Source organism: Heteronotia binoei, chromosome 18, assembly GCF_032191835.1.
Source record: "Heteronotia binoei isolate CCM8104 ecotype False Entrance Well chromosome 18, APGP_CSIRO_Hbin_v1, whole genome shotgun sequence".
In the NCBI taxonomy this organism is placed as follows: domain Eukaryota; kingdom Metazoa; phylum Chordata; class Lepidosauria; order Squamata; family Gekkonidae; genus Heteronotia; species Heteronotia binoei.
Window position 1 is genome coordinate 41,773,337 of NC_083240.1, and position 143,481 is coordinate 41,916,817.

The 143,481-nt window shown below is 48.6% G+C and overlaps 1 protein-coding gene across 1 annotated transcript; it reads right to left on the bottom strand.

Moving 5' to 3' along the window:
- Window positions 1-6,648: 6,648 nt before the first annotated feature.
- TBX4 (T-box transcription factor 4) lies at window positions 6,649-98,929 on the bottom strand. The gene is made up of 8 exons (XM_060259496.1): window positions 98,747-98,929; window positions 89,354-89,448; window positions 60,569-60,688; window positions 58,909-59,056; window positions 34,500-34,652; window positions 15,056-15,144; window positions 11,135-11,376; window positions 6,649-7,437 (listed from the first exon to the last, which is right to left on the bottom strand). Exons 1-8 carry the CDS (start codon window positions 98,900-98,902, stop codon window positions 6,815-6,817), a joined length of 1,626 nt encoding a protein of 541 aa, XP_060115479.1. The 5' UTR covers window positions 98,903-98,929; the 3' UTR covers window positions 6,649-6,814.
- Window positions 98,930-143,481: the final 44,552 nt, after the last annotated feature.

Consider the following 143,481-nt stretch of genomic DNA (forward strand, 5'->3'; position numbering starts at 1 on the left):
TTGGGGAGGAAGGGGGGGGGGAGGCAGAGCTTGTTTTTCCAGGCTCCCTCAATTGCACAACAGAGCTACTGAGCCAAGCTTCTCTTCCTTCTATTGGCTGAGGCTCCTCCCCTTCTCCAGTCCCGTGGGGAAGGAAGGAAAGAGCCAGAGCTTCTTTTGCCCAGTTCCCTGAATCCCATAGGAGAAATACAAAGAAAGCACCTTTAAGACCGAGTGCTAACATTTTAAGCAAGTTTTTAAGTTTAAACAAAAATTAATTGTGTTTGTGTCCTTTATAAAGTTTATATCTCTGCTACCTAATCTTAAACAGGTACATGTACACACATGGCCTGGCCCAACAAGGTCTCATTCGTATCAGATCTGGCCCTCATAACTAATGAATTCAACACCCCTGCCTGAGCAATTAACCACATCCTATACAAATGGAGTTTGTGGATGATTCCTATGCAACCAAATGCCACAACTGGCTCCAATTTACCTTTTTACCTAGAGCATCATGTAACAGAAATCGCCAAGTTTGTGCATGCCAGGGCACCGCATTTCTTTCCATTTATAGGGGACCTGTTTAATTCTCCAAAAAAGAACCGACTGGGCTGATGAACTGCTGACTGTTGTCTTTCCACCTGAAAAGCAGGGATGTACTCTCAGTTATTTCCAATCTGCATATACAGGCGGTTTTTTTGTAGTAGGAGCTCCTTTGCTTATTAGGCCACACACCCCTGATGTAGCCAATCCTCCTGGAGCTTACAGTAGGCCCTGTACTAAGAGTCCTGTGAGCTCTTGGAGGATTGGCTACATCAGGGGCGTGTGGCCTAATATGCAATGAGCTCCTGCTACAAAAAAAGCCCTGGCTCTCAGGCAAGTTAGGGCCTTTGGATCTAACATGCTTGAAACTTGGGGGGTCTTTAGTGGACTGGCCAGACTAGGGAACCTGTAACTTTGGTGTAATTTGCAAAAAAAGAGAGTAACCCCCAAAATTTCATGATTCATGACTGATGTAATTTGCTAGAAAGAAAGAAAGAAAGAAAGAAAGAAAGAAAGAAAGAAAGAAAGAAAGAAAGAAAGAAAGAAAGAAAGAAAGAAAGAAAGACCCTTCAAATTTTATGATTCATGATTGGTGTAATTTGCTAAATAAAGAGTAACTCCCAAAATTTCATGATTCAACCCCCCCCCCACCAAAAAAGCCTGAATCCAAATTCCCAAATGGGCCTGGGGACCTGAATAATCCAGAATAGTAGGATTGCCAATCCCCAGGTGGGGGCAGGGGATCCCCCGGTTTAGAGGGCCTCCCCCCGCTTCAGGGTCGTCAGAAAGCAGGGGGGGGGAGGAGGGGAGGGAAATGTCTGCTGGAGATTTATTCCCATAGAAAAACATGGAGAATTGGTATCTGGGGCTCAGGGGGGGGGCTGTTGTTTAGGTTAGAGGCACCAAATTTAGGTTAGAGGCACCAAATTTAGGTTAGAGGCACCAAATTTTCAGTATAGTATCTAGTGCCTCTCCCCAAAATATCCCCCAAGTTTCAAAAAGATTGGACCAGGGGGTCCAATTCTATGAGCCCCAAAAGAAGGTGCCCCTATCCATTATTTCCTATGGAAGGAAGGCATTGAAAAGGTGTGCTGTCCCTTTAAATGTGATGGCCAGAACTCCCTTTGGAGTTTAATTATGCTTGTCACAGCCTTGATCTTGGCTCCACCCCAATGCCTCCTGGCTCCACCCCCAAAGTCCCCAGATATTTCTTGAATTGGACTTGGCAACCCTACAGAATAGGAATATTAACATTCTTCTTTTATACCCGAACTTTTTAAAATGTTGATTTTTTTTCATGCGTAACCTTAGCCTCCACTGCATCTTGAAGCCTCTTTTTCACCCATCACTACATAGCCCAATGAAGCCTGCAGCACCTCTGGCTCTCTTCTTTAAAGGAAGTTACAAACTTTGGATTCTTGTAACCTGCCCTGAAACATCTTCTTAATCCCCACTGGCTTTTTATTCATCCAGGCTGCTGAAGTGTTTTAGAAAACTCAAATGCTTGTGCTCTTTTGTGTGTTGACTGGTCCTCGCTTGTAATAAATGACCATTGTTTTTCCGCCTTGATTGGATAGGGTGGGGCCTCTGATGCCCTGCCACCACCCGTTGGTCATTTCTATACGGCAGTGAATATTGGCCCAGGCCAGCCCAACCTGGAGAGCCCAGGCAAGCCCAGTCTCATCAGATCTCAGAAGCTAACTCCGGCAAGTGTTTGGATGGGAGACCTCCTTGGAATACCAGCAGTCAGGAGGTAGGGGGCAGGCTTTATTCAGCCACCTCTGAATATCTTTCAGCCCCACACCAGAGGCCAGCATGACTTGTAGGTGCGCGCGCACACACACACACACACACACACATGCTCACATGAAAATATTTGCACATGCCTAATATGTACAACAGATTGAGCACTGGGATAAAAATGCTCACCAGTGCTTCGTTTTAAAAAGCCTCTCCGTTTCAGCCACTAAAGAAAAGAAGGGAATTCAGTTTTGTTAAGGACTCACAGACATACGGACAACAAGCCAACAAATGTTTATGCTAAGTTAGTGAAAGTCATCCAGAGACACTTCGTAGTAAGTAATTTTTTTTTATATTCTGATATGTAAAATAGATTTCCATACTATGGCAGCAACATTTTTTAAAAGGGGGGGGGACAAACGGGGTGGGGGGGAAACCACGCCACGCGGTCTTTTATCTAATGCGGATTCTAATAGAGATTTATCCATAGCATATACGTTTCATCTAATCAAATCTTAGTTTTTACATCATAAAAGGGAGTTTTAAAAAATTAAATAGCTGTCTTCTTTTTTCTTTTTAAGTCCCTTGTAACATTCATTTATTTAATTATGTATTTCACTGTAAAAAACAAAAACAAAACAAAAAGCAAAGCGGAATGGAACAGGGGGCCTGCATTTGTGAGATAGATATACTTTATATATATATATAGATATAGATATATATAAATAACTATTCAGCATGCAACAGTTGTAGTGATTCCCCAGTTCTGATTATAAAAATCCACACCGGCCATGCGAACAGCCTAACTGAACCAGCACACAGGTCGCTTGAGAGGAAAATAACCTTCTCTCTTGTGGACTCTGCATAACAGGAAAATAAAACCCAGTTCTTTGTCTTGCTCGTTAGCACGGAACCACCACTTAATGCAAGTCCTGGTCAGTCGGCGCTGAAGCAGAAAGGAGAACAAATTCTGAGACAGCCCCTTGGAAGCAAAGGCATAGCCTTGGTTTGATTGTGCTTTCCCTCTTGGTGTGTATTAGTTAAGTTTTGTGGCAGAAGCAGGGGTCGTTTTGTAGAAAAATAGGTGGCAGAGCTCATTAGCATAACTCATTAGCATATGCTGCCCCCCTCCCCCAGCCAAAAGCAACCCGATGCAAGAAAGGAGAGCCCTGGGCAAGTGAGGCCTGCTTGGGCTGGCTAGAGATCCAGTTAGCCCAAGCAGGCCTCACTCGCCTGGGGCTTTCCTAGGCCACTTGTCCCCAGTCAAAAGACCAGCAAGCCACCTGCTGCCCAAAATCACATCAGAAGTGGAGAAAGGGTGGCGTGGGCTTCTCCAGGGGTTAATGAGGGCTGCTGGGGATGTGGCAAAGCCCCTGGTGGCTGGCTGGCTGCCCGCTCTTCTAATCCAGGGATTGTTATGCAGCTGCACCTACTACTCAATGGACAGGGTAGGTGGGGAGGAAGAGGGGGAACCTTCAGAAAGGTTCAGGAGCTTCACTCCTGTGAGCTCCTGCTGAATCGAAGGCCAGGGCAGAAGGAAGATTCCCTTCAAGTTCCCTTGGACAGTGGCCAGCTGTGGCATTACCAGCATTAGTATGTAGCTTATTCATTTTGCTTTTGGATGGACAGAAACTGTGGAAGGTTGCTTATTGGCATGTGAAAGAACAAAGTTGGAGTCCAGCGGCACCTTTAAGACCAACAAAGTTTAATTCTGGGTACAAGCTTTCGCGTGCACGCCCACTTCTTCGGATGATTGGGATGTGGGTAGCTTTTGCGGTCTTAGGGATTTGTGGATCACTCATCTTCTCTGTGATAATGACAGGGTTGTTAACCCCAGATAAGGTTCAGAAATTCTCGGGAGGCGTGGATTTAGGATTTGTACACGCCAGTAGCCAATATTTTGCTCACGTCATTCAATGTAAAGGACCTCAAGCATGGTGATCGGCTGGTTATTTAAATCAGCTCTTTTGCATTGCATCTAGTGTGACGTTGCTCCCGGCCTGTAGGCTAAATGAGCAGTGTCATTAAAATAAAAGTGCTGTATTTTTTGCACCATAAGACTCACTTCCCTCCCCCCCCCAAAAAAAAAAAGTGGAGGGAAAAGTGTGTGCGTCTTAAGGAGCGAATACTGCAAAAAATCCACACAGATGCCTCTAAATTCACACAAACGGCTCTAAAAACTAGGTGCGTCTTATGCTCAGGTGCGTCTTATGGAGCGAAAAATACAGTACTTTAGCAGGAGTGGATGCCTCTGTCTGCCTCTCTCAGGCCTGCCCCACAGAATACTGAAGGCGTGGGTGCCCTTTTTAAAAATAGAAAATTCTCTCTTCCCATACCCAAAAATTCAGCTTGTGCTAGTTTCTTTACTTATAAAGTACTTCTTTACCATAACGGAGAATTTCAAAACACAACCCTCCCCGTCTACAGATAGCCGCAAAACTCACAGCACCTCATTGGCTGCATTATCTCTCAGTCAGGGCTCTTTTTCTAGCGGGAGCTCCTCTGCCTATTAGGCCACGCCCCCCTGATGTAGCCAATCCTCCAAGAGCTTAGAGGGCTCTTAGTACAGGGCCAATTGTAAGCTCCAGGAGGATTGGCTACATCAGGGGGGCGTGGCCTAATAGGCAGAGGAGCTCCTGCTAGAAAAAGAGACCTGCCAGTTAGGGTTGCCACCCTCCAGGTGGGACCCGGACTTCTCCCAGTATTACAGCTGATCTCCAGACCACAGTGATTCAGTCCTCCTGGAAGAAATGGCAGCTCCTTAGGACAGACTCCAAGGTATCATATCCCTGCTTGAGCTCCCTCCTCTCTCCTCCTTAGGTACCTCTGTCAAGTCTCTAGGCATTTCCTAAGCAGGAGCTGCCATTCTTGCTGGCTGCACCGAGAAGAATGCAACAGACATTAAAAAGCATGTTGCAAAACCCGGGAACGTGATTGGAAGTGAAAATGGCAGCTCTGTGTTGTTAAGGCATGCTCTCCTTGCCCTCCTTAATGTGTGGTTCGAATGGCTTCGTGTCTTACTGTCACTTGTGGATTTTCCTGTCTCATCCCACTCCGCTGACTGCTGCTGTTGAACAAAGCACCTTTAAGACCAACCGAGTTTTATTCAGAATGTCAACTTTCGTGTGCTCTAAGCAGATTTCATCAGACAAAGAATCAGATATCTGTATCTGATTCCTTGTCTGATGAAGTGAGCTTAGAGCACACGGAAGCTGACATTCTGAATAAAACTTTGTTGGTCTTAAAGGTGCTACTGGACTCCTGCTTTGTTCTGCTGCTTCAGACCAACACGGCTGCCCACCTGGATCGATCTGCTGCTGTGGAAGCTGGGGAAATAACAGGGCACAAGTAATTTGACATATGCGTTATGGCAGGTTAACTGAGAATTTGCCATTTTCACCAGCAGCTCTGGATAATGTCTTCCACAGAAAACTAACTCTTCTGGTTAGATATACTCCAGTGTAGCTTCTGAAATTCACTGCTTCTATGTTTAAAAGTAACCAAGGTAAGGCTATAGAGTGGTCTACTAGTAGGGATGAGATGGCAGGAGGCAGCACAAAAGTAATTTCTCCTAACAGAATCCCTACTAAATAATGCAGCTCACAGAAAACTGTTCCTAGTTTGGATCCTTAACTCTGAAACTGATTCATGTCGCCTTGGCTAAGTCAGTCCAATGATCCTATTAATTAATGACAGCAAGACATCAAAAGGCTTGGATTTTTAAAAATTATTCCAAGAGTGCAGGGCTTTTTTTGTAGCAGGAACTCTTTTGCATATGAGGCCACACACCCCTGATGTAGCCAATCCTCCAGGAGCTCACAGGGCTCTTAGTACAGGGCCTACTGTAAGCTCCAGGAGGAATGGCTACATCAGGGGTGCATGCCTTATATCAGGGGTGGCCAACGGTAGCTCTCCAAATGTTTTTTGCCTACAACTCCCATCAGTCCCGGCCATTGACCATGCTGGCTGGGGCTGATGGGAGTTGTAGGCAAAAAAACATCTGGAGAGCTACCATTGGCCACCCCTGTCTTATATGCAAAGGAGTTCCTGCTACAAAAAAAGCCCTGCATGAGTGTATCATGTAGGTGTGATCCAAAAGGCCCTTGAGCCTTGCATATTGCTCAGTGGGGAGTTAAATTTGTTTAACATATTATTTGATCTGCTGGATTAGCATTTAGGGCTTGCGTTCCCTGCTTGCCTGCAGACTGCCAGGAAAATTAAAAACTAAAGAGATATTTGACAAAAGATGCTTGATTTTAAAAGGTGACGTTCCAGGACTTCTGCCAATGCGATGCTTCTTTGGGTAGCAGAATTTTCACCGACCAGTTAAAACTGGTGAATCTAAGCCATTGAGCCGAGCTTCTCTTCCTCCATTGAGTTGCTTTGGGTAAAAGAAACAACTTCTTTAGATACACAAACACCAATGGAAATGCAGGTTCCTGTAGGTGTCACGGAAGTGCAAGTTACCCCACAGGTATTAACACCAAACGAATGCTGTCCAGGGGCGGCGGGCCTGGCCGTAACAACGTCCATCGCTCAGGCGGCGGAGTCATCCGTCCGTCCAGTTCTCCACAGTCCCCATGCCTGAATGGTACTGTAAAGAAGACTCCCTCGACAGCGAAAAGGTCTGTGAGTACAGAAAGTCGTTGGCTGTGCTTAAGTGGGGAGAAGGGGGTTTCCTCTCGCAGACCGAGGGATGCACCCTTTCCCTGGGGAAGGATGTGGCGGGAACTCTCTCCCGCCCTTGAGACTGCGAGAGCTGATTGTAGACGGCAAAGGGGCTGTTGCCTGGCTGCTGGGAGCTTTGATTCGTGATGGTGGGGAGGCGCGGCATCATCGTGGTGGCAGTGAAGTGAGCGGGGAAAGGCTGGTAGGGCACAGTCTCCATGGTCTGAACGCTGTAGCTGGTGTAAGGTGCAACCGAAGTCCACATATTGCAGCTCAACGGGGGAGGCGGCGGTGGCAGATCTTCTACCGAGGAGACGCCTGCGATTTCGGCACCGGAACCAGAGTACATGCAGGCCTCCCGGGGTGTCACTTCGCTGCAATAGGAAGGGCTCAGCATTTGTTGGTCGTAGGGAGGGGGTGACCGGAAATAGTGATCTTCCCCAACAGAAGATGACGCTTCCAGGTACGAGCGTTTGCAGGGCAGATCCAAATGCCGGGCACCCTCTGTAGAACAAAACCAAAAAACAACAAGGAGTATTTAGAGATGGGGGTGGGTGGCTCCTTCCCCTGATCCCTCTAATGGCCTGAACAATTGTCCTTTCCCTATTTATTTCTGAAATCATCAGTAGATCTAGTAGTAAAGTGCCCAGCCCCAATCATGACTGCAAAAGGGTATCGGAGTTAGTCTATTGTAGCACAATAAAACAGAAGTCCGGGGTACCTGAAGAAGAAGAAGACCATAGATTTATACCCTGCCCTTCTCTGAATCAGAGTCTCAGGCTGAGATCACACACACTAAATAATGCACTTTCAATTCACTTCCAATATACTTTCCAACTGAATTTTATTGTGTGAACTGGCAAAATCCAGCTGAAAAGTGCATTGGAAGTGGATTGAAAGTGCATCTTTCAGTGTGTGTGCTCGCAGCCTCTGAGTGGCTCACAATTTCCTTTATCTTCTTCCCCCACAACAAACACCCTGGGAGGTGGGTGGGGCTGAGAGAGCTCTCCCTGAAGCTGCCCTTTCAAGGACAACTCTGAGAGAGCTATGACTGACCCAAGGCCATTCCAGCAGGTGGAAGTGGAGGAGTGGGGAATCAAACCTGGTTCTCCCAGATAAGAGTCTGCACATTTAACCACTACACCAAACTGGCTCTCTAAGGACTAACAGCAGTTATTTCTAGAAAAGATCCAGAATCCAGGAGCATCTTAAAGACTAACAAACTTTGTGGCGGGAGAGGAGCTTTCATGAAATTTTGCAGTAGTACCTTAAAGACTAACCTTAAAGAAAGTAACTTAAAGTAATACCTTAAAGAAATTTTGTAATAGTGCCTTAAAAACGAACAGATTTTGTTAGTCTTGAAGGTACTACCGGACTTTTTTCTGCTGCAAAAGACAGACAAACATGGCTATCTATCTTAAGTAATTATTTCTGTATGAGCTTTCAAGAAATGAGTTGCGACTTACAAAAGCTCATGAAGGTTGTCAGTCTCTAATATGCCACTAAACTTTTGTTTTATTTGACCCCTCTCTCACCTTATGTGGCCCCTCCTTCGCCAGTCACAAAAATAGCAAAACCAAGCCCTGAGTGTAAAGATAGTAAAGATTTCTATATAGAGGACACTCTCCCTCCAGAGCCCCGTGACGCAGAGTGGTAAAGCTGTAGTACTGCAATCCGAGCTCTCTGCTCACGACCTGAGTTCGATTCTGGCGGAGGCTGGGTTCAGGTAGCTGGTTCAAGATTGACTCAGCCTTCCATCCTTCTGAGGTCGGTAAAATGAGGACCCAGCTCACTGCGGGGGGAAAGTGTAGATGACTGGGGAAGGCAATGGCAAACCAGCTCGTAAAAAAAAGTCTGCCGTGAAAATGTCGTGATACCCCAGTGTTGGAAACGACTGGTGCTTGCACAAGGGACTACCTCCCTCCAGGTATGCGGGAGGCGGGGTGAGAACGTTTGAAGAGGTCTAGATATGCTCCCAGAGATACAGAATGTTGAGAGCAGTGAAAGGGCACAGGAGGGGGATGAAGTTATCTTGCATAGCCCCCGGAAAGTTTAGGAAAACATGGATGAGGAGTTGGTAGGGATGGGAGGAAAGGGACTTCCAACTTTTCCTCTGCTCCTGCAGTGTGGCTGTCCAGTTTCTTTAAGCTATTTCAGTTATTCCCATCTGCTTTCCATCGACCTTCTTTACTACAATTTGCTTCTCAGACTCCTCCTGATGTGCATCTTGCAACCCAGCCCCAGGCAGAGTTCAGCATGTATAATCCTATTGTTTTCAATAGGTCTGTGAATGCTTAACTCTGCCTAGCGTCAGGCTGCTTGTTGATCTGGCCTGTGGCAAAGGCTTTGAGAATCTACAGCATTCCACTAATCCTATTACACTACTTTATTATTTTTTTTAAGAGAGACATTCTTTATCACAAAAGACAGTCCTATTGCCAATGTCTGGCTAATCCAATCAATCTTAATTCTGAAGCTTTGTTTATCAGTTGAAAGTCAAATGATCTGGGCTGCTTAACTTTCTCACATCCAGCGACTGCTTTTCATTCATCTCAATAACAGACAGCCCGCACTGCTTTTGCGGTGTTGCTCTTGACAAGTCCAAGGAGTCTCGGAATGTCTTATCCTGAGCTCTTGCCCTCGTTCTCGCTCTCAAAAACACCGCTTTACATTTGCCAGGAATTTGTGTCGCAGCTGCAAAAATCTTTCGAGATAAAACGGAGGGACTTGCTCTGGCAGCTGGTAAAAAAAAAAAGTATGGGACGTGCTCCATGCTGTTTCCTACATTTTTACAGTGATGCAATTTCCTGTCGAGAGCCAGCCTGCAGCGTAGTTTAATTAACAGCTTGCTTGATTCCTCCACTTGTTAGCAGCACTGTTAACTAGGGCTGAGCAGAAGGGGGGGGGGGGAGAGATGCGTGTTGCAGAAACCTGCATTCAACAGCCTTGCTGCCCCCACTGCAGGGCCGGCGCATGGGAGTAGGCCATGTAGATGGCTGCCTAGGGCACCGCATGGCCTACAGTGTGCCTCTAAGCGCCCCCTCCCCACATGCCAGCCAGCCCCCTCGGCTTCCCCGTGCAACAGGGAGGCGAAGTGAGGCCAGGTGTTTGCATGCTGGACTCCTCAAGAGGAGCCTGCCCTGCAAACTGGGCCATTGGAGGGTGGGTGCCGAGGCAGCAAAAGCCCCAGCGTTGGCCCTGCCCCACCGACAGGTGCCCCCTCCTTAGACAGTCCTACTTCCCACAGCTGCAACTTTGATTGTTCCCTTACTTCCAAAAAGAAGATGCAGATTTGAGGGAAACAGAGGGAGTGGGAGCCTGGACAAAACAGCGTGGAAGAGAGAGGCACCAGAAGACTGTTTAGGCTTCACACCTCCTTCCCCGGAAGATTTCTTCACACCACAAATGTTCATCCTGGAAAATTCGTTCAGCCGAACTTCTAGCTGCCATGCTCACATTTTAGATAAAATGGCAACAAGCCTCTTCGGCTTCCCTTGGACAGAAGAAATCTTTTTTTCTTTATTGACTATGGGAAAAAATGCTGCAAGAGATTCCCGTAATAATGTGGATAAGAACATGTGTCCCCGCCCATGGTCTCTGAAAATAAATCACCCCCCCTCCCCCCCGTAAGCTATGCACAACTATAGCTAACTCAGGAAGGTGATCAAAAGGAGGAAACATACAAACGGAAGGGAGCCTGAAATGAAGCGGGAATCAGGAAAGCTATCAGCAACACTTGGGAAAATTGCTTAGGACAATTCCCAGGTTCAATCCCCGGCATCTCCGACTAAAAGGGCCCAGGCAAATAGATGCGAAAAACCTCAGCTTGAGACCCTGGAGAGCTGCTGCCAGTCTGAGTAGACAAGACTGACTTTGATGGACCCAGGGTCTGATTCAGTAGAAGGCAGCTTCATATGTAAGCAGAAGGTCCCAGGTTCAATCCCCGGCATCTCCAACGCAAAAGGGCCCAGTCAAGTAGGCATGAAAAACCTCAGCTTGAGACCCTGGAGAGCCACTGCCAGTCTGAGTAGACAAGACTGACTTTGATGGACCAAAGAGGGGTCTGATTCAGTATAAGGCAGCTTCATATGTTCACAACAAACATCACGAAGAATCAAGAACTCCAAAACTGCATGAACTCCAAAAACAGCCCCCTATTAATATGTTAAGTAGGGGACACACACACACACACACGGTCTACCTCGCCGTTTCAGGCAGTGATAGAAAAGCCCCGATTCTCTTTGCGCTGTGAAGGTGTTGAGGGGCAGGTCTTGTGCGTCTGATGTTGCAAACTGCATGTGAGCGCCATTCTCATACTGGTAGTGCTGGAGACCCTGGTGGCCCCCGTGGAGTGAACTGACATCAGATTTAGCCGAAAGCTGACCATGAGTGGACACCAGCCTCTGCCTCATAATGCTTTTGGAGATCACTGGATACTCTTTGCTGCAGGAACAGAAGCAGGAGAAGGAAACCAGTTATATGACCTTTGAACGGCCGTCAATGTCACTGTGGTTCTACTAGAGCAGCGGCTTTCAGACTGTGTTCTGTGGAACCCATGAGCAGAGCATGGTAGACAAGCACCCTTAAAAGACAGTCTGACCGCTGTCTGCCATTACCTATCTTCTGCAATCAGAAGCTACACACAAAATGTGTTAGGCATGTTCTAGTAGGATACTCTCACCATTCACAGAGGACAGTGACAGGTGGTCTAGAACATGCACCAGAATTCTCTACACAAAAGTGATGTGAAAAGAATTCTCACATTAGTCAAAACATTTGAAAGCCACCACAAAAAAATACTTGAGCTGGAAGACCTGGTTCTTCCAGTGGGGTTCAAAACAAGGTCCCCTTCAACTTGAACCTCTCTGATTATCTGTTTCCTCATTTATTAATAAATCATTTCCTCCAAGAGCCTCTGATTTCATAAGAACATAAGAGAAGCCATGTTGTATCAGGCCAATGGCCCATCCAGTCCAACACTCTGTGTCACATAAGAACAAAAGAGAAGCCCTGTTGGATCAGGCCAATGGCCCATCCAGTCCAACACTCTGTGTCACATAAGAACATAAGAGAAGCCATGTTGGATCAGGCCAATGGCCCATCCAGTCCAACACTCTGTGTCACAGAGCGGCCAAAAAAACCCCAAGTGCTATCAGGAGGTTCACAAGTGGGGCTAGAAGCCCTTCCACTTTGCCCCCCCCCCAAGCACCAAGAATACAGAGCATCACTACCCCAGACAGTTCCAATAATATGCTGTGGCTAATAGCCACTGATGGACCTCTGCTCCATATTTTTATCCAATCCCCTCATTTCATGGTAGGAGAACTCATTTCATGGGGCTCTAACTATCTGAAAAGTTACCTGGTCCTCTGCTGCTAACAGTTCCTGGGTTGGCTCTCTGATATCTTTAGAATCATAGCATCACAGAGTTGTAAAGGGCCCTACAGGCCATCTAGTCAACTCCCTGCTCAGTACAGGATCAGCCTAGAGCATCCCTACTGAAGATACCAAGATACCATGTCAACCAGTGGGTTTGATTCGGTTGATTTTGGCCTTCTCTGAGCTACTGGACAAAACTGAGCATTGACCTAGTTGTTCCTAGCAGGGATAAGATGGCTTGTTTCCACTGCCAGAAGCATAGCATTCTGGATTGTTTATCTGTGATATCCCTTTTGTTCTATTTGTAGGAGAGCTGAATAAGAAGAAAAACAGTAATTATTTCAGTCTGCAAAAGAAAGAGACCTGCTCTCTGTTGCTCGAGAAAGGTGCAAATTATTTAAATATCTTAACATTACCAGAAAATAGGAAAGGTTTTACATTAGTATAGTGCAGGGGGGGCCAAAACTTGCTTAAAGTAAGAGCCACATAGAATAAACATCAGAGGTTTGAAAGCCGCAAGCCGTGAATGTTAGATGTTTGAGAGAAGGAAGGAAGGAAGGAAGGAAGGAAGGAAGGAAGGAAGGAAGGAAGGAAGGAAGGAAGGAAGGAAGGAAGGAAGGAAGGAAGGAAGGAAGGAAGGAAGGAAGGAAGGAAAGAAGGAAGGAAAATAGATGCGGGAGGGAGAAGGGAGAGATGGAGAGAAAGCAACTTTAAATTTAAATGCTGCCAGCTGGCTTAGCTTGGATGAGTGATTTAAAGAGACTTTAAATGCCTTCTCCAAGCTGGCCAGTGGGATGGGGGGGGGGCTTCGAGAGCCACACAATATGTGTGAAAGAACCACATGTGGCTCCCAAGCCAGTTTGCCCACCCCTGGTATACTGTAATGTTTCCCTGATGAGGACGGTGCAGGCTAACCCCAATCTCTTCAGATCTCATAAGCTAAACATGGCAAGCCCTGGTTAGTTCTTGGATGGGAGACCACCACGGAAGTCCAGGGTCGCTACGCAGAGGCAGGTGATTGCAAACCACCTCTGTTCAACATTTGCCTTGAAAACCCCATGAGGGGTTGCCGTAAGTCAGTCTTTACTTGATGGCACATCCCACCACCAATATTCTGCCATTGGCAGTTACAAACACATTTCGTGAAACGATCAGCTTTGTCCTTGTGGTGCTGGAACTGTGAAGATGTCTTGTAATTACTATGGAGGGACAAGAAAAGTAATGACTGCTTTGCTTTGGGCTGCTGTACCAGATTGTTCAGCACGCAAAAGATCTAATTTCCCTTTTCTCTTGCTGGGGAAAATGCATACATTAGTGAAAGAGTGGCTAATTCTTTTAATATAGCCACTGAGATTAGGGACGGGTACGAATTGGCTCACGAACTGAGTTCATGATGAATTTTGGGCGGTTCTTAGTTTACGAAGTCACGTTCATGGCAGGTCAAGCGGCACAAATTTTCCATGAACTTTCCAGCTATTCATGGTGGTTTGGGGAGGTTTGTGAACGGATACATTTCCAGACAGTCTCAGCTCAATCTAAATGTCTACCAAATTTCAAAGCAACAGCGGGGCAGAACTTGGACAGCATCAGGGGTGGAATTCTAGCAGGAGCTCCTTTGCATATTAGGCCACACACCCCTGATGTAGCCAATCCTCCAAGAGCTTACAGAAAAGAGCCTTGTAAGCTCTTGGCGGATTGGCTACATCAGGGGTGCGTGGCCTAATATGCAAAGGAGCTCCTGCTAGAATTCCACCCCTGCACAGGATCCATTCTATACACTTCTGAACCTCCTGAACCTGCACCTGTCAGAATGACTGCAATCTTCCCAGAAAGCACTTTCCTGGGGACACCTTCTTTGGGGAGCCATAACTCATACCCCATCAATCCAACCCTCACCAAACTTGGAGGGTGAGTAGAGGAGAGTCAGCCAGCGATTCTCTGTGAATTTGGGGTGGGGGTGGGGCAGATGTTCTACCAGGTCATGAACCAAAGTGGTTCATTTGGCAGCTAAAAGTTAATGACAGACTGTGGTTCTGGACATACCACAAACCAAATCGCATTATCCCAGTTTGTGCCCATCCTTAATTGAAACTAGATCTTGGAAGGTAAAGAACTTTTGTTCATATAATTATTATTATTTGTTGTTGTTGTAATGACTGCATTACTGAAAGAGCTCAGTTGAGCAGTTAATAAAGAGGGTGTAAGTAGAGCTGAATCAGACACAGAGCAGATGTGAATGATGCCTCTATTGTAAGACTGTACCATTTCAGACTGCAGGTGGGGACAGCATGTTTGAATGTTCCCCTACAGGCAGAAGTAGCATGTCCCAGAGTCCAGTCTAGCATTTCCTCTGGCATGCTAATTTTGTATGTTAAGGAGGACTTTATATGGGGGGATGTTCAGATATTTGATGCCATATCGGCGGTCTGAAATGGTACAGCCCAGGGATGGATCTATCACTGGGGGCATCTTCTTTGTTTCAGCTTATTCCCTTCTGCCTGTGGGACTGCGGTCCAGCTATATTTTGCTGAATTGTGCCCTTTGCGGGCAGCAACTTCTCAGTCTGGAACAAATGATGTACTCATGCCGTACTGCAGACGCGACAGGATCGCACGCTTTAAAACACAAAACAAACAACTTGGCAGTGGGAAAATGGCATCCACAAAAAGGCTCCAGACGAGATGCCTGGAAGTTTCCCTTATTCCAGCCCCTTGCAAACAACAGGCTCATTCATTCTCCCCACCTTTGCAACCTGGCCACCCGCAGGTCGCTGTCGTCGCTTCCCCGGAAGCCCTTGGCAAACGGGTTGTTTTCTATCTTCAGCTGGGTTATCTTTGGAAAGAAGGGAAGAAGCCAGGTCAGCTTTGCATTTGAAAGTACACATGGGACTACACAGCAGACTTAAACTGGTTTCCTTGACAGAAAATTGCCAGGAGGTCATACTTATATTTTGTATTTAATTCATTTGTACTCCACCTTTCTCCCCAGTGGGGCATACATCATTCTCCTCTATTTCATCCTCACAACAACCCTGCAATGTAGGCTAGGCTGAGGGTATGTGACTGGCCCAAGGTTGCCTAGCGAGCTTCCATGGAACGAGCAGGGATTTGGGTCTTCATGGGGGTCAGGGGACTTCCATGAAAGTCTTGAGATGCCCGAAGGGATCGAGGAAAAAGGGGAGGTAACAAGGAATAAGGAGAGTGTTCCCAGGGGTTAAATGTCCTCTGCCCCAAATGCTCTGATGGACTGGCTTGCAGTTGCTGTTCCTCTTGTGTGTGTGTGTGTGGGGGGGAAGCATCTTTTTCCCAGCTAATGTTAATGAGGTGGGAGGACAGGTTCCATCCTTCCTTGAGCATGGAACCTGTAAGCTTGAATCCCCCTTCCAAGGGCATTCCCTTGCAATCCCTTCTTCAAAGAAAGTGTTGGGATATTCGTTTGAAATCAGAGGTGATGTGCATGCCTCGTGGAGACAAGACATACACTTTATCAAAGAAATATAAAATTTACTAGACAAAAAAATCAGGGAAAGGTACTTGGGATGAAATAAAACAAAACAAGGCATTCTGCATTACTAACTACATCCTTTCAGCTCCATGGCTATTGGTGCTAATGGTGGTCCTTGGCTTTCTTGTTCCCAGAGAGCACAGGGACTGGAAAGACAGCTGTTGAGCTTGCAAACAAGAACAAAACATTCTTACACGCAAGGTGTTAGCTGACCAATAGTGAGGTTACAGGTCAAACCATTTCCTTCTGGATCTTCCTGGGCTTACTACAGACAGGTTCTAATTGGATACAAGCTATAATATCTCACATCCTGTTTACCAGCAATAACATTTGTTAGCCCCAGAATGGCTGAAATGTAAATAACTAGCATTCCAACAGAAAGTCAACAAAGTAATCATCTCTGCAATTTGACAGCTTCCTCCTTCCTCTGAAGATAGTTTCAGAGGGTGGCCATGTTGGTCTGCAGTAGAAAAGACAGATTAAAGTCCAGTGGCATCTTAGGAACCAGCAAGATTTTGGGGTTATGAACTTTTGAGAGTCAAATCTCTCTTCTTTAGATATAAGTAGCTTCTGCCTCTAACATCTTGTTGGTGCTACTGGACTTGAATCTAGCTCTTCTTCCTTTGGCCTCAGAAGGAACTTGCACTTCAACTCTGGGGGTCACTCACAAGCATTCAGGTGACCAAAACCTCTCCGCCTGCTTAACCAAGTGAGAAGCTGCGGAAATGGTAGAGTTGGTAGAGGCTGAGGCAACCTTATTTATTATTTATTTCTACCCTGCTATCCAACCCAATGCAGGGTCTCCAACATAGCAGACAATGAAACATTTGAGACATTACGAAAAAAAATGTTAAATAAAACATAATATAGACACATAAAACAGGTCTTCAATCCCCTTTTATTCATTCTCTTATTTATTTGGAAATATATATGCTGCTTCTCCAGAGACCTGCTCAAGATGACTCCCTAGGTAAAAACAAAGCAATAAAATCATAAAAAATCTTGGTGTTTGGGAGGGGCAACAGTGGGAGGGCTTCTAGTGTCCTGGCCCCACTGATGGACCTCCTGATGGTACCTGAGTTTTTTGGTCACCATGTGACACAGAGTGTTGGACTGGATGGGCCACTGGCCTGATCCAACATGGCTTCTCTTATGTTCTTAAAATTAACAGCATGAAATTTCGCATTTTATTCAGTTGTGGAGAACCCATGATCCTCCACAACTGAATGTATTGGTATGAACACATTGCTGAGATGTGGTCCCATTGTCAGACCCAGAGGCAAGGAAAAGGCAAGTAACGTTCAAGATCTTTATTCTAGCATCATAGGCAGATACAGGCGTTGTCGGAACTGGCTCTCCCGCCAGTTCCCAGGTCTTATAATCCCTTGTCCTGACCGTTACAATTCACGCAAAGCGCGCCAAGCTATAGCGGGGATTTTGCGTGGGTTCCCTCCTACTCTCTCATCACCCTAGGTGTCTGTTATCTACACCTTTGGCTACTTCTGCACCAGCTCCCTTAACCTTGGTTGCATAGTAACATACGAAGTCCCAGACATGCCACCCTCCCTCTAGATAAGCAGTGGGGATGCTTCAAAGCAATAGCCAGCACAGCAAGCACAACATCAGCACTGTATAGTTGTTAGCTAATAGGATATATATGGCAAGAGGAACAAAGATGGGGTGACTCTCGACACCCCTCACCAGTCTAATGGGTTTGAAAAGGAGACACTCAAAATATGACATTTCTCATCCGGAGAATGCATCATTTCCAAGATTCTACATAGTCCACTCTTTTTCAGAAGTGCATGTCAAGTCGGACATAAGAAATTATTGGATATTAGAAATTATTGGACTGAGACTATTAAAAGTTGGGACTATATCTTTTTGTGCTGTTATAATACTATTTTGGTTCTGACCACAAACCAAACAAGACAGAGATTGGACTTTTGTACAGAATAAATTGCTATCTAATGTTTTTAAGAAACATGAGTGATATCTAGTGGTCATAGTCAGCAGCTTTCAAGCATCTGACATTGATTCTATGTGGCTCTTATATTAAGCAAGTTTGGCCACCCCTGTTTTGGAGAAGCCCAAAGCCTTTAAAGTTCTTTGATAAGAATGTTCCAGTAGAGGAAGTGTGAAGTGTGGCCATCCACAGGCCCATGAAGTAAAGGGTATTCATCTGCCAGGGCCAAGCCTGCCATCAGGAGCCAGGTTCTGTTGAGAAGAGTGGTGTCTATGGAGAGCCAATGTGGTGTAGTGGTTAGAGGGTCAGACTAGGATGTGGGAGGCCCAGGTTCAAATTCCCACTCTGCCGTGGAAGCGCACTAGGGTGACCTTGGGCTAGTCACTCATAGAGAGTCTAACCTACCTCACAGAGTGGATGTGTGGAGAATGTCATAGACCACACTGGGGAGAAAGTGAGGTATCAGTGAAGCCCAGAGTGAACATGAAGGGCAATAGATAAGATTGGGTCACATGGTGACATACCATGCCCGGGCATCCTGGGAATCTAAGAATGACCTCATGCTACTGAGAAAGCTTCCCCTTGCTGCTTCCTGAGAAAGCTTCCCCAATAACTCATAGTTGCTGCTAAGCTTTGAGGGCTGCTTCTCCTTGGGTATCGACTTCCTCCACACTGGCCCTCAAATGGCGAGAGCATCCACCCAACATTGCCTTCTAGTCGTTCATCTGCCTCCTCCTGTGCTTCTCTTTCCTTTTTCCAGTTTGGTGTAGTGGTTAAGTGCACAGATTCTCATTTGGGAGAACTGGGTTTTGATTCCCCACTCCTCCACTTGCAGCTGCTGGAATGGCCTTGGGTTAACCATAGCTCTCACAGGACTTGTCCTTGAAAGGGCAGCTGTTGTGGGAGCCCTCTCAGCCCCACCCACCTCATAGGGTGTCTGTTGTGGGGGGAGAAGGTATAGTATAGGAGATTGTAAGCCGCTCTGAGTCTCTGATTCAGAGAGAAGGGTGGGGTATAAATCTGCAGTCTTCTCCTTAACACAGAAAGTAGCAAACACAGGGCAGAGGCTGGTTCTATTACGCCCTGCTTGGCAGTATCCAGGACTGTCCTGTTGGCCATAGCTGGAGAAAGATGACTGGGCTGCAAAACTTTGACTCATTCCAGCACAGCAACATCCACCCATTGCTGGATAATGCACTACATCTGCACTACAGTTTAGTGTCGTGGTTAAGTGCGTGGGCTCTTCTCTGGGAGAACTGGGTTTGATTCCCTACTCCTCCACATAGAATCATAGAGTTGGAAGGGACCTCTAGGGTCATCTAGTCCAACCCTCTGCACAATGCAGGAAACTCACAAACACCTCCCCCTGAATTCACAGGATCTTCATTGCTGACAAATGGCCACCTAGCTTCTGTTCAAAAACCTCCAATGAAGGAGAGCCCACCACCTCCCGAGAAAGCCTGTTCCACTGGGGAATCGCTCTAAAAGTCCGGAAGTTCTTCCTAATGTTGAGCCGGAAACTCCTTTGATTTAATTTCAACCCATTGGTTCTGGTCCTATCTTCCGGGGCACAGAAAACAATTCCACACCATCCTCTAGATGACAGCCCTTCAAGTACTTGAAGATGGTGATCATATCACCTCTCAGCCACCTCCTCTCCAGGCTAAAAATCCCCAGCTCCTTCAACCTTTCCTCATAAGACTTGGTCTTCAGACCTCTCACCATCTTCGTCGCCCTCCTCTGGACCCGTTCCAGCTTGTCTATATCCTTCTTAAAATGTGGTGCTCAAAACTGAACACAATGCTCCAGATGAGGTTTTAACAGAGCAGAGTAAAGCGATACCATCACATCATGTGATCTGGACACTATACTTCTGTTGATACAGCCCAAAATTGCATTTGCCTTTTTAGCCACCGCATCACACTGTTGACTCATGTTCAGCGTATGATCCACTATGACCCCTCGATCCTTTTCGCACATAAGACAAGTCTCCCCCATTCTATAACTATGCATTGGATTTTTCCTACCTAAATGCAGAACTTTACATTTATCCATGTTAACATTCATTTTATTGGTTTTAGCCCAGTTTTCCAGCCTGTCAAGGTCATCCTGTTTCTGTCTTCTTCTGTGTTTGCAACCCCTTCCAATTTAGTATCATCTGCAAATTTAATAAGCATTCCCTCTATTCCTTCATCCAAATAATTGATAAAGATGTTGAACAAAACAGGTCCCAGGACAGATCCCTGAGGCACTCCACTTGTCACTCCTCTCCAAGAGGATGAGGAACCATTCACAAGCACTCTTTGGGTGTGATCTGTCAACCAATTACAGATCCACCTAACAGTAACAGGATCCAAACCACATTTTACGAACTTGTCAACAAGGATAGTATGTGAAACCTTATCAAAAGCCTTACTGAAATCAAAATAAACGATGTCTACAGCATTCCCCCGATCCAGCAAGGTAGTCACTTTATCAAAAAAAAGAGATCAGGTTAGTCTGACATGACTTGTTCTTGAGAAAACCATTCTGGCTCTTAGTAATCACTTTAATTCTTTCTAAATGTTCCAGGACCGACTGTTTGTTGATTTGTTCTAAAACTTTTCCAGATGTCAAGCTGACGGGTCGGTAGTTACCCAGATCCTCTTTTTTCCCCTTCTTGAAGATGGAGACAACATTCGCCCGCCTCCAATCTTCCAGCACCTCTCCTGTTCTCCAAGAATTTTCAAAAATAATAGCCAGAGGCTCAGAAATTACATCCGCAAGCTCTTTTAGAACCCTTGGATGCAATTCATCTGGCCCTGAGGACTTAGTTTCATTTAAAGAAACTAGGTGTTTATGTACTACCGCTATGCTGATCCTAGGTTGGAACTTTATACCCTCCTTATATGTTCTGTTTTTGCCATGTTGAGCACCGTTTCCCTCAGAAGAGAAGACTGAGGAAAAGTAGGAACTGAGCAGGTCCGCCTTCTCTTCATTACCCGTTACAATTTCACTTTCTTGCCCTCGCAGTGGGCCTACCATGTCCTTGCTCTTTTTCTTACTCTGAACATAAGAAAAGAACCCTTTTACAGTAGGCCTTGTACTAAGAACCCTGTAAGCTCTTGGAGGATTGGCTACATCAGGTGGGTGTGTCCTAATATGCAAAGGAGTTCCTGCTACCAAAAAAAAGCCCTGGTCATATCCATTTCTGAGCCAGGATTCTTCAGATGGACTCTGTAAGGAAAAAGAACCTGGTGCCTTGAAATGATGTCCATCTCATCCAGGCACATCCAAGGGAGGGGCTGTGGCCCAGTGGACTTGTCTCTGCTTGACATGCAGAAGCTCCCAGGTTCAATCTCCAGTTACAAGGACAAGGTGGTAGGTGATGCGACAGATCTTTCTCTGCCTGAGGCCCTGGAGAGGCGCTGCCATAAGAACATAAGAGAAGCCATGTTGGATCAGGCCAACGGCCCATCAAGTCCAACACTCTGTGTCACATAAGAACATAAGAGAAGCCATGTTGGATCAGGCCAACGGCCCATCAAGTCCAACACTCTGTGTCACATAAGAACATAAGAGAAGCCATGTTGGATCAGGCCAGTGGCCCGTCCAGTCCAACACTCTGTGTCACATAAGAACATAAGAGAAGCCATGTTGGATCAGGCCAACGGCCCATCAAGTCCAACACTCTGTGTCACATAAGAACATAAGAGAAGCCATGTTGGATCAGGCCAGTGGCCCGTCCAGTCCAACACTCTGTGTCACATAAGAACATAAGAGAAGCCATGTTGGATCAGGCCAGTGGCCCATCCAGTCCAACACTCTGTGTCACACAGTGGCAAAAAAATTTATATACACACATACACTGTGGCTAATAGCCACTGATGGACCTGTGCTCCATATTTTTATCTAAACCCTTCTTGAAGGTGGCTATACTTGTGGCTGCCACCACCTCCTGTGGCAGTGAATTCCACATGTTAATCACCCTTTGGGTGAAGAAGTACTTCCTTTTATCTGTTTTAACCTGTCTGCTCAGCAATTTCATCGAATGCCCACGAGTTCTTGTATTGTGAGAAAGGGAGAAAAGTACTTCTTTCTCTACTTCCTCCATCCCATGCATTATCTTGTAAACCTCTATCATGTCACCCCCGCAGTCGACGTTTTTCCAAGCTAAAGAGTCCCAAGCGTTTCAACCTTTCTTCATAGGGAAAGTGCTCCAGCCCTTGAATCATTCTAGTTGCCCTTCTCTGGACTTTCTCCAATGCTATAATATCCTTTTTGAGGTGCAGCGACCAGAACTGCACACAGTACTCCAAATGAGACCGCACCATCGATTTATACAGGGGCATTATGATACTGGCTGATTTGTTTTCAATTCCCTTCCTAATAATTCCCAGCATGGCGTTGGCCTTTTTTATTGCAAACGCACACTGTCTTGACAGTGAGAATAGACAATATTTCCCTCAATGAACTAATGGTCTGATTTGGTAGAAGGCAGCGTCATGTGGATGTGTGCTTGCACAAATTTGTGGCCAATGGAGTTTTTCTTTCCTTTTTTCATGCCCCTTTCCAAAGTGCAATCCCCACAAGCATATTGGAGAAACCACAACAACTAGACCAGCTGCCAAACGGCTAAATGTCTGTCGCGTAGATTTCCCGCCCCCGCGTTTCAGTGCCAATAAGCCTTCAGCTGCAGGAGACGAAAGGACACGCTGCTAAAACACTAAGATTCAGCATTCCCCCTTCAGCTGCAGAAGCAATAACCCCACAGGGCAGTGGGCAAGCGGCCTGCGTCTCCCACAAGCCACACCCTGTTAGGGAGGTAGTGACCTTTCCAAAGAAGGCCAGTTTCAACGTCTGGCAGGACGGCTGTGGTTTCCTTGGCCTCCTCACACTGGCCAGTTCTGTCAAACTTTTAAAAAGAGATGGATTTCCAGGAATGCGGCTTTAAGTTGGCTTTTATATTTTTAGCCTCCTTAAAAACAGAGAAAAAAAAACACCTGTTCCTGGCGTGGCCCTGCCTGCCTTGCTGGTTCTCACCCCAAAGGGCATCTAACTGAGTTGTGCGGAGGCCACTGGGCCCCACTTGGGAGGGGGATGTCGGGATCCAGCCAGACTGTAAACAAAACTCGGAAGCGACTGGACTGGCTCGGTTCTGGATGGTCACATCTCTCTCTTCCTCCGCCCACCATCTCTGCTGGCTTCCCCCAGTGGATTTCTTAAGCCACGGTGGGTTCTGTGGCAGCAGAATAATCTCCCCCCAACCCACAGAATGCTTGGAGCCTCTCGCACAGACTGACATGCAAACCACGCACTTCAGCTTCTTTATTTAGACGCTCAGGGAAAAGGACATCTGGGTTGACATTTACTGCTGGCGGGAAGCAGGATTTTCTGTTGACAGTGTCCTGTTCTTCTTCCCCCTCCCCTCTTGTTAATTTTTTTTTTTTAATTCCCCACAGCCTCCAAGTTCCCAAATCTTCAACAACGCCTGTGTCACGAGCTCCAGAGCTGGGCGGAGCTGCCTGCCCACCAGCCTCTCCTCAGAGCAAACCGAGGGTGAAACTCAGGCCTTCTCACAGACAGAGAAGGGCTAACGCTTAAAAACTCTGTCCCCTCATTTCAGACGCAGGTGTCTGCACACGCTCAAAGGCACTGCCTGGTTTTATTGGTTTGCTTCATGCATACCTCAACTCTGTCCCCACCAAAGGGGCTGACATTGTTCTCCTCACTTTCCTTGTAACCTCACAACTACCCTGTGAAGTAGGAAAGGCTGACTGTGTGATTGGCCCAAGGTCACCCAGCAAGCCCCGGTGGCAGAGATCTGGGTCTCCCAGATCTGAGACTCCAACCATGGCATGCATCATCATCATCATTACATTATCATCATCATCTCCTCATTACATTATCATAGGCCGTTTTCCCACTGAGCTTACCTCGGAGCGACGTCCCTCTTCACCGCGCAGCCTCTGCGCGGATTTCCCACCAACTGCTCCGAGGCTGCTCCAAGTAACCAAGTAGAGTCATGGCCTTTGCGTCGCTAACGTAAACTGGTTTTTAGTGGTTTCCATTTGCAACACAAAAGGTTGGGAACTTCCTGGTTCCTCGGAGCAGCCTCGGAGCAGTTGGTGGGAAATCCGCGCAGACGCTGCGTGGTGAAGAGGGACGTCGCTCCGAGGTAAGCTAACGTAAACTGGTTTTTAGTGGTTTCCATTTGCGACGCAAAAGGTTGGAAACTTCCTGGTTCCTCGGAGCAACCTCGGAGCAGTTGGTGGGAAATCCGCGCAGACGCTGCGCGGTGAAGAGGGACGTCGCTCCGAGGTAAGCTCAGTGGGAAAACGGCCAAAATCTCACATATGGTTTGGATCTGAGTTCTGGCACAGAAAATATCTGCAGGGGCTCAGCTTCAGCCCTGCACAACAAGACATTCCTCTCTTGCCAGGTCTACCAAGAAACATCTGCCCCACAACCATCCCTCTTTTACTCTTTCTGTTACCAGCAAAGCTACTTTTATCCTCGCTACTCCATTTGGCTCTTTGGAATAATAGTGGGGAAATACAGTCTATTGCATCATGTATAACCCCCCCCCCGCCCCCATCCTGTTTGGAAATGGATTCTTGTGTAGCAGTGGGATGCTGTTCCACCCTGTGCCCCAAAACCAATTCTTTGCGACAAAGCAAAATCTTTGCATGCTTGCATGTCCTTTGGGCAGACAAGTATAATTGACGTTGGTCGAATATTACGAGGAGTTGTTCAAAAGGCTCTTGACAGATTCTTTGGTTAACCGTGGTAGGCCTCTAAGGTTACCCTCGCAAGAATCACTTTGTAACCGAGATTCACACTGAACACTCCTGGCTCAGGCTCTGGGGAGCTTGTTTTCCTTTCAACACATGGCTTAGCGACAAGCCTCTTGTTTGCGGTTCAGTAATGGCAGCTTTCGGAGATGTTAAAATAACACATTCTTCTTGTCCGATGCTCCTTTTTGGAGAGGACGCATGAATAATTAAAACCCACAATGGACCTGTAATGTACTGAGGTTGGAGACGTTCCGATGGCAACGTGCTTTATTAGCGAGCACATCACAAAGACAACATGGCGGGGCCGGGTCCCCTGTTATATACATTTCCCGGAACAACCTGCTTCCTGGTCAGGTCCAATCCTGGCCAGTTAAACTTCCCGCCGCTGATCGTCATAGGCGGGCTGCGTTCGCCCCTTCCAGCACCGCCCACAGGCGCGCTTCTGGGATGAACGCAGACACAATAGGACCCATGCGCTCAAGAGGGAGGATGAATTCATTCGGCATCTGGCTCTCCAGAACAACAGGGAGACGGCAGAGACAGCATTGCTTTAAGAGCATAACATAAGAACATCAGAGAAACCATGTTGGATCAGGTCAATGGCCCATCCAGTTCAACACTCTGTGTCACACAGTGGCAAAAAAACAACAACCACCAAGTGCCATCAGGAGGTTCACAAGTGGGGCTAGAAGTCCTCCCACTGTGCCCTCCCAAGCATCAAGAATACAGAGCATCACTGCCCCAAACAGAGAGTTCCAACAATATGCTGTGGCTAATAGCCACTGATGGACCTCTGCTCCAAATGCTAATCCAATCCCTTCTTGAAGCTGTCTATACTTGTAGCCGCCGCTGCCTCCTGTGGCAGTGAATTCCACATGTTAATCATCCTTTAGGTGAAGAAGGACTTCCTTTTATCCGTTCTAACCTGACTGCCCAGCAATTTCATTGAATGCATAAATTTGGGGGGAGGGGGCAGTTTAAACCCCCCAATGCATATATTTGTTTAGTTCTCACATTTTTCTGCACACCTAGGGGGTCCCCCACATTTGCAAACTATTTGTTTTCAGTCAGTGTGTCTCAGATCTGTGGATTTAGATATCTACAGATTGGGACACACGTGACTATTAGAACGCAGGCTGGATAAAGATCCCGCCTTCTGTTCCCAAACGCATGGGGGGGAGGAGCCGTCTCTGTGATTGCTGGGAAGTGAGAGCACTCGGCACATGTTCAGAGGCATATTCTCCTCTCCAGCCACAAAAAGACTGTCTGGCACCCTAGGCAAGGCTAACTTCTGGCACTCCCCCTCCCCCACTGATAGCATCACCGAGTCACATGGGTGGGTGCCCAATTTGGTGCCCCTAGAAGGGCAGCAGCCTAGGCGATTGCCTAGTTTGCTTAGTGGCAGGTGCTTCTGTTCTGGGTCCTCGCTGAGAAGAAAAGCAGGGAATAAACAAATCCTATTGGCGCAGCCTTTTTCTAGGCAGAGAATGGCAGAGCCAGTTCCCTTCTGCCTTCCTCGTCTCCTCTCATTTGGTTGAGGTATGGATAGGGTTGCCAGCCTCCAGGTGGGACCTGGAGAAAAAAAGCTGAAAAGCTTCCACTCCAACCAGCCTCACAAATGAAATACAAATACAGTATCTTATGAAAGTAGAAAACGTCTTAAACCAAGACTACAAATGCTGGTGCATACAAATAAGAACGTCTGTCACCCCCGTTCCCAAAGTCTCTTCACAATGCTGTCAATGCAGTCTCTTCAAACAGAAGAGGCGGGAGGAAACATCCAAAGTAAGTATACTCATAAGAGTCCAGTGCTCCAATCTAAGAATTTCTTGGTCCAGTGCAGCTTGGCAGTATTGTCAAGCGACGAGTCCATATTTATATCCCCAGGGCTTTTTTTGTAGCAGGAGCTCCTTTGCATATTAGGCCACACATCCCAGATATAGCCAGTCCTCCAAGAGCTTACAAGGCCTACCGGAAGCTCCAGGAGAATTGGCCACATCAGGGGGTGTGGCCTAACAGGCAAAGGAGTTCCTGCTACAAAAAAAGCCCTGATATCCTCATTTCACGTAGGCTTCGACAAGCTTCACACAATCCTTTTCCAGGGTAGTTCAAATAAGTGCAGCATATTCACATACTGTCATCCGCTTTCATGAAGAGACTGCATGGATAGCATTGCGAAGTATTTGTATGCCTTGGTTTAAGAAATTTTCCACTTTCATAAGATATTGTATTTGTATTTCATTTGTGAGGCTGGTCAGCGTGGAGGCTTTTCAGCTTTTTTTTCTCCAGCTCTATTTTTCCACATTTCTCTTTTGGGTTGCCGGCCTCCAGTTGGAACCTGGAGATCTCCTGCTTTTACAACTGATCTCCAGCTTGCAGAGATCAGCTCACCTGGAGAAAATGGCTGCTTTGGAGGGTGGACTCTAGGGCACTGTCCCATGCTGAGGCCCTTCCTGACCCCAAGCCCCGCCCTCTCCCAGATCCACCCTCAAAGTCTCCAGGTATTTTCCAACCCAGGCCTGGCAACCCAAGGTGCGGAGTATCAGATCCAGCATTTGTCACAAAATGGAATTAGGTCTCCCTCAGCCCTCCCAAAGCAACAAACACCCCAACGTTTCTGGTTGGGGAAGGAGCGCTGAGCCGGGCACTGAGAAGCTGCACATATCTGGGTCATTTGTGCAGAAATATGACTCCCTCGGTAATGCTGACATTTTAAGTGAGACCTTACGGTGATCTCTCTCCATAAAGCCACTCAGGGGAAGGGGGGGGGGGAGGCTGCTTCTGGACAGCTTCACTTTTCAACTGACAAGGTTGCCGCGGACTAGGCAAATAAAGGCCTGCGCAAGGATCGGCCTCCCTCAAGTCCTTTCCTTATCAAGCCCCACTCCCTCCGTTGATTGGAAAGCCACTTTCCCTGGCTTGCCTCTTTCTTCCCGCAGACTCCCCCTGCCTAATATCTGTTCCTGCTTTCTTCCAATTTACTTGAGCCCAGTGCCACCACTGAACTCAACAAGATTTTCAGGGTTAAAGATTTCAAGTGTCAGAATAGGGTTGCAAGTCCAATGCAAGAAATATCTGGGGACTTTGGGGGTGGAGCCAGGAGCGAGGTTGGGACAAGCATCATTGAACTCCAAAGGGAGTTCTGGCCATCACATTTAAGGTGACCACATGCCTTTTAAATGCCTTCCCCCCTTTGGAAATCATGAAGGATAGGGGCACCTTCTTTGGGGGCTCATAGAATTGGACTCCCTGGTCCAGTCTTTTTGAAACTTGGAGGGTATTTTGGGGAGAGGTGTTGGATGCTATGCTGCAAATTTGGTGCCTCTACCTCAGCAGCACCCCGCCCCAGATACCCACAGATCTTTTCTCCATTATACCCATGGGAATTGGTCTCCATAGGGAACAATAGAGTGCCCAGCAGACATTTCCCTCCCCCCTACACACACTTTTTGATGAACCTGGAGGATCCCCTGCCCCCACCTGGGGATTGGCAACCCTATGTCAAAGGCTTCCCCAGTTGGGAGGCCTGGACTGAAATCTAGCTGTTCTATTGTTCTGCTACATGGTTACCCTCTGAAACTTCGTGCTATACTCAGGGTTGTGAACACTGGGTTTGGAAATACTGAAAGATTGGAAGGTGGGGCCTAGAAGAGTGAGGCTTAGGGGAGAGAGGTACCTTGTTAGGGTGTGATGCCATGCAGTCCACCTTCCAAAGCAGCCATTTTTTTCCAGGAGAAGGGAATACATGTTTCAAATAAATAAATAAAAACTCATTTAAGTGGTCTGGAGAGCAGTTGTAATTCCAGGCCATCTCCAGCACCCGCCTGGAGGTTGGTGACACCGGTTTAATCCTGCAAAGTCCATGAGAAGTCACCAGGTGGGTTTGCACATTTTCTGCCAGGCATTCAGTTTCTTCTTCAAGCAGCAACAGGTTTGCTGAACACCCGTGAAGCTGCTTTATACTGAATCTGACCATTGGTCCATCAAGGTTTCTGGTTGGAGGGACGGTGGCTCAGTGGTAGAGCATCTGCTTGGGAAGCAGAAGGTCCCAGGTTCAATCCCTGGCATCTCCAAAAAAGGGTCCAGGCAAATAGGTGTGAAAAACCTCAGCTTGAGACCCTGGAGAGCCGCTGCCAGTCTGAGAAGACAATACTGACTTTGATGGATCAAAGGTCTCATTCAGTATAAGGCAGCTTCATATGTTCATATGTTCAAGGTCTGTCCTGTCTGCTCGGACTTGCGGCATCTCTCTTGGGCAGGGGTGGCCAAACTTGCTTAATGTAAGAGCCACACAGAATAAATGTTAGATGTTTGAGAGCCGCAAGACATGAACAGCAGTTGTTTGAGGGAGGGAGGGAGGGAGGGAGGGAGGGAGGGAGGAAGGAAGGAAGGAAGGAAGGAAGGAAGGAAGGAAGGAAGGAAGGAAGGAAGGAAGGAAGGAAGGAAGGAAGGAAGGAAGGAAGGAAGGAAGGAAGGAAGGAAAATAGATGGGGGGAGGGGGAGCTGAAAAGAAAACAACTTTAACTTTAAATGCATTCTCCAAGCCACTTTAAAGTGATTTCTCCAAGTCAGCTGATGAGGCAATGGGGGCTTTGAGAGCCGCACAATAGTGTGAAAGAGCCACATGTGACTCCCAAGCCACAGTTTGGCCTCCCTTGCTGTAGAGTCTCAGGCTGAGGTCTTCCACATCCCTTCCTGGCTGGTCCTTTCAGCTGGAGATGCCAGGGATTGAACCTGGGACCTTCTGCATGCCAAGCAGATGCTCTACCGCTGAACTACGGCCTCTCCCTGTTGAAGCCTCCTCACGCTAATATCCGTGGGCCAGTTCAAATTGTAGCAGGCTGTGGGGTTGCAAATGGATCCCTGTGCATACATGAATACACACAGGGGGTTTTTTGTGTGGAAAAAGCCCAGCAGGAACTCATTTGCATATTAGGCCACACCTCCTGATGCCAAGCCAGCTGGAACTGCGTTCCTGTCCGTTCCTGCTTAATAAAAAGCCCTGAATATGAAAGTGCGCACGTACACTCACACACAATGAAGCGGAGTGTAGAAATCTTCAATGCAAATCTTGTTTCCAAGCCCATTGGGGTTGCTCGCATCCAATCAGACCAACCTCCCCCACCAAACGGATGCAAATCCACCGCAAGGACAAGAACTGGGCGCTTTTTGTGTTTTGCTTTCTCCGATTCTCTCTTGCGTGCCCACTCAACCCCCCTTCCAAAAAAAGAGAAAATCCTTCTTTTCCTTCAAGTTCTGACCGCAAGGCAGGCTCTTAACTTAGCTTTTATAGTAACATTCCTTGTATGTCTCCCTAAATACATATACCATAATTACTTTTCACTGTAGATTTATGACTGGGCTTTACTAGTCATTATTAGGTTTGCTTGCTGTTTTGAATGACATCCGAGAGTTTATGGTCTCTGATTCATTAGTTACTGGGCTCACTGTCGACTGCCAAGATGCCTTTTAGGAAAAAATATAATCCCACCCCCCCCCCCCCCCAAAAAAGAGAGAGAGAGAGAGAGAGAGAGACTACACTTCTCTTCGCCTCTTGAGCAGCATCCCCTGGGCTGGTGTGTACGTCTGTGTTGCAATACATCAGCTACCCTATGATCAATCCCAACATTCAAACTACTTTTAGGATCCAAACAACCATCTTTCTGGATCAGACCAAAGTCCATCTAGGACAGGGGTGGCCAAACTGTGGCTTGGGGGGTCACACGTGGCTCTTTCACACATATTGTGTGGCTCTCAAAGCCCCCACAGCCCCCATTGGCTGGCTTGGAGAAGGCATTGGTCTCTTTAAATCACTTCTCCAAGCCAGCCGGCGGCTTGGAGAATGCATTTAAGTTGCTTTCTTTCTACCACTCCCTCCCTCCTCCCATCTATATCCTTCCAGTTTGGTGTAGTGGTTAAGTGTGCGGACTCTTATCTGGAAGAACCAGGTTTGATTTCCCCGCTCCCCCACTTGCACCTGATGGAATGGCCTGGGGTTAGCCATCGCTCTCGCAGGAGTTGTCCTTGAAAGGGGCAGTCTGCTTTGAGAGCCCTCTCAGCCCCACCCACCTCACAGGGTGTCTGTTGTGGGGGGTGGGGAGAAGATATAGGAGATGAGTCTCTGATTCAGAGAGAAGGGCAGGGTATAAATCTCCAGTCTTCTTCCTTCCTTCCTTGTGGCTCTCAAACATCTAATGTTCATGTCTTGTGGCTCTCAAACATCTGATGTTTATTCTATGTGGCTCTTACATTAAGCAAGTTTGGCCACCCCTGATCAAGGGCAGCAGCATCCCCTTTCTGCAGCTTCAGACAGATCCGCTCCGGAAGCTTCCAAACAGCCAGGCATGCAGAGAAATTGCCGCTTCCTTCACCCCCCACCCTCCCCCAAGCCCCCACCTCAGCATCTGGTCATCAGAAGCCTCAAGGCCTGCATGTTGGGAGGGCCTCTCAAACCATCTCAGCTAAGCACTGTTGAGAGACTGATTCTCCTCCCTGAAACTTGTCTGCGCCTCTTCTGCAAGCCAGAGATGCTCGCGGTCACCACATTCCGTGGCAGAAAACGTGGTCCATTCATCATGTTTTGGGGGAAGAAGCAGGGCCTTTCATCTCCCCTCAGCCGGTCGTCTTCAGCAGGCTGGGCTCCACATTCCAGGAGAGAGGAGAAGACACATTCTACCCAATGAAACTGATCTGCAGCCTTTCACAGTAACCGCACAGTTTCTGACCCCCAATCCCCTTTTATATGAAAAAAGAGAGAGAGTGATAGCTATAGACACAAACAGGGCTTTTTGTTTTGAGCAGGAACACCTGGCTGGCTTGTTATCATGAGGTATGGCCTAATAGGCAAATGAGTTCCCCCTGAGCTTTTTCTACAAAAAAAGCCCTGTGTGGGACAATGGTGACATCAAGGGGTGTGTCCTAGCATGCAATGAGTTCCTGCTGGGCTTTTTCTACAAAAAAAAAGCCCTGGACAAAGATATCCATATGAGAGACGATGGTCTACAAGGCTGCCTGTGGTGCATCGGACTGCCAGCTCCAGGTTGGGAAATACCTGGAGACTGGGGGCGGAGCCTGAGGAGGGCGGGGGTTTACAGAGGGAGGGACTTCAATGCAGTGTAATGCCATAAAGCCACCTTCCAAAGCAGCCATTTTCTCCAGATGAACTGATCTAGGTTGCCTGGAGATCAAACATAATCCCAAGAGATCTCCAGCTATCACTTGGAGGCTGGCAATCCTAGCGCATCTTCCATTTATTTTAGGGAGGTGGTGGTTGCTCCATAGGTTTCCTGCGCCATTCCCTCATCCATGAACTCCCCAGGGTTTCCACTTCATGTAGCATCTTTATCGGCCTTCCGCATGATGCCCATCATTTCAATTCCCCACCCACCCGCATAAATGTGTTCACTGAGACCTAAAATCCAAATTTCATGATTGTAGGAGAAAGCACAGAAACTCACAAAAGGTGAAAGAATGTACCCATGATGAGTCGTAAGAATATAAAAATATATCAGAAGAATTCGTGCTGGAGATGAAAACCCTTCACACCTGATTGTATATCCAGTGGGATTGCCAGGTCCGACTCAAGAAATACCTGGGGACTTTGGGGGCAGAGCCAGGAGACTTTAGGGGTGGAGGCAGAAGCAAGGTGACAAGCACAGTGAACTCCTAAGCGAGTTCTGGGAATCACGTTTAAAGGGACTGTGTGCCTTTTAATTCTTTGGGGGCTCATAGAATTGGACCTCCGGGTCCAATCTTTTTGAAACTTGGGGAGTGTTCTTAGCAGAGGCACTGGGTGCTATGCTGAAAACGTGATGCCTCTACCTCAAAAAACAGCCTCCAAGAACTCCAGTTACCCACAGATCAATTCTCCATTATACTCTATGGGAATCAATCTCTATAGGGTATAATGGATGTCCAGCAGATATCCCCCCACACACACACTTTCTGAAGCAGGGGGAGGGGGCCTCCAAACTGGGGGATCCCCTGCCCCCCAACTGCGGATTGGCAACCCTAATATCAAGGGGCTGTGATCCAGTCAAAAGGAAGAATTTCTAAATCTGGTGAGAAGGAGCTGAGTGTCCGCTTGGAATTCCCCACTGAAACCAAGGGGGCCTAAAACTGCCAGAGCAAAACTTCAAGCCAGCAGGGTATACTGGGAGACACCTGTTCCCACGCCTGCTCTGACATGGAAGCTCACTGAGTGACCCTCTCTCAGCCTCACCTACCTCACAGGGTGGTTGTGAGGATAAAATGGAGGAGAAGAGAATTGGTGTAAGCTGCTTTAGGCCCTCAATGGAGAGGAAGGTTACATGAAGTAAATTATAACAAACTAATAAAAATAGAGGACATATAGTTTTGCCCTCCCCCCCCCCCGGACAAGACTTCAGAAGGAAGCCAAGAGAGTACCCCGTAACGTCAGCAAAGTCTTAACGCTTTAAGAAGAAGAAGAAGAAGAAGAAGATATTGGATTTGTATCCCGCCCTCCACTCCGAAGAGTCTCAGAGCGGCTCACAATCTCCTTTCCCTTCCTCCCCCACAACAGACACCCTGTGAGGTAGATGAAGATATTGGATTTATATCCCGCCCTCCACTCCGAAGAGTCTCAGAGCGGCTCACAATCTCCTTTCCCTTCCTCCCCCACAACAGACACCCTGTGAGGTAGAGGAAGATATTGGATTTGTATCCCGCCCTCCACTCCGAAGAGTCTCAGAGCGGCTCACAATCTCCTTTCCCTTCCTCCCCCACAACAGACACCCAGTGAGGTAGATGAAGATATTGGATTTGTATCCCGTCCGAAGAGTCTCAGAGCGGCTCACAATCTCCTTTCCCTTCCTCCCCCACAACAAACACCCTGTGAGGTGGGTGGGGCTGGAGAGGGCTCTCACAGCAGCTGCCCTTTCAAGGACAACCTCTGCCAGAGCTATGGCTGACCCAAGGCCATGCTAGCAGGTGCAAGTGGAGGAGTGGGGAATCAAACCCGGTTCTCCCAGATAAGAGTCCGCACACTTAACCACTACACCAAACTGGCTCTTTAAAAGGACTTTCTTAGGGTGTCACAAATGGCCATATGATGTAGCAGTTAGAGCATCAGACTCAGATCTGGGAGACCCGGGTTCGAACTCCCACTCTACCATGGATGCTTTCTGAGTGCCCTTGGGCCAGTTACACAGCCTCACCTACCACACAGGGGGGTTGTGAGCAGTGTTCCCTCTAAGTTGAGTTAGCTCACGGTTTTTTAGTCTCTGGCTCACACATTTTTGTTCTAGCTCAGGAAAAATGGCCCCAGAGCAAACTAATTGATGCAGTAGCTCACAACTTTCAAGCCAGTAGCTCACAAAGTAGAATTTTTGTTCACAAGATTTCACAACTTAGAGGGAGTATTGGTAGTGAGGATAAAATAGAGAAGAGAATGATATAAGCTGCTTTGATTGCGGGGGAGGGGGAAAGCGGGATGTAAAAGAAGTAAAATAAATACAATTTAAAATATATACAAATGCTTGAACTTGCCTGGTTCAGCACAACTACTAGACAGGTTGATGGGGAAGAGCCCTGGATAAACCTGTGGCACCTCCATGTGTTCGACAGACAGAAGATTTACCTCAGGAAAATGGCATGGCAGGGGGTGAGGGGAGTGACCACCATTCCCCTGTACCATAACCTCTGTTTGAATCTGGCCCACCTCCTAAAGCTGCACAGAAATCCAGTTTGGTCCCAGATCAGACTTCTGTCCCATCTAGCACAACCATGTCTCCAGGTCTCGGGCAGGCAAAAGTCTTTCACCATCCTTCTCTGTCCAAGGTTCTTTCAAAATGGATATGCCAAGGATGTCGCCCAACACGACATTTTCTTATGGAGGTTTAGAACAGAAGTTGCTTCCACCTCACCCCATTTTTTTTTAAAAAAGATAATTCAGATTTACTTTTGGGTTCTGGGCCGCTTACCTTGTGGTTCTGATAGGAGGTGACGGAGATAAAGGACGTCTCTGGAAACACGTGCGTGCAGAAGGCCGTGTTCTTGGAACCGAAGGCATTGTTTTCATCGGCTTTCACAATATGCAGCCTTGGCTGGTATTTGTGCATCGAGTTGAGAATGATCTAGGGAAAAAGGGAGGGGGGGAAGACTATTAACAATCAAAGAAAGCCTGTTTGACTGGACTAAGCCGCTGGAGACAGGAAGGCCGTTTAAGAACAGTTAAGTTCAGCTGGGAGCTTTGTTTTCAAGGATTCTGTGGTTTGGTATGCATGTAAATATTAGTGAGAAGTACGAGGGGCCTGCAGCCAGATTTCGTGACTTTCTCCAAACAATCAGCAAATTAGCTTCCTCTGCTCGTTTTCTTCCTCCATTTCATTGGTACCATTTCATTCCTCTCCTTTTCTTCCCTCATGAATTCTACATGGTCTGGAGGGGGGTGGGGTGGATTCCTGTATCACCTCCTCCTAGGGTTGCCAAGTCCAATTCAAGAAATATATGGGGACTTTGGGGGTAGAGCCAGGAGACTTTGGGGGTGGAGCCAGGAACAAGGGTGTGACAAGCATAATTGAACTCCAAGGGAGTTCTGGCCATCACATTTAAAGGGACAGCACACCTTTTTAAATGTCTTCCTTCCATAGGAAATAATGGAATGGGGCACCTGCTTTTGGAGCTCATAGAATTGGACCCCCTGGTCCAATCATTTTGAAACTTGGGGGGGTACTTTGGGAGAGGCACTACATACTATACTGAAAATTTGGTGCCTCTACCTCAAAAAACAGCTCCCCCAGAGGCCCCGAAACCTCCAGATCAATTCCCCATTATACCCTATGAGAATCGATCTTCACATAGGGAATAATGAAGTGCTCAGCAGACTCCCCCCCCCCTCCGTTTCTGGTGACTCTGAAGCGAGGGATTGGCCTCTCTACTCATGAATTGCTGCCAACTTCTTCAAAGTAACACAGACACACCATCGCAAGAGGAAGCCTTTCAATCGGAGACCGAAGCCTCCGGAGGTGGAAAGGCACATGGTCCTCTGGGGGGGCGGAGCTTCCCCCCGCCAGCCAGCTGACTGGGGGCAGGAAGGAGCCTGGGAAAGCGGAAGAACCCCCGCTGGGACCTGGGGATTGGCAAACCTACCTCCTCCAGTCATTGACCATACCCAGGGCTTTTTTGGTAGAGAAAACCCAGCACGAACTCAATTCCATATTAGGCCACACCTCCTGACATCACCATTGTTCCATGCAGGGCTTTTTTTGTAGAAAAAGCCCAGCAGGACCCCATTTGAATATTAGGCCACATCCCCTGACGCCAAGCCAGCCGGAACTGCGTTCCTGGGCATTCCTGCTAAAAAAAAAAAAAGCCCTGACCATACCAGAGCCAGGATCCCTTCAGCAAGACCACCCATGTTTCCCCACCCCAGCCTGTGGCCATCTTTGCTCCCCTCCCCTTAGTCCCATTCTCCTGCCCCAGCCCCTCCCCTTAGGGCCTGCCTGTCTCCAGATATCTCAGAATTATAACTGGTCTCCAGGCTACAGAAGAGGGTTGCCACCTCTGGGTTGGGAAATTCCTGGAAACTTGGGGGCGGAGCCTGGGGAAGGCAGGTAGGTCAAGTCCCGTTCAAAAATATCTGGGGACTTCGGGGGTGGAGCCAGGAGACTTTGGTGGTGGAGTCAGGAACAAGACTGTGACAAGCATCATTGAACTCCAAAGGAAGCTCTGGCCATCACATTTAAAGGGACCACACACCTTTTAAAAGCCTTCCGTACATTTGGAATAATGAAGGATAGGGGCACCTCCTTTTCAGACTTATATGATTGGACCCCCTGGCCCAATCCTTTTGAAGCTTGGAGGGTATTTTGGGGAGAGATACTGGATGCTATGCTGAAAATGTGGTGCCTCTACCTCAAAAAAACAGCCCCCCCAAAGCCCCAGACAGGCGCAGATTAATTATCCATTATATCCTATGAGAATTGGTCTGCATAAGGAATAAAAAATGCCCAGAAGACATTTCCCTCCCCCCCCCCCACTTTTGGATGATCCTGAAGCACGGGAGGGCCTCCAAACCAGGGAATCCCCTGCCCCAACCTGGGAATTGGCAACCCTAAGGGCAGGGTTTGGGGAGGGCAGGGATCTCAGCAAGGTCTAATTCCATAGAGCCCACCCTACAGATCAGCCATTTTTTCCAGGAGCACTTATCTTGGTCATTTAGAGATCAAATGTAATTGTGGGAGATCTCCAGGTTCTACCTGGAGGTTGGCAACCCTACTATGAAGATCAGTCCCCCCAGACTAGAAAAAATGGCTGCTCTGCATGATGGATTCTGTTGGCATCACACCCTGCGGAGGCCCCTCCCCTCCACCAAACTCTGCCCTCCTCAGGCTCCACCCCCAAGCCTCCAGGAATTTCTCAACCTGGAGTTGGCAACCCTATCCCATAGCCACCATCCAAATCAGGGGTCTGTCCAGGAGCTCTTTTCTTTTAAAAGAGGCTGGCGAGTCTTTCGCACAGATCTCTCACCAGGTCTACCTAAGGTCTAGCTTGTGACCATGTGTGGAAGAAGAAGAAGAAGAAGAAGAAGAAGAAGAAGAAGAAGAAGAAGAAGAAGAAGAAGAAGAAGAAGAAGAAGAAGAAGAAGAAGAAGAAGAAGAAGAAGAAAATGACAACAACACTGGATTTATATTCCACCCTCCGCTCAGAGTCTCAGAGCAGCTCACAATCTCCTCTATCTTCTCCCCCCACAATAGACACCCTGTGAGGTGGGTGGGACTGAGAGAGCTCTCCCAGAAGCTGCCCTTTCAAGGGACAACTCCTGTGATAGCTATGGCTGACCCAAGGCCATTCCAACAGCTGCAAGTGGAGGAGCGGGGAATCAAACCCGGTTCTCCCATATTTTATTGGTTTATTGTTCTAATATTGCTTTTGTTTACTGTCTATTTTATGCCGTTAGCTGCCCTGAGTCTGTACAGAATGGGCGGGATAGAAATATAACGTAAATAAAAAAGAATCCGTGCACTTCACCACTACACCCAACTTAACCACTACACCAAAGTAGGTGCCCATCACTACATTACTGAATAACTGTCTGAACCGATTCAATTTAGAAAGTATTTTTGGGATGACATACAGAAGTCCCATCCTTGACAATGGCTCTACAGTTGATAGACGTCAAACTTGACTTAAATGCAGGTTTGCGGGCGGAGCCTGCCCTGTACAGAGCTGTGGAAATCAAAGCGCAAAGCCTGGGAAGTCTTTGAACCTCTGAAAGGGAGCGATGGCCCAGGGATCCATGCCTCTCCCCTTCCGTGCCTCTGCTTTAGCTGTACCTTTACTTGATGCTGATGGATTACAGTGGCCGGGGTGGAGGGGAGGGAGGAAGAGAGAAAAAACCAAAAAACAGAAGCCCTGTCTTTTCGAGATGGATAAGGCTGCCCCAGAACGGTGTGCTCGGCACTTGAAAGCTCCTTCTCATCCGATTGCATATAACTCTGCCCACGGTAGCCGGCTGCATCTCATACCATTTAAATGTAGTTTTTATTGATGACATTTTCCAGATCACGCATGCAGCCTCCCACCCCCCACCCCAAGCAGGAATGAGAAACTTTGCAGCATTTTATCAGCCTTCCACGGTGGGGTTTGCTTTAACCCTTCGCTGCTGCCAGGTTTCAAGGCTTTGACCACAAAGTGTGGGAGGGGAGGCCTACGTTTTAAGGTTGGCTCTCTTCCCTTTCGTGGTCACTGGAAGAAATAAAGTACTTGGAAATGGGTCCATAGTTTGGCCACTGAAAGTGGCGAATGCTGCAGTAGCAGCAGTAGTGGTAAGATTTATTACAGCATCAAGCCATTTATAAAAGTAAGGAAAAACTGGTGGGAGCATATTGAGTACAAGGTTAAAATACATGTAAATATACATGAATCTCCTATAAATATATCAATTACATAAATGCTATACTTAAAAATCCAATTAAATAGGAAACAAGAAATGAAACAGTGACCTAGGCTGTTATTGCAGTTAACCAACTTTTCCTGAGGCTATAATGCTACTCAAAATTTTGCCACAGATTCAGTAGTGGATAGATGTTCATCAGATAGAACACTGCAATGAATTGGGTAGTTGCTTAAATAGAGGGTTGGTTGGTTGGTTTTTTAAGTGAGATTTTTCAAGGAGAAAATTGTTAAAGCATGCCGGCCATCATGGCGCGTGATGGTTTTCAGAGTAATTTATATCTACAAAGACAGGTCCCTGCCCCCAAGGAATTGGCACAATGTAAATTTGTATTCCCAGAAGTAATGTATGGCTGTGAGAGCTGGACCATAAGGAAGGCCGAGCGCAGAAGAAGAGATGCTTTTGAGCTGTGGTGCTGGAGAAGAATCTTGAGAGTCCCTTGGACTGCAAGAAGATCCAATCAGTCAGTCCTAAGGGAAATCAACCCTGACTGTTCCCTGGGAGGTCAGATGCTGAAGCTGAAGCTCAGATACTTTGGCCACTCAATGAGAAGGGACCACTCGCTGGAGAAGACCCTGATGCTGGGAAAGACAGAGGGCAAAAGAAGAAGGGGAAGGCAAAAGAGGAGATGGCTGAACAACGTTACTGATGTAACAAACATGATTTTGAGCAGACTTCGGAGGATGGTGGAAGACAGGAGGGCCTGGCGTGACTTTGTCCACGGGGTCACAAAGAGTTAGACTCAACTGTGCGACTGAACAACAACAAAATTTTAATAGCAGAGGAGAAAAAAGAAAGGAGGAGGAGAAAGAAACATTGTAAGGGATGGCTGTGAGTGTCCAACTCCATTCTCAGCTCAACAATGCAATCCTAAACAGAGTTATGCCCTCCTAATCTTGCTGACTTCAGTGGATTTAGAAGGGCATAACCAGGGCTTTTATTGTAGAAAAGGCCCAGCAGGCACTCATTTGCATATTAGGCCACACCCCCTGACACCACCATTGTTTCACACAGGGCTTTCTGGTAGAAAAAGCCCAGCAGGAACTCATTTGCATATTAGGCGGCTTACAATAGGTACAAACACAATGCAAATTTAAAAAATGCAATAGAACAATAAAACCAATTAAAACATCCACTTAGCAGCAAATTACTTGGGAATTTTTTTAAGCAACTGGTCAGCACCTGGTTTGAAAGGATAACCAAAGGCTGCATGAAATAGAGCAGCTTTACATGCCCTGCAGAATGTTTCCAAAGAGAAAGGGGGCCACCACTGAAAATGCCCTTGCCCTGGTGGTTGACAAGTGAGCAATTCATCGGCCAGGCACTGTAAAAGGCCCTGCAAGGATCTAAGGAGTTGAGGGGGGTCATGCTGGGTGCTTGGTCCTGTGGTATTTATGCTATGGGGTCCCGCAGGGTTTGAACTTGTCCCCTATGCTATTTAACATCTGCATGAAAACGCTGGAATAGGCCATCCAGGGAATGGGAGTGAGGTGCCACCCAATATGCAGGTGACAGTAAGTTCTTTTTCTCCTGAAATTCTGAATAGGTGCGTGGAGAAGGAAATGGGAGGGATAAAGGCCAATAAACTGAAGCTCAATCCAGACAACTGAGGTGCTGTTGGTCTCTGAAGAAGCTGCATGGGGACTGCAGAGCCAGCCTGTCTTGGAGGGGCTTGTACTTTCCCTGAAGGAGCAGGTTAGTGCCTTTGGGGTGTTACTGGAATGAGCCTCAGGGGGAACTGGCGGCTGAGGTCTCCTCCAAAACATGCCAGCAACAGCCATTCCTCCAAAAGCATGCTCTGGCCTCAGTGCTCCATGCGCTGATCACATCTGAGTTAGATTAGTTTGAGAGCCAGTTTGGTGTAGTGGTAAAGTGTGCGGACTCTTATCTGGGAGAACTGGGTTTAATACCCCACTCCTCCACTTGCAGAAGCTGGAATGGCCTTGGGTCAGCCATTGCTCTCGTAGGAGTTGTCCTTGAAAGGGCAGCTACTGTGAGAGTTCTCTCAGCCCCACGCACCTCACAGGGTGCCTGTTGTGGGGGAGGAAGATATATGAGATTGTGAGCCGCTCTGAGATTCGGAGTGGAGGGTGGGATATAAATCCAATATCTTCATCATCATCATTACTGTAATGTGCTCTACATGGGGCTGCCTTTGAAAATGTTTCAGAAACTTCAGCTGGTCCAAATTGTTGATATTGGTTATAAGGATTGTATAAACCCTGGAATAGAAGACCTGCTCTGGTTACCCATCTGTTTCCAGGCACAAATTCAAACAGCTAGTTCTTACCTTTAAGGCCCTAAAGGGTACCTGAAGGACCATTTCCTCCCTTACTGTCCAGCCTGCCGCAGGGCTCAGTACTGGGTCCCGTGCTCTTTAACTTGTTCATAAATGATTTGAAGTTGGGAGTGAGCAGTGAAGTGGCCAGGTTTGCAGATGACACTAAATTGTTCAGGGTGGTGAGAACCAGAAAGGATTGTGAGGCACTCCAAAGGGATCTGTTGAGGCTGGGTGAGTAGGCGTCAACGTGGCAGATGAGGTTCAATGTGGCCAAGTGCAAAGTAATGCACATTGGGGCCAAGAATCCCAGCTACAAATACAAGTTGATGGGGTGTGAACTGGCAGAGACTAACCAAGAGAGAGATCTTGGGGTCGTGGTAGATAACTCACTGAAAATGCCAAGACAGTGTGTGGTTGCAATAAAAAAGGCCAACGCCATGCTGGGAATTATTAGGAAGGGAATTGAAAACAAATCAGCCAGTATCATAATGCCCTTGTATAAATTGATGGTGCGGTCTCATTTGGAATACTGTGTACAATTCTGGTCACCGCACCTCAAAAAGGATATTATAGCATTGGAAAAAGTTCAGAAAAGGGCAACTAGAATGATTAAAGGGTTGGAACACTTTCCCTATGAAGAAAGGTTAAAACGCTTGGGGCTCTTTAGCTTGGAGAAACGTCGACTGCGGGGTGACATGATAGAGGTTTACAAGATAATGCATGGGATGGACAAAGTAGAGAAAGAAGTACTTTTCTCCCTTTCTCACAATACAAGAACTTGTGGGCATTTAATGAAATTGCTGAGCAGTTGGGTTAAAATGGATAAAAGGAAGTACTTCTTCACCCAAAGGGTGATTAACATGTGGAATTCACTGCCACAGGAGATGGTGGCAGCTATAGCCACAGTGTGTGTGTGTGTGTGTGTGTGTGTGTATATATATATATATATATATATATATATATATATATATATTTGGCCACTGTGTGACACAGAGTGTTGGACTGGATGGGCCATTGGCCTGATCCAACATGGCTTCTCTTATGTTCTTAAGATCTGCCTCTCAAGCCCTGTTCTCTTCCCCTGGTTCAGAGATGAGGTGGGTGGCAACCAATGTTCCCTCTAAGCTGCAGAATCTTGGGAGCAAAATTTCTATTTTGTGAGCTACTGGACTTAAAGTTGTGAGCTCCTGGCATTAAAGTTGTGAGCTACTGCATCAATTATTGTGCTCTGAAGCCATTTTTCCTGCGCAAAGACAAAAATGTTTGAACTGGAGGCTAAAAATCCATGAGCTAGCTCATGCTAACTCAGCTTAGAGGGAACACTGGTGGCAACTAGAGACAGGACGTTTTCTGTGGTGGCACCATGCTTTTGGAATGTCCTCCCCTCGCAGGCAACCCCCCCCCTAGGGTTGCCAGCCTCCAGGTGGGGCCCAGAGATCTCTCACTTTTACAACTGATCTCCAGCTGGCAGAGATCAACTCCCTTGGAGAAAATGGCTAATTTGAACCATGCTGAGGCCCCTCCCCTCCCCAATCCCCACTCTCTCCTGGATCCACCCCCAAAATCTCCAGGTATTTTCCAACACTGACCTGGCAACCCTAGGCTCACCCAGCCTTTACTCTGTTTTCTTCTAGGTGCCGGGCTAAAACATATCTTTTTAATCTTTTAATTAGGGGGTTTATCTTAGCAACTTTTTGAAGTGGGTGACCATGTTGATCTGAAGCACAAGAACAAAGTTTGAGTCCAGTGGCTGCTTTAAAACTAACAAAGTTTAATTCTGGGTAGTAGCCTTCAAAAGAAGAAGACTGCAGATTTATACCCTTCTCTCTGAATCAGAGACTCAGAGCGGCTTACAATCTCCTTTATCTTCTTCCCCCACAGCAGACACCCTGTGAGGTAGGTGGGGCTGAGAGAGCTCTCATAGCAGCTGCTCTTTCAAGGACAACTCCTGCAATAGCTATGGCTGACCCAAGGCCCTTCCAGCAGCTGCAAGTGGAGGAGTGGGGAATCAAACCCGGTTCTCCCAGATAAGAGTCTGCACGCTTAACCACTACACCAAACTGGCTCTCAGGTGCAGGCACACATCTTCAGATGAATTGAAACAGACTTCTTCAAGCCTGACACAAAGGTGGGGGGGGGGGGGTCTGTTGCCAGGATGGGCTAGTTATCGGTGTTCTCGCTGCATGTGAGCAGCCGCTCATTAACCCAGGAAGCCCCACTCTGCAGCACAGTGTCTTGCACTGCCCACTGCCCATTTTGAGATTATAGAAGTTATATTCTGCTCAGGACGTGAAGTGTTCCACTCAGGAGAGGGGGGCGGGATAGACAAAAAATGGCAAGAAGCTAATTCGCTGCTATTCACAGGTTTCAGGTTTATTGGATTTATATCGCGCCCTCCCCTCCGAAGCAGGCTCAGGGTGGCTCACAACCAGTAAGATCAGAACAATTGAACAATTAAAGTAAATTAAACAGTTAAAAACAGCTAAGAACAATTAAGAGGACGACGACATTGGATTTATATTCCACCCTCCACTCAAGAGTCTCAGAGCGGCTCACAATCTCCTTTACCTTCCTCACCTTCAACAGACACCCAGTGAGGTGGGTGGGGCTGGAGAGGGCTCTCACAGCAGCTGCCCTTTCAAGGACAACTCCTGCGATAGCTCTGGCTAACCCAAGGCCATTCCAGCAGCTGCAAGTGGAGGAGTGGGGAATCAAACCTGGTTCTCCCAGATAAGAGTCCGCACACTTAACCACTACACCAAACTGGCTGGTGCTAATCATATATGGTGCTAATCATATCATATAAAACCATCTGGTTCTAATCATATTTGATATGTTCTCGCTTCAGGTGGTGTTCAGTATATATTAGATGTATATCGATCCCACGATATCAGTCCTTCCATGTCAATTAAAGGCCTGCCGGAATAGAGTTTTTATAGGTCTTGCAGAACTAGGCGAGGTCCCGCAAGGCCCTAACTTCTTCCAGCAGCTGATTCCACCAATAGGGGGCAGCGATGGAGAAGGCCCTCTCTCTGGAGGGCTTTAATCTAGCCTCCCTCGGCCCGGGGATCACTGAGGAAAAGCTGAGTCAACCTCAAGCCGGTGACCTGAACCCAGCTTCTGCCAGGATTGAACTCAGGTTGTGAGCAGTGCTTGGACTGCAGTACCACTCTGCACCACAGCACAAAAAGGGGTGCTGAATCCCAATTCCTCGTCTTAGAATTTTTTTCTAAAAAACCCACTAAAAGGTTGCAGGGCAGTTTTGCCACTAAAAACTCTATAAAACTTGCATTACACTTTGGCACCTCTGCTTTTAGCTTTTTCTCCTGCTTCCCCCTTGTTTCTCGTAACATGTGAACGGGCCAAAGCAAGGCTCTGGGAGTCCCGGCATGGCCCCAGGAGAGTTAGGCGCCTGGATCCCGCTTGGGTTTTACTCTTGAAAACACTTTGACGCTCTCAAACCGAAGTCTCTGGCTCCATCCGCTGCCTGCGCTCCTTTTAGCACAGAAAGGGCCTTGAGAAGCAAGTAAAAATTAAAGCAAATAACACAGCCCTCCAGGTTGCCTGCCTGCAGTCAATATAACTGAGAAAAGGGGAGGGGGTGTTCCAGCCCAAAAGGATATTTTACAGAGACTCCGAAAGGTACAAGTGTGACCCATAAAGCCGTCTAAGGTTTTGGGTTTGAGCCACTTGGCAGGAGAGGCAGAGGGGGGAGGGAGATAGACGCAAACTCCATTTAAGCCGCCCCAGCGTGCCTATGGTGTCCTGCTCGCCCGTCCCATTGTGGCTGATAACAAATTTCACAGCTATCGAGGGATGGGAGCTTGCGTTCTGGTGGGGGGGGGAGGCGGGGTTAATGCCAAAGAACTTTGTGGGGGGGGGGGTATTTTGCAGCCCAGCAACCATGGAAGGAAAGCGGTTTGGGAGTTGCTGGAATAAAATGCAATTAACAGAGACGTGAGGATCTTGCAGCGCTGAAACAACTTGATTTCGGGGAGGTCCCTGCGCAGATCCACTTTGACCGTAATTAGGCTGCTAGTTAGTAGTCACTGGCTTCTTCCCACAGGGTCTCTCCCCGGGTTCATACCCCAGTTCAACCCTTTGGTCAGGCGAACTAGACTCAGCGGCAGCGGAGTCATGACCAGATAACTGGCCCCGCTTGCCAACCTCCAGGTGGAGCCTGGATATCTCCAGGAAATACAATTTATCTCCCGACTGCAGATGTCAATTCCCTGGCCTTGAGCCTTTTGGAGTTTAGGGCCATTTTGAAATCTCACTGGAGACTTTGTGCCCCATTCGTCCACTGGGAATTCTATGTGCTGTCTTCGGACGCACAGGAAAAGAATCTTGTGGGTTTTGCAGCTTTTTGCAACTTATTGATGCATCAGAAACACTTTGATATTTTTTTCTGAACTTTTGCCTTCGGTTGAGAGGTGCGGTTGGAGCACCCTCTGCTAGAAGAGGCTTCGAAGCAGGAAGAATCAAGTCGACCTCCTGTTCGTTGGGCCTCCTTTGATGGAACTGTGAAACTTCTGCATTCTGTGAAACCGTGTTGCATTCTGGGCCACTGCCTACCAGCTCTGTATGGCTCTGCTCAGCTAGGTATGGCTTTGCTCACTGTGCTGGATTCCTCGTCTGATGAAGTGTGCTTAAGAGCACACGAAAGCTGACCTTCTAAATAAAAATCGGTTGGTCTTCAAGGTGCAACTTGACTCCTGCTTCAGACCAACACGGCTGCCCGCTTGGATCTATTTTGGGGGATTGTTATTGCTATTTAGTCTTCTATTGAACATCTTTGTATGATTTTGTGTCAATGCATTCTTAGTTATTCGGTCACTATCACTTCGGTTGTGCTGTCTTTATCCTCCAGGTGGGGCCTGGAGATCTCCTGGAAATACAATTTATCTCCTGACTGCAGATGTCAATTCCCTGGAGAGAAGGGCTGTTTTGGAGGGTGGACCCTATTAGGTCTCTCCAGCCCCAGTGTGTGGGGTTCTGGCACCCAAGGCAGAACCCCAACACACAGCCACCCCCAGGAGAAAACTTTTTGCCCCCTGAACTCAGAGCATGCTGGGCAAGGAAAGCCCTGTCCTTTCTCAGTTCTGAGGGACTGGGGGAGCTCATCCGGTCCCTTAAAGCTGAGAACGAGCGCTCAGCACATCCCCTGCCCAGCACATGCCAAGTTTGGAGAGCACTGGGGAGGGGAAGTGCTGTTCTTTCTTGGTTCTGAGCGGCTGGGGGAGCTCTCCAACCCCTCAGAGCCAAGAAGAAATGAGTTGGAGGCTCACGGATGGTGTGAGCAGGGAGGGGTTGGCCACGGCCTGCCCCTGCTGGGAGCTGGCACCCTAGACAGTCACCTAGTTCACCTACTCCCATGCATCGGCCCTGGGTCTCTCCACCCCCCCCCCCAAAGTCTTTCCCAGCTTCCACCCCCCCACCCCAAATCTCCAGGACTTTTCCAGCCTGGAGCAGGAAACCCCATCGCTTAAAAAAGCTAGCTAGTGGCAGCCACGCACGGAGCCCCAAACCTTCCCCTCTAGAAATGCTTCCATGTTGGTGTTCCACAAAACAGAAGCGCCAAAGCTGCCATCGGACCCTTTCCTGCTAAGCCACCTGCAAATGTGATTGTTACCGTAGCTCGTGTTCGGTAATTTTTTAATAACCAAAACGTTGCGGCTCAATTCCAAGAGAGTATTATGCAGAACCGCCAGCGTCTGGAAGGGGGTTTGTGAAGGTTTCCCGCACAAGCCGAGTTAAAGAAGTGATTGTCCCGCCGCAACGACATCATGGGAAAAGAGCAAATGGTGCTGGGTGCTGCGCTTGCCAGCCCTTTCCAGTAAGACTGAGCGGGCCAGAATTCGGCGGCTTCCTTGGCATTTGCAACTGACGGGGGCTGTAGGGAGTGACTGGGAAGGATGCCCTTTCCTTTTGCAAGCCATCTCGTCAGTCCAATCTTCCACTCAGGGAGAAGCAGGCCTTTCTATCGGGGCACTCAGAGTTCGAGAAATCTCAGAACAGATAAAAGCATTGACTCGAGGCCACACCGCTGCGTTGTGCCACGCAAAGAGACAACCAAGTTCTGGTATTGCCACTTTGGGTGCTGTGTAGCAGATAGGGCTGTCAAGCTCCCACTGGGGGTGGGGGATCCCCCAGTTGGGGGGCCCCAACCCACCAGCACAGAGCAGGCCGCCGGGGGATCCCCACCCCCAAAGGGCCCCATCATCATGTGACATGCCCTTTGCAATAACATCACCTGGAAGTGAAATCATCATGCCGGGTACATCAGCAGGGGACACTCTAAGACTCATGGTAAAACTCTATGGTACCGTAGAGGTTTTTTTACTGTGACTCCTAGAGTGTCATGCCAGGGATGCTCTATGACATGCCCTCTGCAATAACATCACTTGGAAGTGACATCATCATGCCAGGCACATCAGCAGAGGACACTCTAAGACTCATGGTAAAACTCTATGGTACCGTAGAGGGTTTTTTACTGTGACTCCTAGAGTGTCATGCCAGGGATGCTCTATGACATGCCCTCTGCAATAACATCACTTGGAAGTGACATCATTATGCCAAGCACATCAGCAGGGGACACTCTAAGACTCATGGTAAAACTCTATGATACCATAGAGGGTTTTTTACTGTGACTCCTAGAGTGTCATGCCAGGGATGCTCTATGACATGCCCTCTGCAATAACATCACTTGGAAGTGACATCATCATGCCAAGCACATCAGCAGGGGACACTCTAAGACTCATGGTAAAACTCTATGGTACCGTAGAGGGTTTTTTACTGTGACTCCTAGGGCGTTTTCGCACTTACCTTTTACTGGCGCGACCATCCTCCTCACGCCGGCGGATCTGCAGGGATTTCGCACCAGAAGCGCCGGCGCAGCCAAAAGAGCCGGCAACTTCCGTCGCGGAGCCAGCTCAAACGGAAACCGCCAAGAAGCAGGAAAACGTTTGAGCTGGCTCCGCGACGGAAGTTGCCGGCTCTTTTGGCTGCGCCAGCGCTTCTGGTGCGAAATCCCTGCAGATCCGCCGGCGTGAGGAGGATGGTCGCACCAGTAAAAGGTAAGTGCGAAAACGCCCCTAGAGTGTCATGCCAGGGATGCTCTATGACATGCCCTCTGCAATAACATCACTTGGAAGTGACATCATCATGCCAAGCACATCAGCAGGGGACACTCTAAGACTCATGGTAAAACTCTATGGTACCGTAGAGGGTTTTTTACTGTGACTCCTAGAGTGTCATGCCAGGGATGCTCTATGACATGCCCTTTGCAATAACATCACCTGGAAGTGACATCATCATGCCGGGCACATCAGCAGAGGACACTCTAAGACTCATGGTAAAACTCTATGGTACCGGAGAGGTTTTTTTACTGTGACTCCTAGAGTGTCATGCCAGGGATGCTCTATGACATGCCCTCTGCAATAACATCACTTGGAAGTGACATCATCATGCCAGGCACATCGTGCAGGGAACACTCTAAGATTCATGGTAAAACTCTATGGTACCGTAGAGGTTTTTTTACTGTGACTCCTAGAGTGTCATGCCAGGGATGCTCTATGATTCACAATAAAACTCTATTGCACCATAAAGTTTTTGCCGCAAATCCTAGAGCATCCCCAGCACGACCTGCCCAGCGCAATGATGTCACTTCCGGGCAAGAAGTCCCCCTCCACAGTGGCGGAGGGACTTGGTAACCCTAGTAGCAGACAATTGGGGTCAAAATAACTTAATATTTGGTGTGGTTGGCAAGGAGTAGCCTACAAAGGTGTTGCTTTGGGGACCCCACAGCTGCTTGGGCAGAGCCCCTCCTTGTTACACTCTTGCTCAACCCATGTATGCACATATGTTGTCAATTAATAGGCAATACAAGTAGCCGAAGTTGCAGTGCGGGAGTATTTTACAGATACCGTGGACCACCAAAACCACAAAGAAGTGAGTTCTAGACTAAATCGAGCCTGATCTCTCCCTAGAAGCCAAAATGACTAAACTGAGGCTATTGTGCTTTGGTCGCCTTGTGAGAAGACAGGATTCCCTGGAAATGACAGTAATGCAAGGAAAAGAGGAAGGCCAAACATGAGATGGATCAGCTCAGTCAAGGAAGGCATGAAGGCTCTCCTTTGCAAGACCTGAGCCGGGCTGTTAACCCTAGGATGTTTTGGAGATCATGAATTCATGGGTTTGCCATAGGTCAGAAGTAAATTGATGGTACTTAACACACACACACACAGATAATACATAGACCACCACAAAACTCCATTCCTGGCTCCTCACCTGTAAGGCTACCTTGGAGCTTCCTAGTATTTGTGGAAATTTGGAGAATAAAATTAGATGTCTTCCTTGTGGCAGTTTTTTGGTATGCAGCTTTTTGAGTTACACAGAACTCTTCCTGAGACAAAACAAAAAGGCAGCTAGATTGAATTTAGAGGCATGTTAACCTCTCTCGGGCCTTTATTTCCTCTCAGAAGTCCATTTCTTTGAGCACTGAGGCATTACAAAGCCAAAATTTCTGGTCGCAACCTATGAAGCAACTTCTTTTCAAGAGTGGGAGGCGTTCTGTATATCAAGAAGCCCGCAGTTTTGACGAGGGGCCATTTTCCTTCTGTGACACACTATCCCTGAAGACACCATAAAACGTATTGGCTTTTGAGTAAACATTTGAGGAGCAGTTTTAAGGGAGCTCCCAGGTTCTCTAATTGCATCAGGCATCATGTGATACAATGGCTGTCATAGCAATTTCCCTTTTTTAACAAACAGTACCATGCAAGCCCAATAATATTATTGCTTCTCCCAGGAAATCATAACACTGAACTATAATCCCCTTTTCCAACACAAGAGAGCCAGTTTGGCATAGTGGTTAAGTGCACGGATTCTTATCTGGGAGAAACGGGTTTGATTCCCCACTCCTCCACTTGCACCTGCTGGAACTGCCTTGGGTCAGCCATAGCTCTCGTAGGAGTTGTCCTTGAAAGGGCAGCTTCTGGGAGAGCTCTCTCAGCCCCACCCACCTCACAGGGTGTCTGTTGCGGGGAGAAAAGATAAAGGGCATTGTGACCACTCTGAGTCTCTGATTCAGAGAGAAGGGTGGGGTATAATCCAGCAGTTCTTCTTCTTCTCCCGCAACTCTCTCCTTTTCTAAAGAGCAAGCCACATCCTTCCACCTCCTCACTTCGGGCAGGCACATTCTTTGTAGATAGCCGGTAACTGAACTGGGAGAATAATTGATTCTTCTTACAACTATAACTAGTATCTATAGGAGCCTCCTGGCTCGGAGCTGGTCATCCTCAAAAGGGATGGACTAAAGGAGAGCGAGTTGTCCTTAGCATATTCCTAGAAAGGGCATATTCCAAGACAAACTTTCAAGTCATCTTTCTAGATGCTTATCTCCTATGCAATGGCAAAGCTGGAGCAAAACTCCAGCAACTCATTTGCAGGTGCCAAGAAGCCCGAAACTGAGGAATCTTCTGCCAGAAGCTGGACTGGACCTTCGCACCCAAGTCACTGCACCTTCTCCAGTCCAAACCCTGTGGACTTTGTGGGCATCTCCACTATCTCTCCTCAGTGATCTTTACTTGCTTTTATGTAAATTTCCTCTTCCTGCCAACAGGCCCAGCAGTGGAACATCTCCTACAAGAAGCTCTCAGACTTATTCTTGCACCGCCTCTTAGTCCACCAAATCCTCTTTGTGATCTTCAACCAGGTCTTGCTCAAGAGTTTTTGGTGCCTTAGGCAAACCATGATCTGAGAAGATGAATTGGTTCTTATACCCCGCTTTCCTCTTCCCTAAGGTGACTGTAGCCATGAAATTAAAAGATCCTTGGGAGGACAGCTATGGCAAACCTAGGCAGTGTAATAAAAAGTAGACATATCACCCTGCCAACAAAAGTCCCTACAGTCAAAGCGATGGTATTCCCAGTAGTAATTATGGCTGTGAGAGCTGGACCATAAGGAAGGCCGAGCGCAGAAGAATAGCTGCTTTTGAGCTGTGGCGCTGGAGAAGAATCTTGAGAGTCCCTTGGACTGCAAGAAGATCCAATCAATCAGTCCTAAGGGAAATCAACCCAGACTGTTCCCTGGAAGGTCCGATGCTGAAGCTCAAATACTTTGGCCACCAAAGGAGAAGGGAGCACTCCTTGGAGAAGACCCTGATGCTGGGAAAGACAGAAGGCAAAAGAAGAAGGGGACGGCAAAAGATGAGATGGCTGGACAGCATTATTGATGTGACTAACATGAATTTGAGCAGACTTCGGAGGATGGTGGAAAACAGCAGGGCCTGGCGTGACTTTGTCCGTAGGGTCGCAAAGAGTCGGACTCGACTGTGTGACTGAACAACAACAACAGCTCTTCATTGCCTAGGGTGCTGGCTTCCTAGGGGCACTGAATTGGGTGCCCCCCATGTGACTCAGTGTCCTGGGCTATCCAGGTCAGGGAGCAATTTCAAGTTTTGTGCTTTTCATTTTTCACAAAATTCATCTCTTTTTGAAAACTGGTTATCAGTGCGATGGGGGGGGGGCGGAGGGTGCCAGAAGTTAGCCTTGCCTAGAAGAAGAAGAAGAAGAAGAAGAAGAAGAAGAAGAAGAAGAAGAAGAAGATGATGATGATGATGATGATGATGATGATGATGATGATGATATTGGATTTATATCCCGCCCTCCACTCCGAAGAGTCTCAGAGCGGCTCACAATCTCCTTTCCCTTCCTCCCCCACAACAGACACCCTGTGAGGTAGATGAAGATATTGGATTTATATCCCGCCCTCCACTCCGAAGAGTCTCAGAGCAGCTCACAATCTCCTTTACCTTCCTCCCCCGCAACAGACACCCTGTGAGGTAGATGAAGATATTGGATTTATATCCCACCCTCCACTCCAAAGAGTCTCAGAGCAGCTCACAATCTCCTTTACCTTCCTCCCCCACAACAGACACCCTGTGAGGTAGATGAAGATATTGGATTTATATCCCGCCCTCCACTCCGAAGAGTCTCAGAGCGGCTCCCAATCTCCTTTACCTTCCTCCCCCACAACAGACACCCTGTGAGGTGGGTGGGGCTGGAGAGGGCTCTCACAGCAGCTGCCCTTTCAAGGACAACCTCTGCCAGAGCTATGGCTGACCCAAGGCCATGCCAGCAGGTGCAAGTGGAGGAGTGGGGAATCGAACCCCGTTCTCCCAGATAAGAGTCCGCACACTTCACCACTACACCAAACCGGCTCTCCTAGGGTGAAGAGAGTCTACAACCAGTCCTGGAACTGCAAGAAGCAGGCATTACAGCCGTTATATTTTCAGGTGGGTAGCCATGTTTGTCAGAAGCAATAGAACAAAGTGAGTCCAGCGGTAGCTTTTGTGTGCATGCACACTTCTTACACCTATGATTAAACTTTGTTGTTCTTAAAGGTGCCACTAGACTCAAGCTATTATACTCATAGATGATTTCTGTTTACAGGTGAATTTGTGAAAACAGATTAATTTAACATTTGTGTGGAGCAGCATTTTGAAGAAGCGAGTCTCAGTTTTTTAAGCGGTAGTTCGATAACAAGCGTTAAAGAAATCTGGCATTACTAAGAGATGCATTTTCATTGTGTCAGCGATTTCTACTTGTGCATGGTTCAAGAGAGTTTTCCCCTTTTCTTCATCCAAAGGTGTGCGTGTGGGGTGGGGGGAGAGAGATGGCTTCCAATGATCTGAAGCCCAAAAATCTGTCAAAAGAATAAAGCTTGTTTGATCCCTTGCTGCCCTTGGGACATGCTCGTAAACTCTCTTAAATCAGGGGAGTTTGTCAGACTGATTATCTCTGTGAGTGTAAAGATTTTGAAATACATAAATTAACGTCTTGCCCTAAGAGGGGAGATTTTGCTTTTAAGCAGAAGTGACTTGAAAAGGAGGTCTGAAATTTAAAGGGTGATAAAACGTCCCTCCAGCCATCTGCAGCTGAAGAATGGCCGGCTTCTCTGACCGCACTGGGCGTTAAAAACTGAAATGTTAAACTTTTAAAAATTCCAGATTACTCCAGCTGAACACGAATGACATGCACGAGATTTGCTTCTGCCAATAAAGGCTGCAGTCTTCTCTCCAGAGGGAGGCGATGCAATGTTATCCCTTTCTGCCTTCAATGAAGGGAGAGATGACAGTTTACCTCTTCCATTGAACAAAAAGGGATCTGCTCTATTTTAGAATCATAGACTTGGAAGGGACCTCCAGGGTCATCTAGTCCAACCACCTGCACAATGCAGGAAACCCACAAATACCCTCCCCAAATTCGCAGGATCTTTATCACTGTCAGATGGCCATCTAGCCTCTGTTTAAAAACCGCCAAGGAAGGAGAGCCCACCACCTCCCGAGGAAGCCTGTTCCACTGAGGAATCCCTGTAACCGTCAGGAAGTTTTTCCTAATGTTGAGCCGGATACTCTTTTGATTTAATTTCAACCCATTGGTTCTGGTCCTGCCTTCTGGGGCCACCGAAAAGAATTCCACACCATCCTCTAGATGAAAGCCCTTCAAGTACTTGAAAATGGTGATCATATCATCTCTCAGCCACCTCCTCTCCAAGCTAAACATCCCCAGCTCCTTCAACCTTTCCTTATAGGACTTGGTCTCCAGACCCCTCACCATCTTCGTCGCCCTCCTTTGGACCCGTTCCAGCTTGTCTATACCCTTCTTAAAATGCGGTGCCCAAAACTGAACACAATACTCCAAGTGAGGTCTTACCAGAGCAGAGTAAAGCGACACTATCACATTACATGATCTGGACACTATATTTCTGTTGATACAGCCCAAAATTGCATTTGCCCTTTTAGCTACCGCATCACACTGTAAAAAACTCTACCGTGAAAACATTGTGAAAGCAACGTCACCCCAGAGTCTAAAATGACTGATGCTTGCACAGGGGACCTTTCCTTTTCCCTACACTGTTATGGCCCCGTGGTGCAGAGTGGTAAAGCAGCAGTACTGAAGTTTGAACTCTCTGCTCATGACCTGAGTTCGATTCCGGCAGAAGCTGGATTCAGGTAGCCGGCCCAAGGTTGACTCAGCCTTCCATCCTTCCGAGGTCGGTAAAATGAGTACCCAGCTTGCTGGGGGGAAAGTGTAAAAAGACTGGAGAAGGCAATGGCAAACCACCCCGTAAAAAAGTCTGCCGTGAAAACATTGTGAAAGCAATGTCACCCCAGAGTCGGAAACGACTGGTGCTTGCACAGGGGACCTTTCCTTTTTCCCATACCGTTGACTCATGTTCAGCGTATGATCCACTAAGACCCCTAGATCCTTTTTGCGCATACTACTGCTAAGACAAGTCTCCTCCTAAATTTTGTCAGGTGAAAGCAGAGAACAGCCCCTAAATGAGATCATTTGAGACAGGCCAGCCCTAGACTGTCTGGCACCCTAGCTGCACCCTAGGCTAACTTCTGGTGCACCCCCCCCACATACATACTGATCACCGAGTCACATGGGGCCGCCCAATTCGGCACCCCGAGAAGGCTGACGCCCTAGGCGTTTGCCTAGTGGCAGGGCTGGTCCTGATTTGAGATGAACAGCAAACAACTTCCTACTCCACCAGAATGCCCTGAATGCTGATACAAGGTGGGAGTTGCAAATAATACTAAAAAAATCCACCTGTTCCTTTCTTCCTGCTTTCATACACTACAGAACCACATGCTCAGCGCTCTCATCTGAAGAACGGATATGTGGTTTTTGTAATGTGGATCTGGACTGTTATAAGAGTAATGTGCATTTCCTCAACCAATTTTGTGCACTGCATTCTCCATGCAATATAATACAGATCTGAACTGGTTTATTGGCGCATGTCAGAGATATTTTTCCCCTGTGGCTCATGCAACAGTGTTCTGCAACCTGAGGTCTGTTTAGGATATTTGCTCGCCACAGCAAGTATGCAGAGGTGATGCATCCAGCATCCTGGCCTATAATAACAAGTCTGGAAGAAAAACTTCCTCCAGTAGAACATGGCACTTGAGCCCGAAAGATTCTACAAACCCTAATGATGATGCCAGCTGTGAAAACCTGAAATCTTTGATAATAAATAAACCAAATGCAATTGACTGAGTTCAGAGGGTTGCCAGGGCCCCAGCTGCCGGTGGGAGATGGGATGAGGGGAGGGTACAGTTGCCAGATCCAGATTGGGGAACTCCTGGAGATTTGGTGATGCAGCCTAGGGAGTGCAGGGACCTCAGTGGCGTCCAATGTCACAAAGTCCGTCCTCCAAAGCATCTCTGTGATCTGCAGATGAGCTGTAATTCTGGGTGATCTCCAGGTTCCACCTGGAGGCTGGCACCCCTACCTGAGCAAGATTATTCAGGGATGCATGAAGCACAATCAAAGTCTAGTTGAAAGAATGGTGACCCTCCCCCCACCACACACACACTGAACGTATGAACATATGAAGCTGCCTTCTACTGAATCAGACCCTTGGTCCATCAAAGTCAGTATTGTCTACTCAGACTGGCAGCGGCTCTCCAGGGTCTCAAGCTGAGGTCTTTCATACCTATTTGCCTGGACCCTTTTTAGTTAGAGATGCCGGGGATTGAACCTGGGACCTTTTGCTTATATATGAACATATGAAGCTGCCTTCTACTGAATCAGACCCTTGGTCCATCAAAGTCGGTATTGTCTACACAGACTGGCAGTGGCACTGGGAACAACACTTTGCACTTGGAGCCGATCTGTGCATTGGGAGCACTCGGCATTTGTTTCCTACCAATAGTGACAAGAGGACCCTGGCCTAGATGACCCTGGAGGTCCCTTCCAACTCTATGATTCTAAGAAAGACCAACCTAGGAAAAACAATTTGAACCACACACACACTGATCACAATCATGGGGGGTGAATACTGAAAGACACGAACCAGCTCTCAAAATGTCGTTCTAATCCGACTTTGAATGCAAATACTGGGGAAAGGGGAACCTCGGTACTGAATGCTGTGCTAAAACTTTAAGCCAATGCAATAAAGGTCAGAAACCACAAACTGTCTTGGTTCCAACACTGACTGCACACAACCTGTTTATTTACGACCATGACGAACATATACATTGGAGAAATCTAAACATCTTGTACATATTAAGTCCACTATGAACATCTTGTACATATTAAGTGCACTGTGCTCACAGTGGTCTTACAATATTCACACTACAGATGAATTAAGCCAGGGATGTCAAGCATGAAGTCTGAGGGCCAAATCAGGCCCCTTGAGGACTCCTATCCCGAGCAACTGACTGTCATCTGCTTCCTTCTCCCATTATCTTGCTTCCTTCTGCATAACAGCTTGCTTTGCAAGGCTTGCTCAATTGCACAGCAGAGCTACTGAGGCAAGCCTTTCTTCCTTCTATTGGCTGAGGATTCTCTCCTTCCTGGTCCCCTGGGGAAGGAAGGAAAGAGCCAGAGCTACCTTTGCCCAGTTCCCTGGATCCCATGGGAGAAATACAAAGAAAGCACCTTTAAGAAGTGCTAACATGTTTTAAGTTTTTAATATATATATTAAAAGCTGGCAACCATATTTGGGCATATGACATATGAACATATGAAGCTGCCTTATACTGAATCAGACCCTTGGTCCATCAAAGTCAGTATTGTCTACTCGGACTGGCAGTGGCTCTCCAGGGTCTCAAGCTGAGGTTTTTCACACCTATTTGCCTGGACCTTTTTTAGTTGGAGATGCCAGGGATTGAACCTGGGACCTTCTGCTTCCCAAGCAGATGCTCTACCACTGAGCCACCATCCCTCTCCAACATATATGAGCATATGAAACTGCCTTCTACTGAATGAGACCCTTGGTCCATCAAAGTCAGTATTGTCTTCTCAGACTGGCAGCGGCTCTCCAGGGTCTCAAGCGGAGGTTTTTCACACCTATTTGCCTGGACCCTTTTTTGGAGATGCCAGGGATTGAACCTGGGACCTTCTGCTTACCGAGCAGATGCTCTACCACTGAGCCACCGTCCCTTCCGACGTTTGTGTTTGTGTCCTTTATAAAGATTATATCTCTGCTACCTAATCTTAAATAGGTACACACATGGCCCAGCCCGACATGGCTCATCCCAACCCAACATGGGCCAACCCAACAAGGTCTCATTTATGTCACATCCGGCCCTCATAACAAATGAGTTTGAATTAAGTGATTCCAAATACAAACAACATCCATATTTTATAGGTCCTCAGAAAACAATGGGTGGGTGGGACTATAATTTGCTTTTGCGACCTGGGCTGCATCCACACATCGTTGAACACTGTGTTCTCATTGCATTATAGCAATCATCTGCAATTAGGCTTGCCAACCTCCAGGTGGTACCAGGAGATCTCCTGCTATTGCAATTGATCTCCAGATGACCAAGATCAGTTCCCCTGGAGAAAATGGCTGCATATTTGCAACTGGGTTTTCCTGTACGGACTAGACAATCCTTTTGCAAATGATTGCTATAGCAGAAGAAGAAGAAGAAGAAGAAGAAGAAGAAGAAGAAGAAGAAGAAGAAGAAGAAATTGGATTTATATCCCGCCCTCCATTCCAAAGAGTCTCAGAGCGGCTTACAATCTCCTTTCCCTTCCTCCCCCACAACAGACACCCTGTGAGGTGGGTGGGGCTGGAGAGGGCTCTCACAGCAGCTGCCCTTTCAAGGACAACCTCTGCCAGGGCTATGGCTGACCCAAGGCCATTCCAGCAGGTCCAAGGGGAGGAGTGGGGAATCAAACCCAGTTCTCCCAGATAAGAGTCCACACACTTAACCACTACACCAAACTGGCTCTCCAGTTAGCAGAAAGAGGGTACAATATCCAAGGATGGGTGGTTACAGCCCTGGTTTTTCATATACTGGAAGATGCTCTACTTCAGAGGCTCCATCCAACAGAGAGAGAACAGGACAAACATGTTTTAAATGCCACCGCACAGAATGAACAAAAGCCTCAGAGAAATATGCGCACATGAGCAGGGAACACAATTGTAGGCAACCAGTGAAAAGTGCCAAAGACACAGCGGTCTAGTTGATGCTCTCATCCCAGCAAGCTTAGATTTAGCATTTTAAGAAATCAAAGACAAAACTCACATGGCTTCCAAGAAAACTTAAAACCAATCTTGCATACCCTTTGCACAGAGTTGCAAAAAAAGGTTCGAACTACACAGGAGAGGGAAATACCAGGGCAGGCTGGCCTCATGGAACGCAGAGGGAGCATGCATACCAGAACAAGATGGAATCTCAAGACTGGCTCCTTTGCTAGATGGCCAGCTTGCCTGACCCCAGCTCTGGTTTTACAAGGTCCTCCTGCCGGAATTGCTCACAGAAGGAAGGCAGCATCTTTCACAGAGACCAATTCCCCACCAGCCTTATGCCGCTCTCACGCTCCTCCGCTCTGCAGGGCTTCCGTCAGATTTTGCACTATCTGCCCCAGAGCTGCAACTCACTTCGCGGCAAATAGAAACTGGTTTTTAGAGGATCTTGTTTGTTGCATGAAAGAGGTGGAGTTAATTGTAGCCTCGGGGCAGAAAGCGTGAAATCCAACTGAAGATTTATACCCTGTCCTTCTCTCTGAATCAGAGACTCAGAGTGGCTTGCAATCTCCTATATATCCTCCCCCCCGCAACAGACACCCTGTGAGGTGGGTGGGACTCAGAGGGCATTCCAGCAAGTGCATTCCAGCAGATGCAAGTGGAGGAGTGGGGAATCAAACCCGGTTGTCCCAGATAAGAGAGCTCTGGCTGACCCAAGGCCATTCCAGCAGGTGCAAGTGGAGGAGTGGGGAATCAAACCAGGTTCTCCCAGATAAGAGAGCTCTAACTGACCCAAGCCCATTCCAGCAGGTGCAAGTGGAGGAGTGGGGAATCAAACCCGGTTCTCCCAGATAAGAGAGCTCTGACTAACCCAAGCCCATTCCAGCAGCTGCAAGTGGAGGAGTGGGGAATCAAACCTGGTTCTCCCAGATAAGAGAGCTCTGGCTGACCCAAGGCCATTCCAGCAGGTGCAAGTGGAGGAGTGGGGAATCAAACCCGGTTCTCCCAGATAAGAGAGCTCTGGCTGACCCAAGGCCATTCCAGCAGGTGCAAGTGAAGGAGTGGGGGCTCAAACTCGGTTGTCCCAGATAAGAGGCCACACACTTAACCACCACACCAAACTGGCTCTGGAGAATCTGATAAACTTCCAGTCGTGACTTACATGTCCAAATGGATCCAGATGGTTGTTGGTGAGCTTTAGCTTCTGGAAGGACACCAGCTGGCGCATCCAGTGGGCTCCCGTGGCGGGTGAGTCTGGGTGGACATACAAGCGTCCAGGCATCGCAGGCTCTGCCTTTCCGGCCACCATCCTGTTCCCAAAGTAGAAGAAAGATGTTCACATGCCATGAAAAGTTGGTGTGCTTACTTTACGTATTTAGGACAAACACCTTTTATCTGTCTTTTGCAGTTATGTTCTGCCCTCCTTCCAAGGAGACTGGAGCAGAGTCCCTGGCTCTTCTGCCTTCCCTTGATCTTTACAACAACCCTGTGAGGTAGCACAGGCTGAAAGAACGTTAGCTTCATAGCTGAACAGATATTTGAGCCCAAGTCTACCTAATCAAGTATTCTAACCACTGCACAACACTGCCTTGTTATCCAGCCAGGTCAATCCTGGCTAGCGCTTGGAATGGCACTCTCCAAGGAATACCAGGGACATAACATAGAGGAAGGCAATAGCAAGCCACCTCTGAAACATTTTTTGCCTTGAAACAAGTCTAGCTAAGAACATCTAGCTGCCAGACAATATTAGGATCTCCTGGCTACTTTACACACTGCATTATTATTATTATTATTATTATTATTATTATTATTATTATTATTATTATTATTATTATTATTATTATTATTATTATTATTATCCAGCCTCTCCGGCCTTTCAAAGCAACCATGAACAAAACCATCAGTTTATAAAACCAGTTGTTAATAGCATTTTAAGAGGGCAGACAAAAAAAAAACACCAAGCATTTTCAACATTCCTGTTTCAAATACCAAATGTCCACCCCAAAATGGCTTTGTGTTAAAAAGGCAGAGAGGAATTAGCAGAAGGCATTGATAACCTTCATCAGGCAGTTCTGTAGTTTGGGGCTATGGCTGAAAAGGCCCCGTCCCTCCCAGTCGCAGTTCTAATAACCATTGGGGAATAATCATTGGGGAAAACCTTCTGTTTTATTCCAGACACAGCTCTGAAGGAGATACTTCGAAGTTCCTATCCAGTTTACAGTCCCAAGGTGACTTAAAAATAATTAAAAAAAAATATTTTTAAAAAACATTTCTACAAATCATTTGGTAAAAAAATTATTGTCACTGAAACATTTTCCTGATAAGATGCAATGGAGGCTGCTATATCATAGGCTTTACAGCTCAGTTTAGGATTGAAAATTATATTCTTGGATTGTCCCAGATGCTCCTAGGGAGCACATGCCCTCGTTGAGAGAGCATCTTGTGGAGACTTCTGAGTGACATCATCGCGCCGTGTGCGCTTTGTGTGCGCGGAAACAGTCCCCTGCTGGAGGCCACAGGGGACTTGACAATCCTACTAGGCAGCCTCTACCAGTGCCCCACCTGGCTACTCTTGATGGTAGCAGAACAGTTTGCTTCAAGACTATCTGCTCTTCCTTCATGGCTGCATAGCCTGTACCAGCCTTGGCAGTCTATGAGATCCTCAAATGAACTTGGAAGTTTTGAGGGAGAGGATTCCCGCCCCCGCCAGTTGTATCCTACAGAATCAAACTGAGATTGCACAACATGGATGCGGCACCAGTCAAGGATGAACATGCTATCTTCAATGTTACTCATCCTTCTGCCAGCACATGTTCTCTCACCATTTGTTGTCACAGAATTTGTACCGATGGTCATCTGCAGGGACAATATCAATCAACAAGATGTATTTGGTTTTCGGGTTCATTCCTGTGACTTTAACTTTGTAACTTGGAAACATCCTCCTTATGGAAAGGAAAAAAAAAGAAAGATATTAATGCATTACTTGAAAGCTAGAAGTACAGCTGTTGAAAATCACAGCACATGCTCTAAACCAAGGCTGGCCAAACTTGCTTAACGTAAGAGCCACACAGAATAAACGTCAGATGTTTGAGAGCCGCGAGCCATGAATGTCAGATGTTTGAGAGCCACAGGGAGGGGAGGGAGGGAGGAAAATAGATGGGGAGGAAGTGAAGATGCAAAGAAAGCAACTTTAAATGCATTGTCCAAGCTGACAGCTGGCTTGGCTTGGAGAAAATGATTTAAAGAGAGAAATGCCTTCTCCAAGCTGACCAGCAGAGTGCTGGGGGCTTTGAGAGACACGCAATATATGCGAAAGAGCCATGCATGCCTATAGTATTTATTTATTTACTTCATTTACACCCTGCCCTTCTCCCCATTTGGGAAACCCTGAGTAGCCAGCTAACATTGTTTTCCTGTCCGCTGTTTTATCCCAACAACACCCCGCAAGGTAGGTTAGGCTGAGAGTATGTGACTAACCCAAGATCATCCAGAAAGCTTCCACAGCACCTTAAAAAAACTAAGCAAACAAGTTTCAGGCCAAGCCAAAGGAATTGCTTCATCGCTTAATGGAAAATTATCGGATGGAACTCATTGCCACAAGGGATAGTGTTGACTTAGGTAACTTTCCTTTTAAAGATTAGAAAATTTGGACCTAACATTCTTGCTCTTCAAAGAAAAAAAATTATTGATACTGGTAGAACACATCAGTGGCTGTCTGTCAAGGCAGCTTAATTAAACAGCACCTGGTATCCAAAGGCAACAGACCACCAATCAGCAGGTGTGGGGGAAATCCAACTGCTGAAGCAGATTCCAATATGGAAATACAGTGATGGGGAAACGTAGCCATCGCACAGAGTTGACAGGTGCAGAGGGAGAGATTTCTGCAAAAGGCAGATCCCAGCCCAATGGAAGGGCTGCCATCCCCATCTGGAAGACTGCAGGTGAGAGAAGGGCAGCATGGAGCAAGCTCAGGGTCGAGGTAAGACTGGAAGTCCAAGCCGAGTTTAGGGGAGGGATGGTGGCTCAGTGGTGCAGCATCTGCTTGGTAAGCAGAAGGTCCCAGGTTCAATCCCTGGCATCTCCAAAAAGGGTCCAGACAAGTAGGCATGAAAATCCTCAGCTTGAGACCCTGGAGAGCCACTGCCAGTCTGAGAAGACAATACTGACTTTGATGGACCGAGGGTCTGATTCAGTAGAAGGCAGTGGCTCTCCAGGCTCTCCACTTGAAGATGGAGAACATATGTTCATATGTTCTCCATCTTCAAGTGGCCCCAACTTCTTTCTTTTCTGCTTGCTTCTAGCAAATTCCCAACCCTTTCTAGTAACAAATTTGATATCTATGCCTAATAGGGTCGCCAACTCTAGGTTAGGAAATTCCTACAGAGCCAGCGTGGTGTTGTGGTTAAGAAGGGCAGACTCTCATCTGGAGAACCGGGTTCGATTCTTCATGCCTTCTCCACATGAAGCCTGCTTGGGTGTCCATGGGCCAGCCACTGTTCTCCCAGAACTCTTTCAGCTGAGGTTGCCAGAACGCTCCCCCCCCGCCAAGTGTGGGGGGGATTCCCACTTTCAGCCCCTACCTTTCTGCTGCTGGCCAGTGGGGGAAATTGTCCCCCAAAGGAAGGAATGTTGGAAACTAATGTGATGTACCTATGTGACCCAGAAGTGACATTGGGGCAGCGTTCTGGTTTTTCCGGAAAACTCTACAGCAGAAGCCGCTCTGAGCCTGCTCTGGCAGGGAGGGCAGGATATAAATCTAATAAATAAGAAAGTTTTGTGCAATGGTTAAGTGTGTGGACTTAACCACTACTTAACCTGGGAGAACCGGGTTTGACTCCCCACTCCTCCGTTTGCACCTGCAGGAATGGCCTTGGGTCAGCCATAGCTCTCGCAGAAGTTGTCCTTGAAAGGGCAGCTGCTGTGAGAGCTCTCTCAGCCCCACCTATCTCACAGGGTGTCTGTTGTGGGGGAAGAAAATAAAGGAGATTGTGAGCTGCTCTGATTCAGAGAGAAGGGCGGGGTATAAATCTGCGATCTTCTGTCTAAGTAAATAGTACAGAGTTTTGCCCAAAAACCCCAGAGCATCACTCCCCTCCCCCTATCCTGTGCCTATGTCACTTCTGGGTCATGTGGTCATGTTGTATTAATTTCCAGCATTCCTCCCCACTCCTTTTAAGTGTACCTCCTACCCTATATTGGCTGCTTTACCAGCAACCCCACTCTCTGCCTCATCTGCCTCAAAAGCCACAAGTTGTGGGTACAGGAAGGGAAGAAGACTAAGCCACTTTGAGACTCCTTAGAGCCAAGAAAAGCAGTGTATAAAAACCTACATTACTTCTAGAGATTCGTGTGGGTAAGGTATGAGGAGCAAGGGGACCTGAGCAGGGTTACGATGCCATAGAGCTCATTTTCCACAGCAGCCATTTTCTCCAGGGGAACTAATCTATGTTGTCTGGAGAGCCATTGAAATCCTGGGAGATCTCCAGGTCCTACCTGGAGGTTGGCAACCCTATTAGTAGATTCTAATTTATAATTTGTCAGCCTCTTTGGGCATCTTTTTAAAAAAAAAAATGGAAAGGCAGTATCAACATTCACTACAAAAGAAATTGTTCTCAGTCGTTTTCTGTCAGCCATTTTGGATTCTTTGGGACATGTTACATAGACAAAGAAGCACATGTATCATTTTAAATATATTTCTTTCTCCCCCTCACCTTGCTCCAAAAACCAGATGGTCAACAGAAACTATATTACCGTCTCTCACAGCAGAGCACTCTTCCAAGTTCCCTTCCTCAAAAAAAAAAAACCCTACAATTTTTCACAAATTTATCTTAAAAAAAATGCAATGGTTGCCCACAATAACCTGTTTGGACCTAACATTCTCACTCTTCACACAGAAAATATTGATACTAGTAGTTGAATAAGAGAAGAGGACCCAGAGACTGAAGAAGAACTTCTGTCTGAGGTAGCCTAACGAAGGTTGTCAGCCGAGCTGCCATTTTGTAACCACTCGAGCAGAAGTCCACAAAATGGGTTCCTGTTAGAAGCCCTTTGAATCAAGCCTTTCTACCACCCTGCATAAATTCCAGGTGTTTACCATGTAATTAGTTTGGGCTTGAAAAGGGGCCGGTTTACCAACATCCATCTTTGATTTCCATTCATAAGCCTTGCACTCCTCTTAACCCTGGGCGCAGGTAAGCACCTGAATAAATACAGTAGGATATTTCAGTTTGCAAAATATACAGACTAATTCACACTTTCAGACTCGGGGAAGGGGAAAGCTACAGAAGGAATCCAGTTTTAATGCCAAATGTTTCTTTCATTTTTGTTTTGTTGTTTTAAATTAGACCTTTTTAAAAAAAAGAAGAATCACACCCCCAAGTGAAAACTAAAAAAAGAAAAGTATGGCAGAAGTTTCTTCAGCATAATTTTAAACACAGCGCTGGAAGATTCTGCAAGGATATTTATGACCCCAACTTCTGAACGGCTTCTTTCGTCTATCCCCTCGAACGCTCCCCCCCCCCCAGAAACCGGCAACCGCTTTCCAAAACGTAGCCGATCCAGGCTGCTAAGGGAGCCGGATCTGATATACTGCAAATGTTAAGTGCTTTTTAATGGCATTTAAAATTAAGCTTTAGCATATGGAATTCATATCGAGTAGACAAGTCTGAGTTTATAATGTTTTTTCGAATAGCCCTCTAAAATAAATAGAGGGAGTTGAAGCACTCCCGTAATGTATACAGCTGAAATTCTTCAAGGATAACAAATTAGACCTCGCATCTGATCTTAGGTGTTGCTTTGCTGGCAAATGGCTCCTTCCTTCTCTGTCTTTGGGGAGCGTTCGTTGCCACCAAATCTGAAGGGTCAAGAGCCCCCGGATCCCGCTGCCAGTTGTCTGTGCCCGCTGCCAAGAAAAACGCCGGGCACCGAAGTTAAAGAATTCTGGCGGCACATCCCCGTTTCATCATTATTATTAGCTGCTGTGTTTTTGGCATCTGCCAGCAAAGTGCCCGGGATTCATCCCTTTAATTTTCTTAATGAAAACATATTTCCCAACCTCTTGGCAAAAGCCGGCTTCTCAATAAAATGTTTGGGGCAATAACATGGGGAGGCGTGGGTCATGATTTTTTTTTTTGGAGGGATGAAGACTCCCCCCTCTCCCCCCAAAATCAGAGCTGTGTCCAAAGCGAATGTTGTCATAAGAGCTGGGCTGAAGTAGAATTTGTGGGATGTTTCTTTTCCCCCATGGTACAGCCGACTTGAGAGACCAAATAAGGCCCCCTCATCTGGAATGTGGAACCAGAGGGTTCTGGCTGGCTGTGAGGCCTCGTGCCCCCAGCCAGACTTTTGTCCACTCTTCGGAAGGGCAATAAGGGGTCTTTCTCCAGCTGCGGTTTCCTTGCTTATTGAACGGAACGGGGAGAGCGAACGGAACATGCCTGGGCTACCCAAAAGCCACACTGCCCACCTGTTTTTGCTGGGAATGTAAACATAGGCTTGTTGGACTCCTGGCAGACCACAGAGGTGGCGAGCCTGAAGCGCGCAGACCTGAGAAACAGTGCTCTCAATATTGCTGCTCGAACCAGTCTGAGAAACAGTTTAACTATTGTGGCACGTCCCAAGGGAGCCGTCACGCTGCAAGGTAGGTAAGAGTTTTACTGTGGTCTCCAGCTCCCTCTACCCCAAGTTAGAAATTCCCAAGCTTCCCTTTGGAAAAGCCATGACACTCAAACAGAAATCAAAATGGAAAAGGAAAGGTTTGATTTGTGGTGAAGATTTGCCCTAGAAGTTGGGGGGCAGGGGGTGTCAGTCAATGAAATCAATTGGTGGTAAGTTTGAAATAAAAAAATACGAACTTTGTCAGTATCTGGAACTCATTGCCACAAGATGTGGTTATGGCTTTTTTAAAAAAAGGAGGATAAATCAATTAATGACCATGTTGCATAATCCATCGGTGTTGCATATTAGGCCACATTCCCTACATAATCCATCATTTAAATATTAGGCCACATTCCCTGAAGCCAAGCCAGCCGGAACTGTGTTTCTGTGCATTCCTGCTAAAAAAAAAAAGCCCTGGTTCTAATACAGATCTGAATCTGCATTCTACAACCATGATAGCCAAGAGCTGAACCTCCATGTTCAGAAGCAGCCTATCAGATGTCGGGGGACCTTGTATACAGGAAGCTCATGCTAGACTTCTGAGCTAGTGTGGCCCTTGCTTTTAAATATTTGCATCACCGGCCAGAAATCCACTGGTGAGGTTTCCTTCATCATGAACTCCCTCCCAAGGTTCACCTGTTGAATGAGACTGCTAAAGCTTTGTCGCATAGAACCCTCCATACATCTTACTCACATCAATACTGATTGCCGCAAGGCGTGTATGAAATCAAGGCTTAACCTTCCTTGAAGGAGATGAAGAAGCGATCGGATTTATACCCAGCCCTTCACTCAACGGAGAGCCAGTTTGGTGTAGCGGTTAAGTGTGCGGACTCTTATCTGGGAGAACCGGGTTTGATTCCCCACTCCTCCACTTGCACCTGCTGGCATGGCCTTGGGTCAGCCATAGCTCTGGCAGAGGTTGTCCTTGAAAGGGCAGCTGCTGTGAGAGCCTTCTCCAGCCCCACCCACCTCACAGGGTGTTTGTTGTGGGGGAGGAAGGTAAAGGAGATTGTGAGCCGCTCTGAGACTCTTAGGAGTGGAGGGCGGGATATAAAAATCCAATATCTCAGAGTCTCAGAGTGGCTTACAGTCTCCTTTCCCTTCTTCTCCCAAAAACAGACACCTTATGAGGTAGGTGGAGCTGAGAGAGCTCTGAGAGAGCCACTCTTGAGAAAACAGCTCTGAGAGAACTGTGACTGACCCAAGGTCACTCCAACAGCTGCATGTGGAGGAATGGGGAATAAGACCCAGACTGATTTCCCACTCACCTTACACCGCTCTCACGCTCCTCTTCTCAGCGGGGCTTCCTTCTGATTTCACACTATGTGCCCCAGGGCTGCAGCTAGCTTTTTTACACGGCAAACAGAAACTGGTTTTTAGAGGGTTCTGTTTGCTGTGTGAAAAAGCCAGAGCTAGTTGCAGCCCGGGGCAGATAGTGTGAAATTGGATGGAAGTCGGATGGAAATCGGATGGAGAAGAGGAGTGTGAGAGCGGCGTAAGGCGAGTGGGAAATTGGTCCCAGAGGAGGAAAGGAGGAGAGGGGAATCAAACCATGTGCAGGAGAGGTGAATCAAACCTTGTTCTTACAGATTAGAGTCCATGCACTTAACCACTATACCACTAAATCAAACAGCCTCTGAGTAGCTCCAAAACTTGGTAGACTGCAAAGGAAAGTAACTAGGCCTTCCCTCCGGAAGGTGCAGGATTCACAATCCCCACCCCCCCAAGAGAAACCATCTGGCATCCTGCTTATAGGAGCTGTACCCTGCATCTTCCAGAGCCCCAGATCTTCAGTGTGGGAGGAGGGCCACTGTTACATGCTACCCCCGGAACGTCAGCACCGAGAGAGCTGCCACAGCCAAAGTTTTCCAGCCGGTGACAGGAGGGACTGTCCTATTGAACTTTACTGTTCTCTTCCATCGATACTGAGAAAATGGTAGGTGGAAGAAAGAAAGAGGTGCTAAAATTGTGTATTGCTCTGGTTTTCCATTTTCTTCACCTTAGGGGACCTGTCCCCATTTGCTTTGGCTGCCAAGAACATAAGAGGAGGTGCAGGGTGGTAATGCTGTAGTCCAAGCTCTGCTCACAACCTGAGTTCGATCTCGGCGGAAGCTGGGTTCAGGTAGCTGGCTGAAGGTTGACTCAGCCTTCCATCCTTCCGAGGTCGGTAAAATGAGCACCCAGCATGCTGGGGGGGGGGGAGGAATGCAGATGACTGGGAGAAGGCAATGGCAAACCACCCTGTAAAAAAGTCTGCCGTGAAAACATGATGCGATGTCACCCCAGAGTCGGAAATGACTGTTGCTTGCACAGGGGACTACCTTTGCCTTTTAGTGGTGTAGTGGTTGGCAGACCGTAACCTGAAACACTGGCTTTGATTCCCCACTCCTCCTCCACAGGAAGCCAGCTGGGTGACCTTGAAGCAGTCACACTTCTCTTCAACTCTCTCAGCCCCACCTGCCTCACAGGGTGTCTGTTGTGGGGAGAGGAAGGGGGGGAGATTGTAAGTCACCTAGAGGCTCCTTAAGGTAGAGGAAAGTGGAATATAGAAACCAACTCTTCTTCTTCACCTTCTGGATCAGACCCAAAGGGGCACCTAATCCAGGGTCCTATTTCCCAGGGTGACCAGAGTGCATCCGAGAAACCCACTGTCCGTGAATTTCTCTCACCCTCTTTTAAAAGCCATATTGTAGCAATGAGTTCCACAGGTTAAATACATGTTTTATGACAAAGCACCATTTTTGACCATTTCAGTATCTACTGTCCCTCTGTTCTAGTATATAAAGGAGTGAGAGGGAGGAAAGTTTTCTCTTTGCACCTCTTGCAACATTTCAAAACCCCAGGTGTAGAAAAAAATCCCAGCAGGAACTCATTTGCATACCCCTGAAACCACCATCATGTCACACAAACAAGCCCAGAGGGAACTCATTTGCATATTAGGCCACGCCCCCTGATGCCAAGCCAGGCGGAAGGCTGTTCCTGCTAAAAAAAAAAAAGCCCTGCAAAACCCTTTCTAACCTCCCCTCTTCCTGCCATTGCAGCCGTCTAAACTGAAAAGCCCCAAACATTTTAGCCTTTCTTCAAAGACAAAGTGCTCCAAACCACTTAATAGTTTTGGTTGCTCCTTTCTGCCCCTTTTGCAGCTCTGCAGTACTCCTTTTTATTTAAAATCTCTTTACCCTGTTTACTGACTCAAACAGTTCTCAAAGCAGTCGAGACGGTTGACCAGGACCAGGGCTTTTTTTGTAGAAAAAGCCCAGCAGGAACTCATTTGCATATTAAGCCACACCCCTGGCAGCACCATTGGTTTACACAGGGCTTTTTTGTCAGAAAAGCCAGCAGGAACTCATTTGCATATTAAGCCATTCCCCCTGGCACCAAGCCAGCTGGAATTGCGTTCCTGTCAAAAAACCCCCCAGAACTGTGCACAGTATTCCAAATGTGGCCATATCAGAACGTATGCAAACACAGTACAATGCTAACCGTCTCATATTCATCTTCTTTTCCTAATAATTCCTAACATGGAGCATGTCCTGTTCAGTGCTGCTATACAACGTCAACATTTTCATTAGCTCTCCTGTCCCAGCTCAGATCCAATCAGAAGTTTTATCTCAATGCATATTGCTTTCTACATATTTACTCTAATTCCTTAGTCATCCAGTTTGGAGAGAGCCTTCTGTGTGCCGCTCTACTGCTCAGCTGGCCTGATGTCAGTCTTGCTCTTTCCGTTGTTTCTTTTCTTTAAAAAACCTAGGATTAATTATAATTCAATTGATAGCCCATTCAGTGTTTTACATTCCTGTCCTGATACCTTCTTCAATTTATCCATGGAAAAACTGCACAGGTATCAACATTCCACTGCATTTTATTGAAATACTTTGACACTTCAAGCAAGAGGCTTATTGCGAAAACTGGTGTTGGTGGGCAAAGCCCCTCTACATATACCTTATGATGACCGTTACACATTTCAAAGTTAAGGCGCCAAAGCTAGCAGCCCCTCCCCCCCAAAGTTCATACCCAACAACCCCTGTAGCCAGGGCCAAGCTTGTTGCATCAGTTGCTGAAAAGAATGACACCTTTCCAGGGATGGAATTCTAGCAGGAGCTCCTTTGCATATTAGGCCAAGCACCCCTGATGTAGCCAATCCTCCAAGAGCTTTCAAAAAAGAGCCTTGTAAGCTCTTGGAGGATTGGCTACATCAGGGGGTGTGACCTAATATGCAAAGGAGCTCCTGCTAGAATTCCACCCCTGCACCTTTCTAAACCCATTGACTTCACCAGGTTTAGAAGGGCGTAACTCTGTTACATTATCGTACCCTGTTACCATAACTTTGGTCACATTATGAGAAGACGGGGCTCACTGGAGAAGACAATTATGCTAGGAGAAGTTGAATATAGCAGGAAAAGAGGGAGACCCATCGGGAGATGGATTGGCTCTAGAAAGGAAGCCACGAGGGCCCTCAGAAGACCCAAGCAAGTTTGTTAACTTTTGAGAGAGCATTAATTCATGGAGAGCCAGTTTGGTGTAGTGGTTAACTGTGTGGACTTTTATGTGGGAGAACCGGGTTTGATTCCCCACTCCTCCACTTGCTGCTGCTGGAATGGCCTTGGGTCAGCCACAGCTCTTGTAGGAGTTGTCCTTGAAAGGGCAGCTGCTGTAAGAGCTCTCTCAGCCCCACCTACCTCACAGGGGGTCTGTTGTGGGGGGAGAAGATATAGGAGATGGTAAGCCGCTCTGAGTCTCCGGTTCAGAGAGAAGGGCGGAGTATAAATCTGCAGTCTTCTACCACATATCTGAAACAATTTGACAGTACTTCACGGATACACACACACACACACACACACACACACAGAGCTCTGTTTAGGATTGCACCATTTGGCTATCAGTTCCAAACACACTGTCGAAATAGTTCCTGTTCTGTAATCTCATAAATCTCATCCATGAAATGCAGATCAGACAGATAGAAGCATCCTGGCACCTCAGGCAAATACCCTATCCAGGAGGGTATTTAGATAAAGTAAATAAGGCAGTACTCAGTATAATTAATGTCTGCGGAATTTAAAGTAGTCTTCATTCTGACATTCTTTATTTAACAATGCCTTCTGATGTTGTAATCTAGCTTTAATGCTTTGTTGCATGTGAATTGTATCGTGTTCTAAGTCTCTCCAGACTCCCTGTTGGTCTTTACTGCACCAAAACTCATTGTATTTGTGGATTTATATTATCTAGCAATATCTAACACTATTATCTAGCAATTATCTAGCAATGGCATTAGATGTTTGTATACAATTGTTACTTTGACTTTGAGACTTGTACATTTTCTAACAGTATAGCTAGAACCGGTTCTGCTCTATGTTTTCGATAGCTACTTACATTGTGGTTCATGTAGTTATTAGAGTCACCTCCAGATGGGGCCTGGAGATCTCTCATAATGGCAACTAATCTCCAGGCCGCAGGGATGAAGTAGAAGAAGAGAGAAGATTGGATTTCTACCCCAGCCTTTGCTGCTCAAAGGCGTCTCAGAGCAGTTCACAATCTCCTTTCCCTTCCACAAGAGACATCCTGTAAGGTAGATGGGGCTGAGAGAGCTCTGACAGAAACCGCTTTCGAGCAGAACATCTTTCAGAGAACTTGTGGCTGACCCAAGGTCACATCAGCAGGTGCATCTGCAGGAGTGGGGAATCAAACTCGGTTTTCCCAGATAAGACTCTGCGCGCTTCACCACTACATCAAACTGGGCTCTCAGATATCAGTTTCCCTGGAGAAGACAGTTGCTTTGCAGGGCGGGTTCTAAGGCATTGTACCCCGGTGTGGTCCCTCCCTTCCCTAAACCCCACCCTCCCCATTTTCAAACCTCAAGAGATTTCCAAGTCTAGAGTTGGCCACTCTACTAGGGGCTCTTGGTCCAATCATTGCCTTGGCCTAACCCTATCACACAAGACCATTGTGTGGATGAAGTGAAGGAGCAAGAGCCATGGATGCTGTCCAGAGATCATAAGAACCAGGGATTTTTTTGAACAGGAACACACAGGAATGCAGTTCTGGCTGGCTTGGTGTCAGGGGGTGTGGCCTAACATGCAAATGAGTCCCTGCTGGGTTTTTTCTACAAAAAAAGCCCTGATAAGAACATAAGAGAAGCCATGTTGAATCACGCCAATGGCCAATCCAGTCCAATACTCTGTGTCACACAGTGGCCAAAAAAATAAAGTCTCCATCAGTGCGGCCAGGACACTAGAAGCCCTCCCACTGTGCCCCCCAAGCACCGAGAATACAGAGCATCGTTGCCTCAGACAGAGAGTTCCAACAATATGCTGTGGCTAATAGCCACTGATGGACCTCTGCTCCATATGTTTCTCTATTGGAAGGAAGATCCTTGAAAGGAAGGCAGAAGTCAGTCAACAACAGAAAGAAGAAGAAGAAGAAGAAGAAGAAGAAGAAGAAGAAGAAGAAGAAGAAGAAGAAGAAGAAGAAGAAGAAGAAGAAGAAGAAGAAGAAGAAGAAGAAGAAGAAGAAGAAGAAGAAGAAGAAGAAGAAGAAGAAGAAGAAGAATTGCAAATTTATAACCTGCCCTTCTCTCTGCATCAGAGACTCAGAGCGGCTTAAAATCTCCTACACCTTCTCCCCTCACAACACACACCCTGTGTGGTGGGTGGGGCTGAGAGAGCTCTGACAGCAGCTGCCCTTTCAAGGACAACCTCTGCCAGAGCTATGGCTAACCCAAGGCCATTCCAGCAGGTGCAAGTGGAGGAGTGGGGAATCAAACCCGGTTCTCCCAGATAAGAGTCCGTACACTTTACCACTACACCAAACAGCACATCTTGCCTACACTAAAACAACTTCTTAGGCTACCAGCAAGTTTCTGGGTCAAATTCCAGGTGCTGGGCTAGAAACTGTCTGGGAGCGCCAACCCCGCATCAGAGAGGCCTGCGATGGAGCCCAGTTTATGGAGCCCCTCCAGAGGGGTGCTCGCCGGGACCCATCCTGGCCATCTTTCCAATCTTCTTGATGTAATGGGGGGTGGGAATTCTTTTTTACTCAGATTTCTGGACACCAGTTCACAGACCACATCCTCCTGCCTCCTCATTGAGAGCTAGTTTGGTGTAGTGATTAAAAGCAAAAGACTCTACCCTGGAGAATCGGGTCTGATTCCCCACTCCACATACACTTGCTGATGTGACCTTGAATCAGTCACCAGTTCTGTCCGAGCCGTTCTCTCAAGAGCAGTTCTCTCAGAGCTCTCTCAGCCCCACCTACCTCACACGGCACCTGTTGTGGGGCGAAGAAGGGAAAGGAGACTGTAAGCCGCTCTGAGACTCCGAGTGAAGGGCGGGGTATAAACCCAATCTCTTCCTTGGTTTTCTAGTTTTCCACAGCACTACTGTTTCAAAAAGAGCCCTATGGCGCAGAGTGGTAAGCTGCAATACTGCAGTCCAAGCTCTGCTCCCAATCTGAGTTCGATCCCAGCAGAAGCTGGGTTCAGGTAGCCAGCTCAAGGTTGACTCAGCCTTCCATCCAGTTTGGTGTAGTGGTTAAGTGTGCAGACTCTTATCTGGGAGAACCGGGTTTGATTCCCCACTCCTCCACTTGCAGCTGCTAGAATGGCCTTGGATCAGCCATGGCTATTGCAGAGTTGTCCTTGAAAGAGTAGCTGCTATGAGAGCCCTCTCAGCCCCACCCACCTCACAAGGGTGTCTGTTGTGGGCGAGGGGGAAGGTAAAGGAGATTGTGACTGCTCTGAGACTCTGAGATTCAGAGTATAGGGCAGGATATAAATCCAATAAATATAAATCCAATATCTTCCGAGGTCAGTAAAATGAGTACCCAGCTTGCTGGGGGGAAGTGTAGATACCTGGGGAAGGCAATGGCAAACCACCCCATTTAAGAAGAAGAAGAAGATAATGGATTTATATCCCGCCCTCCACTCCGAAGAGTCTCAGAGCGGCTCACAATCTCCTTTACCTTCCTCCCCCACAACAGACACCCTGTGAGGTGGGTGGGGCTGAGAGGGCTCTCACAGCAGCTGCCCTTTCAAGGACAACCTCTGCCAGAGCTACGGCTGACCCAAGGCCATTCCAGCAGGTGCAAGTGGAGGAGAGGGGAATCAAACCCGGTTCTCCTAGATAAGAGTCCGCTCACTTAACCACTACACCAAACTGGCTCTCCAGACTTAAAAAGTCTGTCAAGAAAATGCTGTGATGTGACGTCACTCCATGGGTCAGTAATGACTCGGTGCTGCCGTTGTTAATGTATTCTTCACTGTTTATTAGAGTTTCTTTTACTTCCTAATGCCAAAAGTGCAGTCCACGTGTACTGTACCTTTATGCAAAATAACCAAACTGTTCAACATAGAAACTCAAGATGTCTAGGGTTGCCAAACTCCAGGTAGGGCCTGGAGATTTCCCATAATTATCCAGACAATGAAGATTTATTCATTTGCAGAAAGTGTCTACTTTGGAGGGCGGACTATACAGCATTAAACCACATGAGGTCCCTCCACTCCCCAAACCCCATCCTTCCCAGGCTCCACCTCCAAAATCTCCAGGTATTTCTCAACCAGGAGTTGACAACCCCAAAAACCATTTAGCAAAGTGAGGCCATTTCAGCATCATGGTCGTTTTGGAGAAGTGTGCATGGGGTGGGGCGGGGTAAAGGTAAAGGCAGTTCCCTGTGCAAGCGTCAGGTCGCTACCGGCCTGTGGGGTGACATCACATCAGGACATTTTCTTGGCAGACTTTTATGGGGTGGTTTGCTATTGCCTTCCTCTGTCCTCTACACTTTACCCCCAGGGCCAGCGCGTGGGGTTCTGCTGCCTGAGGCAGAACCCCGACGTGCACCCACCCCCACCCCTCACCGGGGAAACTTTTAGAGTGCACACAAAGCGTGTGTGGCATGATGACATCACACGGAGGTGATATCATCACGTCGTTCACCAAAGCGCTGTTGTTTCTGACCACTGAGGGGCCGGGGAAGTTCCTTCAGCCCCTCAGTGCCCAGAAACAACGTGCGATGCGGCAAGCACCATTGTTTCTGGCTACTGAGGGGCGGGGGGGAGTTCCTCCAGCCTCTCAATGTCCAGTCAGAGGCTCAGGGACAGCACAAACGGGGAGAAGGCATCTGCCCTGCACCCCTGTTGGAAGCTGGCGCCCTAGGCAATTGCCTATTTTGCCTACTCCCACACGCCGGCTCTGTTTACCCCCAGCAAGCTGAGTACTCATGAGAGAATTGTCTATTGTTGAACCAGTCTCAACGAGTTGTGCCATTAGAGGATGGGGCCAAATTGATTCCACACAGTTGCCAAGTTTCAGGACAGTTCCCTCACTGCGAGACATGATGTCGTCATTCCTGGGACCTTCCTTCCATGCCATCATGAGATCAGATCTGGCATCTGGGTCCTGGAAGTCTCCACTGGTGGTCAAGTACAAAGGAAAACGGAGGGAGGGAACCGAGGTCCAGGGTTAAAATAGCTAAGCAATGATGTGCGACTGACTTATTTGCTCCGCTAATGAAGTGATCCCTCCCCGGTTCAGTTTGTCCCAGGCACATTTCGGATTTTCACAAATGGCTTTTAAATGAACTGTTAGAGGAGAAGTCACTTTGGAGGATTTCTCCTTTATTTATCGGCTTGTCTCCCTTGCAGAAGTCCCGATTCCTGGCAGGGTTCGGCTGTTCTTGAAGGCAAGCCAGGAACTGTCTCTGTCCACCCAGAGACGGAACGGACTTTAATTGCTGCACTCTGCTGGGAAGAAACATGTTGGGGCTTTGCTTTCGTTTCCTTTTTAAAAAAAATACTGCCCTGCTAGTTTGCCAGCAAATAAAGCACCAGCCGTGCCAGTGGTGGCAGCAGAATCCGAGGACACCAAGAAACAAGCTTGGGTTGGCAGCGAGAGCTTGGTGGGTTAGACAGCAGAGATGCTGGGACGTAAACCGGGCGAGGGCAGCATTTTCAGCCATGTGAGGGGCTCCCAAAATTAATATGGTGCATAGAAGGGTGCAGAGATCACTCTTGCAAGCAGAGAAGGCCCTTTGTTTACCCTCCTTTTTTCTCCAGTGGGGACTCAAAGCAGCTTAAGAACATAAGAGAAGCCATCTTGGATCAGGCCAGTTTGGTGTAGTGGTTAAGTGTGCGGACTCTTATCTGGGAGAACTGGGTTTGATTCCCCCCCCCCCCCGCCCCGTAGCAGTGAATTCCATGTGTCTGTTGTGGGGGAGGAAGGTAAAGGAGATTGTGAGCTGCTCTGAGACTCTTCGGAGTGGAGGGCGGGATATAAATCCAATATCATCATCATCTTCTTCTTCTTCTTCATCCAGTCCAACACTCCGTGTCACACAGTGGCCAAAAAAACCTGAGTGACATTGGGAGGTCCATCAGTGGGGCCAGGACACCAGAAGCCCTCCCACTGTGCCCCCAAGCACGAAGGATATAGAGCATCACTGCCCCAGACAGAGACTGATTTCCCACTCACCTTATGCTGCTCTCACGTTCCTCTTCTCAGCGGGATTTCCTTCTGATTTCACACTATCTGCCCTAGGGCGGCAACTAGCATCGGCTTTTTCGTGAAGCAAACAGAAACCATTAAAAACCAGTTTCTGTTTGCTGTGGGAAAATGATGACATTAGCTGCAGCTCCGGGGCAGATAGTGTGAAATCGGAAGAAGAAGAAGATATTAGATTTATATCCCGCCCTCCACTCAGAAGAGTCTCAGAGCGGCTCCCAATCTCCTTCACCTTCCTCCCCCACAACAGACACCTTGTGTGGTGGGTGGGGCTGAGAGGGCTCTCACAGCAGCTGCCCTTTCAAGGACAACCTCTGCCAGGGCTATGGCTGACCCAAGGCCATTCCAGCAGGTGCAAGTGGAGGGAGTGGGGAATCAAACCCGGTTCTCCCGGATAAGAGTCCGCGCACTTAACCACTACACCAAACTGGCTCTCCAAGGGAAGGAAGCCCCGCTGAGAAGAGGAACGTGAGAGCGGTTTAAGGAGAGTACGAAATCGGTCAGAGAGTTCCAACAATACACTGTGGTTAATAGCCACTGATGGACCTCTGCTCCATATGCTTATCCAATCCCCTCTTGAAGCTGTCTATGGTTGCAGCCGCCACCACCACCACCCCCCGTAGAAGTGAATTCCATGTGTTAAGGACTTCCTTTTATCCGTTCTAACCCCACTGCTCAGCAATTTCATTGAATGCCCACGAGTTCTCATATTGTGAGAGAGGGAGAAAAGTACTTCTTTCTCTACCTTCTCTATCCCATGCATAATCTTGTAAATGAATGGAATGTAAGCAGCCTCATTTGTTATCATGTTATCATTTGTATCATGTTACCCCTCAGTTGACGTTTCTTCAAGCTAAAGAGCCCCAAGCATTTTAATCTTTCTTCATAGAGAAAATGTTCCAACCCTTTAATCATTCTACTTGCCCTTTTCTGCACTTTTTCCAATGCTAAAATATCTTTCCTGAGGTGCAGTGATCAGAATTGTATACAGTATTCCAAATGAGGCCGCTTACATGCCATTCATTTATTAATGCTCACAGACCAATTAGTCACAAGCAAATTAAAAAGATACAAAATACATAATTATGTATACAGTATTTACATAATAAAATATTACTAAATCTCATAAGCAAACATTTAATCACAGTTTAAGTCACAAGACCAACATCAGCTAACAACTTTGCTAAACTATACTTCACTTTTCCACAGGCCACTCTGCAGTCAATAAAACATGCCAAATAACACCCAGTTTTCAGATTTAGAATTCTGATTCCTTATCTGCCCTTTTGATTGTTTTATTCACTACACTTTGCTGATTTAGTGATACATAGATTCTTGAAGAGACCTCATGTCTTTTCTATCCAAAGAAGCCCAGGAGAAGTTTCGCTTACTGTAATGGCTAAATCAGAGCCACCAAGAGAAAGTTGAAGCTTACTTCTTACGGGCGAGTCAGCATGGGAACTAACAGATCAATGAACTGTGTTCTTAGATACTTATGTCTTTGGCAGAAAAAGTGGCTTACATTATTCTCCTCTCTTCCATTTTTGGTGTAGAGAGCCAGTCTGATGTAATGATTAAGTGTGTGGACTCTTATGTGGGAGAACCGGGTTTAATTCCCCACTCCTCCACTTACAGCTGCTGGAATGGCCTTAAATCAGCAATAGCTCTCATAGGAGTTGGCCTTGAAAGGGCAGCTTCTGGGAAAGCTCTCTCAGCCCCACCTACCTCACAGGGTGTCTATTGTGGGGTGGGGCGAGGTAAAGGAGATTGTGTGACCGCTCTGAGACTCTGAGATTCAGAGTATAGGGTGGGATATAAATCTAATATCATCTTCTTATCCTCACAAAAACCCTGTGGCCGTTTTCGCACTCACGTTTTACTGGCGCCACGACCCTCCTGACGCCGGCGAATCTGCATGGATTTCGCACCAGAAGCGCTGGCGCTCCCAGAAGCGCCGGCTACTTCCGTCGCTAAGCCAGCGCAAAACGGAAATCGCAAAGATGCAGGAAAACGTTTGTGCTGGCTTAGCGACGGAAGTAGCCGGCGCTTCTGGGAGCGCCGGCGCTTCTGGTGCGAAATCCATGCAGATTCGCCAGCGTCAGGAGGGTCGTGGCGCCAGTAAAACGTGAGTGCGAAAACACCCTGTGAGGTGGATTATCCTGGGAGTGTGTGATTGGCCCAAGGACACCCAACAAGCTTCCACAGCCCAGCGGAGATTCAAACCTCGAATCTCTCAGATCCTAGTCCAATGCTCTAAACCACTATGGAACACAATTTGGGCAACAGTGGATACTGAGGAGGTACATCTAAGCTTGAGAAAGTCTGGAAAATCTGAATAGTACTCTTTATCCCTGGGGCCACCCCAGATAAGCAACTGTTCCCCAAAAAAGGGGAAATAATCTTCACACTATAGTCACCCAGATTCAGCACTAATGGTGGTAGTAATGATGATGATGATGTTGGATTTATATCCCGCCCTCCACTCCGAAGAGTCTCAGAGCGGCTCACAATCTCCTTTCTCTTCCTCCCCCACAAAAGACACCCTGTGAGGTAGATGAAGATATTGGATTTATATCCTGCCCTCCACTCCGAAGAGTCTCAGAGCGGCTCACAATCTCCTTTCCCTTCCTCCCCCACAACAGACACCCTGTGAGGTAGATGATATTGGATTTATATCCCGCCCTCCACTCCGAAGAGTCTCAGAGCGGCTCACAATCTCCTTTCCCTTCCTCCCCCACAACAGACACCCTGTGAAGTGGGTAGGGCTGGAGAGGGCTCTCACAGCAGCTGCCCTTTCAAGGACAACCTCTGCCAGAGCTCTGGCTGACCTAAGGCCATTCCAGCAGGTGCAAGGGGAGGAGTGGGGAATCAAACCCGGTTCTCCCACATAAGAGTCTGCGCACTTAACCACTACACCAAACTGGCAAAATGGTGCTTATCCCTGAATGTGTTTTGGAGGCTGTTGCAAGGCTGAAGGGAGCAGACATGAGGAAGTAATTTCTTATGAGGGCCGGATCTGACATAAATGTCGCTTTGTCGGGCTGGGCCATGGGTGCCATAAAATGTAATGCCGGGTACAGGAGATATAAACTTTATAAAGGACACAGGCAAACCCTACGAACGATATTACTTTTTACTCAAAATACAAACTTGCTTAGAATATTAACGCTCTTACATTATTTCCTTACAATATCTCCAGGGATGGAATTCTAGCAGGAGCTCCATTGCATATTAGGCCACACACCCCTGATGTAGCCAATCCTACAAGAGCTTACAAGGCTCTTTTTTGTAAGCTCTTGGAGGATTGGCTACATCAGGGGTGTGTGGCCTAATATGCAAAGGAGCTCCTGCTAGAATTCCACCCCTGAGTATCTCCCTGATGCCCACCCTCCCACTTCCCATTAAGCATTAGCACTGGGACAATATGCAGGGACATCTGGCACTAAAGGTCATGACCAGTTGCTCGCAAAAAACACAAGATAGATTAGAGCCCTGGGCAGTCTGGTTCCAGTCCGTGGGCCATATGTTTGACATCCCTGTGCTAGGTGGTCACGAACTCTCACTGGAGAAGTGTTAAAATAGTGAGTTTAACTGTGGGTAACAAACATAACTCTTTATTGAGCAAAACCGAATTGAAGAACAAACAGGCAATATATACAGTATTTACAGTTGGGAACACCCCCTTTAGTCGGCGGGAATTCGCCCTATTGGCCTCTCAAGGATCCTTCATTTGCATGTACATAAATACATGCCTTGTGCCCCGATTGGCCAGTTCACACAGAGCGGCCAATCGAAACATAGACATTTGGATCCTGGAAGGTAGAAGCATGCTTCAGGTGCTAACACTCAGAACACGGTAAAGCACAATATATAACAAGAAAGTGACAGCTTGCAACCTCTTTTTTAAAAAAACCCATGAATTTGCAGTGCATTACTTCCGGGTAATGGGTTAACCTGACATGTACTCAACTTATTCCTTCATTTACTCAGAAGAAATCCCACTCCTGAAGAAATGCAGACATAAACAGGCCTTGTCAGTAAAGTTATGCATCAGCTGACAGGGACCAGCTTTTATTCAATGTATTTATTTTTTAAATGTCTTACACGAACTACAAATTCAAGAAGGTTTTTTTGGGGTGGGAGGTTAATAGTTCATTTTCTCTTTTACAAAAGTGGGAGAGATGTAGTGGGAGCATGGGTGGGGTTGTACTGCACAACATCAGTGATGTCACAGACATTGTCCCATAAGTGTTGCCAATCACAGTGGTAGCTGGAGATCTCCTGAGATCACAGGTGATCTCTGGGTGATAGAGGTTAATTCAGCTGGATAAAATGACCCTTTTGGAAGATGGACTCTCTGGCATTATACCCCACTGAAGTCCCTTCCTCCCCATAAACCCTGCCCTCTTCAGGTTTTTCCCAGCTCAGAGCTGGAAACCCTGTCCACTGCACTTGCATATCACATTTTAAGGGAACATTTGCAAACCTTGCTTCAGGGATTAGGCTGATAGCGACAAGAAACAGAGCCTTTTTGGTGGTAGTGCCCTCCTTGTGGAACTCCCAGTCTAGGAAGGCTCGGAGGTCCAGTTCTTCTCTTGACCTTTTAAACCTCTTTAAGACTGCTTTATTTTAAAGGATGTTTGAGGAAGCTGACTCAGACATATTGTTGCTGCTGTTCCATTAGTTGTTTAATCTAGACTTCTATTACTGTTAATGTTTTTTTTTAATTGTTTTAAGCATCTTGAGGACCCTAAGTGGGTGGAAAGGTGGCCTAGAAATGTTTTAAATAAAAGCATAAATACTGTTATGGCCAGCAGAAGCAACACAGAAAGTGCAGCCTTGTTAAGATGCGCACAAACTGGCAAAATTCACACAAGAGCGAATCTATCTTTTTAAATTTAAATTGCCTCAATGCAAAAAACAACCCTCCCCCCCCCCCCCCCCAAGAGATTCTACACAACTTTCTGCAAGGCGGTGAATTGAGAGATACCAAGTCTACACTTTTTAAAGAAAGTTTTATATATATATATATATAAAAAGAATCTGGTCTTTAGAAGAATAAGAGAGATCAAAGAGTTTCCTATCCCAAACCCATTTTCCCAGGACAACCCAACGCTCCTGCCCCGATTTCTCTTATCAGCCCCACCACTCCGCCATGACGTTCTATATACAAAGCCAGGGCCCTTGGCTTTGAAGTGGTGGATTAGTTCAGGCCGAATCCTTACTCCAGAATAACAAACAAGGCAGGTTCAGCAGGAGTTCTCTGTACTCGTTCATTTTTCAGACCCCCAAATTCACTTTCGCTAAACACAAGCAGCCTTGAACTCGCAGCCTCGCAGACAGATCGAAGAGATTTATCTGGTGGCAGCTCTGTGGACTTTTAAGTGATGAGGTCAGGAGGAATAGAGGATTTTTTATATCGGGGAGGGTAGGTTATATATATATTTATCTGGCTCGCTCCTCTAAGTTTTATTTAAAGTGTTCTGACAGACACTAGAAAGACCGTTAACCCTAGGTTCAGCACAGAAGATTTAAACAAAGATTTCCCAAAGGCTTTTCATTCTCGATTCTTTTCCTGTGCCCCGGCAAAATCCCTCATTTTCTGAGGAGCCCAAACCATAACAGAACTAAAATTAGATCACATTTATTCAAAATGTAAATATCAAGAAGGGCCCTGTAAATAATCGCCGAAGTGGGACCGCAGTTTAACGACGATGCTCCGTTTCATAATGCATTTAATTGCCCCTATAAAGATGGGACTGGCATTATCCTTGATACAGAGGAATTGTCTCTGTTGCAGGCAAGGCAACCGTCTTTTGAGAGAATTCCCCAGCCGGATGGGGTGAGTCTCCCCGCTGACTTCAGCCCACCAACATTGCGGGACACGAGAAAACAGTTTCCATGCCCGCATGTGATTTTTACATGCCCGCATGTGATTTTTACATGCCCTTTCTTAGTGACAGAGAGAGTGTTTCTGAAACTTCCACCCTAACCTGAACTAGCAAAGAGATTTACAGAGAAATCCTCCTGTGCAGTTATGTGCTTTTAAGTCCATCACTGCTTAGGATTGCATAAGCGAATAAGCCACAAAACTTGATCCTCCTTTATGCTGCAAGCTTTTGGGGGGCAAGAGAATGGCTTACATTTTGTCCTGAGCCCCTCACCTGGGCTGGTGATGCTGCCCTTCCTTGCAAGATTGGTCTAAAGCAGAGGTGGCCAAACTGTGGCTCGGGAGCCACATGTGGCTCTTACATACATGTTGTGTGGCTCTTGAAGCCCGCACTGGCCTGTTGGCCAGTTGGAGAAGGCATTTGTTTCTTTACGTAACTTGTCCAAGCCAAGCCAGTTGGCAGCTTGGAGAATGCATTTAAAATTAAAGTTGCTTTCTTTCTACCTCTCCCATTCCATCTATTTGCTTTCCTCCCTCTCTTCCTTCCTGTTTTGTGGCTCTCAAACATCTGATGTTCATGTCTTGCAGCTCTCAGACATCTGACATTCATGCCTTGTGATTCTCAGACGTCTGGCATTTATTCTATGTGGCTCTTACGTTAAGCAAGTTTAGCCACCCCTGGTCTAAAGGAACATCAAAACAATGGGAAACACGTTGGAAATCCCCGCTCTACCTTGATGCTCCTTCACCTTGAGTCAGACACCCTCTTTAAGCCTAACCTATTTCATGGGGCAAGGTTAAAAGGAGGAGGATATGAAGGAAGTATATAAATTGAATAATAAATGTGCAGCTAAGGAGAAAGCCAGCCAGAGGAAAGCAATTCAAGCAGTGTCGACCCCAGTTGTTTTCCATGAAAGATATTGAAGCCTATGTCTAATTTCACCATGAAATTAAGAGGGCTTTAAAGTGATTATCTTGCCGGATCATACTCTTCGTACTTAGTCAGCACTTTCCCGAAACAACCAAGATCCTTCAGCTTGCACTTTCAAGTCAAGCTCTTTTAAATCCTCTCCCATTGAAATCGACATGGCTTAAAAGGTGCATAACTTAAAAGTGCTGCTACCTATGTTTTTTTAAAATGCTTGCACTGAAAATGTTTTTTCCAGCTCTTCCACCATTTAAAAACCAATTATATAAATTAGTAATTTATATAGATTAATTTAACAAATTATACATCTCTCTCTCTCTCACACACACACACACACACACACACAAACACACACACACACAGCTTTGCAGTCCTCTCTGGAAGTCAGTAAGGCATGGCCATTTGGAATTTGCAGTATGTAATAGAGGTTAGAGTTCCTGTCCTATACTCAAAGGGCGTTTTCGCACTGACCTTAAGCGGCAGTGACGCCCCTCTTCAGCGCGCAGGATCTGCCCGGATTTCGCACCAATTGCCGTGGAGCACCCGGAAGAGCCGGAAAGTCCCGCGGCTTTTGCGGCGCAAATGGAAACTGGATTTTGGCGGTTTCCATTTGCGCCGCGGGACTTTCCAGCTCTTCCGGGTGCTCCGCGGCAATTGGTGCGAAATCCGGGCTGATCCTGCGCGCTGAAGAGGGGCGTCGCTGCCGATTAAGGTCAGTGCGAAAACGCCCAAAGAGTTTGTCAGCACAGCTAACATGATGGAGAGATCACCAGAACGCAGTCCAGGGAGAACTGTGGCTCAGTGGTAGAGCATCTGCTTGGTATGCAGAAGGTCCCAAATTCAGACCCCAGCCTCTTCATTTATAGGATCTGGCTAGCAGTAAGTGATGGGAAAGACCTCTGTCTGAGACCCTGGAGAGCTGCTGCCAGTCTGAGTAGACAATACTGACCTAGATGGGAAATGTGAACAGCCTCTGTCCAGTGACAGCACCTGCCATAACCTAAGGTGCTGCCGTTTTTTTCCCTGGCACCTGGAGCAAACAGCTCCTCTGCCAGAAGGAGACGAAACAGTACAAAAGCTCTTGGCATTAGGGAGCACCGGTTGTCAGCTCTGGGTTGGAAAATTCCTGGAAGTTTGTGGGTGGAGCCTGGGGAGTCTAAGGTTTGAGGAGAGAAGGGACCTCACTATAACGCCACAGAATCCAGCTTCCAAAGCAGTCATTTTTGCAAGGGAACTGATTGTTCCCCACTGTGATTCCAGGAGATCTCCAGGTCCTACCTGGAGATTGGCAGCCATAGGAACCAAAGTGATTGGCATTACACAGTGACCACAGAGACAGATAAGAAGTTGAACAACCAAGGCTCCATGTAGTCCTTCAGCATCTTTCGAATGCTGGCCAATCAGATGACCCCAGCAGGCCTACAAGTGAGACACGGAGGTCAACAACTTCCCCCATTGCTGCCCCCACCACCACCTCTGGCATTCAGAACATCCCTTTCTCTACACTGTCAGTCATCACTGCTTAGTCTATTCTCTCTGAACTGGTTTAACAATCAGAGAACACAGAATCATAGAGTTGGAAGGGACCTCTAGGGTCATCTAGTCCAACCCTCTGCACAATGCAAGAAACTCACAAATACCTCCATCCCAATTCACAGGATTTTCATTGCTGCCAGACTGGCCATCTAACCTCTGTTGAAAAACCTCCAAAGAAGAAGAGCCCATCACCTCCTGAGGAAGCCTGTTCCACTGAGGAACCGCTCTAACCGTCAGGAAGTTCTTCCTAATGTTGAGCCGGAAACTCTTTTGATTTAATTTCAACCCATTGGTTCTGGTCCTACCTTCTGGGGCCTCAGAAAATAATTCCACACCATTCTCTAGATGACAACCCTTCAAGTCTTTGAAGATGGTGATCATATCACCTCACAGCTGCCTCGTCTCCAGGCTAAACATCCCCAGCTCCTTCAACCTTTCCTCATAGGACTTGGTCTCCAGACTCCTCACCATCTTCATTGCCCTCCTCTGGACCCATTTCAGCTTGTCTATACCCTTCTTAAAATGGGGTGCCCAAACCTGAACACAATACTCCAGGTGAGGTCTTACCAGAGCAGAGTAAAGCGATACCATCACTTCACGTGATCTGGACACTACTTCTATTGATACAGCCCAAAATTGCATTTGCCTTTTTAGCCACCGCATCACACTGTTGACTCATGTTCAGCGTATGGTCCACTAAGACCCCTAGATCCTTTTCGCACATACTACCCACAATCATTACACCTTGGAGCAGCAAGTTCCTCAAGTTCATTGTGTATTGTATGAAGAGTGTCCTATTGCCTGTCCTGAATCTATTGCTCATCTCCACAAAATGACCCTGAGTTCTAGTATTTTGGAGGAAAGGGAGAGAAACTGTTCTCCCTACCCACTTTCTTCAGATCATCCAATTTTAAAAAACATCTGATAGACTTCTACATGCCCATCAGGTGGCTGTTTCCAGTTGTCTCGGTATGACTGCCATGTCTGCACTTTGGGTCTTAACTAAACAGTGTCAACACAATGAAGATTTGTGACCTGATCCACAAGAAGGTGAATCATCAGGTCCGCTGAGTCCAACATTGTCTTTCCAACAGCGGTCAAGACTAGAGTTGCCAACTGCCAGGTAGTGGCTGAAGATCTCCTGCTATTACAACTGAGCTCCCAGCAATAGAGATTGGCTCACCTGGAGAAAATGGCTGCTTTGAAAGGTGGACTCTGGCATTATACCCCATTGAAGTCCCTCCCCTTCCCAAACCCCACCCTCCTCAGGCTCCATCTCCCAAATCTCCAGGTAGTTCCCAACCTGGAGCTTGGCAACTCTAGGATACTTCTAGGAAAGCCACAAGCGAGACATAAAGGCCCTCAAGAGCCTTGGCACCTGATATTCAGACTGCCACTGAATATCGACATCCCATATCATTACTAAGAACACACAAGAGGACCCCTCTGGATCAGACCAAAGAGCCATCTAGGCAGGGGTGGAATTCTAGCAGGAGCTCCTTTGCATATTAAGTCACACACCCCTGATGTAGCCAATCCTCCAAGAGCTTACAAGGCTCTTTTTTGTAAGCTCTTGGAGGATTGGCTACATCAGGGGTGTGTGGCCTAATATGCAAATCAGCTGCTGCTATAATTCCACCCCTGCATCTAGGACAGCTTCCCATTCCCAGCCGTGGCCAAAGAACCATCTCTAGAAAGGAAGGAGAAGCTGCTGGAAAATAGTCAAGTAAAATATCGGTTTCACTTCCAGGGGATTTGTACAAGAACAATAGCCGAGGATTGGGCTTGTTAATGTACATTTTGCAAACAATTAAGAGATATTCTGAATGTCAAGATCAAGTCATCTAAAAACCTGGAACCAGAAAAACACACAGATTTATGCACTGCCATGTTAGAAGTCTTGTAGACTTCCGCACGCCATATTTCACCCACAAAGGAGTCAAACTATTTTACGCAAAGTTCAGGGAACGTGGTGAACATAAACTTTTTCTTTTATCTCTTGATGATCCCCTTAATATGAAATAATCTCTCCGTTCCTCCCCCCCCCCACCCGCCTTCTCATAACAAAAACAGTCAAACATGAGAAAGACAGCGGGTACATTTTAAAGAAGTTTCCACTTTATAAATCATGCGCTCTTGGCAACGACACCGTTCCTGTTTCAACGTTGAGTTTGTGTGGCTTTTTTTTCCCCCAGCATCTCCCACAGATCAGAGCTCAGGGGGAGTCCAGAGCCTTGGAAGTGAATGCTCACAATAAATTCTAGGTAATTTATAGAGCTGGACTTCTTTTGCCGCGTCTTATAGACTGAGGGGGGGGGGGGACTTAACGTGGTTTCTTAGCAGTTGCTATTTGGCCAATGGCTGCTGGGAAAAGTAATTCACACAATCTCAAAACTTCTCTTCTATCACACCATGAGCCTTAAAACAGGCTTGCCAACCTCCAGGTGGGTAAAGGGAGAGAGGTCACTTGTAGGATAAAGACAGCACAACCGAAGTGATAGTGACCGAAAAACTAAGAATGTGTTGAAACAAAATCATACAAATATGTTCCATAGAAGACGAAATAGCAAAAACAATTCCCCCAAAGCCTTGATCCTTTTGGAGTTTAGTGCCATTTTAAAATCTTACTGGAGATTTTGTGTCCCATTTGTCCACTGGGAATTCTATGTGCAGTCTTTGGACGCACTGAAAAAGAATCTTGTGGGTTTTGCAGCTTTTTGCAACTTATTCATGCATCAGAAACACTTTGATATTTTTTTCTGAGCTTTTGCCTTTGGTTGAGATATGTGGTTGGAGCACCCTCTGCTAGAAGAGGCTTCGAAGCAGGAAGAATCAAGTCAACCTCCTGTTCATTGGGACTCCTCTGATGGAACCGTGAAACTTTTGGGAATTGTTATTGCTATTTAGTCTTCTATGGAACATATTTGTATGATTTTGTTTCAAGACATTCTTAGTTATTCGGTCACTATCTGTTCGGTTGTGCTGTCTTTAGCCTCCAGGTGGGGCCTGGAGATCTCCCACTATTATAGTTGATCTCCAGGTGACAGGGATCAGGTTCCTTGAGAAAACGGCTGTTTTGGAGGTGGCCTCTACAGCATTGTACCTTGCTGAGGTCTCTCCCCTGTCCACCCTTCTCAGGCTTCGCCCCCCCCCAAAGCTTCAGGTGTTTCCCAACACAGAGCTGGGAACCCTGCTTAAAGCCAACCTAAAACTTGACCATGACGTTGGTTCACCAAGCTCAAACAAGAAGGATCAGTGTCAATGATTCACCAACAGAGACATATAAAGAGGATTTTCGACTTCCTCCTCAAACAAAACTTTGGAGGATTTTCAGAGGCAGGCAGGCAGGCGGGAGGGAGGGAGAGGGAGAGGGAGAGAGGGAGAGAGAGAAAGAGAGAAAGAGAGAGAGAGAAAGAGAGAGAGAGAGAAAGAAAGAAAGAAAGGAAGGAAGGAAGGAAGGAAGGAAGGAAGGAAGAAAGAAAGAAAGAAAGAAAGAAAGAAAGAAAGAAAGAAAGAAAGAAAGAAAGAAAGAAAGAAAGAAAGAGAGAGAGAAGAAAGGAAGGAAGGAAGGAAGAGAGAGAGAGAAGAAAGAAAGAAAGAAAAAAAGAAAGAAAGAGAGAGAGAGAAAGAAAGAAAGGAAGGAAGGAAGGAGGGAAGGAAGGAAGGAAGGAAGGAAGGAAGGAAGGAAGGAAGGAAGGAAGGAAGGAAGGAAGGAAGGAAGGAAGGAAGGAAGGAAGGAAGGAAGGTTCTCAACTCAGTGTGCGTGAGGGTGCCACAAACCCTTCAAAGAAACACAGCTGGGAATTTGCAGACCCTCTGAACTCCTGTCCCCTGCAGATGTTTTGGAGGATGAGTAGGTTTGAGCAAGGGAGGAGACCCAATTTCACAAACTTGCTGGTTCAAAATGAATATCCCCATTTTGATTGAGAAAAATGAACCCACGAGGATTTTTGAAGTTTTCCCTAGAACCAGATGCATCTCTCAACAGTATGTATGATGCAAAACTACTAAAGAACCAAGAAACAACGATGAAATTGTAATGGGCCAAATTTTAAGACAATGACTACCTGAAGAATCAATAGGAAACTTTCTCTGCCTTCATATCTTTGCACTAATTTATCCTGCAGTTGCCCGTCGTCTGCCAGCTTAAAGTCCAAGCAGTTGCTCGTTCTTAAGATACTAGTAAGAAAAAACCAATTGTTCCATGGCATCACCCTCTGTAGACCTCACACCAACTGAGAACCTACCACCCACACCTATTAGGAGCGAACAGGCTCTGCAATACACCCCAAATGCACAATTGCCGTCTCATGGGTTTTCCATGGATGAACTGCCTCCATTTGCATTTATGGAAGCAGTATGTTCACAGAAAACCTAATATTCACACATTTCAGCACTCTGGATAGGTGCAGCGTGCAAGCTCTCAGTTTGTGTGAACATCACTTCGGCAGAAGCCCTAGAACAAAGTTGGAGTCCAAGATCACCTTTAAGACCAACCAAGTTTTACTCACAATGTAAGCTTTCATGTGCCAGGAGCACACTTCATCAGACAAATAATATGGGATGGAATTAGCAGTCCTACATATAGAGAGAGTGGGCAGTGGATTAGTTTGCAAAATAGCGGAAACATTTTTAGCAGATTAAAAGAATCACAAGTTGGGGTCTGGTAATCGGCAGTTTGTGTTGAAGCGTGTGTCTCTGACACACGCACGCACGCGCACACAACACTTCACTTCCACTAACTTGAGATTTACAAGATGATGTCCATTATCCAGAACAAGAGGGGGCAAGCCTAGAACAGCATTTTAAAAACTAGAATCAGTCGGTACAGGTAAAGATTTTACCTTTTCTACAGTGACAATGGCATAAAGCTGGAACCAAAGTGTTCTAGGAACTGTTATACCAGGGAAACATAGCTAAGGGACACTTTGTAAGAAAAAGAAAGCCATATTTATGATGCAGCAGTCACGTCATCCTGAAGTAAAATATCTTTGTTTCATCCTCTAGACTCTGTATGTACATACAATTTCATAAAAGCTTGAAGCTGCAGGCACTACAAAACCCTTACGAAAGGACTGGGAACAAAAAGGATTTTTAGACCCACCTTCCGGCTTTTGTGATGATCATCTCCGTACCAGCTTCGTGAAACTTCTTCCATAGTTCTTTCTCGTGCAGGTACACTTTGATATTCTCAATAGTCTTTGGACAAAATAATTTTAAAGAAATAAAATTAGAAAGACACGTAAGCATGTTGTGAAGAAATACAGTAGAACTCACAGTGGTAACAGGCCAGCGTGAACTTTCCATTCTGTGGTGCCAACAGTGAAGAGGAGTAACCAAATTGCTATTAAATGAAGTCTAAAAGCCTGTGTTATTGGCTGGTTATTTCCCATCAAAACTAGATCTTCCCACCTTCCCCTTCTGTTTACTCTCAGTCTCCTTCCTTGACTTCCTGCCCCTACCTTCTGTAGCATGGGAGCAGCTCATCCAATTACAGCCAATGACTTTTTGCTTTCCCTCCACCCTCTGTGACATCAGGGCAGCTCAGCCAATCAGGGCAGTTCAGCCAAGCTTTGCCTCTCAAAAAAAAGAAAAGAAAGAAAGAGAAAAACATACTACTTTGCAGGGCTTTTTTTTTAGCAGGAATGCACAGGAACGCAGTTCCGGCTGGCTTGGTGTCAGGGAGTGTGGCCTAATGTGCAAATGAGTTCCTGCTAGGCTTTTTCTACAAAAAAAAAAAAAAAAGCCCTGCTATTTTGCAACCTAAAGTCAAGTGTGTCCCATGTAGTTTTAGCAGGAACGACTTTGCTGAGAGAATTCCAGATTTGTGTTGACCCAGCTTGCCTGTGCAATAAAGCTGGAATGTACGCACGCTTTTTGCATTATACTGTACTGAATGGCAATATTCTTCTCCCCTGAGACAGCCAGGGCTGGCCTCAGCACCTGGTGATCTTGGTGTAAGTGCACCCACAAAAGGGTCCCATGCTGCTCCTTCTACTTGGTATTTTTAAAGGCAGGACGCTGTACCTGCAGCGCTTTTCTCACACTACCAGGAATGCATCGTCATGTTGTGTGGCACACACCAACCACAGTCAGCCTGTATCTGGGTTAGCTCAGCAGGAGGACTGGGGAGGAATAATAAAGCACTCCTTTATGTCAAAAGAGCCCCGTGGCGCAGAGTGGTAAAGCTTCAGTACTGCAGTTGGAGCCCTCTGCTCACGACCTGAGTTCGATTCCAGCAGAAGCTGGTTCAGGTAGCCGACTCAGCCTTCCATCCTTCCAAGGTCGGGAAAATGAGTCCCCAGCTTGCTGGGGGGGGGGGGGGAGTGTAATGACCGGGGAAGGCAATGGCAAACCACCCCATAAAAAGGTCTGCCATGAAAACGTGAAAGCAGCGTCACCTCAGTGCTTGCACAAGGGACCTTTCCGTTCCTTATGCCAAATGAGACCAGTGTCTATCTAGCACACTTGAGGGTCAGTGCCGAATTAAACCCTGTGGAGGCCCCTAGGCAGTCAAAATCTTGGGGGCTCCCTTGCAAATTATCTCAGAGTTGGAGCAACCCCCCCCCCCCCGCCACTCACGACCCCCTCTGCAGCCTGCAGGCACTTTCTCAAAAACTCTACAAGAATCTTATGACCACCTTTTGCCAGCTGCCCAGTAGCAGCAGCCGAAGGGGCCTTCTAAGATCTGCCTACAGAGAATATAAACTTCGAAACTGAGATTATAGCATCGTTTTTTTCTATGTTTTTAACTGTTTTTATGGTTTTATGTCCATTGCATGTTTTATACTCATGCATACGCATGACCATGTGAGCCGCCCTGAGCCCGCTTCGGCGGGGAGGGCGGGATATAAATGGAATTCAATAAAGAAATGTTATCTGGCTTTCATGTGATCCAATCAGTACAGGGGTGGACAAAATGACCCCCCACTGCACAGCATTGTAACCAAATCTTGTTATGAAGCAGCTTGTTCAGAGGATTCACACCTCCACTGGCCTTCATTGGCCCTTCTTCCTGCTTGGCATATTCTTGACTTATATTATAATTTTTAAAGTGTTTTCTGTCGTTCAAAGGTTTTCATGTTTTTTTTTTTTAAAAAAAAAACGTTTGCCGCCTTGGGAACCCTGATTGAGCGGAAAGGTGGCATCAATACGTTTTAAATAAATGTGTTTTCAATACAAATTAAACAAAGCTAAGTTTGAGCGCGTGCGTTTGGAAGCCAGCTATGAAGCCCTCCCTGCTGGCACGGGGCAACCCTTGCATGGGGGCAGCTTGAACGGCAACATTCATTTCTGGCACACGGACAGTCATTCAAACAACAGAATGCAGAAACCTCGCTCTAAACAATGCATGCTGTAAGGCTCTCATGTTTGCTTGCAATCTCATTTTATTTCCTTTATTTCTCCCCAATGAGGACCTGGGGACTGGGGCTTACATCACTTCCCTTTCCTCTGTTTTATCCGTACAACAACCCTGTGAAGTGGGTTAGGTTGAGAGAGTGTGACTGACTCAAGGTCATTCAGCGATCTTCCATGGCAAGAGTGAGGATTCAAACCTGGCTCTCCCAGATACGACCGTGACACTCTTAATCTAGGGTTGCCAAGTCCAATTTAAGAAATATCTGGGGACTTTGGGGGTGGAGCCAGGAGACTTTGGGGGTGAAGCCAGGAGACATTAGGGGTGGAGCCAAGATCAAGCCTGTGACAAGCATCATTGAACTCCAAAGGGAGTTCTAGCCATCACATTTAAAGGGACGGCACACCTTTTCAATGCCTTCCTTCCATAGGAAATAATGAAGGATAGGGGCACCTTCTTTTGAGGCTCATAGAATTGGACCCCCTGGTCCAAACTTTTTGAAACTTGGGGAGTATTTTGGGGAGTGGCACTAAATGCTATACTAAAAATTTGGTGCCTCTACCCCAAAAAACACCCCCCACAGAGCCCTAGAAACCTGCGGATCAATTCTCCATGATTTTCTATGGGAATAAATCTCCATAGGGAATAATAGAGTTCCCAGCAGACATTTCTCTCCCCTCCCCCTGCTTTCTGATGACCCTGAAGCGGGGGGAGGGCCTCCAAACCGGGGGATCCCCTGCCCCCACCTGGGGATTGGCAACCCTATCTTAACCACTACACTGTGCTCTTTCGAAGTATGAAACAAATGTCAGCAAATGTTATCTCTGCATTCCTGGCAGTCTTGTGTGGTAGACCAGCAGGATTACAGATTGGGTGGCGTCTTCAAGGGTGAGCCCATAGTGGTCATCAGGGCTTTTGTGAAAGCCAGTTTGGTGTAGTGGTTAAGTGTGCGGACTCTTATCTGGGAGAACCGGGTTTGATTCCCCACTCCTTCACTTGCACCTGCTGGAATGGCCTTGGGTCAGCCATGGCTCTCGCAGAGGTTGTCCTTGAAAGGGCAGCTGCTGTGAGAGCCCTCTCCAGCCCCACCCACCTCACAGGGTGTCTGTTGTGGGGGAGGAAGGGAAAGGAGGTTGTGAGCCGCTCTGAGAGTCTTAGGAGTGGAGGGCGGGATATAAATCCAATATCATCATCATCATCATCATCATCATCATCATCATCATCATCTTTTTTTTGTAGCAGGAATTCCTTTGCATATTAGGCCACACACCCCTGATATGGCCCTGTACTAAGAGCTCTGTACTAAGAGTATTGCAAGCTCTTAGAGGATTGGCTACACTGCGGGGAGGGGGTGGCCTAATATGCAAAGGAGTTCCTGCTAGAGAAAAAGCCCTGGCAGTCATCAAGTAACTATAGGACTCACTGCTAATCAGTCAGCTGGATTCAGGTGAGTAGGCATGTTGGTCGGAAGCAGCAGAACAAAGTTCGGGTCCAGCGGCACCTTTAAGACCAACAAAGTTTAATTCTGGGCATCGGCTTTTTGCAGGCCTTGAATAAAACTTTGTTGGCCTTAAAGAAGATGAAGAAGAAGATATTGGATTTATATCCCGCCCTCCACTCCGAAGAGTCTCAGAGCGGCTAACAATCTCCTTTCCCTTCCTCCCCCACAACAGTTACCTTCCTCCCCCACAACAGTCACCCTGTGAGGTGGGTGGGGCTGGAGAGGGCTCTCCCAGCAGCTGCCCTTTCAAGGACAACCTCTGCCAGAGCTCTGGCTGACCCAAGGCCATTCCAGCAGGTGCAAGTCGAGGAGTGGGGAATCAAACCCGGTGCTCCCAGATAAGAGTCCACACACTTAACCACTACACCAAACTGGCTCTCCACTCTTAAAGGGGCCACTGGGCTTGAATTTCGTTCTGCTAATCAGCTGGTACAATCAGATTTAAGTCAGCTGATTAAATCAGCTGAAAGGGAAAAAACCCAACCTCTGTTTAGTTAGCTGCCCTTTAAAAAAGACATCTGTGTTCCTATTTAATGGCCAATGTATTTTATTTTGAGATGGATTTGCTCAGACTTGCCTGATGTCCACTCCTCCTCCCCGCCCCTCCGTTCCTGCTAGCAATTTGTCTCTGCTTTCTCCCTCTCCTGCTTTGCTATTGTTTCAAACAGAAGTCAATTGAGTTTCAGGGCCTAGGGCATAATTGCTGTTCCTTAATACATGGGGAGTTTATATAGGATTTTTTTAAAAAAAAAAGCTTTAACTGGGAGCACAGTCGACTTCACATCTCAGTTTCCTCATTATACAACAGGTTATAATTTTGATATCGGAAACCTTGTCAGCACTAAATAAAAGCTAGCCAATCAGCAAACATAGGAGACTGGCAAATAAATTGCACATTCACTCTCTGTTTTTGGCATAACGTTGCCTAATTGTGTTTAATTTTGTGTAAAAATCACAGCATATATATAGATCAAAAATCACAGTATATATATATTTTTAAAATCACATTGCATGTAAACAATTTGGCATATAAAACTATAGTGATTAGACTTCTCTTGTAATGTTAGTGAATAAAACATTTTTTTTAAAAAAAGACGGAGGTTTGAAACCAGTGTTTGCCAGATTTCTAATAGCCAGCTTTCTGAATTTAAATTAGAGACATTTAGATAATTTAGAAAACTGAAATTCAATGCGGGAAACTTTGCTAAAGGCCAAGTCCACACCTCTGTTTGTACTCCAGACATTGGTCTGGATGTATCTCTTAATGGGACTCATGCAGAGATACACCAGAACGCTTCCTCAAAGAGTTGGTAATTCCGCAGTATCTCTGCAGTGAATGACCCAATCGCACAGAAGCCTGAAAGATAGCAGAATTACCTTTTTCCCCAGGAAAGGATTATTGGCAGGGCTTTGGGGGGGGGTAGAAAAAGCCCAGCAGGAACTCATTTGCATATTTGGCCACACCCCCTGATGTCAACATTGTTTCACATAGGATTTTTGGTAGAAAAAGCCCAACAGGGACTCATTTGCATATTAGGCCACACCTCCTGATGCCAAGCCAGCCGGAACTGTGTTCCTGCTCAAAAAAAGCCCTGATTACTGGTATGAGGTGTGTCTAAAACCGTGACTGATGCAGAGGCACAAAAGTAAGCCTCGTCTGATCATTATGACGCATTGCTTCAATGAGAACAATTGGATAACTGAAACACACCTCATGCAGAGATGGGGCCAAAGGAGCCCACCCCCTCAGTGGCGGCTGATTTACAGTCAGTAGGCCATGCCAGAACAGCAACTCTTGGCAAGCCACACTGATCAGCCTCCTCTGATGAAGGGCACTTTGGGCTCAGAGGAACCTTTAGCTTGTTTCCAGAAGCAAACAAGTTTTTAGAGAGACAAACAAAACTGAAGATGTCTCCAGGGGACTTCTTTGTTGAAAAGTTTAAAACTTTTAAACAGAAGACTATAAACCAAGAAATCTGGGGGGGGGTTAAATCAAAAGGGGAATGTGTGTGTGAAGAAAAGACAATGGGGAGGGGAAGGGCTTTTTTTGCAGAAAAAGCCCAGCAGGAACTCGTTTGCATGTTAGGCCACACACCCTGACATCACCATTGTTTCGCACGGGGCTTTTCGTGTAGAGAAAACCCAGCAGGAACTCATTTTGCATATTAGGCCACACCCCCTGACACCAAGCCAGCCAGAACTGCTTTCCTGTGCATTCCTGCTCAAAAAAAGCCCTGGGGAGGGGGGGAAAGTCCCCAGAACTTTCAGCGTTGCAATTGCAAGCAGTAAAGAAAGGGGGGGCTGTGCTCCAATGAAATTGATTACCTCCCACCTCCCTGCCAGTCTTGCCACCTGGAGAAAGGCTGGTATACTATTTATTTATTTAAGATAGCTTGTGGATAGCCAGGACTTCCTACAAAGGTACCAGAAATTTTCACTTTAAAAGATCCATAGAAATTGCTTTTTCAGGTCAGACCTAAAGTCCACTTAGCCAGACAGATGCCTCCAGGAAGTTTTACAAGCTGATGTATCTGGTACTTGTATCTGTATGTGGAAGATCACGGTGATAGCCGCTACTAATGCAATCTTTTTAAGAATTTGGCCATCTAAGCTACTACAGGACCCGCTTGCAGGAATTTTTCCTCCTCTAATTTTTTTTCTAAATGGTTGGCTCAGCATGGTTTTCCATTCTTTAAGCTTCTAGCAACCTTTTTAGGGAAAGCCACCTTTCCCCCCCCCCCCCCGCCCAAGCCAGGCTTACACCTTTTACAATTTAGGATTCATATAAGCCCCCTCCCCCTGGACTGAAACTGTACAGCCCAAATCCAAGCTTACCATCCTAAGGAAAACGGGGTCATTATAAAACTCAAGGACAGAGTTTCTCCCCAGCTGCCTGATTTAGCATCCAGAGAATCTCAGCAATTGTTTTTACAAACCAACTAAATCCAAGCTGGCTTCCTAGGGTGTATTCTAAAATGGGTTGTGAGCAGTGTTCCCTCTATGGTGAGTGAGCGTGAGCTAGCTCACAGATTTTTATCCTCCAGCTCACAGATTTTTGTCTTGCCTCAGGAAGGATGACCCCGGGACACACTAATTTATGCAGTAGCTCACAACTTTAATGCCAATAGCTCACAAAGTAGAATTTTTGCTCACAAGACTCTGCAGCTGTTATATATGTGATCGGAAATGTGTCTAATATATGGAGTCCTTGCCTGGCTCATTGGAGCTTGAAGGTCCAAGCCTGGGAGCTCAGGAACAATAGGGAGTAGGATCCAAATCCCTGCTGCCCTGCTCCAATCACGGGCCCCCTGCTGGTTTGAATGGCCCAATAGTATGCTAGCGTGGGAACCTGGAGTGTATATACATAGTTGGCCGCATTGGCCTAGTCTCCAGTCTTCAAGTGCGGTCTATCTTATGCTGTGCCTAATACAGAGCCGATGATCACTACCACCTCGCCTTTTCCATGCATTGAACCCACTAGAGCAGCTTAGAGGGAACATTGGTTGTGAAATCTCAGAAGTCAATCTGGGAAGGAGGGTCTCCAAGCAGCTTAGCCAGTGAATGGAGAAGGGGCTCAGCTCTCCTGAATTTGGAAACTGCCTCTTTCCCATAACTGGCAAATGCAGACTAAATGATGAGTATTCTAAGCCAGGCTAATCAATTGGCATCACACATTTGCAAGTGAAGGCACCCTCCTTAATAGGTACGTAGGTAGATAGTAGGTCCTATGAGTTTATAGGTCCTAGGTAGATAGTAGGTCCTATCCTTGGGTATCCATACATATATATTTTCCTCCTCCTTGAATTTTTTTCCTAAATGGTTCGCTCAGCATGGTTTTCCATTCTTTAAGTTTCTAGCAACCTTTTAGGAAAAGCCACCTTTTTCCGTACCGACACTTTCTGGCTCTTCCATTGGCCCTGATCTAGGGCCTGCATTGCCGGAACCAGCTGCAGCCAGCAACCAGGCAAAGGCTTTTTCCTTAAGGGATCATGTTAAAATGACTATACAGCACCACAAGGGAACTTCGCCAAATTCAGAGCTCCCCAAGTTATAACAGTATGGCCTACCAGTGTGGGTGTTGGAAGGATACTTGCCACTTTTAGGAAAGCAAGATTCAAGTCCAGTAAGGCTAAGACCCAGCAAGAATTCCAAGTTATGCTTGGGTTACCACATTTTGAAAAGCGAAAAAGAGGATGTATTTCCCAACTGACTACTTCAAGCAAGTGATCACTATGACTAACCTAATTTGAAATACCCTTACTATTGAAGCTGCGGTAATTGCTACTAATTAGGAATATTCCTAACCTTCCAATCCCAAAAGAGGACATTTTCATCGTTTTTTTTTAAAAAAGAGCCTATAAGAAGACAGACATTTATTTATTTATTTATTCGGGATTTATATCCCGCCCTTCCCACAAGTGGCTCAGGGCAGCTTCCAACAATTGATCAAGCATAAAATTTAAACAATTTTAAGTATAAAACAATTAGATACTTAAACATTATCTTAAACATCAAAAAAGAGAGGACGTGGCCTCTAAAAAGCGGACATCTGGTAACCCTCGGTTATACACTTCATCTCTCTGCTCAAAAGTTTATCCTGTGGAAATCTTGTTGGCAGGGCCGGCGTGAGTGGTTCTGCACTTGAGGCAGACCCCAGCACCGTGCCCCCCCCCAAGAAAAGCTCCCATGCACGTGGCATGATGACATCACAAGAAGTGATGCCATCATGCAGGACGGCAGGGAATGAGAGAGCGACGGGCAGTGCACAAGAGTGCTGCCATCCTGCCCGCTTTCCCCCTGCACGAAGCTCTTTGGAGGCTTCCAAGGAAGGAGGCTTTCACGTTCCAAAAGCAACCGGTGCTGCTAAAACAGTGCGCTCTTCAAAGGTTTCCTTGGAAGCCTCCAAAGAGCTTAGTGCACTGTGAAGCGCTCCTCCGATCTTGCCTTCAGGGCAGGCTCAGAGGAACGCTACCCCCAGGCTGCCGCCTACCCCACTGACTCCCACACCCCAGCCCTGCTGGTTGGTCTTGAAGGTGCGACTGGACACAACTCTTGCTCTTCTCGTGCGGACCTACATGGTGACCAGGGCTTTTTTTGTAGGGGGGGAAACCCACCCAGCAGGGACTCATTTGCATGTTAGGCCACACCCCCTGATGTCACTACGGTTTCACACAGGGCTTTTTTGTAGAAAAAGCCCAACAGGAACTCATTTGCATATTAGGCCACACCCTGATGCCGAGCCAGCAGAAACTGTGTCCGTGCTAAAAAAAAAAAAGCCCTGATAGTGACTCACCCGAAATTACATTTAGGAGAGCATGAGAAACTTTTATTTCAGAAAGCGTTTGATGGAAGGTGAATTACTGCAGCAGATTCGGATGTTTTAGTTCTAATTCTGTGTGCTTTTTTAAAAATTCCGGGTACGTCCTTTTCTTACATTATTTTCGTTTATAATATGTACATTTCAATCTGTATTTTCATTTTCTCATTTTTAATGTGTACATTTTAATCTGTCTTTTAAATCTTGCCAGTGGGGCTGGTATATCCTGTGCCCTTGCACCCTGGTGGTTCCCTTGTTAGTTGCCACGAGGCAGGATAGAATCTCTTTAAAAAATGAATCAACATTGACATCGTGTGCCTACCTGCTCAGGATCCGGCCCCTGCGGGCTGTTTAGAGGCGTGTTGCCGACTCCCGCGACGCCAAGGACTGGGGAACTGGCTGCTGTTTCCGCATGGCCCGGGGCCTGAGGTGCCACAAACCCGTCCTCTGCTTCGGACAAGCTTTTCTCCTGGAGCATTTCCTGAAAGAGCAAGGCAAAGAGCTTTCACCCCGTCCCTCCAAGTCCGATGGCAGAAGAGAAACAGGGACTGGGCAGCCCCAAAGCCTGGCCAAAGACAAGTGACCCGTGGAACCCGTTTGGATCTTAGCTGTCACCCAGAACCCATGCACTCCAATTCTGCTCTTGAACAGCAGCTTGGCTCCTTTTTTCTTTTTGCCACTACATCACAGCTGACTTCTGGAGACCATGTCGGGTTTTCAAGGCAAGAGACATTCAGAGGTGGTTTGCCATCGCCTGCCTCTGAAGAGCAAACTTGGACCGATTTCCCACTCACCTTACGCCGCTCTCGCGTTCCTCTTCTCAGTGGGGCTTCCTTCCGATTTCACACTATCTGCCCCGGGGCTGCAGCTAGCATTGGCTTTTTTGAGCAGCAAACAGAAACCTCTAAAAACCAGCTTCTGTTTGCCGTGTGAAAAAGCCAGCACTAGCTGCAGCCCCAGGGCAGATAAGTGTGAAATTGGAAGGAAACCCCGCTGAGAAGAGGAAAGTGAGAGTGGCGTAAGGTGAGTGGGAAATCGGTCCTGGACTTCCTTGATGGTCTCCCACCCAAATACTGACTAGGGCCAACCCTGCTTAGCTTCTGACATCTGATGAGATCGAGCTGGCCTGGGCTATCCAGACCAGAGAAGCTGTGCTCCTGGGCTGTAGCGAAGGCCGGCAAAGAGCACTGTGGAACCCTGGAGACTATCTGCTTGATCGCCACAAGAGTTTCTATGGACCAGATCTTGCTGAAGCTCCGTATGTCTGATGAAGTGTGCTCTCTAGCCTGGGAAACTTAGGCCGAAAGGTATTTGTTAGTCTTGAAGGTGCCACAAGTCACTTCATTAAGTTCACCCCTGGTCTAAACAAACCCCTTGAAAATTCATCTTGCTGATTTCAGAACCACTTCTACAGGGGTGTCAAACTCAGTTGTTATGAGGGCCAGATCTGACATAAATGAGATCTTGTCAGGCCGGGCCATGTCACGTGTGTCATAAAATGGAATGCCAGGTGGCAGAGACAGAAACTTTATAAAGGACACAAAACACAAAGTTTAAAAAAAAACAGAAAAAAAACCCCCTTAAAATAAAACATGCTAAAAACATTAGCACTCATTGCTCTTAAAGGTGCTTTCTTTGTATTTCTCCCATGGGATCCAGGGAACTGGGCAAAGGAAGCTCTGGCTCTTTGGTGTAGTGGTTTGGTGTAGAGCCAGTTTGGTGTAGTGGCTAAGTGTGCGGACTCTTATCTGGGAGAACCGGGTTTGATTCCCCACTCCTCCACTTGCACCTGCTAGCATGGCCTCGGGTCAGCCATAGCCCTGGCAGAGGTTGTCCTTGAAAGGGCAGCTACTGTGAGAGCCCTCTCAGCCCCACCCACCTCACAGGGTGTCTGTTGTGGGGGAGGAAGGGAAAGGAGATTGTGAGCCGCTCTGAGACTCTTCGGAGTGGAGGGCGGGATATAAATCTAATATCTTCTTCTTCTTCCTTCCCAACAGGACCAGATCTACATGTTTTTTAAGGCGGGGGGGAGCAAAATTAAAAAATGATGCCCCCTTATGGACCCATTCTATCTTATGGGGCCATAAAATACAATGGACTCCATACCCAATTTGGTGCCCCCCCACGTCGGCGCCCGGGGCAAGCACCCCCCTCTGCCCCCCCTAGATCCGGCCCTGCTTCCCAAGGAGACCAGGATGGGGAGGACCCTCAGCTCAATAGCTCTGCTGTGCGATTGAGAGACCCTGGCAAAGCAAGCAGAAGGAAGCAAGAGAGAGGGAGCAGGAAGCAGATGACAGCCAGTTGCTCAGGGGCTTGATAAGAGCCCTCTAGGAGCCTGATTTGGCCCCCGGGGCCCCATGTTTGACACCCCTTTATCTACAGTGTAGTCTAGTAGCTGTGAACTGTGATCCAGGCAGCTGGCCTTTCAAATATCACTTCTTCCACAGACTCACTAGGTGGCCAAACAAGGTAGGGGCCCAACAAAAAGAATTCTTGGGAGCATCTCTGAAAGCTGCATGACATCTAAGCTGTGCTTCTGTGCTTTCTGTTTCCCTTCCTGTTCGTAGGTACGAATACCTGGGCATGGCCAGCAGCGTGAGCATTTTGGTGTGAGCCAAAGGTCAAGAGCCAAGGGGCTATTGGCTCACAAGCTGGAATCCTGAAAGCTCTGGCCGTGTGGATCCAGAATCCACTCAGGATACGGTAGTGGAAAGTGCCGTCAAATTACAGCCAACTTATGGTGAACCCATCGGGTTTTCAAGGCAAACAAAGGTGGTTTCCCATTGCCTGGCACTGCATAGCAACCCTGGCAGGACTTCCTTGCACTAACCAGGCACTAACTGGGGTTGGCTTGCTTAGCATCCAAGATCTGAGGATAGTGGGCTAGTCTGGACCATCTGAGTCAGGGCAATAAAAACAATTATAGTCTTCCTTGGTGGTCTCCCATCCAAATACTAACCTTTGGCGATATACGTATTGGCAGGGCTTTTTTGGGAGCAGGAACTCCTTTGCATATGAAACCATACGCCATTAATGTAGCCAATCCTCCTGGAGCTTACAATAGGCCCTGTACGAAGAGCCCTGTAAGCTCTTGGAGGATTGGCCAAATCAGGGGGGTGTGGTCTAATATCCAAAGGAGTTCCTGCTTATCGGGAGATTTACTTACTGTTCTTGGTATTACACTTCTATCACTGAGCAAAACTCCACTATATTAACCAAATATCCCTATAGAAGGAGGGTGAGAAGTCAGGAGATGTTGCAGGGCCTCTGGGGTGGGTTCATCATCACCCAGGGCTGAGGGGAGCTGACCACAGGATTCCATGGATAAGTGGGGCATTTTGAAACACACCTGGAAGGAGCGTTGCCCCTTCCATGGGAATCTAAGATGGCTCCTTCATGAGACTTGCTTTCCTAGTGACGCAAGAACTGCTTCTCTGGGTCAGATCTAGGCATTCTGCCTTGTCAAGCAAAATACATTCATCTTCTTTGTCCTGAACTCAGACCATAGCAGTAGAGATTCTTGAATGAAGGAGGCTTGTGGATTTGCTTTTAGTTTTTAGATCTGTACGTTTCTTTCTGCTTCAGCAATGTCCCATCACTGAGAATGAATAAATGGATTCAAGGCCCTGGAATAAATCAATGGACAAGCCAAACGCAGCTTGTAAAAGCTCTGTAGCACTTTCTTGACCTGGCTGGAAGTGGGTCACCTCTACTGCCAATGGCTGGGAGCAAGCCTAGTGTCTGGTCAGCACCCTCTTCACTGAGGGCTGCTGAATGCAGTTGCTCAGCCTCAGTTGCTCCAAGGGGTTGGTTCATCTCATCCCCTTCTGAGCTCAGTGGCAGCCAACCTCCTGCCCTGCTGAGAAACTCCAAAGTAGAGCATTGTTTGCTCCTGTCAGTCTTTCCCAGCATCAATGCTGCCTTGGGCTGCATGGGTTGTCTACTGAGACAACTGCATGGGTTGTCTACTGAGACATGGGTTGTCTACTGAGACGTCCCAACTCTAATAATTAAATGCCATCAATTTGCAAGCAACTCACAGTGACCGCAAGACCAAGGTTTTCAAGACAAGAGATGAGCAGAAGTGGTTTGCTATTGTCTTCTTTTGTGCAGCAGCCCAGGTCTTCCTTGGTAGGTCTCCCATCAAAGTTCTAACTGTGGCCATATGAACATACGAAGCTGCCTTCTACTGAATCAGACCCTCGACCCATCAAAGTCAGTATTGTCTACTCAGACTGGCAGTGGCTCTCCAGGGACTCAAGCTGTGGTTTTTGCCTGGTCCCTTGTTAGTTGGAGATGCCGGGGACTGAACCTGGTACCTTCTGCTTACCAAGCAAGTGTTCTACCACTGAACCACCATCCCTCCTCTAACCCTATGTCAGGACTGTTCAACTGCTAGACTGCTGTAGTAGCATACTGCTAGGTCCTCAGAGGCTGAACATCACATACTTGGCAGAAAATTTGAATGGGACTTCTGCTTAACATAGGAAATCAATTTTAGTTACAAACTGGGGAACTAGCTTGTGAAGCCAGTGGTGGTGAAGATTGGCAGATGCTTCCATAGAACAACATCATTCACCCATTTATTTTTGTGTTTTTCTCTGCCCATATACACACTCTCTTCCCTTGTTACCCCTTTTTGCTCTCAAGTCATAGGTGACATGGTGACCCCGTAAGGTGGTTCACCTTCGCCTGCCTTTGCATAGCAGCCTTGGACCTCCTTGGTGGTCCCCCATCCAAATACTGACCAGGACCAACCCTACTTAGCTTCCAAGATCTGGTGAGATAAAGCTACCCTAGGCTATTGTGCCCAAACTCAATTTGACTCAATTATTGTGGGGGAGTTCTCTCAGCCTCTCTTGCCCCTACCTCGGAAAATTAATCACATGGAACAGAAGTGGCCAGGCTCCTTAGTGGATCTGAAGCATGGGCCCACAAAGGAGTCATTTGGCCACTGTGGTTACTGCTCATCTTCCCAAAGTTACCTCACTGTCTTCGACCAGCAGCTTTCAGAATTTTCAGACAAATCACTGAGGATCAAAAGATTGTTGCTTTTGACCTTCCACTCCCCTCCCTCCACTTCTGCTATTTTATATAATAGAATTATAGAATAATAGAGTCGGAAGGGACCTCCAGGGGCATCTAGTCCAATGCAGAAACTTCACCAATACCACCCCTAGGCACGCGCGCACACACACACACATCACCAGTGACCTCTGTTCCATGCCCAGAAGATGGCAAAAACCTCCAAGAATCTCTTGCCAATCTGGCCTGGAGAAAAAAATGCTGACTGACCCCAAACTGGCAATCAGCATTTCCCTGATTCCATTTTAGGGTAACCTGATTTTTGCTGTTGACTTCTCTTACAAAGGTTGGAGCTACACTAGCAAGAAAATTCAGGAGCCCTTTGCATTTTTCTATTGTAAAACATGCTAAGAGGGTCCAAATTGTCTTTAAGACTCCAAATCCTAGCAGAGTGCATTAGTGAGCATATTTATATATTAGAATTGATAATCAGGGGTTGGGAACTTGGGGGGGGGGGATTTGAGCTATTATTGAACTACAAATCCAAACACAATTTCACTTTTATTATTGCTCTTGCTATTATATAAAAAAGGGAAGCTATTCTTTAAGACAGGGCCAGTTCAAGACTTTTTATGCCCCAAACTAGATACGCCTATCAGGTCCTGATCTTGTCTCCCCACCTCCCACCAAGCAATCACCAGCCAGCTGCTAGACCAGGGATGGCCAAATTTGCTTAATGTAAGAGCCACATAGAATAAACATCAGATAAGTTTGAGAGCTGCAAGACATGAACGTTAGATGTTTGAGAGCTACAAGACAGGGAGGGAGGGAGGAGGAAGGAAGGGGAGAGGAGGGAGGGAAGGAGTGATGGAAAGAAAGCACCTTTAAATGGATTTTACAAGCCACTGGCTGGCTTGACTTGGATAAATGCGTACAATTTATTATAAAATTCTATAAAATTCTCCAGTATCATTTTAGGTTCAGTTTCCAAAAACCCTATATCGTTCCTGATTGCCTTAATATTTTTCCTAACCTGAAAGTTCTTAATTTTATTTGCTAAAATTCTTCCTCCTTTCCCTTCAAACTCATAATACTTCTGTCTGTTATACCATAATTTTAACGTAGTCCCATTAACATCCAATACATTCAACTCTTCCCTTTTCCTAACTACTTGTTCTTTATCCTCCTTCTTCTTAGATTTCCTAAATTTCTCCTCCAATACTCTAACTTCTTCTTCTACTTCTTTAATTTTCCTATCTTTACCTTTCTTCAATCTCACCAAATTCTGTATACACACACCTCTAATAGTGGCTTTCATTGCTTCCCATATTATTGTTAATGAAGTATCTGATTTCCTATTCTCCTCAAAATATCTTTCCATTGCATTTTTAATATTACACTTACTTCCTTCATCTGCCACTAACCAAAGAGACAAATACCTTCTTCAAGTTGGCTGAAGGGGCAATGGGAGCTTTGAGAGGCACACAATATGTGTGAAAGAGCCACAGTTTGGCCACCCCTGTGCTAGACCTAGGCTGTGTGACCCTGAAGGGGTCCCTTCAGACCCAGGAGTCGATGCTAACCTCCCTCCATGCCCCTGACCGGCGAGGAGTGAGCCCAGTCCCTCTTTCCCCTTCAGACCCAGGAGTCGATGCTAACCTCCCTCCATGCCCCTGACCGGCGAGGAGTGAGCCCAGTCCCTCTTTCCCCTTCAGACCCAGGAGTCGATGCTAACCTCCCTCCATGCCCCTGACCGGCGAGGAGTGAGCCCAGTCCCTCTTTCCCCTTCAGACCCAGGAGTCGATGCTAACCTCCCTCCATGCCCCTGACCGGCGAGGAGTGAGCCCAGTCCCTCTTTCCCCTTCAGACCCAGGAGTCGATGCTAACCTCCCTCCATGCCCCTGACCGGCGAGGAGTGAGCCCAGTCCCTCTTTCCCCTTCAGACCCAGGAGTCGATGCTAACCTCCCTCCATGCCCCTGACCGGCGAGGAGTGAGCCCAGTCCCTCTTTCCCCTTCAGACCCAGGAGTCGATGCTAACCTCCCTCCATGCCCCTGACCGGCGAGGAGTGAGCCCAGTCCCTCTTTCCCCTTCAGACCCAGGAGTCGATGCTAACCTCCCTCCATGCCCCTGACCGGCGAGGAGTGAGCCCAGTCCCTCTTTCCCCTTCAGACCCAGGAGTCGATGCTAACCTCCCTCCATGCCCCTGACCGGCGAGGAGTGAGCCCAGTCCCTCTTTCCCCTTCAGACCCAGGAGTCGATGCTAACCTCCCTCCATGCCCCTGACCGGCGAGGAGTGAGCCCAGTCCCTCTTTCCCCTTCAGACCCAGGAGTCGATGCTAACCTCCCTCCATGCCCCTGACCGGCGAGGAGTGAGCCCAGTCCCTCTTTCCCCTTCAGACCCAGGAGTCGATGCTAACCTCCCTCCATGCCCCTGACCGGCGAGGAGTGAGCCCAGTCCCTCTTTCCCCTTCAGACCCAGGAGTCGATGCTAACCTCCCTCCATGCCCCTGACCGGCGAGGAGTGAGCCCAGTCCCTCTTTCCCCTTCAGACCCAGGAGTCGATGCTAACCTCCCTCCATGCCCCTGACCGGCGAGGAGTGAGCCCAGTCCCTCTTTCCCCTTCAGACCCAGGAGTCGATGCTAACCTCCCTCCATGCCCCTGACCGGCGAGGAGTGAGCCCAGTCCCTCTTTCCCCTTCAGACCCAGGAGTCGATGCTAACCTCCCTCCATGCCCCTGACCGGCGAGGAGTGAGCCCAGTCCCTCTTTCCCCTTCAGACCCAGGAGTCGATGCTAACCTCCCTCCATGCCCCTGACCGGCGAGGAGTGAGCCCAGTCCCTCTTTCCCCTTCAGACCCAGGAGTCGATGCTAACCTCCCTCCATGCCCCTGACCGGCGAGGAGTGAGCCCAGTCCCTCTTTCCCCTTCAGACCCAGGAGTCGATGCTAACCTCCCTCCATGCCCCTGACCGGCGAGGAGTGAGCCCAGTCCCTCTTTCCCCTTCAGACCCAGGAGTCGATGCTAACCTCCCTCCATGCCCCTGACCGGCGAGGAGTGAGCCCAGTCCCTCTTTCCCCTTCAGACCCAGGAGTCGATGCTAACCTCCCTCCATGCCCCTGACCGGCGAGGAGTGAGCCCAGTCCCTCTTTCCCCTTCAGACCCAGGAGTCGATGCTAACCTCCCTCCATGCCCCTGACCGGCGAGGAGTGAGCCCAGTCCCTCTTTCCCCTTCAGACCCAGGAGTCGATGCTAACCTCCCTCCATGCCCCTGACCGGCGAGGAGTGAGCCCAGTCCCTCTTTCCCCTTCAGACCCAGGAGTCGATGCTAACCTCCCTCCATGCCCCTGACCGGCGAGGAGTGAGCCCAGTCCCTCTTTCCCCTTCAGACCCAGGAGTCGATGCTAACCTCCCTCCATGCCCCTGACCGGCGAGGAGTGAGCCCAGTCCCTCTTTCCCCTTCAGACCCAGGAGTCGATGCTAACCTCCCTCCATGCCCCTGACCGGCGAGGAGTGAGCCCAGTCCCTCTTTCCCCTTCAGACCCAGGAGTCGATGCTAACCTCCCTCCATGCCCCTGACCGGCGAGGAGTGAGCCCAGTCCCTCTTTCCCCTTCAGACCCAGGAGTCGATGCTAACCTCCCTCCATGCCCCTGACCGGCGAGGAGTGAGCCCAGTCCCTCTTTCCCCTTCAGACCCAGGAGTCGATGCTAACCTCCCTCCATGCCCCTGACCGGCGAGGAGTGAGCCCAGTCCCTCTTTCCCCTTCAGACCCAGGAGTCGATGCTAACCTCCCTCCATGCCCCTGACCGGCGAGGAGTGAGCCCAGTCCCTCTTTCCCCTTCAGACCCAGGAGTCGATGCTAACCTCCCTCCATGCCCCTGACCGGCGAGGAGTGAGCCCAGTCCCTCTTTCCCCTTCAGACCCAGGAGTCGATGCTAACCTCCCTCCATGCCCCTGACCGGCGAGGAGTGAGCCCAGTCCCTCTTTCCCCTTCAGACCCAGGAGTCGATGCTAACCTCCCTCCATGCCCCTGACCGGCGAGGAGTGAGCCCAGTCCCTCTTTCCCCTTCAGACCCAGGAGTCGATGCTAACCTCCCTCCATGCCCCTGACCGGCGAGGAGTGAGCCCAGTCCCTCTTTCCCCTTCAGACCCAGGAGTCGATGCTAACCTCCCTCCATGCCCCTGACCGGCGAGGAGTGAGCCCAGTCCCTCTTTCCCCTTCAGACCCAGGAGTCGATGCTAACCTCCCTCCATGCCCCTGACCGGCGAGGAGTGAGCCCAGTCCCTCTTTCCCCTTCAGACCCAGGAGTCGATGCTAACCTCCCTCCATGCCCCTGACCGGCGAGGAGTGAGCCCAGTCCCTCTTTCCCCTTCAGACCCAGGAGTCGATGCTAACCTCCCTCCATGCCCCTGACCGGCGAGGAGTGAGCCCAGTCCCTCTTTCCCCTTCAGACCCAGGAGTCGATGCTAACCTCCCTCCATGCCCCTGACCGGCGAGGAGTGAGCCCAGTCCCTGCAGTCCACCAGCCCTTTCCGCCTTGTGCCCCCGGCAAGTTCTTAGGTGGCTTTGCCCCATAGCCCTGCCTTAGGATTCCAATGGCTGGTCGAGCAAAATCAGTGGCCAGGTCACCCTCATTCCTATTTTTGCTCTGATCTTTTACTAGGGTTGCCAACTGACTGGGAAAGGGCCAAGCTGTTCTGCTCCTGGGCCTTCCACAGCATCTTTCCTGATCACGAGGTGACCCTTTCAGGGGAGTGGGGGTGGCAGCAAGCCAATCTATTGCGCTCTCTCCCATCAACAGCTCAGGAGACAGGAATTTGGACTGAGTCAAAGGACATGCTCTGTTTTCTGTAGATCCTCTTTTGTCTCCTCCTCACTCAAGAGAGAGATGGCGGTGGTCCCCAAACAACTGAAGTGAGCCACGTCTGCAGTCCTGGGCCCGCTTATCCGGGAGTTGACTCCTTGGAACTCCGTGGGGTTGACTTCCACACATGCAAAGGACTCACTTGAAAATCCCAATGAAAGTAACCGGCCTTAAAATAGTCTATCCCAGGGGTGGCCAAACTTGCTTAACGTAAGAGCCAGATAGAATAAACATCAGATGTTTGAGAGCCAGAAGTTTGTCAGCCTTCTTTCATTTAAGGCGGGCAAGGCAGTTGGCCCCCCTCCTAGAGCGCCAGGACCTAGCAACAGTGATTCATGCAACAGTCACCTCGAGACTGGATTACTGTAATGCCCTCTACATGGGGCTGCCTCTGTGCCAAACCTGGAAGCTGCAGCTGGTGCAGAACACGGCGGCTAGGCTGCTATTGGGGCTCCCAAAATGGGAGCACATACAGCCAGGGCTGCGCGGACTGCACTGGCTACCAGTTACATACCGGATTTGTTACAAAGTGCTGGTCATCACCTTTAAAGCCCTATATGGCCGAGGACCTGCCTACCTGAGGGACCGTCTTTCCCCATATGAACCCCAGAGAGCACTGAGGTCAGCAGGGAAGAACCTGCTGATTATTCCCGGGCTGAAGGAAGCAAAACTGCAGAGTACCCGTACCCGGGCTTTCTCCATCGTAGCTCCGCACCTATGGAACCAGCTCCCGGAAGAAGTGCGGGCCCTGCGGGACTTTGAACAGTTCCGCAGGGCCTGCAAGACCATCCTCTTCGGTGAAGCCTTCACCAATTAAAAAACTGAGAGACTGCTTAAATGAGTCTTGTCACCTACTGGAATAGCACCAAGATGTTAATTTTAATGTTTTTATTGTTTTTAGAATTTTAATTAATTGTTAGTTATTGTTTAAACCATTGTATAACTTACTGTATTGACTGATGTTGTTAGCCGCCCTGAGCCTGCCTGGGCGGGGAGGGCGGGATATAAATAAAATGATTGATTGATTGATTGATTGATTGAGAAGGAAGGCTGGCAGGCAGTTTGGTGCAGTGGTTAAGTGCGCGGACTCTTATCTGGGGGAACTGGGTTTGATTCCCCACTCCTCCACTTGCAGCTGCTGGAATGGCCTTGGGTCAGTCATAGCTCTCGCAGGAGTTGTTCTTGAAAGGGCAGCTGCTGTAAAAAGCTCTTTCAGCCCCACCTACCTCACAGGGTGTCTGTTGTGGGGCCAGGAGTGTGGGTGGAAGGTAAAGGAGATTGTAAGCCGCTCTAAGATTCTGAGACTCTCAGAATGTAAGGCAGGGTATAAATCCAGTATCATTATCTTCTTCTTCAAATAGAAAGAATGGAGAGAGGGGAGGTGGAAAGAAAGCAACTTTAACTTTAAATGCATTTTCCAAGCTTCCGGCTGGCTTGGCTTGGAGAAGAGACAAATGCTTTCCCCAAGCCGGCTGACTGAGCTGTGGGGGCTTCCAAAAGTCACATGTGGCTCCTGAGTCGCAGTTTGACCACCCCTGGTCTATCCGATGGAATGGGTTTATTTCAGAGCAACATGTGTAGTTCTCATGCCCAAGCGTTACTTTTTTTGTAACTAGTGGGATGTTTACAGTCAATCCCCATTTGCTGACCAAGCAAGTTTGGAAAGCTACACAAAAACAAAAGGCCAAAGCCGGTGCTGGTATATGCCAAGATCCTACCTGGAGACCACCTTCAGATCTCTGAAAAACTGTCCCTATGGTGGGGGGAAGGGGCTGTGGTTTAGTGGCAGAGCATCTGCTTGAGATGCAGAAGGTCCCCAGTTCAATTCCCAGCACCTTCTGTTAAAAGAGAAGAAGAAGAAGAAGAAGACTGCAGATTTATACCCCGCCCTTCTCTCTGAATCAGAGACTCAGAGCGGCTTACAATCTCCTATATCTTCTCCCCCCACAACAGACACCCTGTGAGGTAGGTGGGGCTGAGAGGGCTCTCACAGCAGCTGCCCTTTCAAGGGCAACTCCTGAGAGAGCGATGGCTGACCCAAGGCCATGCTAGCAGCTGCAAGTGGAAGAGTGGGGAATCAAACCCAGTTCTCCCAGATAAGAGTCCGCACACTTAACCACTGCACCAAACTGGATCTCCCTGGCACCTCCAAACAAAAGGGTGAAGCAGTAGATGAAGCAGTCGGTGATGGGAAAGACCTCCACCTGGGACCCTGGGCAGCCACCGCCAGTCTGAGAAGACAAATCTGATCTTGATGGCCCAAAAGTCTGATATAGAGCATATGGAAACGCCATGTGCTCATTCCCAAATCCCTAGCCCAAGGGCAGGGCTTTTTTTGATAGAAAAAGCCCAGCGGGACGTAATTTGCATATTAGGCCAAACCCCAAGCCAGCCAGAACTTTGTTCCTGTGCATTCATGCTAAAAAAAAAAAGCCCTGTCTAAGGGGGGGGGGCGGTCAGTTTGTCCCCTCCAGAGCAAGCTGCTGCAGTTGCATCCAACTGTTAATAGCTTGATCCCAGACTTTCTTCAAGGAGTTCAGAGTGAGGCTCCACCACCATGCTCCCTTCCCCACAGCAATGGTCACCTTTCTCCTTCTTCTCCTCCCCCACCCCAGCCCCCTTCCCTCGTCTATGGTCAGGCTAGAGGGGAGCAGAGGGCTCCTTTCTTACCCCCCTTTAGCCTTCTAGGTCAGCAGTGTCAAACTCATGGGAGCTGGATCTGACATAAATGAGACTTTGTCAGGCTGGGCCCTGTTGGGTCGGACCACGCATGTACCTATTTAAGATTAGGTAGCAGAGATATAAACTTTTTCAAGGACACAGACAAACACAACTAAAGATTTTAAAAAGCTTACAAAAGCAGCACTTGGTCTTAAAGGTGCTTTCTTTTTCTTTCTCCCTTGGGATGCAGGGAACTAGGCTAAGGAAGCTCTGGCTCTTTCCCTCCTTCCCCAGGGGGCCAGGAGGGGAAGGAGCCTTAACCAAAGGAAAAAATCGAGGCTTTGCTCTGTAGCTCCTGTGGGATTGAGCAAGCCTCGCAAAGCAAGCTGTGGTGCAGAAGGAAGCAAGAGAGAGGGAGAAGGAGGCAGACAAGAGCCAGTTGCTCGGGGGCCTGATTTGGCCCCTGGGCTGCATATTTGACACCCCTGTTCTAGGTGATGGAGGGAGGGACAAAAAAGGTGTGAGGTGGGGGTGTTCCAAGCAAGTGGCAGAGGGCTATTCTCTTTCTTCCTCCGGACACATCTCCTGGGGACACATCTCTGCTACAAGGCAGGCCTCAGCCAGGGCCCAACTGCATCGCTCCCCCTCCTCCTTTGTCCAGCCACCCTTTTGCCCAGTATCAAAGATAAGGTTGCCACTTGCCAGCTCCAGGTTAGGAAACTCCTGGAGATCTGGGGGTGGAGCCTGGGAAGAGAGAGACCTGGGTGGGGTCCCATGCTATAGAATCCACCCCCCAAGGCAGCCCTTTTCTCCATAGGAACTGACTATTGTTGTCTGGGGATGAGCTGTCATTCCAGGGGACCCCCAGGTGCCCCCTGGAGGCAGTGCCGGATTAAACCCTGTGGAGGCCCCTAGGCAGTCAAAATCTCACAAATTATCTCAGAACCGGAGCACCCACCCCTCCGCCCGTGGCCCCTGCTGCAGCCTGCAGGCACCTTCTCCAAAGCCCCTTTGACAAAACTGCAGGGGAGAGGCAAATTAGGCGATGACGCCAGCAGCAGACACACCAGGCAAGTCGGGCAAAGAGCAGCTCAGTTGCTGGCTGTGTGTGCAGGCCTGGAGGGCTGCAGGCAGGGGGGAAACTGGGGAGGGGGAAGCCAGCCCGGGGTCCCTAAAGGCGTGGGGGCCCATGGGCGAGTGCCTACTTGGCCTAATTGTTAATCCAGCCCTGCCTGGAGGCGGCCATTCCTAGTGGGAGCAGCTAGACCTGAGTCTAGTAATGCCTCCAAGACCAACAAGACAGGTGGGGGGCGGGGTTTGAGTCAGTTTGGTGTAGTGGTTAAGTGTGCGGACTCTTATCTGGGAGAACCGGGTTTGATTCCCCCCTCTTCCACTTGCAGCTGCCGGAATGGCCTTGGGTCAGCCGTGGCTCTCCCAGAGCTGTCCTTGAAAGGGTAGCTTCTGGGAGAGTTCTCAACAGTGTCAGATTAAACCCTGTGGAGGCCCCTAGGCAGTTGGAATGTTGGGGGGCCCCTCGTAGATCATCTCAGAGTCTGAGTGCCCACCCCCCACTGCCCATGGCCCCCACTGCAGCCTGCAGGCATCTCCTTAAAAGCCCCTTTTACTAAGCTGCAGGGGAGAGGAAGAGAGAGGCAAACTTAGTGACAACGCTAGCAGCAGCCACACCTGGCAAGTCGGGCAAAGAGCAGCTCAGTTGCTGGCTGCTTGTGCAGACTGGGAGGTCTGCAAGCAGGGGGGAAATGGAGGGGTGGAAGCCAGCTCAGGGCCCCTAAAAGCATGGGGCCCATTGGCCAGTGCCTACTTGGCCTAATTGTTAATCTGGCCCTGTGCGGACTCTTATTTGAGAGAACCGGGTTTGATTCCCCACTCCTCCACTTGCAGCTGCTGGAATGACCTTGGGTCAGCCAGAGCTCTCGTAGGAGTTGTCCTTGAAGGGGCAGCTTCTGGGAGAGCTCTCTCAGCACCACCTACCTCGCAGGGTTCTATTGCGGGGGGCAGAAGGTAAAGAAGACTGTAAGCTGCTCTGAGATTCAGAGTGAAAGGCGGGGTATAAATCCAATGTCATCTTCTTCTCTGGAGAGTCACAGCTCCCTTCATCAGAGAGGGACCTCCATTGCCTCTTGTGTCTGACAAAGGACGCTTTGACTCTTGAAAGCTCCTACCCCCCAAAAAACTAGTTGCTCTCTAAGGTGCTTCTGGACTCGAATTGAGTTCTTCTACTGCAGACCGACCCGGCTGCCCTCCGAAGCAATAGCCAAACATCCCACCCCTCCTGATTTCCAAGCGGTACCTAAATTGTCCTCTGTTTCAGAGGATATTTTCAAAGTCCTCTCTTTCTCTCCCCACCCCCAGACACTGAATTGGATTTCAGACCTGCCAACTTAATAAATGACTCAGAAAGTATCTCTCTGCTGAATGAATTTTATTCCTCTGGGGTCGGCGCATAACAGAACACAGAGAGCATTCAGACAGTCCGGCCATGAATTAAACATACCAGGGCCCGTATTCAAGTTAGGCACTGCAGAGGAGAGGAAGGAAGGAGGCCGCTTTCCTAACCACAGCAAGCCAAAGAGCATTTAAGCTCAACTACAGTGAGATTTTGGGATCCCAAACCAGAGTCTTATAAATTCTGGTGGAAAATGTGCTGGCGAATGCAGCTGGAGCGCATTTACTCTGAAGTAAACTCCCAAAGGAGGCGTACATGGGGTTACACCCCCCCCCCCAAGCAGGCCCGTAGTTAACCAGAGGCCCATGGGGCCTGGCCCCCTGACAGTTTGGGTGGGCCCCCTCACCCCCAGGCTGCCCCTCTTTTCTGTGCAATTTAAATTGGGTGGGAGGGGCACCCAGGAGCAGCTGCTGCCCCTCCCAAGCCATTTAAAGGGCTCACAAATCAGCTGATTGGTGGGGGCCAAATAGCATGGGAAGGGTGGTAGGAGCAGTCACCAGCCTCCTGAATGATTTAAATGACCCCCCCTCTCCCTGCGGCCCCCCATGGCCCCTAGTTAGCGGGCTGCCCCCAAAGCAATTTAAGCACTCCTCATTCTCAGCCTGTGAGGACATTTGTAGTCTGATTATTCCGCATGCTTACTCAAAAGGAAATCCCACCAAAGCTACAATCCTATTGATGACTTGGGAGTAAGTCCGACTGACATCAAGAATACTAACGTCAGAAGAATCATATCCATTGCTGGGGCAGCAGCAGGTTGGACTCAGAGGTCCTGTTGCTTGCAAGGTCCATTGAAGTCAGGGGCACTTACTTCTGAGTAAACACGGCTAGGCCCCAACTATATTTGCCCGTGTGGTTAATGCAGCAAATATCTCACTTGGTAGTAAAAGCTTTGAAATCCATCTGCGTTGCTCCCAAAGCAAATAGTTTTGGATTTCAACCTGGAAGCGTTCGAAGAGAGCGCTCCTGAGTAGGTCTACTCAAAAGTAAACCTAATCTTATTCCCAGGGAAGTGTCCCTAGAACCGCAGCTGGAATTTCCGAATTCTGCCATGATGGGATACAGTTTTCTGAAAATGTGCGAGCAGGGCTTCGGTCTCGCTGGTGTGGGGAGGTGCAATTTGGGAAACCAACGAAGTGATTGTAACAAATAAATAAATAAAACGCCATTCTTCCCTTTAAGATACTTTCCCCAGCTCATAATGGTGACAAGGAGCAAGATTTAAAAAGACGGGTAATAATTTCTTTTTTAAAAAAGCATTGCAACGAAAACCAAAACGATTTAAGGACTCAGTTTTGTGATATTTTCGGTTTCGATTATCCAGATGTGGCTACTTCTGATTTTGTTCTTGGGGAGGCGAAGCCTGATCTCCCAATAAAGCCCTTTGTCTCTCCCCTGCCCAGACTTTCATTCAAACTCTCATTTACTGAACACAATTTGAATCCAGCGGCCTCTTTAAGACCGACACAGTTTAATTCTGCGGATAAGCTTTCGTTTACTGGTGAAATCTATGCCCTTTTCCGTGGGAGTCCCATTCAACTCATGAGCCTTTGCTGTCCCATGTAAACATGCATCGGATCCGGATCTTGTGGGAACGAATTCATTCTTTTGAGACGGTGAGTTCAGGGAAAGGGGGCACTGAGGTTGAGATCTCCAAGACTCTGAATTCACACATCCTAAATAATGCACTTTCAATCCATTTTACTGACTGTTTGCAAGCGGATTTTGCCATTTCACACAGTAAAATCCAGTTGCAAAGTGCCCAAAGTGTGAAAGTGCCCTTAAGCTTAAGAGGTCCAGGCTTAAAACCAATAGAAATTTCGATCCGGATTGCAAGTCCCTTCGCTTCCTCTCCTAGCGGATGTGGGGTGAAGAGATGTGTTTGGGTTGGTTTTACAAACCATTCCAAGGTTCTCTTCCCCGCCCCTGACTCGCAAACGACAGGTCCCAATGAATGTCACGCATGCTCTTTTGAGGCACCCAGGCAAAGTTTCATCCCGTTATCAATCCTGAGGTTCTGCGGCCGGGTACCTGAGAGCCAAGGCCCGCTGGAGCCGAAGGAGACTTCTTTCCAAGTTGAGGCTCCAGAACTGAAGGCTGCGATCGCACACGCGAAATCAGGCACTTCCAATCCAATCTCAATGCACTTCCCGTCTGGATCTTGCCAGTTTCATACAGGAAAAGCCAGTTGGAAAGTGCATCTAAAGTGGATCGAAAGCGCACGATTTAGCGTGTGCGATGGCAGCCTGACTTCTGGGAAAGGCCCGGTGGCCTCGTTGGCTTGTGGAGGTGGGAGGCAATTTGCTTGCTCGAAGGCGAAGGAATCGCAGCAGCAGGAGAAAACGGGAGGCAAACCTTTTCCCCTTCTTAAGGCGACCGTCCTCCGGCCCTTGCCTGGAAACCAGCCGTGGGGCTTCCTTCTGGACCTGCCCAGGACTGCAGCCCGCCCCTCGCCCCCTCCTTCCCGGGTCTCAGACTCCGCTGAACAAAGCAAAGGGGTCTTTCGGACGCCTGGTTCTTTTTGCTGCCTTGGGGAGGCTTACTTCCGAGTAAACCCGCAACAAAGCTCGACAGTTGGAACTTTTTGGGAGGGGGGGTTGAAGGTCGGCTTTGTCCTGCAAAAAGGGAGGAGGAGGAGGGGCGGTCGAATCCCCCTCCCCTCCTCTTATCTCCCGTCCATTTGAACATCGGTGAGAATGCTAAAAACTGGGCCAAGTTGTTGCCTTCTCTAAACATCCCAACAAGGGCGAGCTCTGCCTTCAGATAAAAGGCTCCCTCCCCTCCTTCTCCTCACTGGGAAAAAAGCCATAAAGATAAAGAGGGCAGGCAGAGCCCGCCGAAGCCGGCCCTGGTCAAGTTTTACTGCACATAAAAAAGTAACCACTGGATTTTTTTATTTTTTTTAAAGGGGGAAAGATAGACTGAGCAGGGAAGGAGGACCGGCCCAGAAAAGGGGCCCGGGAAGTTTGTCAGGAAAACGGGCTCCCTCTCCCTGCGGCCTTCCAGAGCCCCTCACCTCCCCCTGCTCCAGGGGCGGCTCGGATCTTGACCAAACGTTTCTTCGGGAGTCAGCCTCCCAGGAGCTGCCTTGCTTTCGAGCGGCCCTGCGCGCCGCGTTTTACGCACCAGTCCAAAGCAGCGGCGCTTTTCTGCCCGCCGCCCAGCCCCAAACGCCCCACGGGCACTCGGCAATCAGCCCCGGGTGGGGTTCTGAAAGGACGGATTTCCTCCAAGAAGCTGCTTGAGGATTCCAGGCCCGGCTGGGTTGGCTTGAAAGGGGCCGCCCGAGACTCCCACTTTGTTGGACGCCAGAGTGGTGGAGCAAAATACCCCGGGGCGGGAGAGGGGCTTCGGCAGGACCCCCCCCCCCCAGCCCCTTCCATCCCCACGACCCTCCCAGGAGGAAAGGCCAACAAACCACGGTTCCTAGAAGGCCAGGCTGCCTCGGAAAGGAGAAGCCCGGGAAGGGAAGGGAAGGGGCCGGCTGTCCACGCGGCTTGAGGCCGGGAAGGGTCTGACCGCCTTCGGAGGAAATCCGGCGAGCTTTCAGGGGCGAAGGCCTCCGGGGTGCTCCAAGAGACCCCGCTTCAAGCGGTTGGGATGGGAATGAACGGTGGCCTCGGGAGCTGCAAAGGAAACTCCCCTCCCCCACCCCGAGGAAACCTTCCTGAATCTCAGCCGTGCCACACTGCTCCGGATGAAGTGGTCGGGGGATCACAGTCCGCCTCCAGCCTTCAACCGAAGATACGAGTCTTGAGCGCACGAGGGAAGGGGTCTCCGGGAACTCCGTGGCACTTACTTCAAAGGAGACATGCCTAGCACCCCCCCCCACCCACCCACCCCGCATGCACACTTCCAACCAGGGTTCCCTCGACGCGGAGTGAGCGTGAGCTCCGGCTCACCCATTTTGGTCTCCGCTCAGGAAAAAATGGCCCCCAAGAGCACACTGATTTCTGCAGCAGCACACAGCTTCCGGGCCAGGAGCTCACAAATAAGAATTTTGGCTCACAAGACTTTGCAGCTTAGAGGGAACATTGCTCGCAACCTGGGAAGAGGGGTCTTGGCGACACTCCCCCGCTCAAAGACATACATACATACAAGGACCCTTCTTTCATTGGGGAGAAGTGACCGGGGAGAAGATGGAGGGTTCTCCCTGGGGAGAAGATGGGGGGGGGGTGCCCTCGTGGCCCGGACCAGAGCTGCGGCCACGCGCTCTAAAGGATGCACTTCCAATCCACTGTCCATGCACTTTCCAACTGGAGAGTGCCAGTTGCACGCAGCCAAATCCAGTTGGAAAGTGCGTCGCAAGAGGATTGTATTATTATTGTGTGTGTGTGTGTGTGTGTGTGTGTGTGATCGCTGCCCAGGACCACTTCCTTGGGATCCAGGGGCTGGGCTGTCGGTGCAGCTCTTCCGCCAAGCCAGCCTCGCCTCCTTCCAGCGGTTGTAAAAATGGCACTATTCTTCGGAAGCTCCGGGTTGCCACCGATTCCTAAAAGGAAACCGGAGCCCCCTCTCATACACCCCGTCTAAACCCAAGGCCCTCGAAGTCCTGCTGGTCTGAGAACTACTGAATATACATAGCACACATACACACACACACACCCAATAACACTTTAAAAACAACAACACAAGCTTGAAATGTCGGTCACGTGTACACGTTGTTCAGATTCTCAGTCTTTGCAACGCTCACCGGTCGAGTTTAGTCCCCCTTTCTCGTTGACGACCCTGACACCGGCTTAAGATTTAGGCACAAGCATTTCATGTTCTGCTAAACATTTTTCTTTGAGGGGGAGAATGTTTTTTTTTTTTATTTGACAATAAATGGAATTATAAAGAGCCCCTGGCTGCATTTAGCTCTAGTCGAATCCCAAGAGCACTTCCGAGTCGGCTAGATCATCTGAAAGCGTCTGAAACCTCAAGTTGAATGCCTTCAACTGACACAGGCCGCGATCACCCTGCACACACTGAAGAAGGCACTTTCAATCCACTTTAGTGACGGTTTGCAAATGGATTTTGCCAGTTCGCACAGTAAAACCCAGTTGGGAAGTACATTGAAAGTGCTTTATGGTGTGAGCGTGATCGCACCCATAGTCGTACCATATGTGAACCCCATTCAAGTCGATGGATCTTGGGCGAGATCCTGCCACAATTGCGCGTTTTTAAAGTCCCACTGAATTCCAAAGGAGGCGGGCTTCGCTTCACCGCTGAAATAAAGTCGCCACTTAAAGATACTTAATTGTACGTCGATCGTCTGAAGTCTTTTCCATTCGGTTGGGGGTGTGTGTGTGTGGGGGGGGGGGAATCTTATTTTTATAAGCAATGAACGGGCATGAAAAGACCCCCGTCAAAAGCCACCCAACAGTCAAAGACATTTCTTTCCTCCTTGAACCTCAACCTTCCAAGGCAGCATCTAGATGACCCTGGAGGTCCCTTCCAACTCTACGATTCTATCTAAATGTACACCTGAAGCACACTTCTGAGAGTAGACCTATCTGTTTCTCCTTAACAACACCCGAGCAAGTGGTTAGTAGAGTTTCTAGCTTCGCAGTCCACAAAGCCGTTGATTCCAAGAAAAAAAGCCCACCGGCTTTAGCTCTTCTAGCGGCCCCTTAAGACACCCCCCCCCAAGCCAATCCCGTGTCGTTTTACAAACCCGTTTCCTAACCTCGCCTGGAACCGCGTCTCGCTCCCCCCCCCCCCCCCCCATCACGTTGCTGGAGCGCAAGGCCCGAAGTGAAACTCATAAAGAAGAATTAATAAATTGCCGGGGGGGGGGCTCAGAGGAGCAAGAATTAAAAAGGAGGGAGGGGGGAGGCAGGAAACTCCGCAGCTGGCGACGGAGCAAACCCTATAGGTGGCGGGGGAGGGGGGGCTTTTAAACCGGACCTGATTTCACTGCAGTCTGTTGCCTGCGAGACAAACACGCAGGACTTACTCGCAGATTCGAAGGCAGGAGCTTAAAAAATCCCCCCCCCCCCATAGAGCAATCGATGAGATGAGGTGAGGGGGATATTTGCAGTATAACCATCACCCCACCCCTGCATTTTAGGCCGCAAGTTACTATCATCTATCTATTTATTTAGGTAGTTAGTTAAGCAGTTAGTTAGGTAGTTAGTTAGGTAGTTAGTTAGTATGCTTACATTCCGCCCTTTCCCGCCAGCGGGCTCAGGGCGGATCACAACATGACAATAATAACAATAAAAACCGACAATTCGAAGTGAAAACAATACATTAAAGTTAAACAAGTGGAAACAATAAAAACAAGACATACAGTGTCCCTCAGGCGGGAAGGGCACATCGTACAGAAGAAGCGGTTCCAGGCCCAGATTAAACGATGGCAGTAACAGCGCTGTAGTAAGACACAACACAACGTCGCCACGTTGTGTCTTGCTACAGCGCTATTAACTACCACCGTTGAATACATTCCGTCTAAATCCAGGGCCCTCGAAGTCCTGAGAACCGCCGAATACAAATAGCACCTCCCCCCCCCCCCAATAACACTTTAACAACAACAACACCGCAATTTGGGAACGTCTCTCCGTCACGTGTGAATATGCAGATGCTGCTCAGTCTTCGACAAGCTATGTGGGAGCAGAGAGCCCCTTCCCAAGTCACCCGAGAGCCGCCAAACCCACGCAAGGCCCCCCCACTCTCTCTGGATGTGGAATCTCTGCTTCCCCCCCCCCCGCCCCCCAACACTGAATCCAGGTCGCTTTCAAGAGCGCAGAGGCCCCTGCTGCCCGCCCGCCCGCCTTTCCAAACGCTCGCGGCGGAGACTCGAAACCAGGCCCTCGCTGGGATCCTGCTTCTCTCGCGGATTCTCCTTGCAAGCGCGCAAACTGGGGCGGGGGACCCAAAGACCCGCTTGCCTCTCCCCTGGCGCCGGAAGACCCTCGTGGCCTCGAGGGGAGACCCTTTCCCCTGGGGAGGGACTGGGGGGCGGGATGCAACCCTCTCCGCCTGCTCCAAGCGGCCTGCAAACCTGGCTAAGCGCCGCGCCTTCAGCGCCCTTCGCGACTGGATTGGGCTGCTGCGGGAAAGGGCAAGAGCTGCGAGGGCCAAAGGGTGCGAGGGCTGGCTTCAGCGCTACCAGCCGCCGGAGCTTCTCGGCCCCGCACCGCCCTCCTGTCTTCAAGGCCTGCTCTTCGCCCAGCAGTCCGCACGGCCGCCCTCCCGGGCTCCTCTTCGCCCTTTCCCAATCCCGGCGAGGGGCGAGGGCCTCTGGAAACACGCGTCTGCTGGTGCCCTTCTCACGGCCGCCTGCTTCTCCGGGCCCGTCTGTCGCCAGAGGATTTCTAACCCCATCCACGTGTTCTGTTGGCACTAAAGCGTCCGAATTTCCCTGCTGGGTGCCCTAGGGGGAGGAGAGGAACCTGCACAGAGTGGGGGGGATCCCTACAGATCACCAGATCACTGCAGATCTGCTTCCCCAATAACGTCTCTCGGGGGGCTGCTGTGTCTCCCCTTCCGCCCTCTTTTCTGCCTGATTCCCCCCCCCCCTTCCCCCATGCCGGAGGCCGGTGCTGGCCGGCCCAGAGGGTGAGGAGGAGGCGGCAGTGCTGCGAGGGGAAGTCAGCCATTGCACTTCCGCGGAAAGAGAGGAAGCGGATGTTTACTCCGAAGGAAACAGGTCTGGGGTCGGGACAGCGGCCCTGGTCACTCGCGCGCCGGGCCCAACCCGCTTTAGAGTGCAGGGGAGGGTCCGGTGAGGAGGGGTTGGGAACAGGCGAGCCAAACGGTATTTGAAAGCCGCTTTTCCAAAGCGTTTCTCCCCTCTTTTTTCATTTTTGCAAAGACAGGCGTCGATCAAATGCTTAGGTCGTCCACCCCGCGCAATTCCAGAGCTGAAACAGGCTCTTACGACAAAGGCACTGGGGGAGAAAGCAATCCAATCACACCTTTATTGGCATAACGGAAAGAGATATACAAAGACTCGCCAACCAAACAACAATCAGATGTCTGTTCAAAGCATAAAAGGCTAAACGAGGATTAAGATCACAATAAAACATGCTTATTCTGTCCGAACCGCCTTTTTAAAAATAAATAAATACATAAAAATAAAAAATTAACTGTGCTATATTCCTAAACAAGAGTCTGCATTTAAAAAAAAATCCGTATAAATGATAGATTTGAACTCCATTTTCCTAACCCGGGGAACTCTGCAATTTCAGAAAACGCCATCTCGGGTTCTCCGCGCCTTTCGACCTGGGCTGCTCATTTCTGTTTGGATTACATTCCGAAGGCGCTTTTAAGGATCCGATATGCATTCTTACTTGAGAGTAACTCCCACGAGCCCCAGCCAGCCTGATTTAGGAGCTCAATGCGGAAAGAATCGGACCTGCGCTATTGAAGGATTCATCTCCACTGAACGCAGTGGAAGTAAAAATGTGTGAATTTGAACTGAGATATTGTAAATCCCCCCCCTCCAAAAAAATGTAAGGATGCTTGAAGCCCTTTCAGATTTAGCTAGGATCTACTGCAGGGCAAACTGAAGGGACCAACTCTCGAGGCCCCGTGGTTCTGTCTACACGGTAGACTCTACAGTCTCGGCAGTCCACTTTCCTTCTTCTACCGCATCTTCGAGCAAAGCAGGTTTACTCAGAAGTAAATCGCACCTATTCCAATGGGCCCACTCCTGCACTTTTAAGTCCCCTTACTTGGGAGAAATTCCCGTTGAAGTCGGTCGCTTGACTTCCGAGTAAAAACCCAGCGGCAAGTCCGAGGACCTTAGCCGGGGATAACTGCCGTGGTGTTCAGTTACGCACTACACAGCCATGGCAGGGAACTGCAAATGCAAAGAACTGGAATCAGAGAAGTTTGTTTTGCAGTAAACATTTGAGATGGTTGTGGTTGCTGCTTTTTTTGCAGGGAGTGACCACGGGAGACAAACCTAGAGAAATCTAGAAGGAGGAAAGAAAACTCCAGAGCCCTCCCCCACCCCCAAGTCTGGAAAAGATAGTATATTGGGGAGGGGAAAATCCATTCTTAGCATTGGCATGAAGGCTTCCATGTCGTGGGTAAGCAAGAAATGACACCCCCCCCCTCCTTTACTCGCCAGTAATTTCTTTTCACGCGAGATAAAGCCGCCAAAGATGCAACGAAACCCGGATCCGAGCTTCAATTGGGTTCCAGTTTCCTCCTATGCCCGCTGACTTCCGAGGCCTTAGAAAGGGGTAGCTGGGTTTGGGACGGCACTGATATAACTATCCCCCTCCCCTCCTTTTGGACAAGTCGCTAACTCTTCGGCCTTGGCTCCCCAGCCCCCTAAAAAGAGTTTTCTGCCAAAAACCAAGGTTACAAAAATGGTCAAGGGAAATTCGGACGCTTTAGTGCCAACAGATTGTCAACCGTAAGTGGCTGAATAGTGGCTGAATGTAGAGGGGTTGTCAAGGACCCCAAAACGCTCCAGGAGCCCGGCTCCCCCCACCTAGTTCTGACTTGGAGGCGAGAGGATGGGAAATCTCAGTGTAGGCCTGTCCCTGGCCCAAAATGCGCAGCTTTGCGGCAGGAGCCCGCGTCTCCATGTCTTTTTGGCAAAAGCCCGTGAGGATGGGAAGCCGCCCGGCTTCTTTTCCCGCTCCTTTTCAACCCTCCTCTGCTTTTTCTACCTGCCCGGGCCGTCTCCTCCTCCTCCTGCGAGTTACCTGCCGAGATTGGTCCAAACCCACTTTAAACAACCCCCCCCCCCTCGCAACCAGCCCCCCACCCGGGCAAGGCAACGCAAGGCCGCTTCGAAGGACTCGGCTGAACTCCAAAGGCGACGAGGGGAGGGTGGGGGGCGGGCAGGGTTCCCCTGAGCTAGCTCACAGATTTGTAGCCTCCGGCTCACACCTTTTTGTCTTCGCTCAGGAAAAAAATGGCCCCAGAGCGCACTCACTGATGCAGCAGCTCACAACCTTAAGGCCAGTAACTCACAACTTTAAACCCAGCAGCTCACAAAGTAGGATTTTTGCTCACAAGACTTTGTAGCTTAGAGGGAACATTGATGGCGGGTCCCTTTTTACTGCACGCTCGCCGGTTTGCAGGCTTCTTCTTCTACCGCCAGAAGAAACCTGCTCGATCGAAAGTATCCCGCCTGGCGAAGACACTCCAGGCGGACAGCTAAATCCTGCCAGCTACCTGCGCGGTGAAATTGACCAGCCCGCTTGTTCATTTCGCCTCTGGTCGGCGGAAGCGGTCTCAAACCTCGGATCCTACCAGAAACCGTTTTTTAAAAGAAGGGTTGAAGGCCCATTTTCAAGAGAGACGCTTTTGGGTTTGTTTGTTTTTGCTTTGTTCGGAATTTTGGTTGGGTTCCACCCCCAACTTTTAGAGAGCAATCCTAAACAGGTCTACTCTGAATTCTACTAAGGTCTATTCAATAGGACTTACTCCCAGGAAAGTGCTCAGTAGGATTGCACTGTCAAATTCCTTTCTCTCAAGATCTTCCGTTGCACCCCTGCGAAGGTGCCGTTAGAAACCAGACCCTGCACAATATTCCGATTTAAAACAACAAAACAAAAACGCGAACGGCTCCGTTTTCATGGCTTTCCTGTTGCCAAGAGAGGCACAGCCTAATCTAGTAATAATATTAGGTTACAAACGCTTTAAAAAAACAGCCGCAACTCCTTAGCAGACGAGAGGACATTCTTGGGGTCTCGGTGGGCCTTACTTAGGAGGTAAACGCGTCTGAAGCTCGCTCTCCACGGCAGACTTCGGTATGAGGCTCCCAGATCATTACAAAAAAATATCCCCTAAAGAGACGTGGGAAAGCTTTCAGAAGAAGAGCCTTCTTCCTACGACTCCCGCAGCTCGCTGTCGCCGGGGGAGGCATCTAAGAGGTGCTGAATGGGGAGGGAGGGACGTTAAAACGACTTGAAAAGGGAGACGGGGTTTCCCGTTAGAAGTTCAGGCTAAAGGCCGGCCGGGGAGGGATTGCAAAGAACGCAGCGAGGATGCTCTACAAAACCGGCCCAGCCTTTTCTTTCCAGAAGGGGAGGCACATTTAGGCAGGTGTCCCGGCCACAAGGTCCTCATTCCTTCCCTAACTTCGGCGACCGAGAGGTTTCTGGCACCAAGGGGTGGGGGGTGGGTGGGGGGAATTCGGTCCCTCTTCTCTCTTCCAAGCAACAGAAGCAGCGACCCAGAGAGGCTGCGATCACGCAGCCTGCGGAATGCACTTTCCATCCACCATCATTGCGCTTTCCAAACAGGATTTGATCGGGCGAAGTGGCTCGAAAGCGCGCGAAGCACCACCTGGGTCCAGCCTGGAAGCCCCCCCACCTGGGTCGGGCTCGCTCCCAGGCGCAGGCGGGCAGATCCACCAGGCTAGGCCCCTTCCTGGGTTGGGGGCATTTAAAAAACCGAGGGGGCCCCTCTCTCCCGAGGGGTGGCCGGAAAAGGCGACGCCGCAACCGCAGGGCATTGCACAGCCCCAGCCCCCCAGCCCCGGCTGCTGGGGGGCCACGCATTTCTGTACAGCTTTGGCCGCCCCCCGCCCCCAATGCATGGCCCAGCAGGCAGAGCAGCTGCTGGGGAGAGCTGGCTTAGATCTGCACCCCCCCCCCCCCCGCTCCACCCGCTCGCTTTCAGCCTAGCCGGAGGCCCTCGCCTTGGTGTGGGGCGGGGGGGAGAGGGGAAAGTGTCGGGAGGGCTGCGGGACTCACAGTTGTCGCCCGAGGCTCGGGAGGAGGCGGAGAGCAATCGGGGAGAGAGACTCGCGCCGCTACGACTCCTGCCGCGTCAGAAGCATCCAGCGGGCCTCGCGGGCGCCCTTGGGGGAAAGGTGCCCCCCTTTCCTGTCCCCGAATCCCTGGTCCCGGGACAACCAGAGGACAATCCGACCAAAGAATCGAGCCAGGAGGAGCGGGATCCGGTCCTGCCTTCGGGATCTTCCCAAGGAGGAGATGCGCTGGGGCGGTGGATCCCCGGCGGGAGGAGATCTGGAACGTCCCCCTTTGGCGAAGGCCGCCTCGGCTCAGGCCTCCAGGCGCGGAGATCCCCAGCGTTGCCCCTTTCGGATCCTCTCTTTCCAATGGGCCATTAAATCAAAAGAGAAGAGAGGGAGAGGAGAGGAGAGGAGAGATCCAGTTTGGAGCCCCGACTTCCCTCCTTCCCTCCCTCCCTCCCCCCCCCCCGGCCTTCCCTCCCCCTCCCGCGCGCTGACGTCGCCGCTGTCAATCTTGAAGAGACCCAGCTCCTTCCTCGCTCCAGGATCTTCCCAACTGCAGCCCCCCCCTCCTTCCCTCCCCCCCGCCCCCCCGGCAGCCTGAGGTCCTCTTCCTTCCCCCAAGCCGCCCCTGCTCCCCCCCTTTTGCTAAGAAGACCCTGCTGGGGACAGCGCAATCTCTACCTCTCCCCCCCCCCCAAAAAAAAGCAACTAGCAGCAGCAGCGATGTTGGGAAGGGAGGGGGGTGCCGAGAGCCGCACCATGGTTTAAATTAGAGTACATCTGGAGAGCAAAACCAGAAAGAATTGGGGGTGGGGGTGGGAGCGTCCACCCACCCCCACGGACGCCCCCAGGGCACCGGCTAATGGGGCTGCGAGAGATAGCAAGGCCCCAGCTGGGGAAACGGAGGCCCGCGAGGCAGGCGCTGCCCAAACGGCATGGGGGATCCCGCCCCACTGAAGGGGGCAGCCGGAAACTCCAGGGGGAGAGGGCCTTGTGGCCAGCAGGGGCAAAGCGGCTCTGCCACTGGAGCGGGGCGGTGGCTCGAGGCCGCTCAAGGGCAGCGGGGCAGGCGACTGTATGGCAGGTGGAGCTGTGGGGACGCGAAGGTTTGCCGGTTGAATGGCTGGCTGCGGCAGGCAGTTGGGGAAAGGGCGCCAAAGGGGCAAGTGGGGGAGAGGAAAGGTCCCGCACTCTCCCTCTTGTTTGTTCTGGATGTACAGCTTCTCTCCCCCCCCCCCTCCAATATATATATATAGTTCTCTGGGCTCTAACCAATGCTCCCCCTACGCTGTGCAGTCCGGTGAGCAAAAATCCAACTTCATGAGCTGCTGGCATTCAAGTGGAGAGCCACTGAAGAAATGAGTTTGCTCTGGGGCCCTTTTCCTGAGTTAAGGCACGAATGCGTGAGCTGGAGGGCTTAGAAACGGTGAGCCAGCGCATGCGAACTCAGCTTAGAGGGAACGCTGGTTCTAAGTTACAGAGAGGCGGCTTCTGCCCAAGGGATAGGCCGTGTTTTCAAAGTCGTCTCCCCCAGCAGGCATCTCCAGACCTTGTGACCATGAATTCCGTGGGCTAATGAAGACATGCTGGGGAAGTGCTGCTTCCGGCTCGCCATGGGCCTCCCTGATCTCCATTGGATGAGCCCAGCTCTTGGCATTACAAAAGAAAATGGAAAATTGCTACTCTCCACTCTCTTCTTTATTTTCCAGCCTCGCCATCCCTTTGCTCAATGACCCACCATAGGAAGCTCAAAAAAGATCCCTCTTTGGGTCCTCTTTTAACTCAACCGATGCATGGGTGGAATGGAATGCCTTGTCTTCCACTGGGTCAAAGAAGTAAGGCAAATGATGGCCTCCTTAAGGCACAGGAGCTTCTTCAGGAAACCCCCGCAAGCCCTAGGAACTCAACTCTCAGCCTGAGTGGATCCATCTGTAAAATGGGAATCGTCTTGGTCAACCGGGCAAGACTAGGCCTTCTCTTTGCGGAGGCAGAGATGCTTTTTGCAAGCTTCATAACCTTGCTTCTCAGTCTAACCAAAAATGCCCCTTGTCCACAGCGCTGGCCCTAGACTGTACTGATAACATCACCGAGTCACATGGGGGCGCCCAATTTGACACCCCGGTAAGGTCAGCGCCCTAGGTGATCACCTAATTTGCCTAGTAGATGGGCCGGCCCTGCGCCTTCCCCCCAGTTCTGGAATAATGACACACACTGTTCCAATCAGTGCATCCATGGCAGAAGTTCTAACCTAACCGTGGCCCCCTGCGGCCCTCAGAGCCAACTTTTCTGCTTTGAAGCGCCATGAAGCAAGCGCCCCCAGCAAAGTTCACAAGCGCTGCTTGAAGTCAGTGATTCTCCCCCCTCCACGTGTCTCTGGCATCTGATATTCAGAGATATAGTGCCTCTGGACAGGGAGGCCCCATTTAGCTAAGGTGGCCACCCCCAATCGAGGGTTCTTGAAATGCTCTCGTCTTTTTGGAAGGCATTGAAACCAGCAGCTGCCACCATTTCGTGAGGCAGGGAAGACCATCGGCCGCGGAGGCACTTGAAGAAAACACAGACATGGGCAACCTGGAGGGACTAAAATCAAACCCTCCCCCCCCCCCAAAAAAAAAAATCCCAGTATCCTCAACCAAAGCCTGAGTTCTGAGAATTAAGGGCAATCTGCGGCCATCAGTGGGTCAGAATTTCCCATCTCTGGCGCCAAGGAAAGATCCGGCCCAAGGAAATATACAGAGGTCAACAATTCTGTCCTCACCACCTTCATCCAGATCTTCAGAGCAAAGAGAGCCATGAAGGAACCTCCCCCACAGCTCTTAAAAGATCCCAGAGTAAGAACGTAAGAGAGGCCATGTTGGATCAGGCCAATGGCCCATCCAGTCCAACACTCTGTGTCACACAGTGGCCAATACACACACACACACACTGTGGCTAATAGCCACTGATGGATCTCTGCTCCATATTTTTATCTAACCCCCTCTTGAGGCTGGCTATGCTTGTAGCCGCCGCCACCTCCTGTGGCAGTGAATTCCACAGGTCAATCACCCTTTGGGTGAAGATGGACTTCCTTTTATCCGTTCTAACCCGACTGCTCAGCAATTTCATCGAATGCCCCCGAGTTCTTGTATTGTGAGAAAGGGAGGAAAGTACTTCTTTCTCGACTTTCTCCCTCCCGTGCACAATCTTGTCAACCTCTATCATGTCACCCTGTAGTCGACGTTTCTCCAAGCTAAAGAGCCCCAAGCGTTCTAACCTTTCTTCATAGGGAAAATGTTCCAAACCTTTAATCATTCTAGTTGCCCTTTTCTGCACTTTTTTCAATGCTATATTGGAAAAAATTCCAGTTTTTCTACTGCTCCACACAGCAGTCAAGGAAGTATAGAGCAGTGGTCGGAGGCCTTTTGAACTGTAAGCGCCTCGGGGCTGGGGTCTTTTTGTTGCCCAGGCTCCAGTCACAACAACAGGCATGTGTCAGTGTACAACATTTGATTCTGAACTCCCCCCCCCCTCCCCGTCTCTCTAGCCATCTCCATCTGGTTCTGCTTACAATCCAGACTGGTTCTTTGGTGCAGCTGGGGTGGGAGGAGAAGACCTTTCCCCCAAAACCTTGACCAAGAAAGAGCTCTGTGGGACTCTGAAGTTTGCAGGCTTTTTTGTTGTTGTTGTTGTTTGAGCAGGAATGCCGTTCCGGCCGGCTTCCCGTCTGGGCCTAATATGCAAATGAGTTCCTGCTGGGCTTTTTCTACAAAAAAGCCTTGTGTGAAACCATGGTGATGTCGGGGGCAACGTACCCTCTAAGCCGCAGAGTCTGGTGAGCAAAAATTCTACTTTGCGAGCTCCTTGGCATTAAAGTTATGAGCTCCTGCATCAACCAGCGTGCTCTGGGGTCATCCTTCTTGAGTTAAGGCAAAAAGGTGCGCGTTGCGGGCTACAAATTTGTGAGCTGGCTCGCGCTCACTCAGCTTAGCTGGGACACTGGCCAGAGGGTGTGGCCTAATATACAAATTAGTTCCTACGGGGCTTTTTGTAAAAAAAAAAAAAAAAGCCCTGTCTCTAACTAACCTGCAAAAAAAAAAAACCTTTGGATTTTAAACAATAAGGGAAAGGTCCAGCTTGGTGTCTCTTTTCCTCTTCAGAGATGTCCTTGGATGGGGCGTCAGAAGGAGAGCATCCGGATCCAAGAATCTCCAACTATTTTTTAAAACTCAGACGCACTAATGGCTCTCCCCCCACCCCTCACCCCCACTTCAGGGAGAAGGGCTCCGCCTAGATCGAGGCAAACAGCCCAGTCTGCCTTCCCCGGGCAGATATCTGCCTTTTTGGCAATTCCCCCTCCATCTAGTTTTTGAGACGGAGTTCAAAGCAAAGGGAGCACTTTAAAAGAGTTCGGGGCTCCCCCTCGCCCGAGGCAGCCCAATCCCTCACCCCCCCCCCTTTCAGAAATAAATTCAATTTTAACACACTGGGGAGAGACCCGGGAACCCCCTAATAGATTAACTTGAGGCCAGTGGGGGGAAAATCCCTCCGGCCAGCCGCCAGCGAAAGAGAAGGAGCCGGTTCAAGACCACCTCCCCGCCAGCTTTTACAATTAGACATCTGTCTTTCTCGAACCACACCCCCCCCCCCGCAAAAAAAAAAAGCATTCCGTTTTCAATCGATTGAAAATCTATTTTGTGGGCTCTTGGTGGTTGTTGTTTTCCCCCTTCGGTGGCATTCACAGGGCCTCCCCTGGTCCTAGCGACGTGCTTGTTCTCGGGCAGCTCCGGGCCAACGCCGGGGATGTCTGGTTGGGCCCCGGGGGCCAGGCGGAGCACAAAACCCAACTTTTGCCTTGATTGGTGTTTTTTGGGGGGGGGCGTCACTGCGAGGGTCTAGAGACCCAGACTAGTGGAGCCCCCACTTTCGGTCAGCTTTGAGGGTTAAGGGGTAGGGACCGGTTTCCTTTGTGGTGGGGGGGAAGGGTGCCCCCTGCGAAAACTGTTTTGGGGACCAGAGTGTGTGTATGGGGGGGGGGAGCGAGCGCTGGTGGGACCCCCTTCCCCTCCCCTTCCCCCGCCCCCTTCCTCTGGCGTGCAGGCAGCAGGGTCTGGCCTGGGGCATGGCCCAAGCGCTGCGGTCCCTAAACCGCTTACTCCGGAGCGGATTTGGGATTTGGTTTGGGATGGAAGCCGGAGCGAATGGGGAAAGGTGGACAGACGCGCCCCCCCCCCGTCCCGCCTCTATTTCATGGGGCAGGATAAAGGAGGAGGGCTCTACTCTCGAGTAAGGAGAGCCATTTGCAAAAGGTGTGCGTGTGTGTGTCTATATGTGCGTGCGTGCGTGCAATGTCTCTCTCCCCTCCGTCCCGGACTAAGGTGACTTTTCACCGCGAATGCCCCCTGAGCAAGCAAAGGCCGTATTTGAGGGGCGTAGGCAGAAGAGACCCCGAAGTCTTGCGGAGTTGGCCTATGCGTGGCCGCGCTTGGCTTTCAGGCACAAAGGCTGCCTACCCGGCACCCAACAGGCCGCTCCCTCCCAACCCCCCCCCCCAAATAAATCCATACCAGGCCCACGAAGTTGGAACAGGCGCCGGTGCCAAGGCGGTGGGGGGATCCGGCCCAGCAGAACAGCCGAGCAGAGGCTGGAGTCGCCGGTCTAAACAGCCCCGACTCGGAGTCGGGACCCCCCGGCAGTGGGTCGAGGGGCCTTCCTGGGCTGCGGTGGGCCAGATCGGGCCGGAACGGCGGCCTCCTCGCCTCTATGGTCTTTCTTTTTTCCAAAAAACCCGCCTCTTTTTCCGAGATTCCCCCCGACAGAAGCCAGCGGCGACCTCTCCGACTTTCTCGGAAATACAATCACACTTTCCAGTGTGCCTCTTTTTAGGGGAAAACGGTTTTGCGTTTTTTGTGCGCGTGCAGAGTTGGATTCTCGAATCTGCTCTGGGAAATGAGCTCGCCGGTTTCCCTTCTGCAACAGGGACCCGCTTCGCCTCCTTTACTCAGAAGTAGACTCCACCAGCCACACTTCCTCCCTCCCCCTCCCCAAGCAAGGATTTTGTAGCCCCCCCCCCTCCAAGGCTCTTCTTTCCTCCTTGGGCTTGGGGAGGGGCACTTTGACTCAGGAGGGCCCCGTGTAAATCTCCCTCCCCGCCAGAGGCTGCTAGGCCTTCCTGGGCCCGAGCTGGGAAGAAGGGGGAACTGGTTTTCAGGCAAGCCCGTTGACTGGGAATCGCGTCGCACCGAGTCCCGCGGGGCAAAGGAGCGCGGCCTGCCCACGACAGCGCGCATCCCGCACATTTGGGGTATTTCCCCAATTCTTCTGGGCTTCATCCCACCTCCTGCTTCACGGTTCTCGCTTGTGGTTCCCCCCTCCGCCCCCCACCGCCATCCCCCAACTTTTCCCGATCCGAAGTTTCGACTGGCCAAAGACCAGGCGAAGTTGGAAAACTCTCCGATATTTATGGTCGCCGTGAAGGCTGATTTATTCACCTCATCCCACACTCCCTTTTTCTTTATTACTTTTTTTTTTTAAAGTAAACCCAAAAATGCTGCCGCTTTTCAGTTTCGACTGGCCAAAGACCAGGCGAAGTTGGAAAACTCTCCGATATTTATGGTCGCCGTGAAGGCTGATTTATTCACCTCATCCCACACTCCCTTTTTCTTTATTACTTTTTTTTTTTTAAAGTAAACCCAAAAATGCTGCCGCTTTTCCCGCCCTCTTGCCGGATTTCCCGAAAGGCAAGCGAAATTAGGGAGAAAAGAAGTATTAATACGTCTTCCCAGGTTCCTAGGCCTTTGAAGAAATCCATCCTGAAAGATCCCCGCCGCCCATATTATTATTATTATTATTATTATTATTATTATTATTATTATTATTATTATTATTATTATTATTATTATTATTATTATTATTATTATTATTATTATTGTTGGTGTTGGTATTATTGTTGTTGTTGTTAACAAAATAATAATAACGAGATGATGATTATGATATTAATAATATTATGATGATATCAAAGATGATGATGATAACAATAACAACAGCAACAGTAATAACAACAACAACAACAACAACAACAACAACAATATTAATAATACACAACGCGACCCCTTGGAACTCAGCCGGTAGGGCTTTCTCCTCGGTTAAGCGCACAAAGGATCGGGGCCTCTCAACGCACACGTTTCAAAAGCAGAGAATTTTTTCCCCTTTGAAAACAAAAAGTTAGCGGCGGTTTTTCTTCTCCATCGCCTCGGTCGGCAGAAAAGGGCCGCTAAAGTCCTGTATTGAACAGCTCGAGCGCGGGATTCTCGCGATTAAGCTCAGATCCAGCATTGGATCCTAAGAACCCGTTGAAGCGGCCGCCATCGGCTCGTGGGAAAGGGCTTGACCCGCTCGGGGAAGGCTCGCCCTGCGCCTCTATCCGAGCGCCTCTCTCCAGTTTGGACTGCTGGATCGTGGCCTAAACGAGCCATTTCTTAGCACAGACTAAGTAGGGGGGTCGTTGTTTTTTAAATTCTGGAAAGGGGGGAAATAGGAAGGAGGGGGAAGGGGAACAGGATATAAATAGAAGAGTGGAATTGGGGGGGGGGGGGCACAGAGAGGGAAATTCTGCAGATTTATTTTTGGTCCTTTCAAAAAACTGTTAAAAGTAGCACCCCTCTCTCTCCCAGGTCATGCAAAAAAGAGAGACCGCATGATCCAGGGGCAGGAAAGGCGTTGGCTTTTTCAGAATTGTCAAGACCGGTTCCCAAGTCTCCCTCCCTCGCCAAAGGCAGGCGGACCAGCCCAGGCCGCGGCTCTGGTTATTTTCCTCGCCAAAAGGGCCGCGGGAAAGAAAACCCGGCCGCCCCCCCCCCACCTGTGCCAAAAAGGACGGGCAGCGGCTTTCGCAGGCGCTTCTCTGGGGCAGAAGATGGGGGGGAGGAACAAAAGGGGGGGGGAATCATCGGAGAAGCCTCTCTGCTGGACAGAAAGGTTCGGGTGGGTCGCCGGGCTGCTGGGAAGCAAGTTCGAATCCAGAGGTCCCTTTGTGGCCAACACAATTTAATTCTAGGGATGAGCTTCATCGGGTATCTGAAGAGGCTGCGCGCAAAAGAAGGTTTCTCCCCAGAAGAAAACTTCGTTGGTCTTAAAGGTGCCCCCGGACAGGAAAAAAAAAAGTTTTGGACCCCCCCCCCCCCCAATCAAATTCTCCGCCTATTTCTCTCTAGAAGGCTGAGACCTCGACGCGTTCTGAAAGATTCCAAAGAAATAAATAGAACAGGGTTCAATAAAAGAAAGAAATATACGCGGCTCAGGGCCAGCGGCCTCACACTTCGCGATCTTCCTATTGGTGAGTTGATTTGATTTGATTTGATTCGATTTTAAGACAACATTTTGTCTCCCAAGCCCAGACTTCGTGACCTCGGGAGCCCCTTCGCTTGCCCTGCCTAGAAAAGAGAAGGTTTCTTCGCTTACCGGCCAGGGTGGCTGGTCCCAGGTCGACGGGCTCCAAAGAGGACTGCTCAGCCTTTCGTCTCACCCCCCACCCCAAAGGTAAAATTTAGAGGGGGGGAGGGGGGGAGAAAAAAAGGCCCCGCAATCGCTTTGACCTTCCCCAAAGACAACGGCGTCCTTTTGTTTGCTGTGCGCGCTTTTAAAAACACCCCGACGCTTCGTTAGGGGACAATTTGTTTTTTTTTTTTGGGGGGGGGGGAGTTTGCTTTTTTTTTAAAAAAAATCAAGAGTTTCTCTTCTTCCTCCCCCCCCCGCCCTTGAAAGTGAATTGCAAGCCCTCCTCGCACTCCCACCGTCACGTGGTCCAGAAATTGGGAACAGAAGCAGAGAGCTGGGAAAAAAGTAAACGGCGCTCAGCCTCTTAATGAACCATATTTGCCCAGACCTTAAATATATATATGTGTGTATGCGTGTGTGTAGAGATCCTAAACACACACCCAAAGCAGCTGGCCGGATTTTGCTCCGTCAAGAGGCCGAGGAGAAGAGGTAAGAAGACCCCCCTCCTTCCTCTTTCGGGGGTCGCTACACCTGAGGAGGGAAGAGGCAGAAACCAACCGGGGTCCCGAGAAGAAGGTGAAGGCAGGAGGACAGGTGATGGACGGTAACGTGTCTATGGTCACTGGAGTCTGATTCTCCTTCTCACCCTCCCATTCAGACATGGTAAGGAAGGACCAGACACGTGTCGGCTCCCTCGCCTGTTGCCAGTCTCATTCTAGCCATCCACCCAAACACGTGTCTTTAAAAAACCTCATCCCGACGTTGTCTCGACAAAAGCCCGAGGAGACGGAAGAAATGATGTCACTTTTCCCAAGAGGAGCCCGGCGACGCTTTCCACCAGCGAGAATACGCAGGCGTCCCATTTCTTAGAGCGTTCACGTGTGAATGCGGCCCCAGATCGTATTCTGCTTAGAGGGGAACCCAGAAGATATTCCGTGGGGGTTTCTCTGCGCGCTTATTTGCAAGGGGCGTTGAACACGGTAAGATTTACTCCCGAGCAAATACGCGTCGGCTGGGCGTGGAGGATCGCAGCCTCTCCGAAACGCCCCGGAGAGGCCGAAGGTGTTTGAGGCGCGGAGGCGGCCTGGGCGAAACACGATTAAATGATATAAAATATATTATATAAAATCAGGATGAGCTAATTGCTCGTTTGACCTCAGAACCTCGAAAAGTTTGGGAAGCCCGGTCTGCTTCTGGCAAGGTCAGAAAGGGTTGGGTTTGGTTTTTTTTGAATAAACCTTGCTTGGTCCTTTTAAAACCAGCTTTTTTTGTGTGCGTGGGGGGGGGGGACCCCAATTACATTTCAATTGGTAAAAAGGCATACGTTGTCAATGTGTGTGTGTGGGGGGGAAGCTGCGTTTGGAGAGAGGAAGACCCGCAACTCGCCCCCAGAACCCAAACCCATTTCCCGTTGGGTGGGTGGAGGACAAAGGGCTCTCTCGGATTCCGGATAACGAACATTTCAAAAATGCACGATTCTTCGAATTTCTCTTTCCTACGTTCTTCCGTGCTCAACGTTTCTCCCCCCCCCCTGGGGTGTGTGTGTTTATTGCAACCACCCACCCATCCCATGGTCTTCCGCCCCTCTTGCCTGAACTTTCAGCCTCCGGAGCCCCCCGGACAGGCGGGTCAATCTCCCCCCACACCCCCCTTTTCCAGGCCCGTCCACTCCCAGAGCATCCCGAGACTCAGGGCTGCGTTCACACGGGTCTGCTTCCAAGCAGCTTTGCAAAGCGCGGAGAAGATTCCGGTCCCTTTTGGCAAATGTTATTGATGATAAGAACCGTCTTCGAGTTCCCTGGCGAGGGGAAGGAGGGGAACCTTTTGGGGTGGGGGGTGGGGGGGGTCTCGCGTCGAACTGGAGGGGAATCGCCGCGGGGGTCGCCTTCTCTTGGCCGCTGCTGCCTTCCTGGGTCTTGCAAGGGTTCGGGCCCCGTGCGCTGCCTACTCCTGCCAGGGTCTCCTCGGAGTGGCCCCCTCCGGCGGGGAAGGGTGTCGTGTCAAGACTCTTTGAGCCCCCCCTTCCAGCCCCCCCCCCCTCCAAGCCGGCTTGCCCTCAAGGCCCCAGGATTGGCTCGGCGGACTTTCCCCACGCAAGGAAGTTTCAGACCAACTGCGCTCCCAAGCCAATCCTGCGCTTCTTTGAGTCGAAGGCGAGTCCCTGGCCCGGTTGCAGGGGACTGACTCCCGGGGAAAGGGGCGCAGAGCCCTATGCCAGGCCCGGACGGCAGAAGGGCACGGCCTCGCAACCCTCAGCCCAAACTCGCTTGCGCAGAATCCTGCTACCCATCTTATGCCCTGCCACAAGGCGAACTAGGCGATTGCCTAGGGCGCCGGCCTTGGGGGGGGTGCCAAATTGGGCCCCCCCCCCGTGTGACTCAGTGAGGTTATCACCAGTGTGTGTGGAGGGGGAGGCAGAAGTTAACCTTGCTCAGGGTGCCAGACAGGGTGCCAGACAGTCCAGCAAGCCCGACGCTGCAGTTCCAGGACCCCCACTCCAGCTGCATCCAGACTTCCCAGTCCCCCCTCCCTCCGTGCCCTTCTTGGGGGATGCTGCCCGGGTCGCTTTGGAAGGGTCTTCCGCCCCCTTTCCACACGATCCCGACGGATGGGAGGTGGCAAGATGGAAACCCCCAAAGGGATCTGGGGTCTTCAGAAAGTGGGAGACGGTCTCTATTAGCAGGTCTCCCTCCCCCCCCCCAGCCAGTTTGGTGTCGTGGTTAAGTGTGCGGACTCTGACCCGGGAGAACCGGGTTTGATTCCCCACTCCTCCACTTGCAGTTGCTGGAATGGCCTCGGGTCAGCCAGAGCTCTCTTTTCTGGGAGAACCGGGTTTGATTCCCCACTCCTCCACTTGCAGCTGCTGGAATGGCCTTGGGTCAGCCATAGCTATTGCAGGAGTTGTCCTGGAAAGGGCAGCTGCTGTGAGAGCCCTCTCAGCCCCACCCACCTCACAGGGTGTCTGTTGTGGGGGAAGAAGATATAGGAGATTGTAAACTGCTCTGAGTCTCTGATTCAGAGAGAAGGGCGGGGTCTGCAATTCTTCTTCTTCTTCTTCTTCTTCTTCTTCTTCTTCTTCTTCTTCTTCTTCTTCTTCTTCTTCTTCTTCTTCTTCTTCTTCTTCTTCTTCTTCTTCCTCTTCCTCTTCTTCTTCTCTAAACTGAGTGAGCGTGAGCTAGCTCACAGATTTTTAGCCTCCAGCTCACACCTTTTTGCCTTAGCTCAGGAAGGATGACCCCAGAGCAAACTAATTTCTGCAGCAGCTCACCACTTTAAGGCCAGTCGCTCACAGAGTAGAATTTTTGCTCGCAACTCTGCAGTTTAGAGGGAACGTTGCCCCCCCCCCCGAAAAGCATTCCCCGAAGGATCATTGGGGAGGGCTGGGAAATGAGATTCCACGCCTCAAGGGATCCGTTTCCCCTCCCTGCAGATCCAAAGATCTCTCGGTGCGCAGCAACGGGAGGTCCAGAAATAACGGAGAACCGCTGGGCAAAGTCCAAGTGAAAAAAAACCCCCTGTATTTACTTCTCATCACAAGTTCCTGGACCATCGCGTTGGTGTTGGGATCCAAAAGGCCTCGGAGGGGAAGGGAGAAACGGGCTCTCTTTTCAAGGAACACAAAAGATTCCTCCTCCCCTTTGTGAAAAGTGCGGGTGGGAAAGGAAAAAAGAAACAATTCTAAAGAGTTTCAGGCCGGGTCTGAAATGGGATTTAAAAAAAATAAAATTAAACGTGATCTGAGAGTTTATTTCCGATGAAAGGGCACGGAATACTTATGGCTAAATCACAAGGGGGGGCCAAGGGGCCGAGCAAGAGAGGGCGCGATCCAGCCGCAGCAAAATCGGATTGTTCAGGAAAAGGGAACGGCGGGGAATTCTAAATAAAAACTTGGTTGGTCTTAAAGGTGCCGCTTGACTCCTGCTTTGTTCCGCTGCTTCAGACCAACGCGGCTGCCCGCTTGGATCTATCTACGGAAAAGTGCTTGACTGTGACGGGGCCGGGCGTTTAGATTTAAATGCCACCCCCGCTCCAATTTTCCAGTTAGCTCAATGGATTGCATCGCTCAATCCAGGCGTTGTTTTATTTAACAGATCGGCCTCGATTTCCTTTTATCTGCTTCATTCAACGCACTCTTGCAAAAGAGGGAGAGAGAGAGAGAGAGAGAGAGAGAGAGAGAGGAAAGGGTGCGGGGGACGACCATAGGAATTCCGTTTAAGACACAGGGGCTCCAAATTCCGAAAAGACACGGTCCTCGTTGCTCTCTTCGAAGCACCCTGACTTGGAAGCAAATTCCCTTGAGTTCAATGGGATTCCCCTCCCAAGTCGGTACTCCTAATTCTTTACGCATAAGCAAGCCCTCCTATATTCACCTTTGCGTCCGTCCTCAGTTTGATACCGGCTTCTTCGCAATAAACGTAATCCCATGGACTTTCTGAAATGTTGCATTAACACCCAAGACCATCCCAAATACAACACACGCACACACACACACCCCAGCCCTTGAGCTCCGTTCCTAAGAGACCCGGGGGGGGGTGTTCTTTTGATGTCGTCTCCTCCAACCCCACAAGCAGAAAACGCCGCCTCCTTTACTCAACACCCCCCTCCCGCGCTCCTGGCTTTCAATAGGGGTTATTTACAAAAAGAATTTATTTAATTAATCGGATTTCTAACACCCCCTCCCTCCCTTCCGAAAGGACCAGCCCCAGAAGGTATACAATCACCTTGGAGCAATTAACATCGCTTAGCATTAGGAGAGAATCACCAGTTCTTTGAACCTGGCCTTCTGTGCACAGGTTTTGGGGACGGTATTCATTCAAAGTTTTGAATCATAAATCTCCCAGAGACAGAGAGGGAGTTTAGGACACCTGCGCGCGCCTTTCCCCCCTCTTTGCAAACTCAAAATAATTGGATCTCCTCTCCCCTGCCAAATACCCCCCCCCTCCAATTCTATTTTAGCTACCCAATCAAAGTATATCTCAACTCAGGGTAGCAACCGCTTAATTTTTATGCCAGCTTCCGCCAACTGTTTCCCACATTTTCATTTTGGGGAGGTTGGGGGGGCGGGGGGGGGGAGAAGAAGCGTTATTCAAGCAAAAGAGGCATTTTAATCTTATGATTTCACCGGGGGCCTCCTACCAGATGGATTCTTCTTGGATGTTTTAAGATGCATTGGAGTAAACCGAGAATAATAAACCTCTAGAAAAATGCCCCCCCCCATATTATTGATATAAAATTAAGTTGTTTTAAAGTCTCGTTGTTTTAAAGGGGATTTAAAGGAGAACTTGGGGGGAAAAAACATATTTGCTCAGGAGCAGGTAATTTGCTGCATGGATGCTGCTGGACTTCTGTTGTTTTGCTTCCTCTCATGTGTGTTGGCTGCACCCTTGGAAGTGCTAAACCCAGGCTGGATCCTGCCCCAAACTTTGCAAAAAAGACAGGCGCCTCTAAGCAGGTCTCAGTCTGGCAAGGAAGGCCCAACCTCCTTGTTTTGGGGACCTCCCTGGCACCCTTGAACATGAAGCAGCACGTTAGCACAATTTGTCTAATCCCTGTGTGGCCATCTACATAATCATGTAGCAGTGAGTTCCATCGATTAACTTTACCTTGAGCGACAAAGTCTTGTGCCTATTGCCACTGAGCTGCGTCAGGCTGAGGCTCTATGAACCCCTTGCCCCAGATTTTCTCTTTCTATACTCCGTTCATAACTTCCTTCAACTACTATGATGTCTCTCTAACTAAACACTAAGAGTGATTTTTTTTTTTTTGCAGAGCCCATTTTTCCCATCCGAACAAGGGTCCTTAAACAGTTAAAAAAAATTGCCAGTTAAAAGGGTGTTGTTTTCAAAGTATTTTTTTTAAAAAAAAGTGAAACCATGCCTGCTATGTAAACAGAGAAAGTGAGTGTTTGTACAAAAAACTGTCAGAACGTACCGCTTTGAACTTTTCTCTTCAGGTTCTCTGGGAAGGAGGGAGGGAGGAACGGGGATGGAGAAAAATAAATTACACACACGCTCATGCAGCTCTGGGATGGGTAGAAAACTGTAATGGACAATATGACAAAAATTAGGACCAAACCAGAAACTACTGACTAACCCCCCACATACCCATACTCCTATCCTTCCAAAGTTACAGACATTAAAAATACAAAAAAAAACCCCCTCATAGACAAGATTCTGAACTGCATCAGATTATAACGGATCAGTAAGCAATAGGACTGAAATGGGAGAGAAGGAACAGGGAAGGGAAGCAGAGAGATACAAAATATGTCCTCCCCGCCACCCTTATACTAATGCTGTTGAACTTGTTAGCAAGATTTCTATGCACAATTGCAAGATATCTATCACTAACATCCAATACTCCCTCTAAGCTGTGGGAGAGTCCGGGGAGCAAAAATTCTACTTTGTGAGCTACTGGCACGAAAGTTGTGAGCTGCTGCATAACTTAGTTTGCTCTGGGGACATTTGCTGTCCCTATATGGCCAGTCTCAATATTTTATATTTCCACCATACCTTTTGTTCCATCAATACTGTATATTTTCAAAGTGTGCAGTTTGGGAATTACATAGAACTCTTACATTAGAAGGTGCGGGGAGTGGGGAGGAAAAGAGAAGAAGAGGATACCCCAAACACTAGATTCAAGAATAATTTGTCTTTGACCACCAGGATTTTAGACAGTGGCTTATTCTGAAAGCATCCTATTAGCATTGGAAAGGAAAGTGTTTTCAGCTAGCCTACCGCAAAGGTGTTGCTTACTCACCTTTGGTCTCAGAATTTTCTCCAGGGTGACAACAGCATTAGGAAGGTTGTTTTTTTTTTTTTTTTTAAATTAATACAAAATGAACTCTCCCAACCTTTCCCTAAAGACGGCTGTAGCAAAGAAAGAACTTGCATTTTAGGATGAAGTCTCTCTTCAGCCCCCAAGTCACATGGAAGCGTGCAGCAAGCCCCCCCCCCCTTTTGTCAATCTTATCCTCACCCCACCCATCTTCAATACAGGAACAATGAAGACTGGCCTACTGTACGGGATTATTGTGCGACTGCTGAGAACACCTAGATGAGACTTTTGTAGAAAAATTAAATTGGAACTGAGATATAAGAATGGTATCAATTTTTTTTTTTAAAAAAAAAAACCCTTTTCAATGCTGGAAGATTTCTTTCGAAACCATTTTTAGAACAAGGACTCCATACAGGAAACACTGACATGCCATGCATGGGATTTAAAGTCTCTCTCCCTGCTCTCTACACACAGAGAGAATTAAAGACATTGTTTAGAACACTGTTGGGTGGAACTCTACCTCTCTGTGTTCTTAAATGCATGAGGCGCAAACAAGAGCTGGACCAGACTTCCCCTGCTAAATTTAAACCTAAAATACCCACAGAACTCAACAGATGCCACTCCATAATATTCCATTCGGTAAAAATATTTTTTCATGCATGCTGAATAGTTCGCATTGTGCTCCTTTGGGGATCTAAATTACTTGGGAAGACAGACACTCCTGTTGTCCAAATGCCACCGTATCTTGTCGTGTTCCTTTTGTGTGTGCAGTGTGAAACATATTATATTTATTGTGCATTTTTACTTCCAAAGAGCGGGATGATGTCCACTCAGTTCAATGAAACAAAAACCTTTTATGTCGTACCTTTTATGGACCAACCAAAACATCACAAAACTGTGTACCATATGTTTTCCACCTGGTTTTATAATATTTTGATTGGCCCGAGAGTTATTACATTTTTGGGGATTTGTCTGGTTTCCTTAAGTATGCGTCTTTACATTGATTCACATTCACCTCTGATCCCCTTTCCTCATTCTATCCTTCTTGCCAGCATGCATACTGCAAGCTCCTTGGGGCAAGGACTCAGCTTTTCGTTATGGTTCTCTGCAAATCACCATGCACGTGGTTCTCGTTCTAACTTGCTCTCTTCTGCTAGGTGACCATGCCAACAATAAAGAAAGCACATTTCTATATTATCCATTTTATCTTAATCTAGATTATCCGGAAGGTCTTTAAGGGAGCCTTCTAAAAATGTGTTCAACTGATGATGAAGAAGAGATACTGGATTTGCATCTCACTTTATACTCTGAATCTCACAGCGGTCACAATCTCCTTTACCTCCCTCCCCCACAACAGACACCCTGTGAGGTAGGTGGGGCTAAGAGAACTCTTACAACAGCTGCCTTTTCAAGGACAACTCCTATGAGAGCTATGGCTGACCCAAGGCCTTCCAGCAGCTGTAAGTGGAGGAGTGGGGAATCAAACCCGGTTCTCCCAGACAAGAGTCCACGCACTTAACCACTACACGAGACTGGAACATAGCGCTGTGTAGGTCTGTGTGCAAAACAGAGAGTGAATTGTGTGAATAATATTCTACCCCAAATATCTCACTGCTCAGTACCAGGGGGTAGGAGTAGCAATGCCATGCTGTGCAGTTCAGGTGGGCGGAGACATCAGATCTCTTCAGAGAGCCAGTGGGGTGTCCAAAGAGTGGTGAAGGTGCTGGACAGCCACTCCTTCTCTCTCAGCCTAACCAACCTCATAGGACTGGAGTGAGGATAAAAGGAAATTTATACAGCAATCTGCTCAGGGCAGAGATTGCCCCCACCCACGTTTGACATGTCTGTTCTGCAAGGGATCGTGTCGATCTGTGGGACTTTAGAAACAAAAATAATGACAACCTAGACAACCTCTCAGTCAACTCTGAGACCCATTATGGTGCCCTTAGGTCCAGATAGAAGAAGAAGAAGACATATAGATAAACAACATGTGTGTGTGCAGAACACATCTAGAAGAAGAAGATATTGGATTTATATCCCGCCCTCCACTCCGAAGAGTCTCAGAGCGGCTCACAATCTCCTTTCCCTTCCCCACCCCCAACAGACACCCTGTGAGGTGGGTGGGGCTGAGAGGGCTCTCACAGCAGCTGCCCTTTCAAGGACAACCTCTGCGAGAGCCATGGCTGACCCAAGGCCATTCCAGCAGGTGCAAGTGGAGGAGTGGGGAATCAAACCCGGTTCTCCCAGATAAGAGTCCGCACACTAAACCACTACACCAAACTGGCTCTCCCTACACCAATCTAGGGTCCACCACAAGCCTCAGTTTCTTGTCGGAGTGGTTCAGCTGTGACAATATGTTGCGTACACATTAAGAACATCAGAAGAGTCTTGCTGGAACAGACCAGTGGTCCGTCTAGTCCAACATCCTGTCTCATGCCAGGACTTCTTTTGAGCAGGAACGCAGTCCCAGCTGGATTAGCATCAAGGGGTAAAGCCTAACATGCAATGAGTTCCTGCTGTCTCACACAGTGGTCGACCAGGTCCTCTGGATGGCCAACAACAGGGCACAGAGGCCAAGGCCTTCCTCTGATATTGCCTCCTGCTCTGGGATTCAGAGGCTACCTCTGAAAAACGGAGGTTCCCCTCAGTCACCATAGCTAGTAGCCACTGATAGACCTATTCTCCAGGAATCAATCTTATCTAACTTTAAAGCTATTTATTGCTCTGGCCATCGGTCCATCCTCTGGAAGTGAATCCCACATTCTAATTTCTCTCTGTGTAAATAAGTATTTCTCACCCCGCCCCTCCACATCCACTGCACTAGTGTGTAAAATTTATCTTGCCGCAGTCTTCACAACAACCCTGTAAGGTAGGTTGGCATTCATGTCTTCGTGTTGGAGAGTGGGGTCTAATGTCAAGCTTGTCTCATGCTAGCCAAGGAGGCAAGACTTTCTAATAAGCAGTCTTGGGCTGCAACGGTTGTAAGCCAATAATTGAGATCAGGATCATGTTTCTGGGATCCAGCCTATGCAGGTGGAACATATCTGGGATAGGACAATTCCGCAGAAAGGGCTAGGCCTGTGCCATTCTGATGCCTTGGAAAGGAGTTAGGATAAGCACAGGAAGATATTTTAAGCACAT

What these genes read in the sequence shown, in the direction of transcription:
- TBX4 (XM_060259496.1), bottom strand. Translation starts at nt 98,902, where the DNA reads ATGCTCCAGGAGAAAAGCTTGTCCGAAGCAGAGGACGGGTTTGTGGCA. An exon ending in AAATTCTGTGACAACAAATG is followed by an intron (nt 59,057 to 60,568) that starts GTGAGAGAACAT and finishes CTTTGGGAACAG; the next exon opens with GATGGTGGCCGGAAAGGCAG. An exon ending in ATCTGGATCCATTTGGACAT is followed by an intron (nt 34,653 to 58,908) that starts GTAAGTCACGAC and finishes CTTTTTCCCTAG; the next exon opens with ATCATTCTCAACTCGATGCA.